This window comes from Falco peregrinus, chromosome 3 (assembly GCF_023634155.1).
Source record: "Falco peregrinus isolate bFalPer1 chromosome 3, bFalPer1.pri, whole genome shotgun sequence".
Taxonomy (NCBI): domain Eukaryota; kingdom Metazoa; phylum Chordata; class Aves; order Falconiformes; family Falconidae; genus Falco; species Falco peregrinus.
Genome location: NC_073723.1, coordinates 35,505,252 through 35,649,430, shown reverse-complemented (window position 1 = coordinate 35,649,430; position 144,179 = coordinate 35,505,252). Strand labels below are relative to the sequence as shown.

General features: G+C 40.1%; 5 protein-coding genes and 2 long non-coding RNA genes across 8 annotated transcripts; 3 read left to right on the top strand and 4 right to left on the bottom strand.

Moving 5' to 3' along the window:
- Positions 1-40,328: 40,328 nt before the first annotated feature.
- Positions 40,329-46,781, bottom strand: SLC7A13 (solute carrier family 7 member 13). Its single transcript, XM_005240627.1, has 4 exons — positions 46,058-46,781; positions 43,391-43,522; positions 41,323-41,687; positions 40,329-40,574 (listed from the first exon to the last, which is right to left on the bottom strand). The coding sequence occupies exons 1-4, from the start codon at positions 46,779-46,781 to the stop codon at positions 40,329-40,331; spliced, it is 1,467 nt and encodes a 488-aa protein (XP_005240684.1).
- A 5,135-nt stretch (positions 46,782-51,916) lies between these two features.
- LRRCC1 (leucine rich repeat and coiled-coil centrosomal protein 1) lies at positions 51,917-73,213 on the top strand. Its single transcript, XM_013301738.3, has 19 exons — positions 51,917-52,063; positions 52,213-52,418; positions 52,777-52,842; positions 53,614-53,781; positions 55,334-55,503; positions 55,604-55,813; positions 56,431-56,633; positions 57,397-57,583; positions 57,913-58,061; positions 59,243-59,447; positions 62,495-62,634; positions 63,959-64,160; positions 65,131-65,316; positions 66,394-66,568; positions 67,262-67,425; positions 68,325-68,533; positions 68,731-68,868; positions 71,597-71,732; positions 72,977-73,213. Exons 1-19 carry the CDS (start codon positions 52,005-52,007, stop codon positions 73,097-73,099), a joined length of 3,096 nt encoding a protein of 1,031 aa, XP_013157192.2. The 5' UTR covers positions 51,917-52,004; the 3' UTR covers positions 73,100-73,213.
- Positions 73,214-76,467: 3,254 nt separating this feature from the next.
- E2F5 (E2F transcription factor 5) lies at positions 76,468-91,543 on the top strand. Its single transcript, XM_055800769.1, has 9 exons — positions 76,468-76,704; positions 82,621-82,730; positions 83,397-83,560; positions 84,759-84,800; positions 86,249-86,313; positions 87,916-88,180; positions 88,863-89,063; positions 89,463-89,507; positions 90,800-91,543. Exons 1-9 carry the CDS (start codon positions 76,573-76,575, stop codon positions 90,907-90,909), a joined length of 1,134 nt encoding a protein of 377 aa, XP_055656744.1. The 5' UTR covers positions 76,468-76,572; the 3' UTR covers positions 90,910-91,543.
- RBIS (ribosomal biogenesis factor) lies at positions 91,223-96,609 on the bottom strand. The gene is made up of 3 exons (XM_055800775.1): positions 96,447-96,609; positions 92,969-93,085; positions 91,223-91,665 (listed from the first exon to the last, which is right to left on the bottom strand). Exons 1-3 carry the CDS (start codon positions 96,564-96,566, stop codon positions 91,597-91,599), a joined length of 306 nt encoding a protein of 101 aa, XP_055656750.1. The 5' UTR covers positions 96,567-96,609; the 3' UTR covers positions 91,223-91,596.
- A 641-nt stretch (positions 96,610-97,250) lies between these two features.
- Positions 97,251-118,996, top strand: LOC101919261 (carbonic anhydrase 13). Of its 2 annotated transcripts, XM_055800774.1 has the most exons (9): positions 97,251-97,609; positions 104,622-104,819; positions 105,182-105,230; positions 105,946-105,971; positions 108,646-108,764; positions 112,103-112,198; positions 113,355-113,417; positions 114,287-114,442; positions 116,773-118,996. In XM_055800774.1, the coding sequence occupies exons 1-9, from the start codon at positions 97,579-97,581 to the stop codon at positions 116,884-116,886; spliced, it is 852 nt and encodes a 283-aa protein (XP_055656749.1). In that variant the 5' UTR covers positions 97,251-97,578; the 3' UTR covers positions 116,887-118,996. The 2 variants fall into 2 exon arrangements, with proteins under 2 accessions (XP_055656749.1, XP_055656748.1); XM_055800773.1 differs by lacking the exons at positions 105,182-105,230; positions 105,946-105,971 and having other exon boundaries at positions 97,466-97,609.
- On the bottom strand, positions 117,850-125,001 carry LOC114013014 (uncharacterized). The gene is made up of 2 exons (XR_003555839.2): positions 124,797-125,001; positions 117,850-121,303 (listed from the first exon to the last, which is right to left on the bottom strand). It is a non-coding gene; the product is annotated as an uncharacterized LOC114013014 (long non-coding RNA).
- An 8,940-nt stretch (positions 125,002-133,941) lies between these two features.
- Positions 133,942-139,569, bottom strand: LOC129784221 (uncharacterized). The gene is made up of 3 exons (XR_008746681.1): positions 139,285-139,569; positions 138,250-138,377; positions 133,942-134,005 (listed from the first exon to the last, which is right to left on the bottom strand). It is a non-coding gene; the product is annotated as an uncharacterized LOC129784221 (long non-coding RNA).
- Between the last annotated feature and the right edge of the window lie 4,610 nt (positions 139,570-144,179).

Genomic DNA, 144,179 nt, shown 5'->3' with positions numbered 1-144,179 from the left:
TACAGAAATGGTGATGCAGAAAAGAAGGTATTTAACTGCAGACAAATCTCAAGATAACACTCCGATAGTTTTAAAGGTATGCAAAGTATTTTATATCACCATAAAAACTGCTGCAAAGCACAGGTATTTCTTTGGCTACAGCGAACCATGAATAATATTGCAGAAATGCTTAATTTCATTTAACAGCATTGAGATGTGCATTTCATACAGAACATAGCCTCACTGCTGAGAAAATATGATTCACAGCAGTCCCCAGAGAAACTGGTCAAACAATCTATTGTGAATAAAACCTATTGTAAATTTGGCCATTTCTCACAGAATAATTACCCATTAATAACATTTTCATTATTCAGCCAGCTCTAGACCATAGTATATTTATTTCTGAGGAAGGTACTAAATTATTTGAGAAACTTTTGAGTGGAAAGTTATACAGCTTCACTTAAACTTTGCACTCCCTTGAGGGATACTGGTGTGACTGAATGCTGAGTTGCATTATATATGGCACATATGTAAAGTAGAGAAAATCCCATAAATCTGATCAAGCCATTAAAAATAATATTCTGGAAAAGACTTGTGTTTGAAAAAAATCACAATGATTAAGTGAATGCTATTATAAGTGAAGAGGAATTTTGGGCCAAACTCTACAGCTGACAGCCCTCTGCCTACAGCATTTTGTATTGTGTAAACTGTCTGATCATTAGACGTTGTGCTATGTCCTTCCTTTTACACTACATTTCATGTTTCATGAATATTTAGTGGTGTAAACAAAGAAGAAGTATTGTGGGGGTAAAAAATGTTTTCATTCAATATCCAAATGCAATCACAAAAAGCTTTTTGCAGACCATGACAGTGGCAGGCACCTTCACCTCTGCTTTCCATGAGAATAAGCAAAGCTTTATAGCTTTTTCAGAGTTAAAATTACCTAGGCTGACTGGACATTAAGGTTTGATACAATTGCTAATCTATTCCTCCACCCTGGCATGAAAAAGGGTTCTGATCTTCAGCACCGGTTCCTTTGTCAAAGTATATAACCTACTACAGAGGATATGCCCAGACTTCTCCTATAGCCAACAGAGACAAATAAGTGTATCCAGGAGATAATTCACCCAAGACAGTTATCAGGAAAGATTTTTGTCCATTTAGTAAAGTAGCTGTCTAAATGAAAATTTTATACTTCATTCTCAAATGCTAGTTAGCTGAATGTGGGTGAGACAATGCTGTCCTTGGTTGATATCTTCTCTTAATGATTAAGGCAGTGCCCTACTCACCACAATACCAGAGATGTACGTTCCTAAGCCTAATATGTCAGAGCTATTCTCTCTTATAAGAAAGTACCCAGCAAAGCAGTCAGTGGAATCTGTGTCTGCTACACCCACACTGAGTGCCATAGCCACCAGACCACTAGGTGTTTGGGGACAGTATTATTTTTGATGTGTTCCATGTTTTCAGGTTTGTTCCTCTGAAAAACTTTAGCCAACTAAATAGATATTTTCTGACAAATACCAAAAGTAAGAAAAAAAAATCTAACTGCTTACTACTAAATGCTTGCATTTAAGAAACTGTGCTGACCAATGCATTCAGTCTGCCACCCCAATTGCTTTTTACTAACAGTATCTTTCCTTTGGAGCTGGATCACTGTCACTACATGCCACTCCAGACTCATGGAAGACCTGTCCATCTATAAGCCTCTGCTTTATACCTCACTGTCTTCTCTTTAGATTATGGATAAAGTTCTTAAAATTAGCACAAGGCCTGTACACATAGTCCAGATGACTGCCAAGCAGCCCACATCACATTTTTCTTTTAAGCACTTTTCTCCCTATGTCTCTGGAAGCAGCCTTCATAACTCAGGGAATGCCTTTACATATTTTGTGTATTTTTCAGAGCTTTCAGAGATAAGTTAACCTTTAAGCACCTTTTGCCTCCTTCCAAAGCCATTAAAACCTTTGGTTGCCCTGTTTCTAAGAAGCCTGCTGCAATGCACTTATCTACAGATTACTGGAAGCTCACTTCTTTCATATGAAAAAGGTATTTAGCTTTCCAACATAAGTCAGCAGCTAGAGTGAAAAGCGATTAGATATGAGAGGAATAAGCAAAAAAACACATGTATTGATGTCTTAATCCTTTCAAACTACAGTACCAGAAAGCTGGTGATAAATGGCAGTTTTCAAACCATAAAAAAAAATAACATTATTTTCACTTTATAGTAGCTGAACATTCTGCCTCCTGATTTCATAGCAGGAAAACTGGAAAGTCAAATTATTTAGAGACTGTTTCAAATATAGCAAGATACAAGCACATTCATATTTATAGAGATAATATTGTTCCTTCAAATGAGTATGTCAGTTCTCATCTCTTGATGACAAATGTATTTTATCACAACACTTACAACCACTACAGAATATTTATTAAGACACGTTTTATTCCCCTAATTATGTCTACAAGGCACACATTTATGAGAACAGAAGAATTGGAGAAAACATTTCTTCCTGCATTTACAGATTCACAGTTGACACTTTAATTTCTGTGGAACACTGTCAATACCACACAATGCAACAGGGATCATTAGGAGAAGAAGATGAGATGAACTGACAGAGGGTGGCAAACCATCTGAAATTTTAAGTGAAGGCTGCTGAAGCCTATTTGCCAAGTTCACTGAACCTGTGGGGCTGTCTGCTGTTTTGCACACCACCAGCCACTGTGTGTGCTAAAAAATCTGTTCTTTACTAGATAAAACTACTTATATGGTCTTTCATGTAACTGATTAAAGAAAACTAATGGTGTGTTGCAAAACTATGAATTAGGGAATGTAACTTTTAAAATAACAAGTGTTCACAGACATGCTGCTGTTTCTTTGGGAAAATGTCACAGGGGTTCCTCCTTTGTTCAATAATTTGGATGCACTCTAAACTCTGAGGATCTCCATCTGTAATGCACTGAACATCTTCGGTGCTCATTAGAAAAAGCTGAAGGAGGTTGGGATTTACTGAAGGAATACAGTCATGCCATGATTCCCCGTAAAATACATATGAATAATGTATTTATGCACTTTTAACTATATGTATACATAGGGGTAATGGAAGGACACACTCACTGAAGTGTCTTTGCTCTGTTGTACCTTATATATTGTCAAAAGTTTTTTGAACTTTCTCTGAAACTAGACTTCAGTTTTTGAAATAGTTTATAACTATGTTCATAAGGTGGTTAGAATTAGGCTTCTTGTGTTTCCTTTTAATGCTTTTCCCAACAAAATAATAGAACAAAAGGTTGTCGCTTGGGGTTTGGATTTTCATGTTTCTTTTTTTCTAATCTTTCTAGATAATTTTTTTCCCTACAAAACTATAGAAGAAAAAGTTATAGTTATTTTATGCTTCATTAGGCTGGGTGACATATTCTTCCAAGAACCAATGGTCAGCAGTATTTTCAGCAAATTGTGTGTTACGCTTGACTGCGGTTTACAGGAAATTATAGAACAAGTAACTATAGAATACAACAGGTCTAATTATTAATATATTGACAAATTTTCTTTTCTGTTCACATGCAAGTCATAAACAGACCTTGATTTCTGTGTATGTTTGATACTCATATTTGCCAAATACCTTGAATAAATGATACACTGATTTGTTGGTATCTATTTGTCCTGCATGTTTATGACTAATCACCTAAGTCAGAGTATATTATTTCTACTTCCCACTTTGAGAAATGTTTTAACCAACGAACAAAATCCAGTGCTAGTTCTTGCTCTTGAGTATGTAGTGTCTTTTCAAATGTATATATTGTTCATTAAAAATAAAAAATTATCCCTTTTGAATTTTATTGCTGTGCCCATTTCTCATAGCACATCTCATGCTGTCCTACTCAGTGCAGAACCCTGCCATTAAAATTTTAAATAACAATCAATTAAGTACAACAAGGTAGTAAATATGACAGAATTTATTAATATCTCTTTTGAATTTAAAATAGAAAACTTCTGCATGGTAAAGTTGCTAAGCATAATGACTTGCTTTCTAAAAAACAAACTTGAACTGTAGAGCGAGCTGTTTCTTAAAACAACTGCCAGCTACAAATCTCCTCAGTATGCCTCGTAACGGCAAGGAACGCTTCTGGTTTGAATGTTTCAAGGCACAATGGGCAAAAGGCACTAGCTTTACACATCACTGTGTCATGCCACCAAAAAGCTTGTGGTACTTTGGAGAGATTTTGGGTTGATATTATAATAAATCACCCATGTCCAATTTAAAGACTGGTTCAGACCAACTAACTGGTTGTGGTAGCCACTGGTAGGTGATGATGCAAGATAGTTTCACTCATCCTGTAAAACTGGCCCAAGACTGCCATGTCCACAGCCTTCACTGAAATAATTTAATCTGTTATTTCAAGATGTCAGTGCTAGAGGTTTCCCTTACATTTTTGCTAAGGCTGTTTCCTCTTTAAGGATAGTGGAAGCATTATTTTGAAATACAGTTTAAAAACAGGTTGTAAAATGTTCTCAGGATTTGAACATAGATGAAGCACTTGCAATTTGGCAGATTCATTTTTCCCTCAAGATGAGTGTGCTACATCATTGAGATTAAATATAGTTAAGCTGTCACGGTTCTTAGCTTATCGCTTTGTTTCTCTAAGTTCTCACTTCTACAGGTAGTCTTTAAAAATGAGTTAGCACAGAGGGTCAGTAAGAAATCTAAGTCTATTGGAACTCATTTTAAAAGATCAGCTCTGACTATTTTCAATTTCATCATCACATCTTAATGATCCATAAAGTGATAAAGAAATGGACCACTCAAATCACACAAATGCACATAAATAGTCTCCACCTAGCAAGGACAACACAAACTCTTCTCTGTACCAGAAACAAAACTGATCCCCAGATAAAATTCTTGAAAGCCATCAGAATGCTTACACTATAGCAGAAAAGCCCAAATAGAAAAGAAATTACCATCCACCTTAAAGACAAAAAGATTACTTTATTAATGACTCAAATGTCCTATATCCTTACTTTAACTTTGAAGCTGACTGTGAAAAATGACCCTGCAGTTTGCTCACATACTGGCATAGATGCCCAATTCTGTCTCATACTCTCAGGGATTCTACAGTTCTGAACAAGCAGATGCTTCCAGTTAGCATGGGACATGGCTGACTTCTAAAACCTAGAGGCCCTTGAGCTTCACAGAATAATTCCACTGCTAGACCCTATTTTCTTCAGAATTCCTTATTCTTTTCACTGACCTGTAAAGCCTGTCCTGACTAGGTTTTATGTGTGCTTTTCCTTGGGCATTCACAATTGCCTGTTTCTGACACAAGCATGGTCCCTCTGCTGGGGAGAGTGTGAGCAACCACCCAGGGCTTTGAGCAGCACAAGCAGCCAAGATGCTGGCTGTGAGCTTTGCTTCCAGCTGGTTCTCACTGCACAGCTGCTCTCTGCTCGTCTCCATTGGGATCTCCTAGCTGAAGACATGCACAATGGCTGGCAGACAGAGAGGTATACAGTGTGCATTACAGAAGCTGTTGTTAGTTGGCTCTGGGAAGAGATGAAAGGGCCAGTGGCACACCTCTGGAGGAACTAGCTCAATTCACACCCGACCATTGGGTGAGCTCAGCTCCCCCTGGGGTCTGTGAAGCCCCAGCAGTGACCAATCTCATGCACACTGTGGACCCCAGTGTGAGGAACTGTATAGAGACCTCAGCACGAAAATTAGAAAACTAACTTCTGCTCTTTACGAAGCTTCTCCTAACCACACAAATCTCCATGTCATGTGAGCAACTCTCAGCAGAAGATTAGGCAATGTGTTTCTTTCCTTTTACACGTCTGCTCTGCAATCTTCCCTCTGGGTGAAAAATGCAGCACAGAGTATAAGATAGGATGCTTTTGATGAACCTTAGTTCATGGCCTTTGGGTAGACACCATGCAAGGAAAGTCCTTGTTATCTGTGCATGTGACATGGGATAGCACGAGACGCAGTAAGACGCAAGAGCAGAGAGGTGAGGGAGATGCTGTTTGAGCAGTTAAAAATAAAACAGTCTACATTTGAATGCACATGTGAAGAGAAGAAAGATACTATGGGATGCAAGAAGAGGTCAACCTTAAATATTTGTAAGCAGGGCTCCTGATTAACACTCATGAAAAATAAATGCATGTGGACATGCATATAGATGTTGCATTTTTCTCTTCGGGGCTTTGCAGAGATTTTTCATGTGTACTCTGGTCACAAACCTTAAGTGCTGCTTTATAACTTTGACAGCTAGAGGAAGGCCTTAAAAAAAGGGAAGAAAAAGTGAGCAAAGGCAAGAAGTGAAGGGGAGAGGGAGAGGTGAGGAGAAGAGATGGAGAGGGAAGATTCCTTTTCTCTGGAAACAGGTTTTGCATCAAACATTAAGTAATAGTTTCAATAAACCTTAAGTCTTCATGACACTTTACGAGTGAAAGCAATAACATAACATTAACAGCATTAAACCGACAAAAGTCTTGTTTCAGTATTTTATGTTACAGATACCAAAACATTCAGTTTTAGCCATAATGATTAAACAGTCTTGTTGGATGGAGACCTTAAAGAATAAGCTCTAAAAGGATGAACTACTTTTCTTCATAAATATCATAGTGAAGTTTGCTTCCCAGTGCTTATTAGCTTTTCTTTTTAACAAAACTTCATTTTAATAATTAGTGTCAGAAGTGCCTATCAGCTGTTAAGTGATTCTGTGTAATTGTCATTCTCTTCTCTATAATTTAGTTCTGGATAAAGCACTATTTGTCAAAAGTATTTTAATGAAAACTTCTGAAACTGTTGTGCAAACAAACACTTTTGTTATTAAAATGAAAATATAATAAAACAAACTTATGAAATACAAACTAGTGAAACAAATATTTTATCCTAAAATTTCCTCTTTAAAGATAAACAGCTATTTTTGTATTCCTCCTTCACTCAGCAGTAGCTATAGCTTTCTGGAGAAGTCTTATTTTGTGGATAGTTAGTAACATAATGCCTCAGGCCTAGATTCTAGTCTGGTTTATTCCCAAAAATATTTTATCCATGTTTACATGAGCAATACAGACAGTTTGAGTAAAACAGACATGAGGCATATGTGGGGTAAAATCTTGGACACATTGAAGTCCGTGTTGCCTCATTATTTACCAGCAGTTATAAACCTACAATGTTTTGTTAAAACTGTGCAACCTTTATTTATTAAAGATTGAAATCTATACTCTAATTTATGATGACATAAATGCTAGTCATTATCACATAATTTAACGTATGTCTGGCTAATGATATCAGATTATCAATGCTTTTAAAAATCAAATAGTAAAACCCAGTAAGAATACCTAGGAATTTAAGAGAAAGCAAGTTGATTCTTTTGCTTTAAAGTCATATTGACTGTTTACTGCTAGGAGACTTGAAAAGTCATTCAGTGGTCTGTAGGCTAAAGAAAACCAAAAGTGGATAAAACTACTTCTGCCACAGTAAATCACATACTGTATACATTCTCCATACATGAAAGACGTTTATCCAAATGAAGAATTGTCCTGTATCCAAGGCAATAAAGTAGTGAATGTACCTAATGTTAGAGCTGAATCCTGATAAATGCCCTTATCAAAATCTGAATGTCAAAAGAGTTCTTGTAATTAGGTAATTTTACAAGTCCTGTCTGCTCCCCATAGAGACCCTTATCATGTATCTTAAAATAGGCTCATACATTCACCCAGATGCCCAGCCAGGTTGTGAGAGCTGCACAGCACCAGCTAACGCACATGTACTCTGTGCCCTTGGGACTCAGGCTTCTGGTCCCTGGCATGGGACAGCATCGGGCCGATGCTCACCCAGGGCCTGGCCTTGATACTGTCAGGACTGGGCCAGTATGTGCACTTGGATATAGGCCTTCCAAATTCCCTTATGATCTGCCAGCCAGGACACAGACAAAAAAATACCAGGAAGGAAATAGCTAATGAAATGCCCTTCTTGATTCAAAACAAGAAACAGATCCTTCCTTCCACCACTATTTTTACAGTGATGTAAAAATCAATGGCTACTACTCCAAAGAATTCCAAAGGTCTCTCAGGATATTAACTTTGAGTAACACGTGATACAGGGTTTTTTAACTGAGTAGTGCCTTATCCCACAGGGGATACTACTGAAGTCAACAGATAATCGTGGGGTAAGTGTTACTGTGAAAGAAAGATGTCAGTATCTGGCCCCTAGTCAAAATCAAAGTTTTCAAAAATCTTTTCATGAAAGGGGGCTGGGGAAAGAGAATGGTTTAAGCAGAAGATCTCCATTTCTTCCTCTGAGGGAGCAGTCGGGATAGGTGGGCAGAGGACAATGTTTCTGCCTCCCTGCAGAGTGGGGAACTAAGGAGCAGGATCTGCAATTCCACCCAAGTGTGCTCAATCGGCCGCTGGAGATGGGGGACAAGTAATCCCTCAGACTGGGTGTCAAGAGCAAGGCAGGGCACCTTGGCCATCCCATCTACACAAGGCCTCTGTGAGTAATGAAACATCCTCTTTGCTTCTTCTGGGTGACTTTCAAATTCCTGTAGCATTCATAGAGAGGGAACATAAATTCACTTCTTCCCTTCCCGCCCCCCCCCCATCTGTTGTCTGGTCTGTTAGGAAGCACAGTAGAAGGATGTGTGAAAGCGAATAACTCCACCTTGGATTTGTGACTATGCTGTTGAGATTCAGGAGGAAACGGGTGGCCAATTGTTTATGCCAGGAAGAATAAAATCTAGTTCTTAAAATGCTATCAAAGGGCCTCCAATCAAAAGCTAAGGCTACTGTAGAGTTGAATATGAGCAATGTTTTTGGAGACACCACCAGTGATACCTCTGGGCCCTAAATTTGTCATGCTCATCTTAAAAAGTGTTGGTTTATGTTTAGGGAACATGACAGCAAGTTTAGGAAGGCTGGAAGGATGAACAAATCATTGAATGAAAGAAATATACCTTTTAATTAAGTGGCAGATCAAGTACATTTTCAACTTTTGAGGGAAAAGCTTATTGATGATTTAATACCAGGAACTGATGATCTAATATTGATGATTTAATATGTAGCATTAAAAACATGCATCCCAGTAAAAGATGAAAGCCTTGTGGGGTCATTATCTTGAGCACGGAGTTTTTATATAAACTCACATCATGGGACCATAATGTTACTGTGAATTATAATTCTTTTTCATTCATTACTCAGAGGAAAGCAAGAGATGATGTGGATTTTTTTAGAGTTGTGGAATTATTTGGAAAATGAGAGTCAACAGAGAATCACCCTTCTCAGCAGCTTTAACTGAAACCAGTTAATTAAGCAAGCAAGCATTGGCTTGATAACAAAGACAAATGACTACATGTGCCATAATGGTCTTAGAATTTTGAAAATAACATTTTAGCACAGGTTTTCTAAATTTTTTATTTTTTTTTCTTTATACTGTTTTCTTTATAACTGTTCTGTGGCACAAATGTTTTGGAACAGTCTATAGATTTCAATTGTTATTCCACAGCTACTTTAATTCATCTAGCCTATTGTGACCAAAGTTGCCCAAATTTGACCAAGTTATAACAGCTACAACCTTCTGTAATTCTTTGACCCTATGTAACGCAAAGATCATGCTGGTCATGTCTACCTCAAAACTTCACATTCCGTTCTTCTGGTCTTTCACCACGGTGGCCACTTGGACAGATTTGAAGGACAGGACCCTATGCTGTTAGCAATGAATGCACTATATTTCTGCAAGTCATGTCATAGGCATGGGAAAAGTGTGGGCTGCGTGACTTGATGAGCATGCCTGGAGAGAAGCCAAAAAGGGTAGTGCCTTGGTTTTCTCGTTATCTGTGACTTCTATGGGGATAAGAGTTAATTTTCTTCTTAGTAGCTGGTGCAGTTTCGTGGTTTGGATTTAGTGTAAGAATAATTTGGATAACACACTGATGTCTTTAATTTTGCTAAGTAATGTTTATACTCAGTCAAGGACTCTTCAGTTTCTTGGGCCCTGCCAGCGAGAGAGCTGGAGGGGCACGGGACATTGGTAAGGGGACACAGCCAGGACAGCTGACCCAAACTGGCCAAAGTGATATTCTATACCACATGATGTCATGCTTAGCATATATAAGCTGGGGGAAGAAGAAGGAGGGGGGCACATTTGGCATTATGATGTTTGTCTTCCCAAGTAACTGGAAGTTATGCATGATGGAGCCTGGCTTTCCTGGAGGTGAGCAAATGTAGCAGAATGAAGGTAGGTTAATTAACATTGATAATATACAGCTGTGGGCTGGCTTCAGGGGCGGGGTGGGAGGGGCAGGGTGGGCTGATGTAGATAAAGTGCAGGTGTAGATAAATTGTAGGTGTGGCTGTTTCTGTTAAGTGGTTGAGAGCCAATGAAGAGGGAGTAGCCGAGGAGAGAGAGGAGCAAGCAGAGAGGAGCAAGCAGCTGTGTGGGGCTTGGCTGCTGACCAGGGTTCAAGCAAGACAGGTAGGGATAGCTCTTCTTCAAGGGGGTTTCCATCCACCCAAAAGAGGACTGTGGGGAGTTGTAGCTCCTCTATTGAAGACTGGGAACAGGAAGAATGTCACTTGGATGTAAATGATACAGCATATGGGGGCTGAAGGCTGCCAAAGAGCCAAATGAAGGAGTCCGTAATGAACAGAGAGAAAAGTGGGGCATAGCAGTTTGTTTGCACTTGAAGGGTGCTGGAACTCTTTGCATTGGCCACCCTGACCATGGCAGTAATCCTAGGGGCTGTAACATGGCGCTTGATTTCTGGTCACTCCACAGGCAACAAAAGTGTGAGGGCATCAGTGGTGGGCCTGACAGCATCAAAGAGGTTGGGAAACCACTGGAAACCAGCACCAGCCAGTGGAGATGCCAGCAGCTGATAAGCCAGAGTTGCTGTCAGCAGAGCTAGGTAGATTTCAGGGACTTGGTGTAATTGTGAAAAAGATATTTTTGCACACAATGATGAATGAGGTGCAGTGCAACAGGCTGGGCCATTGCTGCTGGGACCAACTTCTGATAGCACGGCCTGCAGACACAGATATCTTACTTAAACCAGTAAAAGGGACTTCATTAGAGATCAAACATGGGAAAGAAAAACTTGCATTTTTTTTCAGACAGTCTGAAAAATTCCATTAACTTTCTTAGAAAGAGTTTCCTTTATAAAGCCAAAAGTTGTCTGGCTTTTTTTTTTTTAATGTTCTTGAAAGGACAAGTCAACTCTTGGAAAAAGTTGCCCTTGAATAGCAAAGATCAAATTGGGTTTCGGGAGGAGCTATGTGGAAGTGCAGAAGAGTAAATACAAAGGTTTTTTCACCACAGAGTAACTGAAGTCAAAATCCTGAAGAAGGCAGCTAAGGCTGACTGCAGTGGTGCCCAGAGGGCTGAGCTCAGCCTGCAAGAAAACTACACACAGAGCAGGATCAGAAATAAAAGCTGCACGATGTTTTTGCAAACTGAGCTCATGAAAAAATTATAACAGTACTAAATACAAACCCTGCCAGTCACTGGGAGGTTTGCCATTTATTGCGAAAGCTGATTACACTTCATTATCTCATCTTTATTGAGTGACGTGGCATGCTTTTCAGTCATGAGTGCCTGGCTAAGATGCAAGCCAAGCCTGGTAATGCAAAACCCCCAGATTTTCCATGATCAAAATGACAGGATGTAGAGGATCTTTGAAAGCTGTAAAATAGCATTAGTCTGAGACAATAAATAGAATTTTTCTTCTGTGTTCATTAATAACATAGGGAATGGGAATAGTGCTAGCTTTTTCAGAGACAGAGATGGTAAATACAAATTAGATGAAGCAAACTACCCAAAAATGCAGAATCTCTTGCCAGATTCCAGAGCACTTGTGGTATCAGAAGAAGGAAACCGACAGACAAAATTCCAAGGTGTATTTACATTGCATAGCCATTAACCCATGTCATGGATGCACTTCAGTGAATATTTCATGAATTAATGGAAATTATTCCGCACAGCTATTTTGATAATGTAAAGCGAGGTAATTATTTAACTGGTACAGGTTTTTTGACAGGCATTCTTTGTAGCTTTGAGCAACAGCTGAGAATAACACGTTTTCAATTTAAAAGAGCAAAAAGATGTGTCATGAAACACAGGATCCGTAATGAAGGTTTCAGGAAACCAGATATAAGTGAAGAACTCTAGTATAAAGTGCTAAAATAAAAAATAATTTTAAAGAGGAACACTTAAAAAGAAAACCCTCACAACCTAAGTTTATTAAGGCTGTTAATGATGGGATTTTCTGCCAACTGTTTCCTGTTTGTTCATCCACTGAAAAATCGGCAATACTGACAAAGAAACAATTATCTCTCAAAACCAAATTTTAGAAAAGACCATGCATTCTATTCTATGAAATCAAGTTCAGCTCTCAATGAAAATGCCTTATTCACCTTTCAGCAGAAGGATATAATTTTTTACTTTTACAGGAAAGCCATCCTCCTTCTAGAAGACAAAGGCAAAAAATATACCTGAAAGATGGCTTTTATATCCAAATTCTTGTTTATTTTATTGGCTTGATTAAAGGTATCACTCCTCACTGCAGTTCCTTCCTCATTTACATGCTTAGAATACGATGGTAGCAAAAACTTATCATTAAGTATATACCTCACATCTCGAACACCACTTTTTCAGTGCAAAATTATAATTGACAGCTGTGACATTTATTTGAGGAAGAAAACTATATGCCTGGATACATGCCTGGATTTGCCTTTTAGTGTGGAGCATAGCTTAAAAAGATTTGTATATCTATAAATTACTGTTACTAGAGAAAATCCAGTTGTTATTTAGCACATTTTGCCTGTAGCCACTACTGCGTGACTACTGTGTTGACGCAACCATTCCTAGGCCCTTTAAGTCATGGCCCCAGAGCTAAGACTTTCTGTGACAGGGCATGAATAGTAAGATTGAGAAGATACTTGAAGCTTGTGTGACACTGGTATGGGTACAGCTTACTGGAAACTTACTGTTTAGAGTCATATAACCGAGACATAGCTTTGGCCGGTTCTCTAGAGCCAACCCCTGAATGGTTATCACAGTGTGCCTCTGTCTCCATATCAAACATGGTCAAACATAACCATCTGCAAGGCAGGTTTCTGGTCTAAGCCAAATACCTAGTCAGTCTCCAAGAGAGTCCTTTATTTATCCCACAGGTCTTAATCGCCTGCTTTCTGGAGATGCTTATCCCTCTCCACCGTGACAGAAAGGGCCCACCCAGATATCTCACACTGCCCCACTGATCTTTGCCATATAAAAGTTAGGTGAAATTAATACTACCCATACGCAGTTACATATATCTTGCACACATGCACTGGGGAATCTTGGCAGTAGTTCATCTGATTTTAGTCATTCACTGTTCACAGAACAAAAAAATAAATAAAACCTAACTAAAACCAAAAATTGTATCAGAATCCATTAGCAAGGAAAGCTTGACACACACAGCAAAATAAATTATAGTAAAGTGATGGAAAATACTAGGTGCTTATCTCAAAGAAGTGATGAAACATTGAATTATTTAAATACTTGAAGCAAGCTATTTCAGTCATCTCTACTACCACATAAATTACACCAAAAAGAATGCAGATAACCAGGCAGTAGGGCATAGCTGTTGCATTAGTAGAGCAGCTGCATGCAACATTAAAATCCTCGTAAACAAACGGAATTATTGTTGTTATGCTACAGTATGAGACCTGAATAAGAGTTTAAAAGTAGCATTCATTTTCTTGATTAAAGATTAACAAGTTTAGGTGCTTAATTGGTATTTTGACTGGATTGCAAGAAGAGGGAAATTCTGCAGTTGGGACTTGAATGGATTTTGTGGAACATGAGAACACAGTTCTTTGCCTAACAAAATTAAACAGCTAACTCAAATTCCATTTGTTTAGGAACATACTGGTTTAAATGGAGGGAAATGAGGGAATCTGATGAAAGTGTATTTGATTTCTATGCTTTGTGTCTGTCTCATCTGTTTTTCTGCTTCATACACAGTAAATGCGGTGTAACTAATCTTAGAAGTTTAATGATCTTTCAAGTTTGGCTCAAAAAGATAATGATGCTGATACAACATTTCTTCATCCATGCAATGGTATCCTCTTAAGAGCCTAAAACATCTCTTTACCTGTCAACACACCTTCTCTCAATGCAGCAACACATTTCTGGACGTACATTTTTGTTCATGTAATTTCAAGAATTTCCTTCTCTTGTCTCTGAAACAGGTTTTATCCCCTTCCACAGACTTCTGCTGCTCCATCTGTATCTTTTTTTAAAATAATTTTTTTCTTCTTTAGATGTAGTTTCCTTTTAACTTAGGTGTTTCATTTTGCTTTATATCATAATAAAAAAACCAAAAACCAATCAAGCACCTTGTCAATCTCTAAGCTGGATGACTCGCTTCTCCTGGCATCATTGGCCTTATTCCATAGTTCAGCTTAGCCCAGAAAGTGGCTAACAGGCTTGTTCATTGTCCTAAGCTGTTTCTGTCACCACCTTTCCTCATTATATTGGAATAAGACATGAAAGAATTGCTGGCTATGTGAGTGGAAAACACAATGGCACACAGTGATTCTTGAGGAGCCATTTTTATAACAGCAGCATAAACATTTTCCTAATTTCAACAATAATTCATACTTTGTATGATTGATTCCAGATAATTGTTCAGATTGTCGTTCCTGTTATCAAAGTAAGATTAGGTTAATACAGCTGTTTTTTTCAGATTTACTGGTTTCTGATTATTTAAATCTGTGAAGCATGCTAATATTTACAGGCTGTTTAATTCAATAGCTACTAGTTGATAATGTCCCTATGTTTAGAGAAGTTGCTTGACTTTCAAATGTTACTGCATAATAAGACTGACTTGAAAGATGAAGCTATGCAATGCATGTCATAGTGTATAGGAAGTGGACAAAATTCAACTGCTGGTTTAAAGACAAGCCAAACAAAACACACAGGTAACAATAAGAACCTTCTGCTTTTAGTGACATCATCTGTGGAAGCAGATGTTGATCAAACAACACGTCTGTCCTGTTTTCAGCTGGGATAGAGTTAATTTTCTTCTTAGTAGCTAGTACAGTGCTGTGTTTTGGATTTGGTGTGAGAGCAATGTTGATAGCACACTGATGTTTTTAGTTGTTACTGGGTGATGTTTATACCGAATCAAGGACTTTTCAGTTCCTTGGGCCCTGCCAGCAAGAGGGCTGGAGGGGCACTGGGAATTGGGAGGGGACACAGCCAGGACAGGTGATCCAAGCTAGCCAAAGAGGTATTCCATACCATATGGCGTCATACTGAGTTTATAACTGGGGGAAGAAGAAGGAAGAGGGGGGGACATTTGGCATTATGGCATTTGTCTTCCTGAGTAACCGTTACACGTGATGGAGCCCGGCTTTCCTGGGGATGGCTGAACACCTGCCTGCCCATGGGAAGTGGTGAATGAATTCCTTGCCTTGCTTTGCTTGTGTGCATGGCTTTTGCTTTACCTATTAAATTGTTCTTATCTCAACCCTTGAGTTTTACATTCCTTTCCGGTCGTCCTTCCCATCCCTCTGGGTGGGGGAAATGAGTACACGGCTGTGTGGTGCTTGGTTGCCAGCTGGGGTTAAACCACGACAATATCTTAATAACTATCAACTATCCAACCTGAAATGTTGTTGGATACAGGCCAGATTCTCTGTCCCAAATCTATTTAATGTAGATCCTGCTTGGTGAGCTCAGAGTTCACTTTCAAAAATAAGTGGAGCAGAGATGTCTATTTTCCTTGTGAGAGGTGAATTCAGATTACGTTCCCACATTATTTTTGTATATTCAGAGATACCCAATACAACTCAGACTTTTTCTAGACAAGGCAGGAAAAGAGAATCAAGGGACTTTCATTGTTGAATATATGTATCTCCTTCTGAAAGTTGTAGAAGTAGTACCATCAGTTCCTCTTTAAACAAAACAAAATTGTAAGAGAGGAAAAAGAGTAGAACTGTTTGACTTAAGTTTTGATATTGCAGTAGTGTTCAAATAGTAAACCTCAGAGAAGTCACCTTTAGCAACAGAGAGTGACAATGTACAAAGCAGTGGGAGTTGTGGTGGCATGCTGACCAGAGCTAAAACCATGTTGGCCCGTCTGGGCTTTGAACACTCGTGCCAGAGGGAAATGTGTTACTCCACGTGATGTGCATGAGGCACTTCTGTCACACGTGCATAACTGTCATAGCTATGCAGACTGGTATGCAGGGGGACCAACAGACAATATGCCATAATTAAATCTTGTTCAACTTCATTAAAATTGGCTGGCAGTAACTAGGACTATAAAGAGTAAGGAAGTGAAACATTCCTTCAGCTACAAGAAGCTGTAGGCACTCTACAGACTTCTTCATATGCAATGACTGGGATAGCATTATGCATTATGAAATACATTTTTTTAAGACTTACTGAGTTGCAGTTGTAATTGATAAAGCAATATTTACAAATCATGACATATAGCAGAGAGTCTAAAATAATCACAATCTGAATTTAGTTTCTGTAAAATGTGTTCTATGGAGATCCAGGAAAAAGCTCTTCAAGTTGCCCTGATTGTAAAGGGAAATCAAAAAAGACCAGAAAAGAACAAGAGCACTGATCTATACCTGCCTTGATATACTTACTTCTTTTTAATTCCTAGGAGATCAGTTATTTTGCTTTGTTGAAAGTGTGTGTGGGATCTCCATGTAATACAAGAAAACTTTCCAATCTGTTGTTTCAAGTGGAAAAGGACTGCTTCTGGCAAAAAAAGAAAAAGAAAAAAAGATAGCCATCCTCTCTATATACTTTATACACTTTATAAACTTCACCCAGAACTTCCTGACAGTATTTTAATTTTCTATTTGCAATATATGAAGAGGTACCTTTGTCTTTTGCATTAAAACTTAGTTGACTGTTTGTACTTGATAGTGCACTGGATAGGAAGAAACATTAGTTTTTTCCCCGATGTTGGACATGCACTCGTATCTATGTACAAATGTTGTTCCTTTGCTGAATTGCAAAATTCAACACAGTCACAGCTGTGATAATGGTCATGATATTAATTGTCTTAATCTCTTCTGCCACTTTGATATATCCAAAATCATCAGTTTGTCTCCCAGTTAATTTTAGGACATTTTTTCTACCTTTTCCAACAGACTGAAAATTTACAAATATTGTTTTATAGGAATATATTTTTCAGCGGGCATCTTTCTCCTGCAAGAGCCAACTTTACAAACTGATTGACTAATTCATTCCCCACAACCATTCCATTTAAAATATGCTGACAAAAGGCCAGCTGCACATGCACTACACTAAACTGCTTCTTCCCCAACAACACAATAGAGAAACCAGATATTTATTATTCAGATTTGATTGTTCACAGCTGCTGCTTTCATCAGCCAAGCATAAATATTGGATGTTGGACCCATGCCACAAAATTCATCTTCAAATTGTAATGCCCCAAAACAAACTCTGTAGGGTTCACATGCACAGGGGTTTTTTACCTAATATAATAAAAAAGGATGATTTGTAAACTGGGGTCTGGGGTCAAACTTCAGCCTCTCATGGATCTGTAAGTAATTGGTTATAGTGACTTAATTTGAGCACTTCTGTAGTCAGTACACTTACAGACTAATGATGCAAAAAAGTTAACCTCATCGACTTAGACTCATAAAACATTTTGGGTAGGAAGTGACTCGAAGCACTTGTTTCAAACATTAATCTGAAGCCATGGAGTAAAATATTTACAGAGTCACCTGCTTTGTCTCTGAAAAAAGCATCTCTCCCAATCTAACCTCTAGCCTGAACCTTTGGGTGTACAGCACAACACACAAAGCAGCCACAGGGATTTTAAGAAGAAAAGAATATTTCACTTAGGAACCTATAAAAATCTGGTTCCTCATTTAAGTCACACTTCATTGAGGTTAATTATCTCTATTTCCATTTTTTCATGTATGTGAAAGGGCACTGAAGTAAAAAACAATATAGGTCAGAACTCATTTAATCAGCATTTTGGCAAAGGAAAAGGACATTCTATATTGCAGTGTAGCACTGGCTGTTTGCCTTGTGTTATCAATCTTTTCAAATATGGGAACTGAAGCCAAAGCAATAAAATATGAACTTCCAATCTTTTTTTACACAAGAATACTGAAAAGGCCACATTACTCAGAAGAAACGCTGAATAAACTGAATAGCAGGATGAATATGAGTTTCTATGTGTGTATCCAGATAGAGATTTTAAATATCCTCCTTCCTTTTTTAATTTAAGGTGAAAAAAAAAAATTCAAATGAAAGTATCTGTTTTCATATCAGTTTGGGTAATCTCCAGAGATCTATTCTGTTATGTACAAGCTGTAGTCAACTTATCTGTACCTTTGAGCTGATCAAATCAAAAAGTAGTGTTTATTTAGGCCAGCAAATATATAACTTACAGCATAGCACTTTCATCATGACAGATCTCCAACTGCTTTTACAAACTCTGTGTTTAGTCATATTTCATCACTTTATTTTCTGGTGAAATACATCCACTGTTTTGATGGATCATAGCATCAATTTAAGAGCAGAGTGACAACACAGCAGTAGAGGATGGGAACTGAAGTATTCTGGATTTACATCAAAAGACAGAAAGATTTAAGCTGATTTGCTATGTATTGAGAAAGTGGGTACTAGCCAAAAGAACACTATAGTCTTGCCAACCACCCAAACAATATTGCTCAGACTGAAGAAGTTGTGTCCTGGTTTTCACTAGGACAGAGTTAATTTTCTTCTTAGTAGCTGGTACAGTGCTGTGTTTTGGATTTAGTATGAAAACAATTTTGATAACACACTGATGTCTTTAATTGTTGCTGGGTCATGTTTATACCAAGTCAAGGACGTTTCAGTTTCTTGGGCCTTGCCAGCGAGAGGGCTGGAGGGGCACAAGGAGTTGGGAGGGGACACAGCCAGGCCAGGTGACCTAAAATAGCCAAAGTGATATTCTATGATATATGACCATATGATGTCATGCTTAGTATATAAGCTGAGGGAAGAAGGAGGAAGGGGGCTGGGGACATTCAGCATTATGGAGTTTGTCTTCCCAAGTAACTGCTACATGTGACGGAGCTCAGCTTTCCTGGAGATGGCCAGACACCCGCCTGCCAGCGGGAAATGGTGAATGAATTCCTTGTTTTGCTTTGCTTGTGTGTGCAGCTTTTGCTTTACCTGTTAAACTGTCTTTATCTCCACCCATGATTTTTCTCACTTTACCCTTCTAATTCTCTCCCCATCCCACCAGGGGGAAAGTGAGTGAGTGGCTGCGGTGGGGCTTGGTTGTCAGCTGGGGTTAAACCATGACAAGTTGACATGTTGAAAAGAATATATTCAATTTTTAATACTTAATCATGTTTCTAATTACTGTTATTTCTGGCTGTTGTGTGCAGCTCCGCATCAATCTGGATGATGTGAGCCTTCATGAAAACTCAAAACATTATAGATATTAATATACATATAGATATAAAGCATTTAAGATATTGATCTTTAAACACTAAAGGCAACCTATACCATTGAGCAAACTAAGGACCAGATTTGCCTTCGAGACAACTGCTGTTTCTCTTGGAGAGCCAACTCAGACAAGAACAAGCCATGAGCTTTCTAGGCATAGAAGACTGCCATCTGTAATGCAGCGGCAAGTATCTTCACAAAAGATATGGGATTTTTTTGCACTGCAGTATAAGACTTGAAATAAAGATCAAAGATGGGGGGTTGTCTAAGATAGGAGGATCTGAGTGATGTTGACCTATACTGTGAGTCTCACATCCATTTAATGCTAACGCCTATTAAAAAAGAGGGTATCAGAGTGAAAAAAATTACAAAAAACCCCACCTTTTTTTCCCTTGTCATTGTTGTCCTTCTTGCCCTATGCTTTGATCAATTCACTGATTTTCAGAATGGAATATGTTTAATAAATATGTGAACTTTTTCTTCTGATGTATCTTCAACTACATTAACAGCTTTAAAATATTTAAGTTTTAGTTGTAAACTGATATTACCATCTGATATTATGAATGAGATATATACTCACATATATACTATACGTATACACATATTACCTGGAAAAAGGAAGTTAGATATGTAATGCAAAACTGAATTTAGCTCTTAAAATAATGAAATGTAAACACATGGGTTTTTAAATTATAACTACAGCTTCATCATCTTTCAACTTTAATGTGGGAGGGATTTATCCATTCCTTGAAAAAGTTTAAGAGTTAAAGTATGTATACATAAGCAAATTCATGGGATTTGATTGATGTGTTGTTATAGATACAATAGCTTTAATTTCTTGTCATGAAAACATTTGATATAAATGTGTTTAATTTAATTTATTTCTGGGGGTTGAGGTTGTATTTACCAAATCTTTTACTCTTCCTATTATAGTTCTACAATACCTAATGTCTTTCCTAGGTGTCATTCTACTGGGAAAAACTTCCTTGACTTACAAACAAAAAATATCTGAAGTCCAGGTGTCAGCATCATCACAAGTGAAATAAGAATCTGGACAAACTCATGAAAAGAAAATCAAATAATCTGCTGCTTCTATCATATTCACATTTTCACATGAATTCCACCCCAAGCCCACAATCTTTTCAACACTTACGTTTGCTGAATCCAGTCTTTTGCTCTGGATAATGATACCGTAGATGAATCCAAGAAAAGCACTGCAATTACAGTTATTCTTGCAAAAAAAAGATTAGAACCACTTAGGTATGAAATAGACAATTTGAGAGCATAAAATCTTTATAATTGCAAACAGAAGTAGATGGAGTAGGTGGCTGCCGAGGACATTCACAAGCCTGAGGGCACGGTGTCTGCTGCCCACACAGCCTCTGCTACTGCCCGCCCCAGGTGTAGGGGCTAGTTTGGGAGAGAAGAAGGGCAGCTCTCAGCCCTGCTCCCACCTTGCAGCAGGGGGAATGAACTGCATGCTGCCAAGGGCTGGGAAGAGACACCCACTCAGCGGAGATGGTAATACATATTAAGTTAGTGGAGACACACAGAGCTCCTTCCTTCCTGGAGCACTGTGAGTCCAGCCCACCTCCATGCTCTGTCACTTCATGGTAGTCACCTACCGCCCCCTGAAATCTCCCTCTGCCACCCACATCCTCCCTTCCGCAGCTCCTCCTGAGATTCACTCTCTGTTCCACATGCTGAACAGTGCCATCCACAGAGGTGAAGGATAAGGTCATGAAAACCATCACCTTGGGGCAGAACTTCCACTCTGCCTGCACCACTACAAAACCGTGAGCTGGTTCTGGGGAGTAAGCCGGCCTTGAAGCTGAAGCCACTTTGAGCACCGTGGTCTTTAAAGGCCCACATTGGTCAGCTTTTCCTCTTGCTTAAACCTACTGTAAATTTAAATGAATCCTGCTTAACTTGCAGTGACACAAGTGAATGATTAGTCAAACTTAATGAATCTCTATTTGAAGTTGTTTCTGAAGAGGTTTCACAGTGCATCATTGAGCGGCAAATCTCTTTTACTGTGGAGGTTTTCTGTTAAGTAAAGAATACTGAATAGCATCCTATGTGAGCCTCAAACCTTGGGAAATTACTACCAATAGAGAAAGCAAAGGAGGAACAGCAAATTTCAGGCTAAAATTATAAAAATATCTATACACGTATACATTACCTAACTTGATTTACTGCAGCTCTGCATTTTGTACATGGCCCACAGTAATATGGAATTAAGACTAGAAAATAGACCCAAGGCTCAGTTTTCATTTGCATGAAAAAAGGGCATTATCAAGAATACAGCTATTATTGCCTCTTTTGTAATTGCTGGCAGCATGCAATATAGTTCATTAATGCACTTTTCAGAGGGTCACTCTGGGTATGTCATGCTGAGAGTCTTTGTACTTTGAACTCAGGGCTCTGCACTAAAAACTTACTATTCCTCAGCTCCTTTAATGTATGCCCAGGTTTGGAAAAGTTCTCTTCTTCCAATTCTCTGAAGGAGGCATCCTAGGCAGAAGTAAGGTATGGATTTGCACCACAAAACCTGACCACAACATTGCCACCTGTATAGCAGAGAAGTATTTTTTTCTTCTTAGGAAGTCAGTAATTGGTAGGAAATGCACAGGACTCCAAATAGACGATTTCCACATCCTACTAATTTATCTCTGAAAACATTCAAAGCAGTTTCCTCTTGTGCCTAGTAATAGAAATTCATTGTCTCTCTGAGAATTCTGCCTTTCTTCAGATACTCCTATCAAAAGTCACCAGGTTCTCTGAAACTGGTTATGTATTCACAGTTTTATAACTAGAGAAATTGCTTTTGGTTGTTCTGTCTTCTTATTAAGGTCAGAGATTATACAGGAGATTACATACTTGTCCCCAAAGGGAAAACGTCTTTGCGAGAGAGGTGTAAAAAGCTGAAATATATTTTCTTCCTTCTTTCTGATCCAAAATATGAGGAGAACTCTAAAAAGTGATATTGATTGTGTGGACATGAACTATATTTAAGCACTAACAGCAATATAATATTACTACACTACAGACCTTCTATACGACAGGTTCCACTTTGTACAGCTGAAATGCAAAGCTTAATAATGTCTTTTTTGCTCTTCATTAGTTTTGGGGTTTTCTCTATTGGTTTTTAAATGGTATTTATAAGAACCCAGGATCACATTTTAAAAACAAAAAGTCCATTCTTGAAGTAGTTATGGATAGGTTGCTATCTGTTTATTTCTTTAAATTCTAGCACTGTTCCAAAGTCTGTGTTGCACAGTAACAGCACTAAGCAAGCACACATGCAGGCACATGCAGGGGGGAAGATATGATCTGGAAACCAGACCACTTGCTGATGGGTGAGTAAAAGTTGTAGAAGGACAACAGACCCATCCACATGAACAGCTCTTGATGACCTAAGAGATGGCTCTAACTACAGGCTGTCAGGGGAGGGACCCTCTCCAGACAGACATGGTGGGCTGGACTTCACCCCATGGTGGGCTGGATTGCACCCCGTGGCCTGGCAGCCCAAGGTCGGGAAAGACTCAGCCCTGATGCTCAGCACGGATGGTTCCCAGCACATTAACTGCTGCATTTAGATGGGTCTGGCCAGCCCAGGAAGGCACAAGCTCATAGTAGCTCCTGCCTGCCTTGGGAGCCAAATACATGAAACTAAGATGCTCACATTAGCAAAAAGGCTAAACTGTCTGCACAAAAAGTATGCCCATGGAATACCAAGAGCCATGAAGACACACACACAACAGAAACTGCAAAATGGGCTAAAAATGCATTTCACAGTTGCTACAGGGATTAGTCCCATCCCACAATAAGTTTGGATACAAAGCCCTTTGACATCAAATATAAAGTTCCTCAAGAACTTCAATGGCTTTCAGTCCTGGCCACAGAGAGGAAAAAGCTGTCGGACTGCAAATCCTGATCCAGCTTTTGTGTAGTATGCTCTAAGAGTATGGCTTCATACTCTTAAGTTAATTGAAAGCACAGGGTTTGCATGTCTTCAAGTTGCATTTTGGAATTTGTTCTGCTGCTTTTATTTAGTAGTTTTCACTGAAAAGCAAGGGGAAAACTGTCTCACCGTTGTATTGAGAGCATAAAAGAACTCACTTTCATAGTATTGAAGGGGACTATAGCTGATGTAAAAATTGAAGCATGTACTGATATTAGGAAGAACAGTGTTGTTTTCAGTTTCAGAAACGGTGTCCCCCCCAAAAAAATCTTTTCCAACCCCTGCAAACCTGTTGCGGGATAATTACTTTGAGGGGGGGAATTAGAGAAAACTGGGACCTAATAGAAGCATTGTATTACATAAGGCATTTTTTAGGGTAAAATACAGCTATTGCTTTCAGAATGGTTGGCATGCACGGAACCTACATCACCAGAGTTTCCTTAAGAAACACATCCTGCCAGCTCAGCACATGCTGATAGGAGTGATGGAGGATGGAGCAGAGTGGAGACACCGCAGCCAGGTTCTGTTTTGCTCCATGCAGGAATGGGAATTTGATGGCACCATGCAGCTGATAAGCTGTATAGCAGTTGTCACATGAAGAATCTATGAGATGCCTGTGGCTGAGCCAACTGTTGTGGCAAAATGACTTTCTTCAGATTAAATAATCTTATTGTAATACTAACACACACCTCCCTCCCAAAGTTACCTGCCTCCAAGGTGCTACTTACACCTCACTGGGCACATGATACCAGTAAGTAACAATATGTACGACTAGAGTCACTCAAGCTCCACCTAAGTGTGAAGGAAATTGACTGGTCCTGGAATGAAGTCCGAAGGTGGGGGGAATTGTTGTTAAACTCCCAGATTACCCAACGCTGACTTAGTGTTCACTAAGTTAGGTCAAGCTGGCGCACTCTCTAAAGCTGTTATGATCTAAGAGACTTCTAATCAAGGGAGTCAGCCTTGGGAACGATGAGAGACAAAGAACAGATAGTGAAAAGAACACCGTTATCTATGTTACACAGAAAGAAGCTTTCAAGTGAGGAAAGTTCTAGCTATAAGAGGAGATCAGATGATAAGGTGTTGCAATCTACTGATTTCAACAGAAAATTAATTGAAAATAGGACAAAGGTAATTGTGGTAATGGGGAATTGTGAAATCCAACTCAAATAGCCCCCCTGAGAGAGGGCAAAACCCCACTTGGAGAGCATGTGTAGTTAGAAGAAAGCTTCAGTAGCGCTGTCTGAGGATGCACACTGATTTGCATTAGAAGTGAGAAACTTGTAACCAGTCCCGTGTATGATGAATGCTATGAAGTATAAAAAGTGGACAAATGAGAGGACTCCATCGTAACTTCTGGGATCAGTCAACGGGTTGAACCTGTCTTCTGCACCCCCACCCCACCCACCCCACCCCCCTGGGATGCCTACGGGGTAAGAACTTTATCTAATGCGCACTAAATAACTAACTCGCGCTAGCTGTTATTAGTGATTGTAGTTTCGTGGTATATCACTTCAAGCTTGGGGGTTTTTTGTGGGCAGTCTCTATCACTGTCAATCGAGAACCTTAATATGTCATGACTTTATATTAGAAAGAGTGTTATTCCATAAACTGCTAGTGATAGTCCTTCATGGGCGCTAGCAGTCACCGGCAGCAGGTAAAATATTCAAATAAAGTGAGAAGACCCACTGAGGGCTCCCCCTGATGCTCTTGGCACCTTTTCCCTGAATAAGTCAGTTGAATCACCCTCTGATCCAGCAGGACTGTTCGGTGAAGGGTCCTTGTAACAGTACGCTGACAGACTGGCTGGGCACAAGGGTCTCGGCTTTCCTGGGGCACTGATAGACAGATCAAACACTAGGGGTCAAGAAAATCTTCCCCCCTTTCATGTAAACACCTGTCATCAGCTATTTGAAAGTCTTGTCTGTAAGTGAATAGAGCCCATAAACTAAAAGTCTGTACATGGAAGGGGAAACTTTTGCTTATTGTGAACAGCAACACTCACAGCAAAAAGAATAGAGAGGTGTTTTTATTTAATTTTACTTCCCTACAGGAGAGGCTTCAGCGGGATTAAGATATTGACAGTGTTGTGAATTTTCCAAAATGCCTGTCACTTAGCGTATGCCCACTGGACTTTACCATAAAGTCAGCTCACATCTTGCCGTTCACACCACTGGACTTACGAGGTGCACTGGTGTTAACAGGACAGAAGTGCTCTTCATGTGGAGGATTTAAAAATCTATGTATCATGGTCATTTTGATTTAATTTAAATTCAGGAGGAAAAAAATATGAATATTGTAAATACGATTTTTATAAGAACACAAGAGGTATATATCAAACAGTTGTACTGGATCACGAAAGGATATTCTAGCTTCTAGTGTCCTACCTCCAACACTGGCCAGTGGCAAATGCTTAATAAAATTATAGAAAGGAGCAAGCATGTCGTGAATATTTTCCCAGGGTGCTTTCTCAGCCTCTAGCAATCTAACTTATTGAGTTAGAGATACAACTTCTAATAGTACACAAGGGAATTTCCTTTCCTGATTTGTCCAGGGGTTTTTTGAACTGTGGTAAAATTCAAGCATTCACAAATCCAGTGGTAAGAAATTCCACTGATTAACTATTCATTGTGTGAAAAACGCCTTCATTTTTGCTTTTGCTGCCAACTGATAATATAATTTGATATCTACTAGTCGTTGTCTTGAAAAACACAGAGAAAACTTTTTCCCTGTTCACTTTGTCTATGCCATTCACAATTTCACAAGCCTCTTTTTGCACTTTCGCTCATTTGTCTCTTTTCCAGGCTGACAAATTCTAAACTACTTATTAGCTATGACTAGTATAAGGAGTCAGTCTTTGTTTACCCTTGCAACCTTTGTATCTTTTCTCCTTTTAGTACGTCCTTCTGGAAAAGGACTGAAACTGCACATACTGGTTTTAACTTACAAAAGGGCATGGTGCTGTGCTCTGTTTTGTTCTCTGTTCCTTTTCTGATCATCCCTCTGACATGATATTTCCTTCATTCTGTAACTGCTATTGGGCTCAGAGACGATACTTTCATCAAAAGGACTTCTTTTAACCCCAAGGTCACTTTCTGAAGCCTGCTCATATCCCATTGTTTTCCAACGTTTTAAAATAAGGATAATTTTTTTCCCAGTGTGTACTATTTTATTATTCTCATCATATATAAGGCAAACTGCATACTGGACTCCTTCATGAAGACCATGGCCAGAAGATCAAGGAAATTTGCTGTGCTCCTCAGCACCAGGGTCTCATCTGGGGCTCCCCAGTTTAAGAGTGTTGAGAAAGTGGCAAGGCAGGGGAGGGCTGTGAGAGGGATGAAAGCACTATCAGAAGGGGCTGCAGGAGCTGGACATAGAGGAGAAACTGCAAAAGCAACCAGCAGTTGCTTGAAGGGTAGTTGCAAAGGTGACAAAGCCAACGGCTCCTCAGTAGCGGCAAAAGGATACAACCGGGGCCACGTGCTGCAGCAAGTGAGACTGAGGTCGGATATTAGAAAGAACCCTTTCACTGGGAATGTAGTGCAGGCTTTGTGGAAAGGCTGTGATATCTGCACCCTTGGAAGTTTCCATGATTTGCGCCTAGACATCAACACAGCTGACTTGGTCTGCTGTTGGTGATGGTCACGCTTTGAGCAGCAGGTTGGACTTGATGAGGAGCCAGAGGTTCTCCCAGCAAACATTGCTGTAAGTCTGTGATTGAATGATTTTACAGTTTTTACAATGGGTACTATATTTGCTGGTCTTTTCTTGAGTTAATGGTGCAGCAAAGCTAACTGAATATCTTAATGAGTATTCAGCTTAATTAGGTGCCTGTAGCTATGCATCCTGGCTTTAAAAAGACAAATCCCTGAGCTTTAGAGGATACTAGAAGAAGCAGTGAAAAATCCCAGTGAAATACTGTATTATTTCATAGAGCTTACACAGTTGCAGCAAAAAAATTGTTTGAATTGACAATGCTTCATCCCTAAGATTTTACATCTTTTAAAAATACTCATATAAGAGCATTTGTGTCTTTGCATCTTTAAAGAGAGAACTCTTGAAGTGTCTTTAGCACTTAACCACTGCGATTGATCAGCACAACTCACACAATGTGATTTAAGCCACCAGCCAGGCAGATAAAGGGATCCCCATTCCTTTCGCTGGCTGATTCAGTGCATTGCAAGCATGGGAGATGCTGAAGGCTTTGAAACTTTCAGGGCTGGAGTAAGCAGGTCTCAAAAGTTTTAAATATTAGAATATTTTTCTGTCAGCTCCTTCCCAAGAGTTTATATTGCATTTAGTAAGGTTCATGGACTCATGTTTTAAAAAAAGCTGTTTTCTCTCAGTACTAAAGAAAAGAGACAGTAATATATCAGATTTATTTCCAGTAATCAGACTTCACAAGCAGTTTTATTTTATCTTATTCACAATATAAAATTTACTCTTCTATCTTCTCCTGGCTGCTTTTATTTTAATTCCCGTTGCAGCAAAGAAATTACTAGAAAAGCATTTCTAGCATATATTCAAGTGTGAATGCAAAAAATTCTTCTTCTGGTTTCTATTAGTGAAAAACAACTTCTCTCAACATTGGTATGAAGAGAGGAAATTTTACAGAAAATACTGCAAAGTGTGTGTCTGAAGATAACATTTAAGTTTGTAAGACACATTTAATGTATGCATCTTTATGAATATGCAACCAAAAATGTTTTATAAGTATAAAACTTTATATTATGTTAAGGAAAAAATAAAGATTATTGTACTTACCAGGACAGAAAAATATTTTTCAAGAAAAATAACCACAGGATAGGTCATGTGCCTGTTTGCATTGAACAGTACTTCACTTCTAGGAACAAAATTCATTGTCAATAATGCAGTAAGTTTTGCATTCTGTCTGATTTTTTTCTGCTCCTTTCTTAGTTTTTTTTCCACACTATTTCCAAAGTTTTTACAAATATTGCCCTTTAACTTGCTCTTCAGGAGTAGCAAAAAATTTACCATGGTAATGCTTTCACTGCACACAGAGTATTTCATTATCTGATTTGATTGTGGTAATTTTTAAAATTAGGTTCATGGTGTGAATAGAAGCAGCAGAAAATTAAAAATTCATTTATTAATTTAATTCATTAAACACTGCAATGTTTGCTTAAAACTAGCTGTTTACCAGGCAGTTCAATTGCCAGATATACATAGGAAATGCAAAAAGAGGTGCAGATAAGAACAAGACAAAATAATTTTAAAATGAAAATGAAAACATATGATGCTATTCTGTTGTGATTTTGGAGTCACGGACTTCTTTCAGGTGAAAGCAAATACTTCCGCAAGTGCATAGTAAGTGGCACTGGTAAGAATAAACACTTCACTGACGTTATTATTTCACACCTCTGCAAAATTTAGGCAAGTTATTGCAAAATGATGCCTCTACATGATAAATTCTACCATTTCTCAGGTAATAGGGGCTGAAATGGCCCTCAACATAATTTTCGCTATGTTAAGTTTAAGCTTTACTTTAGCTGTGTTATCTCACATAGTGGTGAGATGATGTGCAAGCCCATGCTGGCATACCTTGGCAGCCAATGGTTCAATTGAGAAGGGGGAAACACCTCTCTCTCTACACATGTTGAAAGACAAAAGAGCGACTCCCTGCTTTGTTTCTTTTCAAGTTGATTAGCCAGAAATGTGGAGATTTAACAGGACAGTCATCTTGCCCGAAGCCCTTGGAGGGGTCCTTTCTCCACCCCCTTCACCCTTTAAAAAAACAACGTTCTCACAGGAGGCAGCAGTCACCAGTGACACAAATCCGGCCTGGCCCCTTTTACAGAACAGCATCACATCTCCAAGGGTGAAACTGATTATGATGAGGATGACAAAGGCTAGGAAAGCCTTGGCAAATGTGCTACAAGTTTTTTCTGGAACAGAAATCACAGAGCAGAAAAGCAGGTGCAGGCTGGGGGCCGAGGCACTCTAAATGGAGAGCTCCAGCGCCAGGCGCTCCAGGGCAGCAGCCTTGCAACTGGCCCAGGAGCATCTATGGGGCCATCAGAGCTGCCCTGAAGCTTTCTGCTCCATTCTCACCTCCAAAACACCCTGTACACAGAGACAGCGAGTGGGTGATGTAAAACTAGTGAAGTCAGCTTTCCCAGCAGAGGCTCCCCGTATGTCAGTGGAAGTGGCAGCTCCCTGAGCAGCAGATTTCCAGCTGGCTTCCAGCAACGAAGCGGTGCAACACACCTGCAATGGGTGCTTAAGGGACTACAGGGACACCACATCCTGGGAGAAAAAAAAAAGCTCAGGTAAAGCTGCTGCTCCTACTCCAACTCAGGCTGCTGAAACCGTCAGAGAGGCCACAGGGAAAAAAAAAGGCTTATTAGTGGTGTTGATCAGTGTATTTGTGTCACAAGCTTTCAGTTTGTCCTTCTGAGAATCGTATGCTGTCATGCAGTCCAAGAGCAGATTACAGCAGCTACTGCTTGCAGGAAGGCGTGCAGAGCAGCGTTGGAGTACTGGATACTGCAGCAGTTACTGTGGGTCCTCAGTGTGCAAAGGGACTGAAAAGAAGAAATGTTACATCCAAGCACAGTAAGAGGAAAGAAGCTGAAAAGTCTCAAAAAAATACACTAAGGAAAATTTTCAAGAGACAAAATCTGGTGTCAAAAGAGACTACTGCAACAGGTTAATTTTTAAAAATGTCATTGTTTAATTGGTTTAATTGATTATTACAGTGTGACGGAACAAATGTTCTATTTTAATACAAGAAAGTGATCTAAGAGATTCATTTTAATAAATTTAATGAGAATATTTTAGAAACTTAAGAAAACAACCTCAGAGGATCTTCAAGGAGTTAAAATGTAGGCAGGGTGTTCCTAAATGCATTAACATTTATGTGGAATGAAAGTTCAAATGAGACCCTTCCATCCTATGTATGATTCAAGCCCATAAAGAAATAAAACCTTGCTGTGTTAATGGCAGCCTACCCATTGGTTTCACTGGGATTTCACTCCAGCAAGCCTCAGATATAGTCCTACTTTAATTTAAAGTTGAATTTGCAAACTCACATTGGTGCTTTTTATTTGATGATGATTTCTTACGCTGTATTGGAACCCAGCAGACAAAGATAAACGCTGCTTTCCTGCTCGTCTCCCAGTTTCTCGCTTTTTACATGCTTCAGATCAGCTCACAGCCAGCTGCTCACTGATCAGCATCACTCTGCGGTTACCTGCAGGTTTTTTTCTGCCTGTTCTTTTGCCACATCACTGATCTCTGTTTTGCACTGTTAGCTTACACTAAATTCAGCTTATCCCAGCTTGGGTCTGGAGCAGAAAAGCCTTCTGGCTCCAAGGGAATTAACCGTTCATTTGTCAACATTTGACCACCTCAGCGGGTGTTAGATCACAACCTGGGAAATTACACTTCTTATAACAAATGCACAGAGGATGGGGTCAGAACTGCGGCTGTGGTGACTTACCTAAGGCTGCTGGTTCCTGGCACCTCCACTGGTCCCAGGACACCTCCTCTCAGAGGGCTTCACTGCCATGCCAGTGCAGATGAAGGCTGCCTGGCCCTCACACGAAGTCCCAGACAAGGAATATGCAAGTACTGATACCCACCTAGCCTTCAGCTTAAGTGGCTGAAAAGGTATGGACAGGTTGGAGAAATGGCAAATTTGTCCTTTATTAGGTATATAATATATCTATATTGTATATGTAGGTATACGTATACCTATATACCTATTATTACCTATATGTAAATATATATACCTATATTAGGTAAATTCATTGGCTTTTTCTTTTTCTAGATTACTGTCTAGAGCACTTGGAAAGCACAGCTAAAGGCTGCAAGACTAAATCTGTGAGCTTTCTAACCAGTCAAGTATGGGATCAGAGAGGAAAGAGGCTCCTCTGTTTCCAGTGCTGCTTAAATGGAAGAATTTAAGCTGAATTTAAGCTCCTGCACCTTGCTCTTGATGGATTTCTCTGATGAAAGACCTTCAGCACTTAATTGAAGACTGTTACGTTAACCATCAGTGAAGGGAGATGCTTCCACTAGACAGACACAAAGGGAACTGTGATCTGAGACATGCCCTTGCCTTTGAGGGTTGCTGCTGACACCTCCTACCCGAAGGTGCTGGTTTATGAGGCTCTCAGCTGAAGGTGGCCACGCTGCACCATTGACGATGCAGAAATCATGGTGGCAGGTCATCTAAAACTTTTCCAGACATCTCCACATGATGCCAAGATCTCAACATACCTTTCTGAAAACCGACCCCCAGGTCTGCATTACTTGATCAGGATCTTCAGAAGAAATATTGTGACATGATCAAGGACTGGATGCACCTCAGCTAGGTCCCAGTTAAGGTTACGAATCTGATTGCAGCTTTACAGTGGATCTGCCACTCACTTCAGCATAGACATAATTTTGCATAACTTATTGAAATATCTGGCCAGTATTGTTATGCATGCAAGTTCTGAAAATAAAGAGCAAAACCAACATAAGACCTTAATTTAGGCTTCAAATTAAATGCCTGGTTTCAAATAGTTGAGTAAGAACCATATGTTGCCAAGCATTTCAGGAAATGAGGATTTGTCAGACTAAAAGATCAATTAAAAAGCTGATCAGTTGTTGTTTTGGGGGTTTTTTTTCCCCTTAAGGAAAAGCCTCATCTCTAGCAGTTAATGTTGATATTGATTATATATAAAACCCCAAAGATTAATTATGCTTATAGTGATGATGCCCTAAATATTGATTCTTCCAATTGTGCAATTTTTTCAAAGGCTGTACGGCTAAAGTTAGTAAGTCTGAAGTTAATACTAAGCAAGGAATGTGTCAGTAGGTTTCAGCTCCAGAGAATATTTAGTGTTTCCCCCAACTAAAACAGAGGCATTATCTTGATTACAGGAAGAGGGCTGAAAAAAGCCCATATTAAAATACCTGGATGACACTAAGAGAATCAAGAAGAATCAGAGTTTTTCCCTGAAATATATTAAGTCAAATTATTGCAAGCACAATCACATACCACAAATGCAATGCACTCTTCCATTGCACTGGGAAAGTGATTATGAACTATGTATGGGATTACCCAAGTTAAATGTAGTAATAACAATGCAATAAGGTTACAATTTTTTAAAGTGTTTAGCTTTGTCTTACTTTACATTTAAATTCCAAGAACAGGAATTACACAAAACTACCACACCATACGCTGCATGGAGTAAAAGCCAGTAAATCACAAAATGTAATTGTGAACAAGAATGTATCCTCCAGCAGTTGTATTCCTAGTGGAGTCTCTCATGTATCACCTTTTGGCCTTAGGCTCCTTAAAATATTTTATCTAGCCTGGAGCAAAACCACAAAGCTATCCCTGACATACTCTGGGTCTGACAAAGTTGAGGAAAATCACAGGTAATGAAATGGCATGTTGCTGCTATAAGGCATGCTGAATAATCTGGGCGTAGACACTGAAATATGAATTTCTGTATCACCCATCCAAAACAAGAAATACTAATCTTGTTTCTAGGATGTGGGTGTCTCTCCTGGGAATTGCTGCTTTGCAGATGTTAGAAGCCTTGGCACATAACTAGCTAAGAATAACTCCTTAGAGTGATGCCATGGTCAGACTTGGAATATAATTTCTGCAGTCCAAGTAAAAATTCCTCTGTTTCACCCTACAAGAACTCTACATTACATCATTTGTGTGACTGCTGCTGATACTAAGCCCAGTTTTAGCGCCCTCAGAGAATGCTGATCGTCCTCACTTAACTGAAAATGATGAAAGATTCACATAATAAATCTCATCAAATAAACTGGAAAAAAAAAAAAAAAAAAAAGAATGATTTTAGTGAAGAGTCCCCCCCGTGAACTGGTAATGACTTGGTCAGTTTAGTAAAATCTATACGGTGAACAGAAATTCAGTAACAGCAAACAAAGAAAGAGCTAAAACCAAACCAGGAAGTCAAAGGAGACAAATCCAGAAGGGAAATACCTCTAGCAATGCATTTTTTACACTTTAGAACAATTACCCAGGCTTGACTATTAGTGGAAACAAAAACTTAATCAACTAGCAAGTGTAAGATAACAGGCAGTAAACTTGCATGGCAATGAACGCACAGAGGAGATGCCATTTCTGACAGCAGATTTTAAAACTTCTTATGCTGGAGACAAAGCTGAAAACCACAATTCAGTGCCCTGCGTGTTTTCACGTTTGGGTGACTTTTTGAGTATTTCACATGCACTTGCCGCAGCAGTTCTGCCAAACTTAGTCCAACTACTGTCTGCTATGAGGGTAAACTGCAGATCAGAAAGGCGTCTTTTGCAAAGACTGAAATACATATGATCTAACTCAACTGACACATTTTGGCAGCTGTTGTGTTTATCCTCAGCAGCTTTTGAAAGTAAATTCAAAATGATGCCATAACCTTTTTGGCTTAGAAGGAGCTCAAGACCACAAAGTGAAATGATTAGACAATTTTGGAAAAAAACCCAACATAAGACCTGTCAAAATGTGCTGCATAAAAGAAAGTTTTAAACATTGATAGCAATGGCTTTGACAGAAATTTCTGCTGGAAAGTACGTCAAAGGCTGCAACTTACTTGTTGCAAAAAGGGATTAAGAAGAAACGGGAGAAATAAAAGTTACTTTCATGTTTCCTGAATATAATTTTATTTTTAACGAGGTCTGAATGAACATATTGAGCCTAAAAAAATAATGTATATATGTACTTCAAATTTAGTCTGAATTACTTCAACTTTGAGGTCCAGGATCTTGCAGTGTCTTTATCTGCTAAATTTAAAAGCCACTTAGTAATACTTTGCTTGGCATCAATTAAAAAAATTTCCATTTGGCTAAGCTAAAATATCCAAGTTCGAGCCATCGTGCATGGTTGGTTTTCTGTCATTAACTGTCTGCTGTTGGAAAGGATTGAGAGAGAAATCACAGCCACTCCTCCTGTTGTGGAGAGACAACTGGAACCAGTTCTTCAGAGGAGGTCTAAGCCTTGCTGCCCATGCAACACAGAGAAGCAGGATCTCACTGAAGCTCAGTTCAGTTGACCTTTCACGACAACTGTGGATCACTTCTCATGGTCGCCGGCAACAAAACTGATCTAACAGCCTGCTGCCGCCAGAAAGGGGGCAGTGGTTCTGCCTGTTACACATATGACGGTAATTTTTGCAGAGCATATTTTTTGCTTCTGCCCAGCTGATCACAGAATCCTGATTTTTGTGGCTCTTTGGATACTTAGCTAAAGCATTCATGAATAAAAAAATCTACATTATATAGGAAAATATTTTTTCCTGCAAGTTCTTCCATGCATTATTTCTCTCTGCCAGAGAGCCTTTACCAGCTGCCTCTCTGAACTTCCTCATCTCCACACGGTATTCCTGTTCAGTAATTGACCAAAACCCTGTCCTCTTAACTTTTTGTTTGCCATTTTCCATTTCAGTCACGTATAAACTTTTCCAGCGATGGCTCCATTTTTACAGACCGCTGACAGGCACACTGAACGGTAGAATCAAAGTCTGATCGCTGTGGGGCTCCTTTTCACAGGTTAAACCGAGATCTCATTTGCCAGTTTCTAAAGCATTTAATGTGTGTCATGTTGATTTTGTCATCTTCAAGATATTTCATAAGACTTTTCTTATCTCATTTCAAGTAAAGAAGTTTGAGTATTATACATCAACATTATTATCCTTTAATCAGCCAAAATTACAGAAAATATAAAGTGAAGTTGGTTTGATAGGATTATTTTCCATAAACACAAATGAACTGGTATTAATTATGCTACCCTCTTTCAATTATGTATTAATTCAGTTTCTTATTAGCTGTTCCATTATTTTTCCAAGGATTTATGTCATACTGACAAGCCTATAATTACTTGGGTCATCTCTTTTATTCATTTTAAATATTGGCATGTTAACTTTCTTTTGCTCTCCTGATACTTCCCCTGTGTTGCAAGAGTTATTGAAAATCAACATTAATAGTCAAGCTCCTCAATGGTGCCTTTAAACCTGTCAGATACAGGTTATCCAAACCTGCTAATTTGAAACTGTTTAATTTCCTGTTCCAAAGCAGAACAGAAACAGCTTCAAAGTCCCTGATGCGCACACAGCTCTTACCCCACCAAATCAAGCCAGTAAGAACTGGGATGCTCAGGGTCCCCCTTCACTTGGAAAAAGTCATAAAGAATAATGACAAGAATTATGTCTGACTCTCCAGAAGAGAAGGTGACAAGCAAATACTCTTTGACCTGTAAGCTGTTAAAACGCAACTGTTTCTGTTTTAGCAGATGTAGAAACTGTGATACGGGGAACCTTAGCAACATCCACAGCGCAGCAATCAAACCTAAGATTAGAAGTCAGAAGTTCTGAGCCCCTCCATGCCTAACGGCTACAGGCAGCTCCTCACACATCCTCACACAATCCTCCCCTGTGTAAACCAGAGGTTCCAGCCAATAGTCACCACATCAAGGCAGAAACAAAAATGTACAACTTCATTTTTAGTTGATTATCTTTTTACTGAAATCAAGGTTAACACTATGAAAAGGGAAGTAAATCGCTGATTTTTTTCATTTCTTCTGTACAATTGCTGTGGTTTGCCTCAGTAATTTTTTTCTTTTTTTTGTAAAGCAGTTAGCACACATGGAATTAGTAGGATATATAACAACAAGTAATTTTTAAAATAAGACATTATCATTTGGGGTTTTATGGGTTTTTTTTTAATGGAGATAATGGTAAAAAAAAAAACCAACTAACAACAACAAAGCAATGCACACATACATACAAATATTGCATTAGGAACCTACAAAAGCACCTAGGGATGTTGCATGCTAAACTGGGCCAGTACGGTATTGAAAAACAAATATCCACATCTTAAGTTTATTTGTTGTAAGGATGAACTTCTGAAACATGAAACATGCAAGTATGCATGAGCTTAACATTATAAAGTCAAAGGTAAAAAAATAAATTAAAAATTTAAATAAATGTCTGATATAGTCTAGTACTAAAGCAGTCACACTTCTATATAGCATTTTCTGAGATATATTCCAAGTAGGAAAGCAGGTGAGACCAACTAGTGTCACTGAAAACAAGCTATAATATGAAAATATTGAATTGCTCTTAGCCAGAGTAGCTAATATGAGTTATAAATTTGAATTCTGTTCCTTTATGCTTAGTGCTTGTAAATGTGGATTGGTCCAGCAACAATATAAAGTCTATATAAATTGAATACTGTACTTGATTCTTTGTGATTTAGCATTCTAAACAGGCAAAAAAAAAGGCCGCATTAAGAGAACATCAAGTGACAATACCATATCTAAGATCACTTCTATAATGTTAATTGAGCTCAGCTGTGTGTGTCCCTTTCCAAACAGCGGGTTATTTGAGAGCATTCTTTTTCAGAAGACCTCTATCTCACCCAGATCTGGGAGTAAGTCAACGGTCTGTGTTGAAGAAGACACTAAATGTGAGTGACCAATCCCTTATTTGCTGTACAAATGGAATCTGACATAGTGAACGAGGTGGCACTTGCAGAAGGGTTGCTGGATTAAGGAATCTGAATATTGCCCAGAAGAACTCAAACTTTTCTTCCCCTATAAAATTCCAAGGTCATACTGTAATGATTTAAACAAATGTTTTTTTAAAAAATGTCATTAATTCTGTTTTTCTCATTTTCTATACCCCATCTTAAATCCTCAGGGCTTGATTTGGTGGAATTTTAAACTCTCATAGTTGTAATTTAATATTTCATCGACTATCTTAAAGGAATTGCAGCTACCCACAGTCAGAAGTTGAGTTATAGGGTATCTGCTATTCATCAAAACCAAAATGACTGTGATAATTTGTCCTTTTTTCCTTTTTTTACTATTCTTGGAACTTAATTCCAGAAGACTATAGGCACTCTGAACTTTTTAATTACTATGAAAAATCAGGTCCAAGGTACCTCATCTTAGGCATCCAAAGTTCATGAATTATTTTGGCCATATTTCCCTTCTTTCCATCTGAAAGATGTGGAAGAACTGAATTCTCTATATAGAGGGTGAATATCTATACAAAGTGTATATTCACCAATTCTCTGGTTCTTTGCCCTGCTTCCTAAAATAAAGAAACATCCACAGTTGGTTCTGAATCTCCATCAATGGTTCTCCATCAAGGTGCCTGATATGAACTGACGGATCACAAGGAACATCACAAATTGCATTTGCTGTGCAACCTACACATCTGCTTAATTCACTTTATGCAAAGCAAAGATGATACTGCTGATTCAGCTCATGAGAGCAAAGACAAATTATTAGTTGTTTGTGAAATGCTCAGATGCTTCAATGGGAACGCCATAGAAAAGTCTGTAAGAAATTAAGAATGTCTATTGAGAACAGCATCCGAGCAGAGTGATAAATAAAGTGCAAGCTCACACACTGAAATAGGAAGAAAATAATAGTGAATTATCTAGCCACCATCCATTCAATCCAGTGTATGAGGAAAGGAAAGAATAGTTTATGATCTGATAATCAAAGGCCATTGTAATGTGCCCTCACAGAGTGGGGAGGTTGGGTTTGCATGGGCAGTTTTCATTCTGACCTGTTGTGTTCTAAGTGTTCGCAACTTTGCTGATCCTTTGGCAATAACCATTAAAACTGTGGGGCATGTGCATGCCTGTTTCTATGTGCCATAGAAAAATTATCTACTTCATATTATAAAAAGATACATAGGTGCAATTTATTTCATAATATATTTCACCGGGACTTCTGAGTTCCCTAATTTGTTGAAACTGCTAAACCTCTGAATTCAAAGTTTGTATCATTGATACATGCTCCAATTACATTTTGACATATGTATTCACTACATAACCAACTCCTTAAGGAATTCAAGTGTACAAACAAGCTCAAGTAGATCTACTGACAAGAAATTACATGGAAATTACACATCCAGTTGAGCAACATCCCCCTGATGCCTGCTTTTTCTAACCATGTGGTCTACAACACAATATTAATTGTTCTACACACTTTTGTTTTTCTTATGGCTTTCATTTTTGTTTACATATTAAAACATGGGTTTACATAAGTGACTTGTTCAAGATCAGTTGAAAACCTGTGGCACTGCTAGGCACCACACCTGCATTTACAAATCCCTGGTTGGTGTTTTAGTCACAATAAAGTCCTTCCATCCTTTCAATACTCATCAGAATTCAGTTCTTAAAATATTACTCTGATAAAATTTTGACAAGACTTGTGATTTTGAAAATCTAAATAGCAAAATAAATGCTCTTCTGATAGCACTACTCATTGAAATTAAACATTGATTCCTGCCTTGCTTTCAGCAGGATCCAGTCTCCAGCTCAACTGTACTGACTTCACTCCTTACTTGCATAGACTTTTCTTACGGCATTTGGAAAGGTCTAATTTTTACTTCAAATTTCCATTCTGTGTACACCACCAGCTGTGAGAAAAGCCATTTTCTTCAAGAACTTGTGTTCGTCTGGGGGTTTGTTCCAGTGCAAAGTCAAATCCTCTTAAACCTTCAGTTCCCAGCATTATTGGATGTGTACCCTATACTTCGGGTAGCTGTGTATAAAGTCTTTGCCTATCATTCTCAACTCTAACTTTTTGATATATCAGAGAATTGCATATTCTAGCAAGGTTTTTTTCATACTACTAGAAGTGTTATAATACAATACTCTGCGAAACAAATTCTCTCACCAATGCAGCATCCAGCAAGCCAGAATACCACAGTGTAAGAGAGATGTTAGTCTGGAGCCATCTATGGGTTATATTGCTGAACTTTAATAGACAGATTTGAAAACCCACTTTACACATGTAGTTTTATTGTAATTACAAAAGTAACAGCATATATTAATATATGAATCATCTAAGTATGTGGTGTTTCTTGTGTACTGGTTCTCTGTGTTCAAGTTTAGATGCCAGGAAACTTAATATAGCCCAATTATCAAAATAAAAAATAATTTATTTATCTGGCTTTCATAAACAAAATAAAAATGGAGGGGAGGGGGGCTAAAAAAGCTCTTATTTCTCAGTAACACTGACAAGAAACAAAGGAACAAGGTAATATTAATGCCAAGATGTAAACAATTTAGTAAAGTAATCCATACATCTTTAGTTTTGCTGTGATGAAGAGGATAAATAGCTCTCATTGCCTTATTTGATGTTTCATAACATTTCATCTTGATTTTGTATGTTCTAAATATATTGTTCTAAAATAGCTGAAATGCACCATGTATGGTTTTCTTGGGATTAAGAAAGGTCGCAGACAATTTTATGACGTTCTTCAAAGGTTTTTATCAGAAATAAATTCAGAAAAAAGAGGTAGCAGATGAACAGAAGTATAAAGCCTTTAAAACCAGAAGTTCTAATAAACTTGACTACAAACTAAAAATAATGCAGATAAATTAGTTTGGAGACCAAAAGTGTATTTATATAATGATGCTGTTAAATATGTATTTACTCATTTATTATATAATAATATCAGTAATTATTTGTGCTGTAATTTAGTCTTATTTCCATCATTGCAATAATACATGCAACTTTAACTGTGCCTTCAGGAGCATGACAGCATTTTACAGATTTTACCTTTTAAGAGAGATTATTCGCACCTATTAAATAAGTATGCATAAACACCTACATATATGTATGTGTACACACAGACACACAGAAATATATATATACATTCATTATGCTAACGTCTATATATACATATGCATATATATATACATATGCATATATATACACATGTATATATGTATGCAATATATGTGTATTCATCTATGTATGTGCATACATATAAAAATACATGCACATGCATGCACACCTATGTATCACACTTAACATCTAATGTGTACCTTCTACAATCTCAGTTAAACAAAATCGTCTCTTGGTTTTTAGTTGTACTGGGATTAAACATTTGCCATTATTCATGTTTGCCCTCTGCAGATCCATCAGCAGGAGAAACTTCCAACAGGAGCTGTAAGTGGCAAGTAATTTTATCGAGAAATGCAAAATGCAATTTATAATGTATAAAAGGTAAATAAATAATAAGACTTCCCAGCATAAACAAGAAAGCATAAACATATTGCAGGTTTGGGGACCAGACTATGGGAGCTAAAACTAAGAAGAAAGACACTGCCACCATCACAAATGGTACTGGTAGAAACACCTGCAAGAGAAAGAAAAAGACTGGTTTAGGAAATAAACTGACCACGTGATTATATGCCTCATTCATAAGAGTAATAATGCATTCTTTGCCACACTAGAGCACCATTTCTCATGTTGTTGCAATCTCACCCATGACAAGATTCATCTGACCTCAAACTGCCTACAAGATAGGCATCTTTTCTAAAACACTTGTTCAGACGTCTTCTGTTGTTAAGGTGGAGAGACAGGTAGCACCTGAAAACCATTTGTCCACACATGATACTACAAACTTCTAAAAGAAACTCAGGGTTCGATGCCTGGAAGAAGACTTCACAATAATCATACACTTCTAACCCAGCTTTCTGAAAGCTAGGTTGAGAGGAAATTAAACATATCGTTAATGTCTGAGGTTGTGTCAGGAAAGATGAGAGTAGATGAAGGTTTAATTAACCATGAATGGCCAGCCTGGATCCCACACTGTTCTGGTTACTGCTTGATACTGGTATGGTTTCATGTTTGTACGTCTCCCCCATTCTGCATATATTCATCTCTTGCTTTTAAGTGCAAGCTCTCTGGGGCAGAGATTATCTGTTTGTTCTTTTCCTTCTACAATAAAGCAAGTTTTTGAATAAGGCTCTAAACATTGTGATTATTATTTGTATTTTTGAAGTGACTATCCAGTTTTTACCTGCACTTGTCCTGTAACTTTTGCATGCTACCCATGACTCAAAAATATCTGTAAAACTATTTTGTAACTTATTTCCATTTACTTTGTATGGTCGATGTAGATGAGGTTCCCGGTATCGAAGTACAATCAGGCTCGCACAAGTCAATCCAATCATAAGCCAGGCAGAAAATCCAAAGTAATTTGTTAACGTAATAAGGTCAGAGGGGATGATAAAAATGGATGCGATGGTGGTTGAAAAAATCATGGCTGGTGCTGGAGTACAGGAGTGGACATTAAGCATAGATATTAAAACAGGTAGATGTCCTGACTGACTTCCAGCATAGCTTAATCGCCCTAGTGTGAACATGCTGCTGTTGAGGGCACCAAATATTGAGACAGCAACAGAGAGAGGAATGATCCAGGCAACAGAAGGGATCACTCGATCAGCCCAAGTGACTGCCACAGCAACTGCAAGAAAGCAAAGCATTAGTGTAGCGTAGGCATCATGTTTTGAATTACTAACAGACTCAACAGAAACAAAACAAAATACAAGAAACACCTATTATTTACCAGCAATGCCTGGGTTTTTTGTTACAGTAGTCAAACATGATTAATGGAACCCTAAGGGTATTTAATTCAGGAGCTAAAAATTTTCAGGGTGGGGGGGTGACAGCAAGAAGGAGTGCTGCCAGCCAGAGCAAGCCAGGTAAACCTGCTGGGGCCAATACCATAGTGATGGACTGCCCAGCGGGAGCAAGCTGCATCTCACTGCCATGAATCACAAACGTGCACACATGGGCAAGGCCATGCAGAGAAGGAAAATGAATGCATTAGTCCCCAGTGTGGCCACAGTGGTGACATGATCTACTGTTATGAGGGAATTGCCAACACGAGTGCACGTATGAGCAGAGATGGGTCAGAGAGCTTGTTATTGATGAGGTTTTGCTTTGGGTGGAACTGAGAAAGGTAAAAGATTATTTCTGAACAAGAGACATTCAATAATGCTAGGAAATTAGCTATAGCCCATATTGTAGTGAGGACTAATATTTAGTGGGGCTATAACCAATAGCTATGAGGAATACAGGTCTTGCAGTGACCTGTGTACCATAGGAAGTTTAATTACAGATGGGGAAAACACCACCCCACCACCTACTACCCGCCCAAAAAAACCCCATAGTGAAAGAATAAGAACCGCAGCAATGCATAGCAACGTTTGAAACAAGAGATATAATTGTAAAGCTGTCTCCTCAGCTGACACAGATAAGCACAGCTCCCCTGGGATGTTTGGAGCTGGTCATGCCAGCTGGGCAGCTGCTATACACAAATACCCTGGTATTCACTGCCTCTTTCATTGTAGGGTGGCTCTGAAAATGTATGCATCCCTCCCAACACATAGCCTGCCAATGGCTGAGCAATAATAAAGGGCTGCTGAGTGACAGTTATACTGCTCCCATTTATGTTATTGAGCTGTTTTCACAGGAAAAAAATTAACTGATCCATCCAAATGATGGTATGTTTTTTGTCACTCCTGGAGGCAAGGTCTAAGAGCTCAGTCTCATTACAGTGGTATTTAAAAGGTGCTGTTTGGACAATCACGGAGAAATACAGCCCCTCTTGGACCTATTCATGGGCAGCTTATTGGTACAAGATCTGAGAGAGGCTTTACATACACTGGACTTTTGTATAGGCTCTTCTAAGGATTCATAATATTTATCATGAATCCACCCACCCACAAAATGGTTACATTTTTGCGTCCATAGTCTTTTCTATATTGCTAGCTACTAAAGGTAGACTTGTTCACCTCCTAAACAGTAACAGCTTTAGCCTGAGACACCATGAGGTAGGGGAGGAAGAAGAAGAGAGGATTAAAACTACAGGAAAACAAAGGTCTTCTCTATGCTCAACAGAGACCCGATCTCCACCTGATTTTCCAGGTTTTAATACACTTCTGATTTCTTTTTAGACAGTGCAGGTATAAGCCAACATTTTCAGCACATAATAAATTCTTTCTGCATTCAGTCCAACTTGTGTCATACAGTTAAAATTAAACAAGAATCCTCTGTTAAAACTTAGAACGAAAACTTAGATCAGCAGGAATAACCCAGTAAATTCACATCAAATGGGTATGCTAATGGACCATATCTTTTTAACAAAAAATGTCAAATCCATACCTGAAGAGACAATTTCCTTAGGTGTTAGGACAGTCAGATATGAGATGTTCACCAGTAAATAAAAAATAATTACTGCAGGAACAGCAGTCATCACAGTTAAGGGGATATTTCTGCTAGGGTTTTTCATCTCTTCTGAAAAACACAATTTAAAAAGATTAATGAAGCAAGCAGTGTGGCTTCTGCAAGTGTGTTTTAGTAGTGAATCTGCACAGAGCTTGACAACACTGATACCGAAGTCCTGCCGCAACCCCTAATCATGGCTGCTAAGCTAAGTTCCTTGTGAGGTCCTACAGTGGTTATCAAATAGTTTATGAGAGAAGCCTAAACAATTCTTTTCATTTTTTTTTCTTATTCAGCTTTCTTTTTTTTTTAACTACCTGGGAAGAGAGATGGATGGAGGTCTGATAAAAAAATGACAAAAGGACTGATAAATTTGATTTGATTTGATTTGATTAAAGACATATTTGATTTACATTAGAAAATCGATTTGGTAAGAAATTTTCAAGTAGCTATACTTTTAAGTCACTAGTTTAAATATGAGAGTCTAAAGCGAGACTATTTATTCTTACACCACCTTATGAGACCCGATGAGAAACTTTCTGAGTGTATTTTCCTATTTCTGCACAAAAGCTTTCTCTTCGCCCTTATATCAGGAAATGCATACAAGGTAAAGGGAGAGGCTGGAGGTATTGACAGAAGAGTAGTAATGCAGTGGCTTTAAAAGGGGTCCATTCCCAGCTGGATTCTACTGTATTTTCCAGGGCATAAATTGAAGAGGAAAACTTTTTAGTGCTAAGCCTGGCATCTTAACTTAAAACTACTCTTACCAAATAAGGAAAAACTCCAATTTTTGCCGCTGAACAACTGAGGCACTCACAAACATTCCTGATCATGTGATCGTCCCAGCAAAAGACGAAGCTGGTTTCCAGAACCCTAATAATTCATCCTCATCTCAGTCAAAAAGGGTCTTCCTCATCTCTTTCAGTCCTTCATCCCTTCCCTCTCGCTCCCTCTCCCCTCCCCACTTCCCTCAGCATTTAAAGAAGAATTCCTGAGTATTACCAATCAATAATTCACAAGGGGGAAGAAGTGCAAAGTCAAATGTGCAGTTTACTTAAGCTCTTTTTTGGGGAGAGAAATCCCTTTCCGCCCTCAAATATAATTTCTGTCTCCTGCTCAGAACATCAGCTTTGAGCTGGCCCCAGCGCCAGCTGCAGCGCGCAGAGCCAGAGGGACTGAATGAGCACAACAGTAAAATTCAGACATGAACTATCCAAGAATTTGGGATTTATTTCAAATGTAAGAAATACACTTTGTAATTTTGAGCCCAAAAGAGGACAATCACCAAAATTGCCAATTTAAATTTATCTTTCCATTTGTTTTGTTGCTCATTACAGTCCTGCCATCCAGCTGGCACCTGATGCTGTAGCCAAAGCTCACAGGAATGAAGTTATTGTTAAAGAATAGGAAATTCAGTTCAGAAGGGGACTATTGCACAGGTTGCATCTGTGTAAACAACTGTGCTGCCCAGTGTATCCTATTTATTATTACTGCTAACTGATCAGAAAACTAATATTTTACCAATTTTTTAAAATTATTTTCTTGGGCTTAAAATGCTAAATGTTTCCATTTAAGGAAATCCTAATATTTCAAAATTATACTTTGCTGATATATATAACTTCTTTTATTGCAGCATATTGTAATGCTGGAATACTAAGTCACTTTTTTAAACATTAACCCACTTTTCACACTGTTCTCACCATTGAACTTTGTGTTATCCATTTCACACATTCACTTTATTTAATGTTTTACATGTGATAGAGGTCAATGGATAAATAGGGTTAAAGATATAAGAGCAACATCCAGTTGCTTACAATTCAATTCTATAAATCTGATGATACTATTAAACTGTTCATTTAACTCATGATGTGCATAATTAACATTATGAACATTATCTCTGCAGCTTCCATGAAAAACTGCTCTATTTATTACTGCCACGTGTCACCAGACACAGAAAAAGTAAACAGATATTCAAAAAGGTTTAGAATGTTTAAAATTGAACACAAGATATATGAAAAGATTTATACTACTTCCCTTAGATTCTTCCTCACCTCCTGTACAAAACTCCTATTTTCCCACAGAAGTGATTACTGACCACCCTATATATTCCATAAAATTACAATATTTTAACACAATTAAAAGTGACTTTGTTCATGTACAAACCAGCTGCATAACCTCAGAGAAGGTACAGATATTTAAATGCAAATAAATTATTCATCTTTTTTTTAATTTGGTCCTTACTGTGCACGCAGCTTGGCACGGGTACCTTAATTCTTTTCTAAAAACACACTGACACTGACACTGAGAGAGACAAAATGTAACCTTTTAAAGTATGAAAAAACCCCAAGTTTATGCATGAGATTTTAAATTAACTATTTTGATTTCTCTTGTACTCCTCCGGAAATGTCAGTCTGATTCTGGAGACTCCACAAGAAGCAAGAAACCTCCCTAGAGAGACCAACAATGCCTCTTCTACCAGCTCCAACAAACACAGGACTCATGTAAAACATGAGATCCTATGGTCTTGAAACAAGTTCTATCAAGATGAGCTGAGGAACATAGTAAGAATGGCAACTGCAGAACAAAATCTAAAGAACAGTGAGATACCTGCCATATAATTGAGGGACCACCAGCCACCATACGCGTACAGTCCTTGGAAGAAGGCTTCAGCAACCTCTGATGGGTTGGGCATTTCTGAGCTGAATGCATCCTCAAACCTGGCCAGACTCTCCTTTCCCCCACCAACGAGGAGCACTACGCCACCGACAGCAATCACAGACAAGGCCATCATCTTCAGCAGAGTGAAAACTGTCTGCACCCATGCAGCCATTTTGACACTGCAGCCATTCAAAACGCCCAGGGACCAGAGAACGGCCAAGGCCAAGCATTTCTTCAGTGCTTCAGGCGCAGGGCAAATGCCGTAGAAGGGCTGGGTGGCATACTCAGCAAACAGCAAGGCACGAGCAGCATTCGAAGCTGGCTTGGTAAATGTTGACGTCCAGATAAACATGAAGGCAGGCAGGGATCCAAGGCCTCTTTTAATATGGCTGTACTCTCCTCCAGAGAAGGGCAGCGCAGTTCCCAGCTCCGCATAGCAGAGGGAACCCATCAGAGAGACCAGCCCAGACGCAATCCAGATCGTTAGCGCAACGCCGACATTGAGTAAGGAATGCTTTAGCACTCCTGTGGGAGACACAAAGATCCCTGCCCCAACGATTGATCCTATAATAAAACTTACCCCATCTAAATAACCTATATTTCTTTTGAGTTCTATCTTGGCTTTTTCTTTTCTTTTCACATCTTTGGGATCATTGCTTTTTCCTTTCCCCATTTTTTTCTGTTTTTTCACAGCAGATTATATGACTCCAGAGGCTGGATTACATGTATTGCCCTTTCGCTTTGTTCTTAGCAGACTGTCATGGTCCTACTTGCTAGTGAAATGTTACAGGAAGCCTGGCTTAATCATTCAGAATAAAAGCATACTTTGGGTTCTGATGCCTTCTGTGTGAAGATGATTAACCAAATACTTAAAGAAACACTGGCAAATCATGTACATGTTGGTTTAATATGTACTTCAGAATTTATTAAGGTCTGGAGGTATTTTTACAGAAAATGGTGTAACGAATAATGCACAGTAAATGCTCATTTCTCATCTGCTTATCAGCAACAGATTTCAATTTTTTTACGTGTCTTCAGAGACAACTGCGAGAGGTGGGTAAATGTGACCTTTGCATCAGGCCTAGGGAAAGGGGAAGGGTATAGCAGCCTGAAGAAAGAAATCAGCCCTCCTTACATTATTGACAGTGACATGGGCATTAGTTGAACAGCCTGTACTATTTTTCCACCATCAATACATAAAATGAACAGTGATAACCAGTCATCGCCAGTATGATTTGCCAAATCCTCATCACTCAATGGGTATACTGGAGCTTGTTTATTTAATTTTTAGTTTATACTGATCAAACACTGCCCCAGAAAAAAAATTACCAATTTTTTTCCCAGCTTTTCTTGAGCATTCATCGTTATAGTAGTACCCAAGCACTTCCTAAGCAAGTATCAATCTTTGGACACTGCACTGAGGGGAAGGGCTGTACCACCATTTCCATTGTCTGTATGGCGGCTGTGGAACAGAAAGCTGAAAGTTCCCACCAGTTTGGTGTGTGCCTTTTAAGGTGCAGCCACTGATTTTTCTATGTATTTACCAATCGTTGGTACATTTTATCTTCAAAATACAGAAAAGGAGCTTCTCTTCAATCAGATGTGGATATATCATTGCCGCAGATTTCTGCCCCAAGAAAAATGTTGGTGTTTTTTAAAGAGATATAGAGGAAAATGGGCAAAAAGAAGGAAACTAACTGAAAAAGAAGCTAAGCATATACCTTAAGGGTTGTTAAGTGCCCAACTAGTAGCTACATAGTTCTTACGTTTTGCCAGTCAAGTCGCAGAACCAATTTACTCATGGCTTTTACAGGGTCCAACCTGAAAGACACAGTGCTTCAGGTAAGTCCTGAACAGCATGATTTTCACTCAAATGCAAAATAAATTAGTGTGGAAAATTAGGTTTACGTAATATGTCATCATATGAAAGACCTCTAGTTAAAGTAGGCATGTGCACAGACTGTTATTTCTTAATTTTTTCAATGACTTGGTTAAAGTAGGTTTCCATCAGCACACAGAAGCTGTGCAGCGTGGTCAGTGACAGAATCCACAGCTCCAGAGAAGCTTTTAACCATAAGACAATTCTTCCATCTTCTGCAAATCATTGTACCACAACCAGGACAACTATATACTTTCACCTTAAAAAACAGCAAGTCCTACAGACTACAAAAATTTAGTTCTACATGAAATACACCTCTATTTATAAAAATTTGCATGCATTTTAAATTGCATTTATTCACTTTATAAATTGCAATATGTATTTAAGTATGCATTTACCATGTATTATGAATAATTCATAATAAAACAAATATTTATTCACCAGTATTCATTAATCGGAACTTAAGTGTGACAAATGTTTTAAATGGTTAAAATATGTAATTTCCTGTTTAATTTCCGTGCCTTTTCTAAGTCTCCTTCTCTGTGAAGGCACATATATTTTTTGATATCCCACAATCTTCTAACTCTTTATTGTAGGTGTTCAGCCATGTACAGCTGGATTTGGATTACTATTTTAAAACAAATCAGTATTACACTAAATGGCAGCTTAAAGTACAGATGCAATTGATTTTGTTACACTGTTCATCCTACAGTACATTAATTTGTTGTACAACAGAAGCATTTCCAAAATCTCCCAAGCAGCATATTAATAAGGATTTTTTACTTCTGACAAAGCTGCCCAATTTCAGAAAACCCCACTGAGATTACTACTTTCTTGCATGTGCTTTCTGCCTACCTCAGATAAATGTTTAAAGACTTTCAGTGAAATGCTTTGGAGATTCATGCAAAGTATGCTTCTCATTTCGGTGTGTTGCTGCCAGAGTAGGAGGAAGTAAGAGCAGAGGTAATGACAACATTCCTACAAATCCAACAAAAACTGACATTCTGGCAACAGCACGCTAACATGAGCATTACCAGGGCAGAACCTAGTAAAATACAGCTGGTTACACAACAACAGGTAGTTTTCAGCCAAACTGTTTTCTTTTTTAATATGTAAGGGCAGAGCCTTCTGAAGCATGCCATAAATATTCACGTCCCAGTTTTTCTGTAAAATGTCAAACTCCTCCCTCTGGCTAAGAGGATAAATTGCCACAGTCTGTATGATTATGTCAGGGTGTCATACGTCAGTGTCTCCTGCCTCACACCCAACTACGTACTCAATACCTGGACAAATTCACTTTGATGACAGTACCCAGAGACTCAATCACTGGATATAGGGCAAAGATCAATGATTAAAATAACCTAGACACATCTGTAAGACAAGCCTAAGATTCCCCTGATACATGGAGTAGACCAAAAGGTTGTATCATCATCAAAATAAAACACCAAAATACCACAATTTTTATAGTCAATAGGGAGCAACATTTCTTTTGAGTGCCAGCTAAAATGAGGTCAAGAGAGTGCTATGTAACAGCTATGGTTGAAAGCTGAAACTTCAGCTAATCATTTCTAGTGTTCCTAGCATTTAGGACCTTCCCTTTAAATTTTCTTTTAAAATTCTTTTAGCCTTCAATGTCAAGTTTTTAATTATCAACTAGCTAATTCTTATCAGGAATGATACCTTCAGTCACTGTAGTTTCTCTAGACTGAAAAGAAACCAGTTTAGAAAAGTAATGGAAGAGTATTTTTGTTGCCTAAAATCGATATGTCATATTTTGTAATTGTGATTAACTGAATTTCAATGTACTTGGATGAGAAGCCTCGATTTCAATCTTGTCAAGAATTTTCTGCGTGTACTCACTAGTCCTTCTTATGATCCACTCACTGATTAGATGGACTAGAAAGAACCCCATCTGTCTAAACAATGTCAGATTTTAAAGCATTTATTTATTTCCTTTTCAATCAACTACAGTGTTTCAAGCATGGTATTGACTTATCACTGCACCATCACAAATCTTTTAAGGGGAGAAGATATAGCAAAAATTACAAACCACTTTGGCTTGCAAAGTTTCAATAACTCTCCTGTGTTGCCTCTGAAAAAGCTTTCTGTTGCTGACATTCACCAAGGATAAAGAAGCAATGGAACAAAAGAAAAACCTGAAGAAACCTTCTAGGGAAAAAAGTCAGCGTTATTCTTCCTTGGCAGACACCCAGGAACATACTGTATTTAATATGACCGATGAATTTGATCCTCCCTTTTGGTCTCCTCTTCTTCAGCTCACCTTTTGTGGGGAACATTACATTTCAAAGTAGTTTTGTCTTGCCTTCTGAAAGGAGTTCAACAGCTATTCAAGGACTTCTGTTAAGTTCCATTAGAGGGGAGACAGTTTACTATTTGCCACACCAGACCCCATGACCATATTCACAAACTCATTTAGAATATGAGTCTGCACATAAGAGACATGTGACAAACTACTGCCTTGGCAATATTCCTGTTTTCCTGTTCCTGGTACTCTGCCAAACTTATTGCACATCTGGTTTTTACTAAAAGTCTTAAGGATCTATTTGTTTCCCTGGCAGATACATCATTCTACTTTTATTATTGATCATGAAACAGACCTCACACAGCAGTCAGCTATTGGCAAACCAAAAAACATGGGAAAAGTCATTGTTCTGTGACATGCTATGATGTTTGCACTTGCATCCTATACAGGTGTTCATACTAGCTGTAGAGTTTACTGAAGTATTTCTCTTTGATAAAACATCAATGTAGGTTCATTTGCATGAGCTACTGTATACATCCATTTTTGGGGCTGTGAAGTGTGAAGAAAAGCATGATGGATTTTTTTCAGTAAACAGGTATTAATAATCACTGGCTAGCGAGCATGTCCAACAATAGCACTCATCTGTGTAAATGCAGATATTTAAAAATTAAGTGTCTAGTCTTTGTTATGTGCGAGACATGAGTTGAAACTCACCCAGTCCCAGCAATGGCTGTATTAACTGCCCACTGAAAATGATTCCCCTCCTACTTTTAGATGGTTAGATGAATCTACTCTATCAGGACAGGTTTGCATTTTCTACATCAAATGCTCAGCATTGCACTGTAAATGCTTAGTGTTGCACTGTAAAGTTATACAGTGATGCTATAATGCCATGAAAAATTAAGTTACTCATGAAGAAACGTCAATGTGGTATTTTAAAGGTGTACTACAATAGCACTGATATTAAAAGGCATGCACGGTGCCCAGTCCAAGTAAGAAGCCCATTAGGACATACAGTCCAGCCTTACTGAAATTGTTTAACCAAACTTCACCTTCAGCTACATTTCTCTTCAAATTCCTGGTTGTACTGTAACAGCCAGTGCCTTGTCAGTAGTTACAGTCAGCCAGAGGCTCTCCCCAGCCACGCAGGCCAAGCAAGATCCCAGAGTCATGGCCGGCGGAAGGCCGCCAGCAGCTGAACACAGTGCCGTGCCTCCCCTGCTCCTCAGGACCCAGCAGGGGTCCCACCACGCACAAATACCGCGGTGGGACCCCTGATTTCCGCACACGGACCCCGAGCAGGCCAGCCTGTGGGCAAGTACTGAACCAACGCTCCGAAGTGCTGCCAGGGCTCCAGTGCGTTAGAAAATGCCGTTCTACAGAGTGAATCTGTGGCCCCTGCCGAGGCCAGGCCAGGCCCGCCTGCGCCAGGGCCCAGCTTCGAGCCACGGCTGGGGTAAACTCTTAATGCTGCACCAGCCCTAAACAAACCCAAAACCTCCACACCGTGAGCGCTGTTCATACGCTCAGGCCGCCGGGAGGGCCCTGCCCCACGGCTACCCCGCCGCCGGCAGGCGGCCCACGCCCGCCGCCTAGCGCAGGCTCCCGGGGCCCGGGGGGGAGCGGGGAGGCGCTGCTTGGCGGCCACGTCGTTGTGAGGGCTTTGCGTCTTAGCCGTAAAGCGCGGAGCGTCGCCCGTGGGAGGCGGGGGCAGTTTGAAGTGAAGCGGCGGTTTGTGCGGGCGGGCCGACGGTATGGCGGGGGGCCGCGCCATCGCTGGCGAGCTCAGCCTCATGGATAAGGGCGTTAAGAGGTGAGGAGCGTAATGGCGTCCCGCAGCAGCCGGCACTGGGAGCGGGGCGCTCGGGATGAGGGGAGGCCGGAGCGGGGCGCTGGGCGGGGGCGGGTGGAGCGGCCTGGGGGTGAAGCTGCCCGGTGGCGACAGGGGCCTTTCCTTCGCAGCCTGCTGGACGTGTCCCTGAGCCCGGGCCTGCACACGCTCAACGTGCACTGTAACCGCATCTCCAGAATCGAAGGGCTCAGCCACCTCCGGAATCTGCAGCATTTAGATCTGTCATCAAACGAAATCCGCCGGATCGAGGGGTTAGATTCCTTGGCAAACCTGCGCACCCTAAGTTTATCCTGTAACCTGATAACGAAAGTGGAAGGTCTGCAATATTTATTTATGTCTATTCAGCAACTCGTGAAGCTTTTCTAAGAGTTGCATTAAAGCTTGCTTCTGGAAAGTATGCATATAATTAAGGTTATGCGAAGTTAGTGAGCTGCTAACCATACTATTGTGTAAATTTTAAAAAAATATATAGTCTTTGTATGATTTATCATAGCAATATGGTGTTAACTTATAAGGGAAACAGTTTATATATTTTTTAGATTTATTGTAGTTTATTGTTGTAATTTGTGGTTATGCTTTTTAAAGGCTTACTTTGCAGGTTTTGATTTGATGAAAGCAGAGCGTTCTTCTGAAATTCTTACTGTTTGTTGTTTTTTTCCCCTCATTTTGTTTAGGACTGGAAAAGCTCTTTAATTTAACTACACTGAATTTGTCATATAATCACATACATGATCTCTCTGGTAAGTGACTTTAGCATGTGCAGTGCAGTAAAAAGCATTTGCCGGACATTAATTTTTAAAAACTTGACCAAGTTTATTTTTAGAAGCTTCTAGTTGTTCAGCCAATTGACTGAGTAATGCTACTAAAGGTGCAATTGCTGCTACTATCAGCTTTCAAGTTTCTAACATCAAGGATTGTTCAGAACTGGATTTTTTTCTCCTGTATACGGCGAGGCCAAGCTTGTTCACTAAGTAGTATACTAAACATTTCAAAAAAAATGCGTTTGGAAGCATTTCGGAAGATATTTCCAAAAGATTCATATATTTCCTTTTTGTAGGACAAAAATGCAACTCTGGATATGATGTGAAAGTTCTTTTCTAAATCTATTTGTTGAAATGGTGAATTTTTACTTGTAAGATTTTTAAGCTGTAGAATCAAGGGAGTTTGTAATAGAAGATTTAAAAGAACATTGGTAACAATTTTGTTAATGAACTGAGTAACAAAAAGGAACTTCAAGCAAAATGTTTATTTTTACATGCTGCTTAGCAGTTAAACTAATCTATTTCTTTGAAGTTAGCTCTTGTAACTAGCTTAAGCATTGCACTGTGTGGTAGTGTACCGTAGCTAATTAATATATGTAGACAAGGATATGGAGCAAAAGTTGTTAGATCATTTCCAGTTATGATATATTATTTGCTGAATATTTTTCAACAGGATGCTATTTGTTCTAAACCCAATAGTCTAGGATTGCTTCAGAAATCGTTATTTTGTGGTTTTTCTCAAATTTTCAGGACTTCAGTGCCTTCATGGAACCAGTCATAAGATTAGCCATATTGACCTACATAGCAACTGTGTAAACAATATTAATCACTTACTTCAGTGCACAAAGGGGCTGCGCTGTTTGACAAATCTGACACTGGAAAAAAATGGAAAAGCCAATCCAGTTTGTCACAGAGCAGGTATGGGTCTCCTGTTAGGTAAATAATTTGTGCTCATTATGTCAGTGATTTCCCTTAAGCTGTGAGCCAGGTTCTGAAGCTTGCAAACCCTTTTGTAAACTGACCGGCCCGCAGGAATCTAAATTCTGTCAAAATTAATCTGTTTGCCATTAAAAAAAATATTATTTTTTTCTTCCCCCTGGGCATATTCTCAACATTTTATCTACTTGTATGCTTTGGTAAGGCTCAACTTTACACATATTATTTTAGGTTAAGGCTGGAGATAGGTAAAGAGTGATGGGAAGAGAAAGTATTGCAGAAATAGGAGGGAAGGAGTATTAATATTATAATGTGGGTGGGTGGAGAATGTGAAGAATGACGATAGAGATATTGAACTATATAGAATGCAGGCAGGCATGGGAAGTAGATGTTTGTCTGCTGATAGAGACCACAAGAGGAAGATCAGTAATAAGCACTGTTAGCCTTTTGTCCTTGTCCCACAGCTTCAGTAAGCAGTGATAGACTAAGACGCTCTGCAGTAATCAGCATTTTCATCAAAATAGGCAGTGGTTTCACTAGCAGCATGGAGCCAACCTGGAGGAGTATGTGTGGATACATCACTTGCAGTCGTGTTGGGTTTCTGGGTTTGGGATAGGTTTTTTTCACTGTTCAAATGTTACACCTTGTGTTCAAACAAGTTAAACTGTAGCATCCTGTTTTGCTGCAGGTTTTGTTTGTTTTCTTTCTGTATAAGAGAGGGGGAAATCTCTCACAGGAACATAGAAGTGGAGGATTGGTACTTCCGAGACAGCTCAAAGATAGTCTCATTACAAAGAGTAGAACAGTAGGAACTACAATATTACAAAATAGCAACCATATCATGAGCATGTAACTGATACAGGTATAGTATGTGTACAGTTCTTAGAAAGAAACTTCAGAGATAATTGAGGTTTTCAAAAGCACCCATGAACAAGTTTTACAAATGAATTCAGGCACCATGGATGCAGTAACAGGCTATTATAAAGTTACCAGGATAACTTAGGAAATTCCACTAATTTTCTTCTGTAAGTGTTTACATACCTCTTCATATCTGCCTTTTTGGTGGCACTTGCTTTCAAAGCTGCAGCATTCAGAAGCCAAAATTCTATTAGTTTAAATAAATCTGTTTTCAGTGCTTTACAGTTTCATAACACCTTACTTCATTAACTGAAGAAGCATGAGGTTACGTAAGCCTTTCAGAACTTGCCTTTACCTTATATTTGTCTATCCTTATACTTGATACAACTGTTTTGGTGCAGTAGGCCAATATTAAAAGGTTGTCTGTGCAACTGCAACATGCTGATGTTGGTGGGGAAATCCCCATATGGACCAGGACTAGGCAGGCAGCTTCCCAGTTAATTTGTTTTGTAATGTTGTCTATTGAAAGTCTTGTGGGTTGGGAAAGATGAGACACTTGCAAATAACTCACTCCTTTTTGTCTTCTGTTAAAAATGCAATGCATAATTTAAGATGACATACACTAGATATTGCCTTTGGAGATTAATTTCAATTTAAATCTGGTCTTTTCCTCAAGGTTATAGAGAAATTGTTCTTCAGGCGTTGCCTCAGCTAACAACTCTAGATGGAAGAAATATTTCTGCTGAACCAGCGGACCCAGCAGAAGAAAACTGTTCAGATTTGCAGTGTTTAGAAGACATTTTAGGCTGTTCGGTTTCATCTGGGTTCCCCTTATCCAGAGACCAGGTGCCATAGTTTGTGTGTACTGTTTTTAAAATGGATACATTTCATTTTTATATTGCATGCAACTCATTAATGTTACAAGGATTGTCTTTCCTTTTGATAGGACTATGTTACCTTACCGGTGTTGACACCTCATATTGACCAGGCATTAGCTCATTTTCATCAGCGTACAAGAATACCAGTACAAAGTGCCATCAGCTCCTCTACAGAGCTTGTCTCATCTTCAGAACCAGAGAAGGCTGAACTTGATAAAATATTCAGTGAGATGAGGATTAAAAAAATAGAAGATCAGATTTCACAGATACTGCAAAAGGTGAATGTTTTTCTGTGATTGCACAGAAAGTTTTGTTTGTAAAATGAGGTGTACCTTTTGATTGCACTTTGAATCATGAAAACTTTCATACTGAATAAAAACCCTAGTGTTTGGGACTGGGAGAACTACTGATCGTAGTATATTGGAAAATTGTCTTCTGGTTTTTACTCTGAAGCCATCAATATAGTAACTGAACCAGAGTAAAATATGAAACACAGCAAAATACCTGACTTACAGGGTTGGTGAAAATTAATTTTGCTAATAGTCTAAGTTGGTCTCATATGTTTGTCAGGAATGTTTTTGTAACAGTTCGTGGTGTACCTTGCTTATTTGTTTTATATATTGCACCAAGCTGCTCTGCCTAGGGATTTTGCCAAACTTCAGGTATTTCAAAGATACAGCTGTGTTCTCAAACATGCTGTTCTGTTTGGTTTATATTGTCTTCAAAGCAATGAAATGTTTTAGCAAGGGGGGAGGAGGTTGTTTGGGAGCAATTGTTTACTTTTCTATCAAAATTATTTTGTGTGAACTTTTTAAAAACAGCACCTGAATAAGTGTGAGAAACTAACCTGTTAGAAATTGCAACTTGTATGGATAAAACTTTGATCTGTTATTAGGTATCTGATACCTCAAGAAGGGAAGCTCCTCCAAATGTTCTGAAAGCGAAGAGGGACACAGATCCAACTTCTGAGAGCGAAAATGAGAGTGGGAAAGAGAACAACAGAAAGATTGTGAAAAGAAGCAAGATCCCTACTTACCGTAGAACTACCTTATCTACTAGGTGTCATGCAAATCATCTTAAGAATAAAATAATTGACAGGTATCCCAGTGTTCGCAGTATAAAGCTAAAATTAATTAAGATTAATATTGTCAGAGTGAACTAGTAGTTTGACTTGAAACATTTGGCTGAAAGTGGTAGATTGGGTAAACTAGCTCTGTTAATAATGCTGTGAAAACTACTAGCTGCTGAGCCTTTGCTTGGTCATTTCCCTATACGAGCATTTTCTGTCTTGAGGTGAAAAGGAAATTGATCTGAAGTTTCCAAAATTAACACTTTCAGAATTCTAACAATTTACATTTTCATCTTTGTTTTAAATTGTGGTTACAGACAAATTCTCCACAGACAGAGGAACTGAGTCATTAAAAAATAATAATAAGATTTATGATGTCAGAACGATGGTCAAGGATATAACTGCCCATATTTGGTGATGAAACTGAGAATGCTATAGTAGTTTGATTTATATAGTAAATATCGGAAGTGATGAATAAAAGGTGATATAAATTGGAATATTTTAGTTTAGTCAGCCACTGCAGCTCTACAGCTACTCTGCTTCTCTAAAATTGTTTAATAGCTACATGATCATAAGGTGTTTCTCAGGTAGCATCTGCTAGTCCTACTTTTTTTACACCTGAAGATTTGAATTTAGCTGTTTGTTTTATGATTTGCTTGCAAGTTACTTTCTGTGTGGTTTTGTACTCTGTACAATTCAACTTCTACACAGAACTCTAAAATTTTGACCTGTTATAAAGTGTCTGAATCCCCTGTTGTTTTTTAAACACACCTTGATGTGCTGCGGTTATAGGGAAGAGAAGAAGAGTTCCTCAAAGTGTCCACGCTCCAGTCAGAGACACGCTTATCCCAATTCATCATCCGATACTCGAGACTTAGAAGTAGTGGGAAGAAAAGCTGAAAAGTTAACTGGAATACAGAGCAATATAGAAAGAGTAGAAGAAATGAATTCAGATGCCACAGAGGAATCAACATACCGAGTATGTTTTGCATCATTTCAAGTTAAATATGAGTATGTCTTCACCTGAAGACAACTATATGTCTCCTGGTGAAATTTTAACGTGGGAAGTGACAAAAATAATTGCATGTAGATAGTATCAAAAAAGTTGTGGAGTTCTTGCACTGTCTTTGGGAGAGAATTTATTTCATTTTATGGTGATTTTTGGCCTGGTTGCTTACACTTCCCTTTGTCATCCATGAATTCCAGAAAGACAAAATATCTTATTCTACAATTACGAATATTGTTTGTCCTTTTTGGCCACACTGGAATGTTTTCTATTAAGCTGATGCTTGCCGCCTTATTGTTTAGGTACTGATTCGAGAACTGGATCAGGAGAAAGAAAAGAGATGGAAAGCAGAGCAAGCAGAGAAGAAATTAATAGAACATGTCAGAGAGCTACAGAGACATGCAAAAGAAGAAAAGAATATTCAAAGTATGGCTGTATACACTTCAGACAGGTGGGGAAACAGTGCTGTAGCATAAAAGTTTGTTTTGGTTTTATTAATTCAAGACAATTCAATTTATAGACTGAAGAAATGAGAACAGCTTTAAACAATATGCTTGGAAAATAATGCATCATGACATAGTGCTAGAATTTCTCTCAGTATTGCCTAATGAAATTCCTTTCTGCAGCTTTCTTCCTGTTCCTGTCTCAGAACAGTACCAGTATGTCAATTTACCTCCATTTCTAGCTGTTACTTTGCAAGCAGTCTCTATCATAATTACACTTTACCTTGCAGCTCAAGCCCTAGTAGCTGTCTCGTGTCGTGTTTTCATCTTCCAGTTCCCAGTCTCCCTTTCCACTTATACATACAGTGTTCTTTTTTTCCTGTATGGTGCACTTGAGCAAAGATGTTTGTGTCAGGGTAGAGTTGGCCAATAGGCAATATGTTGTGCAGGTCAGGCCTAGGGTATCTCCCATAGACTGCTACCATTATCCTTGTGAGTTCTGAGCAGCATCTTCCCCCCCCCCCCCCCCCTCCCCCGGAGTTCTCTCTTTTAACAACATATTGTTTGTTCTCAGCTAAGACTGGAGATGTCTGCTGTATTTATATTTTTTCTTAACTGCATTGTAGTTATCAAAGTTACATTTTCCTTTTTGTAAGGAGGAAACAAGCCAAGTGCTTCCTGAGTTGCCATTCATGTCTGGCTCTGATTGTTTCCTTTTTTTCTTTTTGTTTTAGGTCCACTTTGCACCTTTACTTGTTACTACCTTGTATAAGAGGCTTATTACGTTCCTTTTCATTTGAAATAGATCTTATGTCAAAAATTACTAGAATATTTAAGGATATTTTAAAGTTTTCTGAAGAAAATTATTAAATTACAAATTGATACTATATGTCTGACTACTGTATAAAGCAAAGTGGTACTGGAATGTCATTTCCTTAAAGACCTGTCTATGAGGTTGTCTCCAGCTTAGTTTCTTTCAAAATGAAACTTCATCTAGAAATGATACACATTACTTCAGTAATATTTTACGTATTTTTAAACAGGTTTACATGACAGTGCTGTAAATAGTAAAACTCAGCAAAGAACAAGATACAGTGCTACAATACTTACTAATGTCTTTTTCTCAATGTATTTGGCATCAAACTAAATACTAAAATGTTTGTAATACTTTAGTGGCATTTATTCTCAGGCTAAAGGAACTGATATTGAGAGAGAGAGATATTAAAGCAAGACTGCAGGCAGATGTCCAACAGTTGAAAGGTGAAACTGAAAGACTGACTAATGAGTTAAATCAGGCAAGAAACAAAGAAGTAGAACATCAGAAGGCCATGCAAGCTTTAGAAGAAACACTGTCCAAGATGGAGACACAGAGGCTGCAGCAACGAACAACAGAGGTAAATATTTTCCATGAGTAAATAACACAATGACAGCAGGATGGCTACTATAGTCCTAGATATTAATACATGCTATATTTTACGAGCCTTAAGTCTGAGTTTGCCACAAAAAGACAAGTATCCTTTTTAATTGTCAATTAACGTTTTTTATAAATATGTCATGGATGTGGTTTTAAGATAAAGGAGAATAAGTCCTATGTACTTAACACTGAGAGTTGATATTTTCTGAAAATCAACTTTTTAAAAATGTTGCTGAAATCAGTAAAGATTTTACTATTGGTATGAAAATCTGGTGGTTCTGTTTGTTTTGCTGATCTAAAGAATCAGATTATTTTAATTGTGACCATAAAAATTGCTGAGAACTTAAAGATTCTGGTTGTTTTGGGTTGTTTTTTGTTGTTGTTTATTTGTTTGCTTGGAATTTTTGGTTTTGTTTTTACAGCTGGAGAAGATAATGATGCTTTTGTTGCCACAGGCACTTCGTTCAGTATACTAATACGTAAAATCAAGATGCTGGACCAGATACTGCCACTATTTCTGACTGACTAACTGATGAATTTTCAGTGGTCAAATGCTCCATCCTCCAGTATCTGTTCCTGTTGTTTGATTCTTATTCCTGTGTCACTGAGTGCATCCACTTACAGAAATTGAATCCTAATATATCCATTGGGAAAAGTGTCTGAACTGCTAGTGTGGTGCTGTAGGGCGTGTTGTTGCTCAGATACCCTGAAAGGAAACAGAATTGGGGAGGGTGCTGGCAGCCAAACTGTAAGAGCCATTCAAGTTATGGATTAGCCACCCTCCACTTTAGGTTTGTTTAGGCACCTGAGTGGCTCTTCCATTTCCTTCCGTACCTGTAAAGACCCTGAAGCTATTACGGATCTAGAAGTGACCTTCAGTTTAGATCAGGTATCTGCTTGTCATTTTGAAAACTGCTAAATTAGTGATTTAGAGAAGAGTGGATGGTTTTGGGGCCTTTGGTTTTTTTGGGTTTTTTTCTTTTTCTATAAGAAAGTAAATATTTATGTATGAGGTTTTTATTTTTTCTTTGAGTTTGTAGAAGTAATCTCTTTTGATAGTAGTAACATCTTTTTTATTAACTGCAGAATTTTAAGGGAAGGCCTTTGTTCCTGTCTTTAAGATTCTGTAGGAAATATTCTTTAATAATTATGTTTAAAAGAATAATCATGATTCTCTAAGCCTAACAAACTCTAGAATATTTTATAGAGCTTTCTCATAGTACACATTGGCAGTTAGCTTCAGTGGTAAATTTTGGTTACTTATGGTAGTCACTGTTCAAGGATTCCAGTCAACATTACTAGATTACTTCTTTAAGGGGTTCAAGATAAATAAGTTACAATGGATCTAAATTGTACCCTATTTTCTAGCAGTCTTTAAATTTGTATGTGTTCTCACTTGAAATTTTTGTTTTTAAATACTGCAGTTTAGGAGAGAATTGCTTCACTTCATCCGCAAAACAACAGGAATGCAGTGGGGATGAGTTTAAGTGTTGCTTATGAAGAGGCTTAATATGTAGAACATGAGAACTTAAGTTCATACTCAAGCCTCATAACGATTTTCATACAACTGAAGTTACTGTATGAACTTTAGGTACCTCTAGCACTTTGAAGCTAGAACTCATAACATGCAGCAGCGCTTATGTATCTTAAGGGACGTTGCAGGAGATGATAAACATTGGAAACAATGTTTTATTTATCAGTGCAGGACATGCCTTACATGTTCCTTAATTTTTTATTATTTTTTTTTTATTTTTCATTTTGATTAATTGTTCAAAAATCAAGTTGCAGGAACAGATGTGATAGAATTCTGAAAGAAAACAGATTTAGGTTGGGATTTTTTTATTACTTGGTCTTTTTTGTTTTGTGGAGATTGGGGTTTGTTTGTTTTATTGTGAGTGTTGGAAATCAGACCAGTTGTTTCTGGCATTCTAGCTCTGCCGTTAGATAACTGACACTTAAAACTAATCTTGAGTAGTCCGTTAACCATTCACAGATTTGATAACTCTGGAAAGCAGAGAGATTAGAATTGTGGAAGTACAGAATTTGGAGGCCCTTTGCTTTGCTTAGGAGGACAGATTGACAAGATAGTTGTTACTGCTCGCTACTTGATCACAATAGGATTGAAATGAATGCTACAAGTAATGATTAAGAGTAAGAAAATCTCCATTAATATCACTTCCGCTGTTTCTGTTACACATTCTAATCTGGAGCCTTCTGAAGTGTCTTGATTCTGAATTACCATTTCATGAGTAATTAAAACCTTTTTTTATAACTTTTTTCATATTTTTTCCTACTTGTTGCATCAGAAAAGACAGCTTTGTATGTAAAAGGCTTAAGATTATATGATGGATTTATTCATAAAAATTTGCATCAAATGGAAAAAGTGGACTATGTCACCTGGTATTTATAATATTTAATATATATTATTTAATAATATATATTAAATCATTAGAAAGAAGCTCTGTTCAGCAACTTTAAACTGTAAAACAATAAGATACAGATTTTGGTAACTGTGGTGTTTAAAAAAGTTATATTGGATGCATCTAAAAATATTTTGCTTGAAACTAATGCAAGTATTACAATACCAGAGATTCTAACTGAGGAAATCATTCTGCAGATATATTTGTTCCACTTCTCCACTTTTGGGGTCTTCATACAAATTAAGTAAATGTCCTTGGTTCTTCCTGAAAGTTGCTTTTTTTTTTTGTGTGTTGTAGTAAGTTAATCTAAGACTTAATTTTTAAAATCTTGTCTTAAATTTCTGCAAGTGTAACAAAACAAATTAACCTAAAAAAAACCCAAACACACACCACAAAACATTCCTTTGTCTTGGGCTAGGTAACATAATAACATTCCATAACATTTTGTGAAAAATACAGTTGTGGTGTTTGCTGTAAACATAATGGCCCAGGTAGACATGTGTAAAACTTAATAAAGCACCTGTTCCTTTGTACTCTAGTATAAGACATGAAGAACAGATTACAGTTTTAAGAAAATCTTGTTTCTCTTTCTATTAATTCAACACAGATGAAACAGGTGCAAGAAGCAGAGCTTAAAGCATCAGCAAATGAAAGAGAAGTACAGTTACTTAGAATATCCTTTCGACAACAGAAGGAGAAGATAAAACAACTACATGAACTTCTTATATTAAGAGAGCAAGAGCAAAGGTATGGGGTCTTCTATTTTCTTTTCAGAAGTTAATGGAGATGCTAGTGTTGCAAATGTGTTTTGTTTAAAGCCATTCTGCAAAGTGTGGCTGTGGTTTTGGTAGTTTGCTCTTTTGTTAATGGGAGAGATGGTCTTTGTAAAAATGTAGATGTTTTCCCACCCATTTTCTTGCTCACTTAAGCATATCTTCATATCTTGTAGATTCCTGACTCATAAAGACAGTGTAGGCAACTGTGTTTTTCCAGCCTTTCATTTGATAGGTTCTTGTCTTATTATATGGCTGAATTCCTTTTAAATATTTCAATTGAGGAAAGAATCAGATAAAAATAAATCACATATGATTTATTGTCTGAAGGTCTGCATATACTACATAACATGAAGTTTAAAAAAAAATAAAAGTCAGCTTCTATAGTATCTTGTTTTAGGGTGGGTTGGCGACTTGCCCATTTGGTTTGAAGAGGAAAACTTGGCTGTTTTCCTCATTCATTTCAAAATTTCCTGTTTCTTGGAGAATACTTGAATACCAGATCTGTGCTATTTAGCTAATACAATTAAATATGTGTGCAAACTAAAGCAACAAGTGGTGTGTGGTATACTAGTATGTGAAGGAAGTTGTTCATAAAATAAGTTGGTTACAGTTCTTTAATTTTAGAAGGATAAATTTATTCCAATACCAAGATAACTGCAGGTTTAGATGGGAAGAATCTGATAGCTGTGTTTTGAGAACTTCCAGTTATTATCTCATACATCTCCAAAAGACGTAATGTGAAGGACAGCAGGTATATTTTGTGTTTGTGCTTTAAGACAGATGAACAGAATAGTCTTAAAGTACAGGTACTTTTGCTATAACATTCTCCTATAGGGATGCTTTCAGACAGGAAGGACATATTCTGGAACTCTTTAGGTCTCCACTGCTGTTGCTTTTCAGATTTTGGGTCTGAACAAGGAGAAACAGTTGAGTGAGGGTGAAGAGAATGACTGCAGAAGAGGTTATACAGTTCTTTTTCCCCCGATTCCAATGTCTTTTCCAGATCTTTGTTAACAGCAAAGCAAACAAACGCTAACAGCAAAAGAGCAATTGAACAATTTCTACAGCAGTTTGAATTTAAAAGTAAGGTTATTCCTTTGGGTGTTTTTAACAGTACTCAGCACAGTTTTCCTCATCCCAGGACCATTGTCATACAAGACTGAAATCTGTCTGTGAAACTGAGGCATTTACTCCATTTATTACGTAATTTATTGTCCTTTTTAAGAAATTCTATGAAAATGAAACAGTATTGTGAGATACTGCAGGTCTTGTCTCAAGTATATGTTTAACTTCAGGAAAGAACTTGAAACCCGAGTTGCTTTAAATGGACCTGAATTTCAAGATGCTTTGTCAAAGGAAGTGGCTAAAGAGGAGCAGAGGCATGAACAGCGTGTTAAAGAATTTCAGGAGAAAATTAATACGTTAAACCAGAAGTACAAAGAGTTAGAAGATGAGTTTCGTTTAGCTTTAACCATTGAAGCAAAAAGGTTTAAAGAGGTGAGACTAAGAGAACATTTAATCTCAAGCTAAATGTAGCTGTAGTTTTCTTAAACGTGTAGGGTTTGAGGGGGCAGTTGTTTTGAGGTTTTTTTGATCCAAAGTCTCTCCTTCAAGGATTCATCTAAAAGTATGGGTAGTAAGCCTTGGAATATCAATGATTGGAACACAGAGAGGAAATGCCAAGTCAGCACTCAAAAAGCCCAGCATTTTTGTTCATAAGTAAAAGTTAATCAAAAGAATTTAGAAAACCTTCTGTCTGATGGTATTAATATCTTTTAAAAGATGTTGACCTATTAGAACATACTAAATTATTGTAAAAACTCCCTCATGTTTTGCTAAGGTTATGGTTACATATATTCTAATGTATTTAATAATAAAGTTCTCTATTGTTTAAATTTTCAAAACTGAATTTTGGATAGCATTTTGAAATTCAAATTCAAAACTTGTTATGAAATTCCTTAGATAACTTATTTCTATGGCTAGTGTTCACATTATTTTATATGTTAAATAAAATTTTAAATGCTTCATCTTGACTTAATACATGGGAGAAGAGGGGAAAGAAAAGACTGGGGTTTCACCCTTCAAAGCTTTCTCTTGCAAGGGAAAAAAAAATAATTAATTCTAAATTCTTCTGTCCAGATTTTAATGTTAATCTTAACAATAAGATTAAGTCAAGGCATTGTTTTCTTTTCCTAAGATATGTTTTCTGCTCTACTTCCCATCTACCCATTGATTTGTTTTTTTCATTCTGTTTTTACCAACTTGTAGCTGAAAAGAACCAGTTTTTAGAGTTGAGGTATCACCAACAAACTGGTAGAAAACTAGTCTCAGATATTAACTGATTTCCCATACTGTTGAGGAACCTCAGTTTCCTTCTTTATTTGAAATTCCAACATCATTTGTGTGTATGTATTCACACTTTTTCCAAATGTTAGCATTTTTCAAGTCTTATCTTATAAAACTTTAGGTAAAAGAGGGTTTTGACAGTGTTGCTGCTGATCTAGCTGAACATAAACGAGCCCGCTTTGAGTTGGAACAAAAGGAAAAGGAGATGGCAAGTCTGATCCAAGACCTGACAAGTATAGTGAAAGAACAGAAAGCAAAGATTGCAGAATTAACAAAAACAAACGAAGAAGCTACAGCAAACCTTAAGGTACTTGTTTCAAAACATTTCAACTACCTACATGATATTTTGGTAATATTTTATCTATAAAAGCTAACAATTCCATACGAGGTAGATTGACTGAAAGACGTTAAGTTTCCTGTTGCACTAAAACCTAGTACTCCACATCACCCTTTTTTTCTTGCATCTTGCACTTCTGTTTCTCACAAACACTGTTCCTCATAAAGCAAAATCTAGACTCATGTCTTCAGAAGTGCACTTCTTGCCTTGTTTGCACTAACAGTTTGTGTATAATCAAGTGGCCACTCTTCACTGAGATTTAAAAACCTATATTAATCGCCCTGACCCTCTGTAAATACAAAGTAATGAAATACAGTTCTGCAGTGGCCGCTGTATGTGAGGTAAAGATGAAATTGAATAAATAATCAAGTGTAGTTATTAGCAGCTTAATATCTAAGAGTTGCATAAAATTAGCAGTATTAGTCATTAATCTACTAATTGTCTAATTTTAAGGTTAAATACTGTGGGCACAGTTGCTTTATCTTCTACTATTGATCACTGTATAGTAACATACTGTAGTAAGTAGATCCTTAAAAATCTTGGAAACACAACCTTTAAACTGTTGTGTGAACCAGTCCATGTATGTATCCAGTCCCTCTTTATGTTAAACCTTCTGTGCAGTACAACCCCTGCGCAGCTGTTTCTCATCTCCTCCCCTACATGTTGCTGTTGGGGTGTACAAACACTGCGTGTTGCTGTACAGAATAAGATTCTGCCCATCAGTGATGTTGCTAAAAACAAAGTTAAAAAATAGCTACGTTAAACAGCTGTAATCTGTAAAACAAAAAGTAGCCTGCATAACTGCATAATTTAAGGTGGGTATTTAGAAATCAGCTTTACAGTTTTCTGGGATTGAAATATGTCTATTTGAAGCAAATCGTTTGTGTTTTATTACTGGGAAGAGATGCAGATAGAACACTGTATGCAAGCAGTATATTCTTCTTTTGTCACATGTAAGTACTACTTTCCTAGCCACTTATATTGGTGTGAAATTTTGAATAGCTGTTTTAAAAGATCTAATTGTGTTTTTCTAATATTTGTTCGTAGTGTCGAACTGGAGAACTTGAAACTGTGATTGAGGAGCACAAACAGAAGGCTATTCAGGTTGAACTTCTGAAAAAGGAAAATGGAAAGCTTATTTCTCAGCTGACAGCCCAGGAATCTGTGATAGACGGGTTAAAAATGGAAAGGAAAATATGGGGGCAGGAGTTGGCACAACAGGGTAATTTTATTTTTTTTTCTTTTGTAGAAAGAAATTGTTGGTATTCAGTGTCATACCTTTTAAAGGATGCCTTGTTGATCTTATGCAGTTGTAAAGATGGCATGCTAAAATAATCTTCTGTAGTACACAGGCCATTATAGGAACTATAACAGCAGTAGTGGGAGGTAATTGCAAATACAGTTTACCTATTTCCCAAAAATATCAAAAAACCATGATGTTATGCAAAAAACTTTCAAATATGAAACTAGGAAAACATGGATTTGTAAATATTGTTATGTAATGCTACTTTTCTATCAGATAAGTCTAATGGGAAAATCTCAGTATATATGTTAAAAAAAAAAAAAGTGTTAACTGCTGGGTGAAAAAAAGCTTGGGCTTTTATCACTTTTCACTATTCATGTAACTCAGCACCACCTTGTGGGTTGTTTGAGATTAGCTGGGTCTGTAAGAATTACTGGACTTTTATCAGAGAATTTCACAAAGGATAAAATACAGACCTTCAGTTCTACATTTCCTCTTTAAGTTTTACCCACCTACAGATTAAAGCCCTGCAGTGTTTCTAGTGGGCAAAACGGTCATGTTTGATTTTTAAGGTGGTTATTACCTTCGCCTCCCTCCCCCTCCTCCAACATTTTACATCTTGAAGTCATTTGTAAAATGAGTGCTGTAGTGTGAATATCCTGTTTTATCTAGGAGCTCATCTTGCTCAGGATCGGGGAAAACTGGAGGCAAAAATTGAAGTTTTAACGAATGAGATTGAGATGTTAAAAAAGCAAAAGGAACATGACAGTGATACAATAAAAATTAAAAACAAAATAGTGGACGATCAGACAGAAACAATTAGGAAATTAAAAGAAGTAAGTGCCATGTCTGACAGTTTGTGTGCTTAGTTAAAATTAAGACTTGCAGTGAAAGTTGTTGTAAAAGGCTGTAATGAAAGCTGGCTCTGCACTCCTAGTTTAGCAAGCACGATCAGGCTGTCAGTGGCAATTGATTTCACTGAGTGCAGATGAGGGCCTTGTTTTAACTTGGTGTACAGAGATGCTACTTAAAATATCTCTTTGAGCCATATATATGTGAAGACTTTCTTCTCTTTGCCTTGCTTCAACTTATTCTTGATAATGATTTTGTAAGAGGAAAAGCTAGGGTAGCGTAATTTTTCCTGTGTGTTTAGAAGAAAAGGAAAAAAAAGTTTGCTTCAGATCTATTTCACAATGTAAATATTTTTTTCTTTATTATGTTCTTGTAAATCAGTATTTTAACAGAAGAGCTACTATGTTTTCTTCTATTAATTCCATTCATGTCATTTAGAAACTTAAGACTTTAGATTATTAATCAAAGTTTTATAGCATGTTACATCAGTCAAGGTTAGATGCGTTACTCATTAAGCTATATAGCCACGTAAAAGAATGTGAGCTCAGTGATTTGTGTATGTGAATTGTTGTATTAGTTATAAACTTTTTTCTGAACTTGCTTTCAACTTCAGATTTATGTTTTGATGTTTTGTTGTTTTTTAATTCTAACGTCTTTCAGATGAAGATTATTTAACTGGCTATCACTTTACTAAGTGTTTTTCATATAATTATATGTTTAAAGAGCAAACTTTCACATGTCCCTCTCTGCTTTATTCCAGCATAGACTAAACACATATTCTTAAAGGGTATTTAACAATATAGTTATATTATTGAATATAGTATATTTAACAATAAAGTTAAAATGAAGGGAGTTTGTGTTCAAAAATATTTGTCTCCTAAAGGGCTTACAAGAAAAAGATAAACAAATCAGAAAACAGCATGAAGAAAATCTGGAAGCTCGGAAACTTTTTCAAGTACAGTTGGATGAAAAGGCTGCTGAACTTGAAGAGCTAATGGGAAAATTAGAAAGGCTAAATGGAAGAAAAGAGGAATTAAAGCAACTGCTAGAAGAAAAAGAAGTAGAACTTGATGACATTAAGAATGCACACAGGTGACAAAAGTGGCAATAATCCTTTGAGATCATCATAGTATGCAACACTGCTCTGAAGTTATTCTATGGTCAGAGAGTACTTGCTGGCTATTAAAACCCACAGAAATATAGAAAAATGGAAGCATGGAAAACTTTTTTACTCCCTTCTAAGAAGTGGTATCTATATCCATTGTAAATGTGTGCGTTTTATTTTTCAGTGCACTGAAAAAGAAGTGGCAAGGTAAAGGAGACCTATTAAGTCAGCTGGAGGTGCAGGTTAAACAAATGAAGGAGAGCTTTGATATCAAAGAGAAACGGTTGATTGAAGAGAGAAATAAAAGTCTTCAAACTCAGAGGTGAGCACCTTAATAGCTTATTTTGTGACTGCTCAGTTGGTGTAGAGTTGCCCTGTTAATAATAGTACAGAAATGTGTGATTATTTAGTGAAAAAATGCATAATGCCTTTTTAAGTACTTGGTGAGCCCAGTTGCCGCAAACTCTGTGTGCATAGACATAATTCTTGCTATACAGGTGACTGACTTTGTGAAACTAGCATCCAGCTACAGTATTTTTTCCTTGTAACTTAGCTATGTTCCTATTTTCTTTGAAAATACTTGGACTCTACAGTCCTTCCTCCCTAATATGCTCATTCCACCACAATGCTTTTGATTTACCTCTGTGAGGAAACTTGATGTCACGTTTGCATGATAGGGACTCTTATACAGTCATCAAACATGCTGGCTGGAGTCATGCAGTGAAGATGCTTGTACACGTGAGGGACAGTCTGTAGCAGAGTTTCTTTGAGCATGAGCCTGTCAACCTTTTAGCTTGTAACCAGAACATGTGGGACAAATTGGTTGCAAATTGCAGGTCAAGCCAAGCAGCTGTGGCTTGCATGTGGGCTTAGAAGGGGGGCCACAGTGCTTGGCTAATGTCTCTGCAGGATAATGAAAATACCTCGTGCACTTTGGGGGAAATTGAGGACTGATCCTCAATATTTGTCACAAGAATACTAATAAATCATAGAATTGTTTAGGCTGGAAAAGATCTTTAAGATCATTGAGTCCAACTGTTAACCTGGCACTGCCAAGTCCACCACTAAACCATGTCCCTAAGTGCTACCTCTAAACGTCTTTTAAACACTTCCAGTGAAGGTGACTCCACCACCTCCCTCCAGTACTTGACAACCCTTTCAGTGAAGAAATATTTCCTAATATCCAATCTAAATTTTTCCTAATATCCAATACCCAGTTGCACCTCCCCTGGTGCGGCTTGAGGCTGTTTCTTTCCTCTTGTCCTTTTGTTTGTTATCTGGGAGAAGAGACAGACACACACCTCGCTACAACCTCATTTCAGGTAATTGTAGACAGCTATACAGTCTCCCCTGAGCCTCCTTTTCTCCAGACCAAACAACCCATGGTTCTCAGCCACTCCTCCTAAGACTTGTGCTCCAGACCCTTCACCAGCCCCGCCGTCCTTCTCTGGACACACTCCAGCACCTCTACATCCCTCTTGAAGTGAGGGGCCCAAAACTGAACACAATATTCAAGGTGCGGCCTCACCAGTGCCAAGTATAGTCCTGCTGGCCACACAGTTTCTGATACAGGCCAGGATGCTGTGGGCCCCCTTGCCCCCCGGGGCACACTGCTGGCTCATGCCCAGCCGGCCGTCAGCCAGCTCCCCCAGGCCCTTTTCCCCCAGGCAGCTTCCCAGCCGCTCTGCCCCAGCCTGCAGCGCTGCCTGGGGCTGCTGTGACCCAAGGGCAGGGCCCGGCACTGAGCCTGGTTGAACCTCCTACAACTGGGCTCGGCCCATCGGTCCAGCCTGCCCAGATCCCTCTGCAGAGCCTCCTGCCCTCCAGCAGAGCGACACTCCCCCCAGCTTGGTGTCAATTAATATTTCAGCCTGTGATAAACAGACTGTTTATAAGTTACCTGTCATTCTCTTCTCATACAAGTAGCAACAAGTTTTAAGTTTCTTTTATTGTTTCTCTTGTACTGTCAATTTTTTTGAGCAGTTAATAGTAAATACAAGATGATACAGAAACAAATACTCATAACCCAGAAAACAGGGCCTTAGATGATGCTCAGTTATTTTATGTGTTCAATTATAGAGAAGTATGGTAGACTGCTGCCTGTGATAAGCTCAGATTGTTAGTATGATTTTTACTGTACTCTTTGGCCCCTTTCTCTTTTCTTCTTTCCTCCCAACTATTCTTAAGAAAAGAATAGCTAGTTAATTATTTACTACATATTTATCTAGCAGTGATAACCACAGTGTTACTGAAGGAATAAGCTAGTATGATGAAGATTTTTTGCTTTACAATTTTAAATTAAATACTTTGATGAATTATACTTTCAATATTATTTTAAGGAAGGTTATTGATTAATAAATGAAAGAAAATAACTTGATGGTTGAGTTTGATTTAAAAAGCAAACAAACAAAAAAAACCACAATTAAGCAAAAACCAACCACCTCAAATAGTCAGTAGTACCAGGTTTTGAAATTGTTAGATGATCAGTAGTGAAGCTGAAATTCTGTCCCAAATAATTCTGTTTTGCTTCAAAATTTTGTGGTAAATCAGTTGTGTAGTGGAATAATTTGCCTTGCCTTCTATTGCTACATATGATAGAATTATCCTCTAAAAGCAGAATTTGCTTGCAGTCAAGGAAATACTTCTACTGTGAAGCAGACACTTCTCTCTTTCTGTGAGACACAGGCTTACAGGCCATTTACAGGGTTGCATAGTTCAGTCATTGACTTCTCAGGAAGCAAAAGCCTAAGTAGATGTTTGAAAATAGGTGGAGTTCTTACCCATATTGACAGTAGGAAGCTCAAATCTTCGTATTCTTTGCTAGTAATTAAACTCTTTCTGCTGAGAGGAGTGCCAGAAGCCCTAAACACAGTGCATGAAACTAGAACACATGCTTGAAAAAATGACATGTTCTGATGCTAGATATTGAAATAATTGTCTTCGTGCCTGTGTTATTAAAGCCTTATCAAAGGCAGAATTGAGCAAAGCAAAATACTTCAGTTGTTTGCAGGAATGTGATTTTCTTTAAAATTTTTTTTATCATTTTTTAGGATTGCTGTGGAAAAGCTTCATGAAATGGATAATGCTTTTAGAAAACAACTTGAGTCAATGTTGGCAGCCCATCAGGAAGAACTATTGCAGCTGGCAAACGAAAAGGAAAAACAAATAGAAGCAGCAAATGAGAAAGTAATTTTAATACTAAACTTAAATGTTTACTGTATTTGAATTTTTATTCTAAAGCTGCTACAACAGTGGTGCTTGGAAGTCACCTGTTTGTATCTATCTGGCTAATCTCTGGCTGGAAACAGCCCTGGCTTAATCACAGAATCATGTAGGTTGGAAAAGGCCTTTGAGATTATCAGTTCCAACCGTTAACCCAAGACTGCCAAATTCATCACTAAACCACATCCCTAAGCACCACATCTAGGTGTTTTTTAAACACCTACAGGGATGGAGACTCCACCACCTCCCTGGGCAGCCTGTTCCAATGCTTGACCACCCTTTCAGCAAAGAATTTTTTCCTAATATCCTCCTAAACCTCCCCTGGTGTAACCGGAGGCTGTTTGCTCTTGTCCTTTTGCTTATTATCTGGGAGAAGAGAAAGACACACACACCTGGCTACAGCCTCCTTCCAGGTAGCTGTAGAGAGCAATAAGGTCCCCCCCGAGCCTCCTCTTCTCCAGGCTGAACACCACCACTTCCCTCAGCCGCTTCTCATAAGACTTGTGCTCCAGACCCTTCACCAGTTTTGTTGCCCTTCTGTGGACACGCTCCAGCACCTCAATGTCTGTCTGTCTTGTAGTGAGGGGCCCAAAACTATGCAGTATTCGAGGTGCGACCTCACCAATGCCAAGTCGAGGGGGACAATCGCTTCCCTTGTCCTGCTGGCCACACTGTTGTGGATACAAGCCAGGCTTGGCCACCTGGGCACACTGCTGGCTCATGTTCAGCTGGCTGTCAACCAGCAGTTCAGTTTACTACTCAAACTGTACCATCATGAAGTTCTGTATCGAAGCAAAGTAAAGTTGCCATGCTATGTAGCTGTTACGAGTCGATAGCTTAATATTTCCTAATCTATACAGGCAAGAATAATGATGATTATGCCAGGTAATTAATTTCACTCACCTAGGCCAGTGTTAACAGTTGCTGTTCCTGTCATATACTGCATTCTTCCTTAGTGTGACAACTGGTGCTTTCTCTGCATAGTAGGTATTTTGGTTTGATACATTACTATCTCCTAGCAAACTAATACCTTTTTTAAAGCAAAATTCTGCTACTGCATCCAGCGTCAAAAGTAGTGCATTGCTTATTTAAACATAAGCATATCACTCTTGCATAGCTTATCAGTGTTAAAAATTGCCAAGATTATATGGTTTTAGGTATATTAAGGAAAAGCAAGAATTCTATTTGATCTCCATGTGCTCTTTCAGGTTTACTATGTTGAAGAAGAAATGCGGCAGCTTCTGCAGGAAATGGCAAACAATAAAAAAGCCATGGAAAACAAAATAAGACGACTTACACATGCACTGAATGATATTCAACAAGATCTTTGAAGATTATTAATATATACACTAAAAATGTGTATTATACATATGCAAATTCATATGCTACAATGCACTTTTCCTTGTTTTCTAGGAAATAAATTCTTTGTGATATATTTTGATGGTTTAGCAATCAGACAGATTTTTACATTATTTTCGTAATGGTTATTTCTAGCTTTTTGTTACTTTTCACTATTTCACTGTTTTGTCAAAATGGGTCAAAACACATTTATAGATTAAAAGCATTATACGAAATGAGAATTAGTGTGTTTAATAAGAGAAAAGAAGGTTGGGCCTTTGCTTCTAAGACAGGAGCTTGATGGTTTGCTTCGCTGGGGTAAAGAGTCTTGTAATGAGAGATCCAAGAATTTACCGGAAAGTATGTTTAATCTGCACTGTTGATGAAGGATGCATGACTTTGCAATCTGGAGTGGCTTTTGAAAAACAGGAGATCAGCAGTTTCTTATGGAAGCTAATCATAAGCCTTGTGTTAATATGATTGGTATACTTCTTTCATGATGGAGACTGCCATCTCCACTGTGTTCGGGCATTTTTTTCATTTGTGTGAATCTTCCCAGAAGATCCTAAACTGTTACTGTACTATACCATACTCTGAAGTGTTTAATTTTGCAGTAGAATAGTGACGGCAGTTATTTGTTGGTCCACCAGGTGGAGCTATTTCTTCCCCCCTCGCAGTAGCTACAGCAGTCCTGTTGCTCCAGTGACGGTGGAAGCCCCTAAGCCGCCTGTGCCAGCAGCTGGTTCAGGCCCCAGGCGTAATGCGGTTTTGTGCCCCTTAAAAGCACTGCTGCTAGTAAAAGGCCCTGGCCTTTGTTTGGGTAACTGTGCAAAGCCCGTTGGGCTTGTTATCAACGTGTTACAAAACTTTCTGTGTGAACCAGAGCTTGATACCAGTAGCCTGTTGTTACAAGGTGCAGCTTAAGTGTGGGATGTAACAAAGGCCTTGAAAAACGCAAGCACGAGTTGAAAGTGGAGCCAGAGCAGCAAAAACAACTCACTGATGGTCAGTGACTGGTCTTTGGCAAAGCACAACCTTGATAGATGGGAACAGACTGCTTTTGCTTTAAGAAAGGAAGCAGCAGCGAAACAAAATAATAATAATAAAAAAAACCCCAACAGCCCAACAACTATAAGGCACCTGCAGGGGCCTGGGAAAACAAGACCCCCTGCCCCGCTTCGCACAGTAACTTTGTCTGAGGGTGGAGGTGGAGGGCTGGGAATTAGCTACAGGTTGCATAGCCTTATAAACAGGTAAGAGCCCAGTTTCATGAGAGGAGGCAGAAAGCAGGTATCTGCTTCAGCCCTGGCTCCCTGCATCGAGAGTTCCTGCCCCTGGCCCCTGAGAGCAAGGACGGGAGCCATCGGTGCTAGTGAGGAGGCATCCGCTCTGCGGTACTGTATACCCGCAGCTAAGGTGGGGCAGAGCTGCCGAGGACCGACTGCTTTGAATCTGTACTAACAGTTGATAATCTTTAAAAATTAATACATAGTGGTAACAGTTAGCAAGGTGTAAGAGCCAGTGCTTAGCACAATTGGGTTAATGAATGTCAGTGTAGTAAATTTTGCTGTGGTGTTTAAAATCAACCAAATTTATTGGTCTACTAGCATCCCAGTGATCTCTTCATTCCTAATAGGAATCTATCAATGTTATCTAAATGCAGAAGAAAATTATTTCTCATTCTTACTTTGCCCTCTACATATTCCTGCTTCTTCAGAGGCCACGTTATGTGAGGAAATACCTGGAAAGCTGTTCTATAGTATTTAAATGGATAACCCTGACACAGAAAGGTTGTACTGCTTCAGAATGCTTTTTTGTCACATTTATCAAGCGTTTCCTTGGGCACTTCTTTTTTCTTTGCTTCTTAATCAACCAAGCTACACTTTGGGCGAAGTGATGAATACCTGGAATGCACCAGGAAGGTGGTAGAACTTCCTCTTACCTTGATTCAATTTAGGAATATTGGCTCAGCGTTTTTCCTCCAAATTTTTAATTCTGAAATTATTTTTTTACTTAATCATAGGGAGTTTTTACTGCTTTTAGTGTAAATTCTTCTATTCCTTGGCTCTTGACTCAGAAATCCCACATGACAGTACTTGGTACATGCATGGCTAGTGTTTGGATTTGTCTGTCTTCTGGCTAATTCTGCCTTTGGCATTGTTTCCCTCTTTGTGCTTGCATGGCTTCCTTAAAGCTTTTATTTCTACCTTCAAAATGATAAAATAATAAATATATGGTGTAGGTCAAGGCTGTGCCAAAATCCCCTGTTCACCAGGATAAAATTCAGCCTGAGGTTACTGAAAGGTGTAAAACAAATAAATACAAACAAAATGTGAACTCTGACCTTGTCAGATGCAAGGCATGTTCTGCATTCATCATGACAATTTAAAATCAATCACATTATTGGATTCTGTTGTGTTTTCACTTCCAGACAAGATAATGGGTTTATTTAAGTCAATATTGAATGTGTAAGGAGTCAGGAAATTCCTGTCACCTGAGATCAGGAGGAATACGATTCAAGGTCCAGAGAGAGAGCACATCCCTGCTTGCTCCTTACTTCTATACATACATATATTGCCCTGAACATGCTATTATCTGTGAAGGTACAGCTCCTACGTGACACAGCACATTTGCTGTAGTGTCCCTCCGTAACGTACTCCGCTGCCTGGTGTGAAAGGGTATCCATGTGCCTCTTCCCAACAGCGTTTCCTTCTTGCAGTGCATCTCTTGAACCCTTACGCCATACGGACTGCAGGGCCTTCTCACCTCCGTGTGACGGTAACCGGAGGAAGCGGCGCACCTGGAGCAAGGTTAAGGCCAGGTGTATTTGGACACCAGCGCAAGGGGCTGGGGAAGCGCCCGAAGGGTCGCCCCTCGCCAGACCACCCGCGTGTCCCGTGCCTGGTGGCCTCAGGAGACTTGAGGACCTAAGTTATAATCGATCTCGGCGTTTTTCTGTCAAACGCGGCCGGTGAAATGAGTGACAGGGAGCTGCTACGGCGCAGGGGAGAGGCGGGCGGGGCACGCCAGGCACCGGGACGGGTCGCCGGCGGCCCGGTTCTCCCCTCCGCAGGCGCTCCCGGCCTGCGCCACCCGCACCGGGGAAGGCCGAGCCGAAGCCTGGCGCGGCCGGCGCCCGCCGAGTGCCGGGGCTGCCCGTCCGCCGCGGCGCTGCCGGCTGGAGACCGCCGGGCTGTCGCGCCGCCCCGCCGCGCTCCCGGGGGTCGGGCCCCGCCGCGGCCCCATCACCTGCGCCGCGGCCCCGCGGTGCGGCCGCGGCCCCCTCCCCGCGGGCGGCCCTTCGCCCCCCGCGGCCGAAACATGCCGGTGTCCAGGCAACGGCGGCGGCGTCACTTCCTGCGGCGCCGCCCCTCCCGCCGCAGCCCTCGGGCCGAGGCTCCGTTCCGGGCTCGGGCCGTTGCAGCGGCCGCGACACGTGGCGCGGTGGGGCGGCCCCGCTGCCGGCATGGCCGCGGCGGCCGAGGCGGCGGGCGGCGGCGGCGGCAGCAGCCGCCACGAGAAGAGCCTGGGGCTGCTGACCACCAAGTTCGTGTCGCTGCTGCAGGAGGCCAAGGACGGCGTGCTGGACCTCAAAGCGGTGCGAGGGCGGGCCGGGGCGGCGGCGGCGGCCTGCCCGCCGCGGGGGGACGGAGCCCGCGGCACCGCCGGGCCTGGCCGGTGCGCACAGCCCCGCCGCGCTGCCGGGGGCGGCGCAGCCCGGGGCCGGGCCGGGCCGCCAGCTCCCCGCCTCCCCGGGCGGCGGGGCCGCTGCGGGCTGCCGGTGCGCGGTGGTGGCCGGCGGCCGCCCGCGCGGAAAGCGGCTAAGATGGGCGCCGTGCGCGGAGGTGGCTCGCCGGGGAAGGGGGACAGCCGCCGCGCTGTCCCGCCGCGCTCCGCACCGCCGGGGCGCTGGCCCTTGCCTGAAGCCGTTTGTCACCTGGCCCCCTCGATGCCCTTCTGGCCAGGGAAAACCATCCTGAAAACCCGACCGTCGCCTCTTTAGTACTTCTAAAAATGTGTATAAAAGGCGCTTAATTGGCGGGGTGGGCGGCACGTCGTCGTCACCCGCTTTTGCCACCTGCAGACTCGGCGGCGTGAAGGGTGTGGCGTCAGCGGTGGGAGGGCGTCCCCGGCCGGGCCCACCATGTGCCAGCCCCGGGCCGGGCGGGGGCTGGGTGGCGGGAGGCCCTGGGTGCCAGCCCCCTCTGGCCGGAGCCCCGGCGTGCTGTCGCGCCGCAGGGGGCTGGGGCTCGGCCCAGGCCCTCCGGCTGTCAGCCCCCGCGTCGAGGCAAAGGCACGTTTTGCTGGCCGGCTGAGGTCCTCCGTGAACTGCTGAGGAGTCAAGCGCAGCTCAGTGAGCAGCTGGTTTGCTGTTCTGGGGACTTGAAGCCCTTTCTGGAAAACTGGCCTTATTTGTTGATGATGCTTAATGGGCTCCAGAAGGTGAATGGTGTTCTCAGGGCTCTTTTGCGCATCTCTGGTCAGAGAGCAAGCACTTCAGTGATGGTACTGCGGCTTGTGCAACTTCAGGGTGAGCTGGGAAGACACCGATAGGTTTTGTATTCCTCCTCTAGTTACACTGTGGTCTGGACAAGTTGATTAACTTCTTAGTATCTAACTGTCTCTGACGGAACTAGGCTGCCCCCACCTCAGGGATTGTTGTGCAGCTGGGTGTATTACCAGTCGCATGCTGCGAGGTGTTGCAAGTGAGTTTGAGAAGCAAAACATACTCACTTTGCAAGACATCAGGCCAAAAAGCTCAGCTTAAAGGGCCAAAGGGGATGGGTATGAACAATAAAGTCGGGCTGTGTGTGGGGAAGGAATGACACTTCTGATTCCCTTTTGTGAGGAAGGTATCAACCCAGCGGGAATGGAAGGGTTGATAGCCAGGGAAAAGTAGGTGGGCATGGCAGCAAGTCATAGATGTTTCTGCTCAAGACCTATTGGAGACTGGTTTCTGAATTACAGGGTGCTGTTTGTTGGAAGTAAATGCTAACTGCAGTACATAAGTCATTGGTACTTTCATAAACAGTGAGTCAGAATGTATGTTTTTTAACCAGTATTTCTCATAAGTATGCCACATACCTAAGGAAAAATGAAAACCAGCACACACGTTATGTCAGTGTGCTTGGGGTACTGAAGAATAGGACAGTCTTGAAATGGAACTGTGTTCCAAGGAATGATTCATGCAGGGAACATCTTCAGAAGTCTCCCTACTGACAAGTATTGACTGATGTGCTGCTGAATAGTATTTCTGTAGCAAAACCAGCAGGGCACTATGGAGAAAATAAAATTCGGAAACATTAAGTGTACTCCTAACTTTGTTATTTAGCCATTGAGAATGAAAAGCTGTTCTATAGGACATTTCCTCATGATCTTTGGATACATCTATAATTATAGTTAAGCGGTCTGTAGGAGGGTGCTTTGGGATGTGTGTGCTGACCCGTTACGAAGCAGAAGTGATGCATCATCCTATGTGGGGCACTGTTCCTCACTTGAGGTGCAGGGAGTCTGCGAGTTCTGTATGCTGAACTTTTTTTTGAAATGTTTTAGCGCCAGATACTTCTCTGCTAACATGTGACAAACTGTGGGAGCAGAAGTGAGGATTTTCTTTACTTGAAATTTGAATTCTACAGTGCTTACTTTAAAATCAAACAGCTGTTCTCAAATAACGGCATAGCTGTCTCTGAATAACCCTGTATAAAGAAATCTAGTTACGTGAATAAAATATTAAGGGATGAGATAGAGGGGAAAGAAAGTTCCTATAGGCAGCAACTCACAAATTGCAGGGAAGAGAGGAAAAAAGCACAATGAGCAAATAAGGGATAATCCACCTGAAATGATGCCCAAAACATCGTGTATTCTTTCTTTTCAGTTGCATACAATTTCTCCTTCCTTGATTTCTTAAAAGAGCTTGGTTTCTAGCAGAATGCCACCCCTGCTATACTGATGATTAAGTAATGTTTCTGATCATCAGTGCGAAACATGAGGTACTTTAAAATCTGCTTGTTTGCCTCTGCCTTTAGAAATGTGTTGATCAGGTGCACATGACAACTGCCTTACATTTGCCCTATTCCACAGAAGAAGAAAAAGCCTGTCTATTAAATTTTGCATTCACTTAAACTTTATGGATGCAGTGATACTCAGTACTGCACGTATAGATTGCCAAGCGTGCCGTTCAGTTTAAAACTCACACCAAACTGTTGACAGTCATCTTGGGGAGAAGACATTATCATCTGCTACCAGCATAGTCCAGGAGATGCAGGACCTCTTTGCTTTGACACATGGAGAGCAAGCAGGCCTTGCTGGCCCTTCTGCTTTGTTAAGCTTTTCACTAATGACTGTCATGGTGTTCTAGCAAATTCCTCTGCTCTTCAGTGCTAACGCAGTGAATGTGCAGCTGATGATTCCTGCTGCCTTTTGTCAGCTGCCTGGGAGCAAAGAAGAAGTTGTGTGAGAGTGCACCCGAACACTTTTTCTGGCTGGTTGTTTTATTTCTGGCAGGGTTGTGTGTGTGTGCATGTGTGCATGCCTGCAGCTGAAACTGTGCCGAACAGCGTGTTTTCTGTATTCCAGAAGTTACATGATCTGAATGCACATGGATCCAAAGCCCTGCGCTCAGATGTTTTTCTTTCACTTCCAAACCTGTTGGTGAGACACTCATATAGTGCTTGTCTTGGATATGTACTTAATCAAAGTATGAGGAGATGCTAGAAGGAATAGCTAGAGTGCAGCAGTTTCACATTGAAAAGATTTTCTGAGGGAACTTCAAATACAAATGATTCAGAGGAAGGAATGTGGAAGCTGTGTCAAACCATGTTAGCAGAGCCACTGTGGTAGAAGTCCCTTTCTTGTGCTGCTGGATCTGCTTCAACAGTTTGATGTCAGCTGAGAAATGATAAGTTTTAGAAGTGGTTTTGACAACAGGAGGTTTGTCTCGGCAGGCTCTTTTAATTACTGAAGTCAGTAGTGGGTGATTTTTGTGGAGGAACTGAGTGCTTGAACTTAATGTCTGAGCAGTAAGCCTATTGGAAGGTGTCACACTGGTACTGCTAGAGTGTCAAGCAGGAACTTTTCAATTGGTTTTGAAAATATCTGTGAAACACCCCATAAAATTTTGGAAAGATAATTAGGTTACGAGACCAGCACCAGAAAGCTGGTGAATGTCTGTATTAAACTTCCCAGACTGGCCCCAGTTTGACATCTTTGCTTGAATTCTTGGTGTAAGTAGTTGGACTTTGTAGCTGTGATTGAATTATACACAGGACTAGTCAAGCTGAGTATGTATCTAACTGTGGCGTACTTTTCCTCAGTCCTCGGAGCATGGTTTGCAGCCGTGGTGAGTCTGCACTGCTGGTGTTCATGGGAGCCATGCTTTGGGCGTAAGAAATGCAATAATAGCATTGAGATTACGCCAGCTTTGAAACATCTGAAGTTGGGCACTCAAATTTAGTGGCTGTTTTTTCATTCTTAAACTTTGGTATCTTAGCTACAAATTTATGTACATTGGTATATTTTACCACCAGCGCAGTTTGAAAATACATTAAGATTAGTAAAGCATTTATATATTGTACAGGCACACCTTTTGGAAGATCTCAAGAGGTAGTGAAATCTGTCTCCAGAGCAGTTTCTTCATTGCTCAGACTGTGAGCAGTAGACTAATCCTACATCCATCTGTAGAGCAATGGCAAAAAAGCAGAAAAAGCAGAAAGCTGAATAACAGCTGATTAAGTAAGTGTGTGCTGTCCATTCCTTGCACCGAATAATGCCAAGAGCTTGTAGAAATTAAGCCTCTGAAGACTATGCGATATATGAGGTGTTGGTTAAACGTTGTGCAGGTGGCATCAGTTTTGCCACTTCCTAGATTTTGAAGGCTTCTCTTACAATCATTGTAAGTGGTGTGTATGCATGCACCAAAAAGAGCAGGTTAAGCTAGCAGGCGTGTACTTGCTGATATAAATGATTGAAGAGCCTGTTTCCTTGGAGAGAACTAAAGTGTGTGCTTTGTATGTATTTGTCTGTATTTTGTTTTGTTAGATAGGAAAAGGTTTTAACAGAAGAACATGCAAAAGATAAATGTCGATAACCGTATCAGTAGAAACAGTTTAGTAGGTACATCACTGTTAAGGCGAAAGAACAGTGTTTATGCTTTATGGCTATGAGAGTATTTTTTTTTAATCTACATTCTTCTTCCATTTTTTTCCTTTTAATTTTACTTCACTAACAAAAAAAATATGTATTTCTAAGTTCTAGTAATTAACTTGCTAGTAGGAAAATGTCATTTCTTTGGAAGATTAGTGAGTTCATGGTTCAGAAAATACTGTGAGTTTTATGTACTTTGCTATAAAATGGATTTGGTTTTCCTTCCTAATTGCAGTTGTCTCGGGTTGTACTCTTCATATAGGCTACGTCACTAAAAGCATTAATTTGATTGCTGGAAAAACTGAAACAAGTCATCATGTGCTTATAGTGGAAATTAGTTTGCTTTATGCATTAGTTCAAATTTGGGATGCAGAAGTCTTTTCCAGCCAGCCATCTCTTTATTTTTCTTCTTTTTTTTATTTTAATCTGGTTAATACATGTAAGCCCTTGTAATCATTGTATCTGAGCTGGACTTCTCTTCGCTTTCTCACCTTTAACTAATATTCTTTGAACTTGAGCCACTTCACAGCATCAAACTGCTGAAGGTGCGGAAGGCATGACTGGCTCAGGTTTGCTTACATTATCTTAGGTCTTTGCATCAGGTACATAAAAGCCACCATGGAAAGAATTATGGCACGAAGCAGACTGTTTTCTCTGCCTGGCAGTCTGCTTTGCTTTGGCGAGCTGTGACAGCACACAAGCACACGGCATAGCTAGCTGTAACGTAAAAGGGATAGTGTGACAGCAGCAAGCATCCCTGTGAGCTCTACCAAGGTCCTCGTGGCTGTGAAACAGCTCTTGGTTCTCAGTGTGACAGACTGAGCAAGCCCAGGTACACTGTGAGGTGGATTCATGCATTAGAGGATGATGCTGGCGTGAAGTATCGCAGCTCTCCTTCAGCCACTTTGTGAAATTACAGCCCTGTCATTTCGTATCCTGGCACCGTTTAGTCCAAAGACTGCAATACCTTGAGTGTCAGCAGAAGGGATGATAAACTTCATACGTCATTGGCTTGAGAGGCTTGCTCCACTGCAGGGCATTGCTGTCTGCCTTCCCTTCTTTTCCCTACCTTCAAAACGCGCATTGCAAGCTCTTCTATGCATAGTCCAAGTACCAAACACAGTCTTTGCAACACACATGAACTCCTCCCTGATGAGGGTAGGCCTGCTGGCCTTCAGAGGTGACTCCTCTCGGCATGCTTTGTAGCGCTACATGCAGGTGCTGAGCTTTTGAATTCATGATTGGGTGTCTGTTTCTCAAAGAGCTAAACCTTCTCACTTAAAAATGACATTAGTTGGCATTTTTCCAAGGGAATGCCTTAACTGTCTTTTGCCCTCAGCATGCAAGCTGCTGATACTTGTTCTCTTGGCAGGCTGCTGATACACTTGCTGTGAGGCAGAAGAGGAGGATTTATGATATCACCAATGTTTTGGAGGGGATTGATCTCATTGAGAAGAAGTCAAAAAACAGCATTCAGTGGAAGTAAGCCTTCTCAGTTCTGCAAATCTTCATGTGCTCAAAAGCAACAAAAAATGCTTCTTCCCACTTCTCCTGACTAAATATGACACCGCAAAATTGATGCTCATCAATGAGCAGTATGACATTTTAGAATTATAGTAAAGTTGTAACTGAACTGTATTTGTCTTCCTTTTAACTTATGTCTTTGATACATAATACCAAGTTGAAAGCACACAGGAGAGAAATGTTCAGAAAACTAGTGGTGCTACTTTATAACTAGCACTTGTAGTTGAAAAGTTTACTCTTGATGAATCTGGGAGGCCTATTGGGACACGCTGTCTCCACCTATCTACCCTCCTGTAATCCTTGCCTATTTTCTCTTCTGTGACAGAAGGTCACAAGCCCAAGCTAAGAGTTAGAGGAGAGTGAGAAAGGGCCTATAAATCAGCTCCAATGCAGAAAAAGCCTGCATTCCAAAAGAAAATAAATTTTGGTAGAGGGGAATTCTAAATTTGATCTTAAGAATTTTCATTTTTCTGTTCAAAAACTTCTGGGAGGGTAAACACTCATTTCTGTCATATTGAATATCAGTAGACTTCAAAAATGTTGAAAGTATAGTCTTAAGAAATTCTTTGCATGTTTACTTTAGTTTTTCACTTGTGGTTTCATGAACCCTTATACCTTTTTAAGAGGAGTAGGTGCTGGCTGCAATACAAAAGAAGTCATAGACAGGCTGAGGTATCTGGAAGCTGAAATTGAAGATCTAGAGCTAAAAGAAAAAGAATTGGATCAGCAGAAACTGTGGCTTCAGCAAAGTATCAAGAATGTTATGGATGATTCTACAAACTACCAATATCCTTTTAAATTAATTGTGTGCATCTTGTAAATAGAATTAAAGCAATGGTTAGAGTGTAGGTAATGGATAAAGCATAATGTAGTCCACGTTATCCAGAAGCAAGGAAAGGCAAATATTTTTTTCAGGTTTTGGTTCAAAAAGAAAGAAAATACAAATCTTATTTACATGACTTTTTAACTTCTGTGACTGTATGATCGGTAACCTGAAAATAATGTAGCACAGATATATATATATATATGTATATATGTCAGTATTTTTTAAGTCCAAAATATAACCCTGGTGTTTCTGGCACTTGAATTTATACTTTCTTACTAGTGCTTTACATGAATCTTCTTTTGTGTTGCTTCCTTCTCTTAAAAAGATTAAGTTACTACCCAAAGATGAATTGAGTTGACAAAGTCCCGAAGCTTGTGTTTGAAACTGGAAAAAAATCCTGTGTGTAAATACCCCATCAGCAGAGAATTCCAGCTACATCACTTGTAGCCATGTGTTTAGCTGTCTTGCAAGATACTGAGAAAAATAGACACCTGAGATTGGGAGCAGGAAAGTGCCCTTCTTATCTATAGCGCCAGTGGTAAGTACTTAAAAATTACTGGAGTTGCTCTACAGAAACTGTTCCTGTAAAATGGATTTTGTAGCAAGGGAGACTCAAGTTAGATGTTATGAGAAATTTTCCTTTGGGAGAGCTAGCACTGGAAGTGACCCCCCAGAGAGGTGGTGGAATATCCATCATGGGAGGTTTTCCAGAAGTGGGGAGGCAAACATCTGTCTGGAATGTCTTAACAGTTCATCCTACCTTGAGGCGGGGGAATCAGATGGCAGATGAACTCTCAAGTCCCCTCTGACAGTATTTTTGTGTGATTCTTGGAAGCCCTGATACATTAATTCTGTAGTGTCAAGTTAGTGAGGTAAGTGGTATTCTTCAACACAAGATTATACATGTTTTTTTAGAAGAATCTTCCCATTCAAGCTATGCAACTTTTTGTATTTTCTTCACAGATTTTTTTTTCTTTAAAAGACAGAACTCTGCTATTTTTAACTAGGCATTCTGAAAATCAAGTGTCATGCCTTGATTACACCTCTCAGTAACAACATAAGTTGTTACTTAGGCTCAGTTTGAACAAACTTCTTTTAAAGGGCAACCAATAACGGTTACATGTTGCTTTAAGAAAAATGTTCCTTAACATAAATTACATTTTCATATGTCACCCATGAAGATATCTGCAACTGCTTCAATGGTAAGTTGTTACTAGGCTGTATTTCTTAAATTGAGGGATTTCATGATCTTCGTCTTGAAAACTAACTTCTTAACTAACCTGCTTTTTTCCCTGCAAGCATTTTGAAGTACTCAATAGTGATCAATACTAAGTAGATGTCCTTCACAATGTTCATGACTAGCAAGTTCTGGCATTTTCTAGTTGTAGTCACAGATTGTATGGAATGGAAGCTCAGGTGGTTTTGGAGTACTGGTTTTGGATGTCTTTTTGTATTCAGTTTGTAGCAGCTTGCCTTAGGCTGTTTAACAGAACCAGGGACAGGACATCTTGATCCAACCCACCAGAAAAACCAAGCAGGTCCAAATTTCATAACAATTTCTGGTGGCAGCTGTGGCCAGAGCGAGCTCCTGATGATGCTGTATAAATGGAACCCAGCTGGAGTTCAATGATGGAGCATTGCTACTAAATCAAAAGGATTCCTTCTGTACAGGAGGTTTGAAGAAATGGCCAAGAATTGCTGGCAGAAGTTACTCCCCTTGACATCCTCTCCTGATCCTGGGTCACCCAAGGGAAGATTGTTGTTCAGCCTCCAGCTAGGCCCAGAACCATCTCTTTGCCACAAGGAAGGTTGGATTAATTTTTCAGTAAAAATGTAAGATTAGACAACTATTGCAGAATTTAACAAAAATGAGCCATTACTAAAAAGTTAGTCGTTACTACAAAATGTGGAGGCATCTAGTACAGCAGTCACACAGTACTTCATCTAATTGCCTCTTAGGAGGCAGAGAAGGAAAAGCATTATTCCCAAGTGATGGACAGAGGGGCAACGCTGTGTAGGTAGGTGAGTGACCTGCAACGTGTGGCTGGTTGTAGCAGTCCTGTTAATGTAATTGTGATCTCCTGACTTGTAGTCATTTAGCACGTTCTAGTGTGCGTAGTAAGCCACAGGTGAGTTTGATAGCCAGCTGTTACATCCCAGTTGTATGCTCTGCAGAAGGCGTGAGCTCAGACACTTGGAAGTGCTGGCACTGAAGACAATCATTAATACCTTTTCTTCCTTCTGTTAAATGTCTCTACTCCCACCATTCTTCAAAGCCACAAAGTGAGCTGGACCAGAGAGCTGTTTTAGCTAAAAAGAAACTAGTTAAGTATTTTTACCTCACGTTACGTATACAACTAGAAGATTCAGGGACAGTAACAAACAGGTAAAGGAAGTGGTAGATCTTGTACTGCTATGAGAAAAGGTTCTTGCGACTGTGATCTAAGTATTGGAATTCTGTGATTTATATGATGTGATATACTTGGATCTTATAGGGACTATGCAAGTCCCACCACAAGTTTATTTATGCTAGAATTATGCAGTATTTTAAGTACCCTTGGATAACCATATCTCATGTGAGTGGATACCATGCAAGACTTAAGAAAAATATTCACAATTAACACTTTCTTAAAAATTGCTATTTAACCAGGAGACACACTTCTAGCAATTCAAGCACCTTGTGGCACACAGTTAGAAGTACCTATACCCGAAATGGTACGTACTTGTTTCTTTTTTTTATTAAGTGTTCTAGAGGGGCAGTGGAAAAGAAGAGCTACATTAGAGCAGAGAATTTACCTCTATCTGTGTGTGAGGGGGAAAAAAGAATAAATTAAGATTGTTTCACTTGAGAAGGGAGAGGCTGGGTAGGGAAAAGTGGTTTTTCTACACCTAGATAAACTAATGGTAACTCTGTCTTCTATTAAGAACAAGATAGAATAGTGGGTTTCTTTGCCCTCTCTTCTTCCGTCTTGCTTTTAAATGTTGCAACCTTCCGAAACAGGCTTAATTGTCATGAATTCCCTTGAGAACTTATTAGCAGTGACTTTTATGTGTCAAATTTCTCTATTGTATTGTTAACACAGATACCTTATGAAAAGGCCTTTTAGATTTAGTTGTAGGTTTTACATTTAGTCTTGTAGTACTAGACTGGATAGAGAAACAAACTGCAGTCTCACTTTAGGCAAAAGGCTTAAACGGGCAGGATTAAAATAGGAGGCCAAATTATTTGCCTCTGTCCATCTTCAGTTTTGTTGTTGTTGCAGTGCTCTGTTTTAAATAGGGCTTACATAGTTGGGAGAGGGCATTGTATAAAGCACGATAGCCACTATGCTTGTAGAAGGCTGAAATTCACCTGAGAGGTTTCACAAGCTATTTTTAAGTGAGGCTAAGCACAGTGCAATATTGTAAAAGCATCCAGAGCTAGAACTGTGAAGCTTATCAGTGGTACTATCTTTGTCCATCTCTGCTGAAATCAGTTCAGGGAACGGTAAGGTTCTCTGTGGGACCAAAGTTAGCTGCTGCGATGTTGGGGGTTTGGGGTTTTTCTGACTTTTTGTTGAGGTCTTTAGCACCGAGTTCAAGCTGGATGCTTTTGCTTTGGTTCCCCTGCCCTGAGGCTTCTTTCCCACTTTTCTCATGCTCATGTTTTTCCTAGAACATACTTGCTGAAAACCTGTTTGCTGAATTAGCCACTGCAGAGTCAGTGGTCTCATTGAGACTGGGCTACAGGAAGCTAGTCCCAGTTGTATTAAGTAACTTGCCAAAAGTAGGCCTGGCAAATCAGCTAAGAAATTATTTCCACTAACTTGTGATCCAGTGTTCGCTCAGTATGGGTGAGAGATCCAAATATTTTATAGGATGCTTGATCCCAACCAAGATCATTCTGAACTTGTCATTGTTGTTACTGATAAGAGGTAATATATAAGCCCTGCTATAAGTCTCATGTAACTTGAATTTTATTTAGTTAAGCACTTTGAAGAATTGGATATTTGTGTCCTCTGTAGCTGTGTTCTGGTCAGGTAAATACATTGCAGGTTTGTGATCTGGCTTGTGGTTTTTTATTAGATGATGTGTTAGTTTTAAATACTTTTTTTTTTTTTTTTTCCTGAGTATGGTTTGGTAAGTTTATGCCAGTTCTCAGCTCTTCCTGGTGATCTAACTGGAAGAGCACCGTATTTATCTTCTGCATCAGTTTGAGAATTAGGTTCAAAAATCTTCATTACTTTCTGTGGGAAATAACTATGCAGTTACTATTAAATTTTGTAAAGTTCCAAGTTCTCAAGGAACAGTAACTTTCATAATATACCACCTCCACAGGGACAGAATGGACAGAAGAAATACCAGATCCATCTTAAAAGTAGTTCAGGACCTATCCATGTGCTGCTTATAAATAAAGAATCGAGCTCCTCCAAGCCCATGGTGTTTCCAGTTCCTCCGCCCGATGACCTTGCACAGCCCCCATCTCAACCTGCAGCTCCAGTTACTCCCCTTAAACCTGCTGCAGCTCCTCAAAATCCACCAGAACATGATCCCAACCAAGGACAAGAGTTACCGCAAACATCAGTTGCAGACACACCATCAGGTGGGTCCAGGGTTTTGCCTGCCTCAGATGGGGGGGAAGGGAACTGGAGGGAAAGAAGAAACTGTTAGAAAAGGTAGTAGGTAAAGGAAAGATCAAGAATTTGCATAGTGAGCACCTGCCTGTTAAGAAACTACCCCAAGGGCTTACTCACAGTTCTCGCGAGGTTAACAGAAAAGCCTCTTCCTCTTCTCTCTGGTGAAACAGATTCTTCCCGCGTAGCTTAGCATCTCATACTGAGCAGCTTCTGGGTGGGATCCTGTTAGTTGTTCTGAGGTGCTTCTCAGATTGCAGCGTGGGACAAAACCAGCCTCTGACAGGGTATGATTTGATCATGTAGCTTGTAATGGGACAGATAATAGAGGCACCGGTTCCAGCTTTTGTGCCACAAGGTCACTTACCTTCTTCCACATAGCCACAGTGAGAGACTGCCTGAATATCAGGTGTTTTTTCCACAACAATAGTAAGGTAATAGGAAAAGGTTTAAGAAAATGCTGGTGGTGTTACAGACTGCATTTCTGAGGGGTCCTGATTAAATTGTGCCCGTGACTTCAGAAGGGGGAAGACTCCTTTCACCTCCTCCCAGACATCGGCCGTGTTCTCCTCAAAAGACAAAGCTGGGTGCGGGCGTTTTGTGTTCCCTTTACCGTAGCGGACTGTATCCCATGCCTTTCCGGCTTTGCAGACGGCAGCGTGCAGCAGGACAGTGCAACCCCGGCAGCTCCTTACTCCAGCCTTCCAGAGTCGGTGTTGTACCCCAGCCTCTCCGGAGATGTCGCCCAAGCTACAGCTAGTTCAAGTGACTACCAAACCTTGCTGCCCCTGGATGTTAACTGCATTCTCAAGCCAAACTCATTCGACATAGCAAAGATGGAAGAACCCGCAGGTAGGAAGCAACAGTTATGCTTAAATGTTTTTATTAGTTTCCTGAGCCCTTCTTTGTGACCACGTTACCGGTGGGTTACACAGAGGAAATGACAGGCCTCTTCATCTCCTAATGAAGCCACTGAGCCAGCTCTGTGTAGCAAACTTGTTTTGAGCAAATACTGGTCTCTGCCACCAAATAAACTTCATGCTGTACATGGCTCTAGGGTTATAAGGGATTGGTGTGAGAAATGTATCAGGAGAACCTGAGGGATACAAAGATGAGTATATTTTACATACATATGGCATGCTATCCGTACAGCTTCTACACTGCACGAGCCATACTGTGCTTTGTAATTCAGTGTTTTAATGCAGAGAATATATGTTGGCTTCCATAAACACATGCTTATGTCTTTCACAGGAAATATCAGTGGGGATATTATCGATGAACTCATGTCTTCTGATGGTAAGTATTTAGCATCTTTACTTTTCTATAATTACAAGTAGCAGCATGGGGTTTGTGTGAACAGCACTCTTAGTAGGTGTATGTTAAATCTGATACCAAGAGTCAGTATGAAACTACTTCTTTCCCCTGTACTGCCTTCTCTATCTTTGTCATTCTTGTCTTTGCTCCCCTTTCCATTCCCTGCAACAGTTTTATTTAACAATCAAAATATGAAAGCTTTAATCCAGCAAATACTTACATGCATGAGTAACCCACCAATCCTTAAGTCAGGAACAAAGAACAGGCCGATAACTAGAGTGCTGCCTTGAAAAAAATAATACCTGGTTTAATTCTGTTCTGCCTAAGGCTTCCTGCAGGTGCTTTCAGTAAACATTTCAGAACATATACATGCCTGCATGCAGACAGATACATGACCAGCTGTGGTACACTAACAGAACAGACAAATGTTACCCGTTTCTGCTCTTGCGCCTCAGTGGCCAAAAATGCAGAGCTGAACCACAGCTAGGAAGTTCACATGCTCCTTGCCTCTCTGCTTTGTCTCACTGAGGTGCCAGGTGAACTCGGCTGAGGTTGTTCCTCTTGCCCTGTGCTCTGTAGGTAGCCTGTATCTGCCCTTCAAGCAGACGACCTCAGAGCTTACCCAAAAAACCCCCATGTAATTATAAGATCTGAGGGGCAAGATGGGATTATGTGAATGTGCCAGAACGTAGCTAAAATGGAAATAGTCTCTGCTTTTAGGAGGTACTAGGTTAGTGTTGCTCCTGAGGTGCAGCATGAGAGCTGAGAGTTGTCTTGCATTTCCTCCCCAAAGACAGCTTGAAATCCACGCTTGAAATCCATCACACAAGGAAACTGCTAGCCTCCATTTTTCATCTGTAAAATAAGGATAATGGTAACTTCCTTACTTAAACTGATAAGTATTTGAAGGCTGACATACACAATATTGAAATATAAATATAAATGATGGCTTTCTGATGTAAGTCTCAAAAGCTGCTCAGGAGCTTCTTTGCTGCAGAAGGAGAAATTAAGTCCATATTCCACAGCTATCACTCTATTCCAGCAAATTCATTTAAAATACTAAGCAAAAATATGTAGACCCGTCACTGTCTTTGCCTTAGTTTGAAGGCGATACAGGTATTCACAGTATGTATCTTAGTATGCTTGTCAGGTCATAAAGACTGGTTTAATTATTAAGACTAATCCCAATACTGGTGATGACAAACATACTGAATGAGATAGGGCTGATATTCCAAAAGTGTTTTAATTTAAACTAAACTATTCCTGCTTTACAGTTTTTCCTCTCTTACGACTCTCTCCTACTCCCGGAGATGACTACAACTTTAACCTGGATGATAATGAAGGAGTCTGTGATCTCTTTGATGTGCAGATACTAAATTATTAGATATTGTATCAACCAGACTACTTATCTACCTCTAACTATAACATTCTAGACTTCTTCATAACCTAAGTATTTGAATACTGAATGTATAACTTCTTAGTTCACTGACTCTGGGAGTATATTTCCTTTTGCTTCCTTTAACGACTTCACAAAACAAATTTAACAACCAGAAAAAAGGGCTTTTATAAAAAATTCTGGCACGTTTTTTCATCCGAGTGTCTTCTGTGTAATCCAATTTTTTGGAGTTTCCTTCAGTAAGAGAAGTGAAAATGCTTTATAGCCTTTTGATCATTTAAAGAAAAAACCACAATTAGACTTCTTGCTCACAGTTAACAGCATTTTCTTTGAAGCTTTACTGCCAAGAAGCTTTCTGTATTTTTTGTCTTTAACCTTTCAATCAGTTTTGAAGCTTTCACTGCCAAGCTGAAAAGTGAAGGATATCAACTTGAGTTATGCTAAATTGTTTCAGTGAACCAATTTTGTGAAGTGCCTTCTGTTTTAGCACTTTAAGTTTCTCACACTGACTTCTGACATTCCACTTTCCTAGATGATAGGAAAGGTCTGTTTGTAGTTTGTATTAAAGTGTGCCAATACTTGTATATTAACAAGATTTTTTAAATAAAATTGTACAAACAAAGCCATTGGTATGTTATCTTCATTTCTTGTGATCCCTTCATCATCCATTATGTATTACAACTGAGATAATAGGTTTGTGGCAGCATCCACGTTTGCCGGTTCCTCTTCCAGGTTTGCGGAAACCTGAAAAAAACAAGTTTAAAGTAGAAAGCAATTTATTTTTACTCCAGTAGTAAACATCCATTGTCTAGAAGATTAGTTTGTCTTTATATATTTGATTGAGGCTAATTTTTCGGTCATAATTGAGTGATTTGGGGGATTACAGGATTCACTGAACTTGACAGATAAGTAGCCAATACTTTATGCCACAGGAAAAAGACAAAGCATCACACCAGTAATATAACATACATGGCCAAATGGAAATAGGCTCAGCTTTTAGTTCAGAAGTGCTCTTGACAACACTTCTGCAACTTCGGAGAAAGTACTATTACAGCGTGCATGATCACGTACAGCCCTACTAGCACAGAAGCAGTGGTATAGTCCGAATTCCTGGCTGCACGCAATAGCAAGCCAGCAGGGACAGGTCAGCTTCCACCAACTGCCTTGAAACCCTTGCTTGGCCTCATCCTGCGCTGGCAGCACTGTCACCTGTTTCATTTTGCCCCTCAGCCTCTCCTTAAGGTATCTGACACCTGTTTTGTTGCTCCCAGCTATACAGAAAGTTCATCACTCCAGGCACAGTAAATAACACAAAATTCATGTCCACTTCTCCAGCAGCCAGGATGGCTTCATCTGTACCTCATCCTAGCCCGCTGCTTTCTCTACCCCAAACCATGCCCGGAGCATCAGAGTCAGCATAAAGAGTTTATATGGAGGAGCTTGCCTGCAATTACACTCTGTGAATTATTTCTTGCACAAAACTGCACGTAGCCCTGTGTAAGACTTGAGAAAGGAAGATAAGTGCACTTCAGGTTCAAGACAGCATTTCACAGGCAAGAGCTCCAGTACAGAAATTGCTGTTGCAGGTGTTGGTACTTCTGATTAGGGAATACGAAGGTTTAGGAATCAGGAACACAAAGAGGCAGAACTGTTTGGTTCAAAGCACTATCAGATGCTTCAGGTAGGGAATTAGCAAGGTTCATCTTTCCTTTCTATGTCTCTTCATGTTGACACATAAGTCTCAAAGAGCTGGAACTGACTTTTTTAAAAAATCAATTAAAAAACGGTGAGAACATAATTTAAAAATATGTTTTAGAAGCATGCTCTGGCTTGGTTAACCACCCTCTTCTCTCTACTATATAAGCTACCTAGCACTTGAATATGCGAACCAGATTGCAACATTACAACACAACTTAAATTAATAAAGCTGGGTTTATAGCTTTAAAGCAACTGCATGAATTGCCTGCAGTCTTAGAGCCAGAATATATGCTTTGAACATGCACACTCCTTTCATTTCCCTCCTCAGATTTTTACAAAGGGAAATTACCTGATCATTCTTCTGAGGTTCTGCTGCAGTGCCTTTTGATAGTTGCTGTATTTCTTTCTGAACTTCAGCAAATGCTTTATTTATTGTGCTAACTTTCTCAGCATTTCTAATGTTTAGCTGGGAGGGAAAAAACAAAACAAAACACATTGGTATTTTTAAGAGAAATTCTATTAGCATGCACAATTACACCATTTTTGTACAACTTGTACAGCCAGTGTTACATACGTATCTTCCAAAATATCTTTTTAGTGGATTTATCTGTTACTTAATTACACTTTCTAGTCATGTGATACTAATGTTCTAATAAACTGGAAATTATGAAAGCAGTTAAACTTGTTCTATTGGAAATGGAGCCCATAGTGATCCAGAAACAGAACACAGAGAAAACAAAAGCCAAGCCCTGTTACACCACCCTCAGCTTCTCAGCTGTAGTGGAGTTCCAGGAAAGGTTTCTTCCTTCATTTGTGTGGTGGGTTGGCTTTGGCTGCACACCAGGTGCACACCAAAGCCATTCTATCATTCCCCCTCCTCAACTGGACAGGGGAGAAAATACAACAAAAGGCTTGTGGGTTGAGAGAAAGACAGGGAAATCACACCAACTACTGTCATGTGCAAAACAAATTTGACTTGGGGAAAAAAATAATTACCAATCAAATCAGAGTAAGGTAATGATAAATAAAACCAAATCTTAAAAACACCTTCCTCCCACCCCTCCCTTCTTCCTGGGACCAACTTCACTCCTTATTTTCTCTACCTCCTTCCCCTCCTGCAGCACAGGGGGACAGGGAAGAGGTGTTGCAGTCAGTTCATCATGTTGTCTCTGCTTTCCTTCCCCCTCAGAGGGAACACTCCTCACACTCTTCCCCTGCTCCAGCATGGTGTCATTTCCACAGGAGACAGTTCTCTACAAACTTCCAATGTGGGTCTTTCCCACAGGCTGCAGTTCTTCACGAACTGCCCCAGCATGGGTCCCCCCCCACCAGGTGCCGTCCTTCAGGCACAGCCGGCTCCAGCGTGGGTCCCCCGCGGGGTCACAGCCCGGCCAGCAAACCTGCCCCAGCCTGGGCTCCTCTACCCACGGGGCCACAGGCCCTGCCAGGAGCTGCTCCAACGCGGGCTGCCCATGAGGTCACGGCCTCCTTTGGGCACCCAGCTGCTCTGGTGTGGGGTCCTCCATGGGCTGCAGGTGGGTATCTGCTCTGCCATGGACTCCCATGGGCTGCAGGGGCACAGCCTGCCTCACCGTGGTCTCCATGACAGGCTGCAGGGGAACCTCTGCTCCAGTGCCTGGAGCACCTCCAGATACTGGCCCATTGCACTGCAAATGTTCCAGAGGCATGCTCGTTGTCTTCAGGTGACCCGAAGTTTCAGGATACCTACTGGTCTTCCAAAGGCTCCCCCTGTAATTCACCTCTCAGCTATTTACACAGGCAGAAGCAAACTGTGAATGGTTACACATATTCATTTTGCTTTCAAATGCTTCCATAATTTCAGAACACGTATACATTAATAACAATTCCATTTATCCTGAATGACTAGGAGAACCAGTAGTAAGAAAGCAGTGGCAAGAGGCTGACAAAACAAGTCTACTCAGATTAGCGCTTTAATTTATAATAAACTGAACAGTGACTCCAGAAACATCGACTGGGCTCCTAGCTCAAATCAGAGTTGATGCAGCTGTGGCCAACCCAATTTACAAAGATCTTAGGTTTCCCCTCAGGGCTCGTTACCATTTTGCAGATTCACAGGGGTGCTGAAAGGATCCAGTCAGTTTTAATACCCGACATCCTCAGCTACTCCAGCAGGACTTGTACAAAGAAAGAGGCTCTATAACTAGCAAGTGTATCTATATCAGAAGTTGTTTGAATAGTTTTAATGGGCTCTTATCTATTAAAGAATAATGTATTTTAACATCTTTTTTTCTGATCATCTTCCTATAAAGCTTAGTAAATCCCAAAAGGCTTAATGAATTAAAGAACAGTTTTAAACACACAGAATAAAATTTTACTCCTAACAACCTACTGACTTTTCATGAATATGTTTTTAAAACCTGTTTCTCCCTTTATTATACAGAACCCTCTAGACAAAGTAGAGATGTGACAGCAGCAACATGAAATATGTTTATTTCCAAAGTTTGTTACGTTCCTGTCTGTCTACCAGATTAGCCTGTCAAGTGGCTTTAGCTTGCAGAAGATCTCAAAGGGCCTTTTGTTGGAGCTGCTATTTAACTCTGTTTGCCCAGTAGACTGCAACCAAATCTGATGCGAACAGTAAACCACCAACTTTCTGCTTTTATTATCAGATACCCTTATAAAGGAACCAGCTGAAGTCTCAGCAGATCACACAACTCAGGCTGGAGGGAAAGTTTGAGAAGAAGATACTGTTTTAATTATTTAATGCTACCAAGAGGAAAACTCTTGATCAGATCACCCACATCCCTCTTTCCCTGCATCACTCCCAGTCACACGACCCACTCCCTCCCTCCTCTGGGCTGCCGTACTCTCCAGGCACAAAAGCGGCTGAATATTATTTTTGCTTGTTCACTTTTCCATTGCTTTAGTGTGTTAAATCAGCTCACAGAAGGGTCTGCAGAGCATCACAGCCCATCTAAGGTGCAAGAAGGGGGAAAAGAGGAATTAAGAGTAAAACATAAGGCAGTGTGTGCCCTTAGAGCTATTCACTGTGTCTCACCGGCATGGTTTTATTTCACAGCTGGGACAAATAAACAGCTACTAGGCCAGAAAAGGCTCCATTCTTTCTGGTTCTTCCTCCCCAAAATGTTTCTGATTGTGCTCATTCAAAATGAAATTTGTTCAACTTGTCAACCCAGCACAGAAAAACACAAACCACATTTTTAATTGCTTTTGCTGTTGATTTAGCAAGTTGAATCACCTAGTATGCACTGAGCTCCCAAGCCAGCATCAAGGAGAGCTGTGGGAACAGTGCCCAGAACCTGGTAAAGTGGGCTGGGGTTCGGAGCACGGCGGAAGGAACAGGTCTTCCCCCTGCAGCATCTGTGCCTGGTGGTCTGCATCAAGCCATTTTGTTAAACTATACCCTGAATTACAGCAACAGTGATGCCGCACGCGTGGTCTAGCCGACCTGAGCTCACTGAATACTTTCTAAGTATTTCCGTCAAGGGGAACAGCTTGAAGCCTTTTGTGGCAGGTGCTTGCGGGAGATTCGTCAAATCAACTTCTTGTGCTTTGCTTTCTGAAGACGACGACGTCCCCGTACACACCTATTTTTCGGGTGGAAACCGCGTACTTTGCAGTTCTGCGCCCGGCAAAGCACAGCCCACCTCAGCTCTCCGCGCCCGGCCACAAGCGCTCGCCGCGGGCCGCAGAGGCGGCGAGGCCGCCCGGCCCGGCCCGGCGCGCCAGGCCGAAGCCTCAAGCGGGGCCCGCAGGCCTCGGCCCTCCGGCGCGGAGCCGCCACGCCGCGGCCCCGGCCGGCCCCCTCCCCCCGCGCCGCTCACCTGCTTCAGCCCGGAGGTGACGGGCCGCGCCTTGCCCTTGGCCTTGGCCTTGGCGGCGCCGCTGCGAGCGATGCGGAAAACACTGCCCGCCTTCCCCGCGCGCGGCCGGCTCTTCCCCATGGCGGCGGCAGCGCGCGACCGGCCGCCCGGCTGACGTCACACCCGCGCGCCGGGGAAGCCGCCGATCCCCCGCCAGCACTGACTTGGGAGGCTGGGCCGGCAGGGGGCGCTGTGCCCCCCGCCTGTCTCCTGCCCGGCCCCGCGGCGGCCACCGGGGAGCGGCGCGGCGTGGGGAGCGGGGGACGGGGATGGGGAGCGGCGGGAATGGGGAGCGGGGACGAGGAGCGGCGGAGCGTGGGGAGCCGGGACGGAGACGGGGAGCAGGGGGGACGGGGAGCGGCGGGGCGTGGGGAGCAGGGGGGACGGGGAGCAGGGGGGCGACGTCCCCGTCCCAGCGTGCATTCTCCGCTTGCCGCGCAGGCTCCCGTGTCCGCAGGCTGCTTCCAACGGGGGAAGCCGCGCTGTGCCACGGTACCACGGCACGTGCGTGACAGTCCCTGAAACACAGGGTTTAAAATAATAAACAATTAAAAAGAAAAATAAAATCGAGTGTGTTGTGGGAAACCCTTCTGACTCCTGCGCCTCGCCGGTAAAACGTGCCTGTTTTTCCGGCCGGTTCCATCTCCGGGTCGGCTCCCCTCGGGGCCCGGCGGGAGGGGGCGGCGGGGCGCCCCTCGCTTTGCTCTGGGGGGCGGCCGCGCCGGGCGACCCCCGGCCCAGGTACTGATGTCCCCATGCCGCCGGCGGACGGGCGGCTAGCGGCGGGGTAACACCTCAGCGCCGTCGGAGCGGCCCCCGGCGAGGCAGCACCACCGCTGCCGGCTGGCCACCGCCCCCGGGCCGCCCCGAGGGCGCTGCGCTGGGGGCACGGCGGGGCCTCGGGGCAAGAACGGGGCCGGGGGGGCCGGGGGCCGGGGCCAGGCTGCGCGGGCGCGGAGCGCTGCTGGCTCCTTATCGGCGCCCGAGCATCGGGGCGTCGCCGCCCGTCGCCTTCAAAGCGGGCGGCGGTGACGGCACGGCCGCCTCTCCCGTCGCAGCCCGTCGCAGCCCGTGCCGGCAGCAGACCGGAGCCATGCTGCACTGGGGATACGACGAGCACAACGGTAGGGCGGCGGCGGGAGGCGGGCGGGGGGCCAGGGGGGCGGCCGCGGTGCTTCCTGCGGGGCCGTCGGGGCGGCCGGGGCACCGCCAGGGCACCGCCTCCGGCAGCTCCGAGCCCGTGGGCAAGCGGAACGCGCTGAAATGCCGTCGAGGCTTTGCAGCGTGAGAGCGAACAGACTTTTGTCTCGGAGCGATGCCAGGCTGGCTGGCGAGCGAGGGGGTCGTGCCTGCGGCGGCGCCTGGCAGGACCGGGACAGGGGCGGGCTCTGCGCGGGATCCGTCTCGTTCCCCGCTGGGATTTCGCGTGCTCCTGCAGCTGCTCAGCTGCCTACCGGGTATTTATTAGACGGTCACACTGACCGGAGCTGCCGCACCAGCAGTTTCTTCCCGATTCTTGCTATGTTCTGCTTCTGTAAGGCAGTGGGACATACTAGGTACTAGGATCGGTCATTTGAATGTGCAACTGTGCACCTAAGAGGAGATGCTTTTGGTTTTTGGTTGTTTCATAGTTTCCTTCATCTCATCAGTCTTTGAAGTCCCAAGGTGTCCTCATCAGCAGTCTCAAAGACTTTCCTCTGTTTTGCATTGTAAGTGATGCAAACGCTGCTTCTGTGTGCAGACCGGCTCACAGGTTGTGCAAGTAGAAATGAAAGCACTTTTGTAAATTGGAGACTCAGCCCTGATAAAAAAAAATGGAATAACTTCCGTTGTCTGTTATGATACACAGAGAAATAAAACACCATGATAGTAAAAGGAGAAAGCTATATATTTGCATTTACTAATGCCTAGAGGAGTATGCTTCATGTGTATTATTACTTAGAGTTTGGAATATTGTTTGCGCAAGGATTACCTTTCCTTCCTGGTCCTTTTGTTCCATCTTTTCTGGATGGATATACTTTTCCTGAAAAACTGGGAGGTGGTGGATCACAGCGATGTTGCAATGATTACGTGTGTTATCTACTGTTGCGCAGTCTACTCTACCCCTCCCTTTAAGACGTAAATGGGTCTTGTTTTTCAAATTTGTTTCTCTGTATGTTTTCCAAGAGTGCTGTGGACTTCACCTGCACCATCCAGATAAGAAGCCCCTTTTCCCTCCCTTATCCTATCCTTCCTCCTTTGCTATTCTCAACTTCTAGGAAGGGGAGGGCACCAGAATTTCTATCGGGGTGGCCCTGGACTTCGCTTGAGGCCCCATTTCTCCTATAAAGCTCTGTTTACTGCGTAACACCATACTAGGGGTGGCCTTTGGCTTTCTCCCTCTCCTTCTTTGGAGCCCCCAGCAGCTGCCGGGGGTAGGTAATTCCTCATCAGCCCACCCCCTTCCCCCTACCTCTCACAGGAGGCCAAAGGAGAGAAGTGTGGATATCCAACACTTCACAGCTCTTCCCTAGCTATCAGTTTTAATTTTTGTGCATTTATTTTATTGGGTTCGCTTGTTTCTTGTTTGGCTGAATCGCAGATGCAGGAGATTGCTCTGATTCTTGAAAAATATTGTTGCCCTGCATGGCCCTGAAAATAATTTCCTGGGAACTAAGATTAAGTTTTGCAACTAATGTGGCAGAAACAAAGTGAAACTAGTTCAATCTGGTGCAGTCATATATTGAAGTTGACTTTGGAAAGACATCTGCATTCACTCTGAGTACTGCATTTGTTACTTGCAGCAATAAAAGTGCTGGTTTTTTTAAACCAGGGGAAAACTCATGTGCCCCTTAGCAATAATAACTGCAACATAAATCATGATGTATGTAAAGCATACTGTCAAATATTACACATACCTATCTGCATATATGGTGTATCTATATAGGAGGACATGGGCTGGCTGTTATATACAGAATTAAATGTTGTGGTGAGTTGACTCTGGCTGGGCACCAGGTGCCCACCAAACCCACTCTATCACTCCCCTCCTCAGCTGGACAGAGGAGAAAAAATGTGATGAAAGGCTGGTGTGTTGAGATAAGGACAGGGAGAGACCACTCACCACTTACTATCACGGGCAAAACAGACTCGACTTGTGGGGAAAAAAAATATTACCAATAAAATCAGAGTGGGGTAATGAAAAAGAAAACCAAATCTTAAAAACACCTTTCCCCCACCCCTCCCTTCTTCCCAGGATTGACTTCACTCCTGATTTTCTCTCCCTCCTCCCTCCAGCAGCGCAGGGGACAGGGAATGGGGCTGGGGTCAGTCCCTCACACGCTGTCCCTGCCGCTCCTGCCCCCTCAGGGGGAGGCTCCTCACACTGCCCTGCTCCAGCCTGGGGTCATTTCCACAGGAGACAGTTCTGCGTGAACTTGTGCAATGTCAGTCCTTCCCACGGGCTGCAGTTCTTCATGAACTGCTCCAGCATGGGTCCCCCCATGGGGTGCCGTCCTTCAGGCACAGCCGGCTCCAGTGTGGGTCCCCTGCGGGGTCACAGCCCGGCCAGCAGCCCTGCCCCAGCCTGGGCTCCTCTCCATGGGGCCACAGGCCCTGCCAGGAGCTGCTCCAGCGTGGGCTGCCCGTGGGGGCACAGCCGCCTTTGGGCACCCACCTGCTCTGGCGTGGACCTCCACGGGCTGCAGGGGCACAGCCTGCCTCACCGTGGGCTTCACCATGGGCTGCAGGGGAACCTCTGCTCTGGCTCCTTGAGCACCCCCTGCCCTCCTGCACTGACCTGGGTGTCTGCAGGGCTGTTGCTCTCACACAGTCTCTCTCCTCTGGCTGCTGCTGGTGTTGCGCAGGGTTTTCCCCTCATTCTTAAATATATTATCCCATAAGGCGCTACCACCATCACTGATGGGCTCAGCCTTGGCCGGCAGTGGGTCTGTCTTGGAGCTGGCTGGCATTGGCTCTGTTGGACACAGGGGAAGCTTCTAGCAGCTTCCCACAGAAGCCACCCCTGTAGCCCCCCCCACAAACCCAATACAAATGTTCTCCTCTGCTTTGATGCACATATTTATGAAATCGAAAGAGGCATTATTTCATTTCTATGCAAACCTTGGCCTTTGCTTTCTTGCCATTGTTCTTACCTTTCAGTTTTGATGGTGCTTGTGTAGGGAGGCGTAATACTGAGGTCTTGAAAACTGGCTGCAGTGTGGCATCATGCGTGCTTTTCTTTGCTGCTCAAGGTTCCTGTGAAGAGGGAAATGTTCTTACCCCTTCACAGAAACAATCTTTTTAGTTAACTATTCAATTGCCTTAGTTAAAAGAGAAAGCAAGGATAAATTGCCTTCAGTTTGCTATTTGTTTAATAAATTATATGGAAAGTACTTTCGTGTATTGTGGTTTACAGCAAAAATATCCCTTGATCTAGTTACTACTGTAACACTGAGGCATTTTATAAATAAAAAGGGGTGTGAATTCATAGAATCATTTAGGTTAGAAAAGAAGTTTAATAACATTGAGTCCAACTGTAATTTCTTATACTTTTTTTTCTCCCTGAAAATCATGTAATTTTGATGCCTGCTTTAAAAAAACAGCACTTAATTTTACCCATTATGAATTTTGATTTGGTTTTACTTGAGCTAATCTTATTGCAACATAATATGCAACTAAACTACTCACAAGCCTAACTTCATAAATTTAAGCATTTTACATGTGATGAAGTGGGCAATGGATTCTCTTTAGCAATACATGAGCATGTGATCCTGCCAAGGTCAAACCACACCAAACTAATGAACTTTCTGCATTTAATAGGAAACTGTCCAAAACCAGAATCCACTTTTTTACCTGTACATGCTCTATTTATGCAAGCGTAGAGGCTCACCGCAACCGAACTGTATCCTGCAATATCTCAGCTAGGCTTGTTTCAGGTTTCCTTTTGATGAAACTCATCATCTTTAACTTGAGCTGGATAAACACCAGCACTAATGTTAGGTGCTCTAGAGAGTTCTGTTTCCTAATAAATTCATAACTGCTTTCATTATGAGATCTATTTAATGAACTGAATGTGTGCAATGCTGGTGGGTACTATAAGTAGCGATAGTCCGATCTAAAAGTGACAGAGGTGTGCATCACATTTGGTAATTCTGTGTCCAAAATAAAGGCATGCAATCTTGAGAGCAGATGGATCATTTTTTTTGTCCTAAATCTTGGTCCCAATGGCTTTGATTGTTAAGAGCTACGAGGTAATTTCCTCTAGCAACAGAACATTTCCCCATCAACATACCGGATATGTCATAAAGTACATCTCTAGAAAACTAAAATGTACATTATGTTGAGATGGAGGCATATCATTCAGGTCCATATCCAGAAGGAATTTTCACCCTGGACATCCCATTGGCTTAAATCTAATTGTATGGCATGCATTTGAGCATCTCTTCCAACTGTAATGACTTATTTTCCAACAGTCATATATAAAGTTTGCTTTGAGGTGCGGTCTCTAGTAATGAACTGAGTCACAGTTTTCCTAGGGTAGCAAGAGTATATGATAATTGTATTAGGTTGCTGGTAGTTAACCCTGTAAGGAATACCACTTGATAGAACCTATTGGTACAAAGTGAACTGAAGTTTCTTGATGTTTTTCTGCATATTTGGAGAGGTCAGAGTTCTGGCAGTCTTGTGTTGCTGATAGATGTTTAATCACCATAGCAAAACATGATTTTGGTCATTGAAGCTTAAGACAAGTACAAAAGCAGGTACTATGTCTTTTTAGAAGTGAAGTTTGTTGTTGAATAATTAGCTAACAGCAGAATCACAGCCTTGGGTCCTCTTTTTGGCACATACTATTTCTGAATGCAAATCATTCATATTATTTAATGTATAATAACTATAGTTATTTCTGAGATAGACCAATAGGACCCAATAGTTAAACCCATAAATGTATTTTGCCTTTCCTCAGTTAAGGAACATCTGAAACATTAAAATTAAGTAGCAAGAAGCTTTTTCTAGGCATCCCAAATGACAGTAGTTAGGTATAAATGACGGAGTGGTGCTTCTTATGAATAAAATTATGCATTGCATCTCCAACTACAGGGTACGAGGAGCTAAACAATAAAAATTATATCACCTGCTAAACTGTATGTCATTAAAATATTGAATAGCTTTGATCATTTGTGAAGTGAGAAGAATTAAGTTTAAACAGCTTTATATTTCAAACCAGTAGGATTTTTATCTTCTGCCTTAGAAGCTGTTCCCTTAATGAGTTTAATTATTGAAGTCATTAACAGGAACTTTTTAGCAAACTCAGGACTGAAGGCCCTTGCCTTTGTTCTATGCGAGGTTTAAGTCTCAGGGTGGTCTTTACAAGCTACTCCTTCCCTGTTCCATTTTTTTGGTGCTGCTTAGAGGAGAATCCATCCGTCTCTGTCCAGGTGCTGTGCAAGCTGCGTCCCCACAGTGCTGCAGGGCGCTTCCCTCCCTGATCCACTGCTGGGGCGCTGGGGTTATTTTAGCACCTGTGAGTTTCTGAGCTAGGTTTACTTCTATTGAAGTTGAGGAGAGAAACCCATCTAACAAATTTTGATGTCAGGCTATTAATCACAGTGTTGTACATGTTAATTCTTTCTTGTTGTCATGTTTATTTAAGTGCTAAGCCATCCAGAAAGATCCAAACCAACAGGCTGATTTTTAGACTGTGTTTCCCCCCCCCCCCAGTTACCTTCAGTATAGGGCATTATGAGGATTTCCAGTGACACAGATTTTACAAAATCAGATTCTGATGCTCATATTTAAGTTTTTCTGATATCCAGTCTCTCTTAGTTGATTTATTATGCTTCTTACCATGATAAGCCTGAAGAAAGAACAAGTGCTATGCTCATTACCCTCCAGACTTTCCCCTATGCCCTTTTCTTTTACCCCACCCTCTTTTTCATCCTAAACATTGTTTTCTGTCTTTACCTTACAGAACATATTCCCCAAACAGCTTATTGTTCCTCTTTTTCTTCTGTGGCTTCTTTCCACATTGTTTATTATTCAAATATGGTTTAACAGTGGCACAAATATTCTTACTTAGAACTCTGATGTTTGATAGATAAGAGCAGACACCTCACCTCACACATCTCATCAATGAAGCTTTTGTTACTAGTTTAGAATGGCATTTGCCATTTTTCTCATATCTATATTGTTGATTTACAGAGACAACGCTTTTCAGCTGGCTTTTGGTTTAGCTTGCACGGAGAGAGGAAGGTTAACTGATTAACAGCTTCTATAGTGTTTTAATTTCTAGCTAACTCTAGTGAGTGGTGGTACAAGTCTGTGTCTGGAAGACCTACTCACGTTTATCAGCAGGAGGTGATAGAAATCCAAACCTTTTGCAGGCACCACTGTCCAGAGTATTCCTGTGCTTTGCTGCTTTTGTCAGTGCAACAACACTAGTGTGTGTGTTTCTGTGCATGTGTACGTGCAGACTTCACGGTTCGAGGGTGACGGTCTCTCTTTGGTTGTGACAGCTGGTGTGCAGAGCTGATGGGCTGGGAGAAGGTGGTGGGTTGTGCAGTGGTGCTTAGGTAACAGGCGCTGCCATCAGGCCGCAGCAGAGCCGGCACACCGGTCAGATGTTTTATCTTTTTTTGACATCTCCCCGTCTCATTCAGCATAGTCAGTAGAAGGTGTGTTCTCAGGTCTTTTACAGCCAATGACTGAGGTATAAAAAAACCCTTAATGCAGGGGGGTTGGGTGGGTAAGAGGTAATCCTTAAAGACATAATGAGACATGATATTAGTCAAAAATGGCACGTCAAAATTTTTTTGCGGCACGGTGCCTGTTGGATACAGGATGCTTGATTTAAATGAGCATTTATTGGATGTGTCTTATGCATAGTTGATTCTTAATTGTGAATAACTGAATATCTACCTGCTGCACATGTCCTTGTTCAAAGGCCAAATTCAGTTAGATACACCATGCAAGGTAGATAAAGGGGTCCTGAGAGCTGTTGTTGCAGTGCGGTGCAGAAAAAGTAGCTGAATATTTTGATCTTTTCCTGATGTACCCTTTTTGAATTTAAAAGATGCAAACAAGAACTATTAAGGTAGAGTTTTCTTTCGTATGAAGCAGGGCGCTGTCATCATTTTAGACTTCTACTCCAATGCATTGCAGGGCCTGCCCACTGGAAGGAAGTTTTTCCTGTTGCTAATGGAGACCGTCAGTCACCCATCGACATCAAAACTGAGGAAACCAAGTATGATCCCTCTCTCCGTCCTCTAAATCCCAATTACGATCCAGCTTCTGCTAAAATCATCCTTAACAACGGGCACTCCACCAGTGTTGAGTTTGATGATACCGTCAACAAATCAGGTTTGTTCCTTTCCTGTGGCAGACACTATGTCTTCTTCCACCATTTCCTGAATAGAGTGCATCCAGCCTGGGCATGTCTTGCTGCTGGGTATGAGCTCCTCATAAAGAGTAAGGCTTTGCTCCTCCGGATGAGAGATTCCTTTTTCCCCTGTCTTTCAGCATGATACAATGTGGGAACATATTTGGACATGAGTTTGAGGCTGCATTTCTCAGAAAGCACTAGTATTCCCTTTTCACAGGAATGCTTTGATCCACCTCAACCAGCTAGATAGTGCCAGCCCCCCTGTTTGAACAGTGTTGTGTACAATTTTTCAAATGCTGCTCTCTCTCACTGCAGATGAATCCTTTGTGTCTCATTACAGGTTCATTCCAACCGAATCGCTCAAGTCTCTTATCTGACTTTAGCTGCAGGTTTGGTTATATATTTTTACCCTTTTTACAATCCATACCTGGACCTCTTGTGTCAGGAAAGAGCCAATACAGAACAAATGAAATATATATCCCAAGCGATCCCTTTTCTTCACTGAAAAGCGTTACTGTCCCAGTCTCATCTAGGAATATGTAGCTTCCCTTTTGGCAAGCAAGAATTCTTATTTAGAAGTTCTCTGTTTTAGCATAGTCTTTTTAATGTTAGTGCCTTCATCTTTAAAGCCTTCTCTTGGATGGCAGGCAAGCTAGCACACCTCCCCTTGAAACTGCAGGAGTGTAGATTCTTCAAGCAATAAAATCGTCTTGTGGTTGTGTGAGGGTTAGCTGAGGATCCAAGCCCATATGATGCTCTCACAAGGGTCGAAGCCAGAGGAAGACTAATTTGTGAACACCCTGTCCATTAGTCCTGAGGACCTATTAGCTTACAGTGGCAACAGGGAGAAACATAGATGGAGACACCATCATACTTTGCTTTCCTGGACAGTCTTAGTTTAATTCTTAGAATTCCTGTCGATACAAGCAACATTGGATGTTGCCTGAAAGCCATCAGCTGACCGTCAGTGATCTGGTCTGACCTCGTGTGGGTCAGATGCCACGGGACTTCCCAGAATTAATCTCTGCTTCAAGCCTAGTAGGCGTGGGTGAACTAAAGCACATCTCTTAGAAAAACATACAATCTTGATTTCAAAATTTCCAGCGATGATGAACCTACCACAGCCTTTGGTAAGTTGTTCTGATTGTTAATAATCTTCACAATTGAAAAAAAAAAAAAAATAACACTTTATTTCTGGTGTGAGTTGGATCAGCTCCGCCTTTAAACTCCTCTTATTTTTTTTTTAAAAAAAAAAGTGAATATGAATACACCAAGAATGTCTTTCACTTTCTAATTTGAACTGACAGGGCCTGAACTAGTATTGTGATCCTCTTCTTACTGCTTTCCTCAGGCCATATCTCCAAGGATATAGTTCATGTCATGGCAAAGCACTGACAGATGTTGATCAGATAATTAAAAATGTAATCCCCAGTCTCCTTCAGGAGACTCCGTATCTTCTATGTATGGACTAGATTCTTCAGTCAGCATAAATGGCTTTACATTTTGGCTATTATCATGCCTTACTTGTCAAAGAATTCAAATCCTCCTGTACCCATAAACTGAGTTATTCACTAATTTCCCTAATATTTGTCACTGACAAACTTTATCAGTAATGTTTTTGTTTTCTTTCAGGTCATTGATCAAAAAATACTGAATTTTCTAGGGCCAAAATTTGGCCTATGGGGCACCCCTGTGAAGTAAGCACTCCTGCCATATGTTGGGTCTATGAAAAAAAATTCATCAAATTAATTGGTACCAAATACATTGGCATCTTTTAATCCATTATTAACTGACTTCCATATGAACTATTTCTTCACTTTGGCCAGCATTGAATCTGGGCTGTGAAGTCTGTAACTGTAATTCTGTTATTCTTCGCTTCCACATTAGCTCCATTCTCTGAGATTGGTCTATTGATGTTTCAAAGACCTCTTCTTCCAGCTCTTTTCAAACTTTGAAATACTGATATTTGCCTTAAACAGCTTTTGACTAACCTCTTACTTAATTACTGTTGGAATGGAAAGGTTTTACCATCACCGTATGATGTGGCACAGATAAATCGTCAGGCCATTTTCCACATTTTTCATCAGAAGTATTTCATTGAATGCTGATGCATTTCTACATAATTGTTTTCCCTCAGCCAGTTAGAACACTAATCTGTACACATTTCTAGGGTCATTTCCCTACAGATTTTCAGTTCTTGAAAGAAGGAATTTGTTTTAGGAGTGCCACTTCCCCATCCCCTTTGTTCGCTAGGTTTATAGGCTCTGTAAAAGCGTGGTTTTGAGTTGAAGTTTTAAGGAGGTCAAATATTTTTCCCTACAGAAAAACAGTTGCAGTTCCTTTTCATCAGCCAGGCTATTTGTGTTAGCAGATATGCAACTTAAGAAGTTCTTTTATCTTTATTTTGTATGTTTTGTTCCTAACAAAGTTTAGGTTTTGGACTAAACCTAGAAGAGAGAAAAAATTACTTTTTTCCTCCCTGGTGCTCTTAAATTAAAAATCATCTGGTTAAAGCTCCCATCCTATCCCGTTAAAATCTTTCTAATGAGCAGTAAACCAGCCCAGACTAATACCCAAACCCTCAAAGGAGATTTGGAGCTGGGAGAGTGGGGTGATTTGTTTTGCGATTAATAAGGAATCTTTCTGAATGTGATTCACATTCAAGTCTCTGTGCAGAGATAGTTTGGTTCCAACTTTGATTGGCAAAAGACAAGTACTTGTGAAAGCAAAACAATGAAAAGCCCACACATATGTTAGGGTGAAGGATGGGATAGGATAGAGTAGAGTAGAATATTCAGATCAGAAGGGACCTACAACAATCATCTAGTCCAACTATCTGGGCAATCTGGGACTGACCAGAAGCTAAAGAATGTTGTTAAGGGCATTGTCCAAATGCCTCTTAAATGCTGACAGGCTTGGGGCATCAATCACCTCCGTAGGAAGCCTGTTCCTGTGTTTGATCACCCTCTTGGTAAAAAATGTCCAGTCTAAACCTCCCCCGGTGCAGCTTTGAGCCATTTCCACAAGTCCTGTCACTGGATGCCCAGGAGAAGAGATCAGCACCTCCCTTTCCACCTCCCCACCTCAGGAAGCTGCAGAGAGCAGTGAGGCCAGCCCTCAGCCTCCTTTTCTCCGACCTAGACAAGCCCAAAGTCCTTAGCTGCTCCTCACAGGACATCCCTTCCAGCCCTGGATAATTAAGTCAGTAATACTGCAGTTGTACAGTGCACATGTTGTGTTGGCTTCATTTTATTTATGTTAATATATGCTCCTTTTTCTCAGACTTCAATCTGATGTAACTGGCTCTAGTTGCAAACGAAGGAAAGAGCCTGATTTTTTTTTTTTAAGCTCCACCTACTGTCCTCCAAATTTCAAAGAGGAGAAGAAATTATGTTCACATTATATTTTTCTGATCCTCCCATTTATTCATAAAGCCTATATTTGAAGCTTAATTTCTCATTGATTATTTTAAGTACATTCAAGAGAGGAAACCACTTGCAAAGTAGAAATATTTTCCCATCTTCTGAGAAATATCCAACCCATAGCAAGACAAACCTGGTGATAACAACATATCCTTCAGTGGGCCACAACCCACTAATCGGTACATAAATGAAGTTTTGAAAGTTGGATCCTGGACAAGTGAGGGTTTCCGTAGCACTTCAAAGAAATGGGAAGCCATCAGAGACAGCTTTCGAGAAGGAGTAAGGGGACTGTCCAAAGACTGAAGGCCAGCGTGAGTTTAGAGGATGTGGGTGGCGGCTCCCGTTCCTGCAGTGAAGCCTTTCCCTCTGCTTGGGTTTCCAGTGCTGACCGGGGGGCCACTCAGCGGGACCTACAGGCTGCGCCAGATCCACTTCCACTGGGGCTCCAACGACGAGGCTGGCTCTGAGCATGCAGTGGATGGGATGAAGTACGCAGCAGAGGTAAGGCTTTACATGGAGTCGTCTGCACCTCTGAGCTTGTGACTAGTTTTCCATTGTAAGAATAATGCTGCCTCTCCTTGTCCCACTTCTCATTCTCCCCCCATCTTGTCAAAAGACAAGCGGTCTTCCTGAAGTGTTCATGTGTGGTCCTATCTCAAAGGAGAACCTATTTGAAAGCTTTGGAGAGGATTAAAAAAGGAGTACAGAAGACAAGAGCTTGATAAGAGCAAGATTTAATGGTTCAAGAGTTACTCTAAACTTTATCTTTCACTGTTTCTTCCTTGGAGAATATTTTCAAAGTCAGCTTCAGTTACAGACCACAGAATTATTTGATTTGGGGCCTGTGCAGCACAGAGCTTACGCAAGACTTAAGAGTGTTGCATTTTGTGGTGCATTTAACAACATGATGGTTATGACTTTGAGAACCACACCTTAATATCGGTGGGGTGCCTGCTGTCCGTGGAGGTACTGCGCTTGGAGGCAGCATGCCACGGGGAGAAATGCACCGTCTGCTCTGGCACGGACAGTTCGCTCCGGCTCTGTCTCCTTCAGTGCATTTGAGTAGTCCGCACTAAAAAGTATTCAGTGTCCGACTCATCTTTGCAAATGGAAGTAACATGGAGTATTTTGATGAGGATGAGATCTTTAACAACACATAGTTCAGACAGTGGAAGAGGTTTTGGGGTTAAAAAGATGTAAAAAATATAAAAATAAATGGTAATGGACAAATAAAACCCGTAATGCTAAAGAAGAAAAAAAAAATGAAATGTGTGCACAGTGGTGTGATCAGATTTTACTGGAAATGCTATAAAAGATAGCAGTCAGAAAAAAAATCAGTTTTCTAACACTAACGGGGAAAAGTTACATTTGCAGTGTTTAAAGGCTTATGTTTTCCACAGGATCCAGGTGAGATGGAATATAAAGAATTAATAGAGGTACTTTAAAACCATTAAGTACCAAAACCAAATTTCTAGCTGAGAAAATATATATATGTTTCCCATCTAAGAAACCAAATGGAAGGAGAAAATATCTCTGAATTTCTAGCCAGTCTAAAAACCTTTCTGTTACCTGTTGGTTGGGTAACCCTCCACAAGAAGCTCTCTAGAAGTCACTTTGGCTTTGCAATAAGAAACCCAGAATTAAGATCAAGGCTTCTGAGCACTGTTCACACAAAAGAAAATACCTCAGAAGGAGACATGAAGATGGTTTCAGTGCTCACCTTCATAAGGAAGATGTGTAAGATTTCAAGAAAAAGCATCGACCGAGTTGAAGAAAGACTTAGCGTACAGGTAAAGAAGACTGCAAGGTTCAGCCCTCTAAGCCCACCGGGAAGCAGAAGGGATCCGTGACTCCATTCTTTGTGACAACATATGGTCTGATCAAGGTCTCTTCACGAGCTGCAGTGACAGAGCGGTGGTAAGACGGGATATATTCCTTAAAGAGAAGTCACAAGACATTGAGAATGGGGCTGTACCCAAAAGTGTTTCACAGCTCTGTTTGTTGGGGGATTTTGGGGTTGGATGGGGGTGGTCTGGGGTGGGTTTTTTGGGCAAAGCTATGAGGGAGTGGGCTTTATTTAGTTGTGGGAATTTTTCTTTTTGTTCTTTGTTGGTTTTTTTCTTTTTTAAAAATCCGCAATAAAAGTCAATTCTGACTGAGAGTATCTGTTTCCTTTTTGTGTATGTAAAAATGTAATCATTTAAAAGTTGTTCAATGTATAATAGTGAGTGAATGTATGATAGTGAGTGGTGTGGGCACTATGAGCTCCAGGATACTAATGCACCCGAGAATGGTTTAGCAGACTATATTGTCTTCCTGGTTTAATTTATAATATTCTTAGCAACTTTCCTTCAAGGATCTCTGAAGCTGTGGGCCAGCATGTGTTTCATTGTGAGTATATCTGTATTATTATTAATTCAGTTGGATTCCTTACTTGCTGGAAGTAATGTTTCAGCACTTCAGAGCCCAAGTGCTTAACAAACATGAATTATACTCTATAACACCAAGTAAGAGCTCCATTTTACAGATATGGAAAATTGAAACTCATAGAGATTAAGCAAGGATTGAGATTCAGAGTCAAAATTTTTACAGTCCTAGATCCCTATTTCAACCACACAGCTATGTTGCTTTCCGCAGAAAACTTTTAAAGCAAATTGCATCTGTCCTAGATTGCTTTTACTTTAGAGACCTTGAAGTGCTGTATTGTGAAAGGAAGCCTTTTTTTTTTTTTTTTTTTTTTTCCCCCCCCCCCCCCAGGGGTTCATCCCAGTTTAAGCCATTCAGTGCAGCTGCTTTCCAGTGTTCCTAAAGAGTAAAGTTCAAAGTCTGAAAAGATGGTCACCAATTTTAGAAAAGCCAGTCTCACACCCTGCTTCTTAGCCTCTCTTTCCTTATCTAAAAACTATGGGAAATAAGATTTACTAATGCACTGAGGATTTGTGAGAGTAATTAATGTTTGTGAAGTACTTAGTCTTAAGCGCTGTGTGTTTGTACTCTCTCCAGTTTGGTGGTCGGACCGTTGCTCAAGGCTGGGATGTCCTGGCGCTTCCCAAGAACCGGGAGCTCCCGCTGTGGAGCGTGGCCAGGATTTAGGAAACCTGGCTTAGCAGGAGGGACTGAGGTGGTATGGGGGTAGACAACACGGGCTCTTCCTTTTCCCACCTGGCTAGGTGGCCTCTTTAAGCTGCTTAAGCAACTACCACAGGACAGTTCCAGAATAGCATGTTGGAAATGCAAATGCTCAAACCTGAGATAATCAAGTTGCTTGTAATTGCCAGACTACCGGTAATCACAGAAAATTACATTTGGACAAACTTAAAAATGAGATCTGATGTTCAGCTTAAACTAAATGAAGGAAAAGGGGTCAGCGCAAGTTTAATGTGTGTTCCTCTGCCTGTTTTCTAGCTATTTATGTGGCTGATTGATGCTACTGAAAGCTTGATTAAAGAAAAAGAGGAGCAAAATACTAATGGCATCTTCATGATTTTCAATCACTTTTAAAAATCAGCTATACTAAAATGGATTTAAAAACTTTAGTTATATAACCATTGGACATCTTGTTTTAGCTTCTCTGTTCAAAATCTGCGGACCCAAGAGCAATTTGCCAGGGTGTGCTGATCACTGCTCAGTTTTGAATCATCCCAGTCACTGGAAATGCTTTTGACATTTGCGTGAGCTACACATTTACCGATTTAATGAAGTATTTGCATTTAGAAAAATGAATGGCTTTGAATACAAAAGAGAGAAGTAGAGTATCAATACCAGTAAAGTTGTAGTATTAGTTTGTGACTATTTGAGTTCAGCGGGAGTTGATGCTGTTTGTGTTTCTTGCTTTCCAGCTTCACGTGGTCCATTGGAACTCGGAGAAGTATTCCAGTTTCGTCGAGGCAGCTCGTCAGTCAGATGGATTAGCAGTCATGGCTGTATTTCTACAGGTAAGAAAAGAATGCCTCAGCCCTCCTGATAAATCTGCATTATGAGTCCAAAAGGATAATGGCAGTGGTTGGTATAAGTGCTGCTAAAGAGATACCCGTTTTATATGGGCATTAAATTATACTGTTTCCTTCTTGCTGTTTACTTGCTAATACAGAAAGCTGTGCTTCCTGGAAGATTAAAAATATCAGATTAATAGATTTTCAAGACAGTGAGACTCTTCAGTTTACCTAGCCTGCACTCCTGTACAATGTAAGATGAGGAACTTAATTCTGCTGCCCCTATATGGATCCCAGTAACTTGTATTTGACTAACAGGTTTCTTTAGAAAGGTGATCTGATTTTATTTGAACGCTTCTTTAATGGTTTGTTTCTGACCTGGTAGTTTCTCCTGAAAAATAATAATTAAAAACTGCCCCAAAATCAGAAACTGGAGAATTTCCTTGTAATTGTTATATACCCCTTTGCCTTCTGTACCTGTTACAAGATGAAATTAAACTCTTGCAACAGCTTCACTGACTTCTGTATGATAGAGAATTCACACAATCCATGACAAAGGATAGGGCTTTGGTCAAATCTATGGTTTCTGTCTGGGTGCCACATCTTCCTGAGCACAGCTGGTCCTGGTGCTGGGGCTGGCACAGCCAGGGAGCCATTATGTGCAGCTGTTGCAAAGAACCGCTTCAGTAATTCTGTCTTTCCAGTTTACATTACAATGATTCAAGGGAAATTTCACTGGGTTTATTAGCACACAGATCTGCTTGGGATATGTAAGAATGATGTTTTGACTATTTTAAGCAATTTAATTTTCAGGTGTACGCCTGCAACTTCTAATATCCCGCATATAAAACTTGAAAAATGAATTGCTTGTGTTCCCCTGTGCTGTAAAGCTTGTGAATCTTTTGTAGCTGAAATAATTACTGTAAGTAGCCAGAATAAATACTGTCATCAAGGGAGTGGATCTTCTTTATGACCAGTGCTGTTTCTAAGGTCCAGCTAGTCACAGGCTCGTACTCACAAAATCTGTGAGTTTTTTAAATCAGCTATTATTTCAGTAAAGTTAAATACAACCATTTCATTACGCATTTGCTTTTTGATTATTTATTTTTGCTATTTTTCTCTGGAGCTCAGCTATTTCTTTTTTCTCTGGTGTTACTAGATTGGTGAATGCAACCCTCAGCTGAATAAGATTACTGACCGCTTGGACACCATCAGAATCAAGGTGAACGAATGCTTCTAAAGAATACTAATACTTGTGGTTGCTTTTGTTGTTTTGTTTTGTGGTTTTTTTTGGTAACCTGGCTGCTACTCCCTTTACCTTCATGTTCCCTAATCCCTAGTTTCATAGCTGTGCATATCTAACTCTGATTTGGGACAGTTTAGGCACATTCTTGTTAAGTAAAGTTGAAAACTAAGGAGACAAAGAATAATTTTTATACAGTAAGAGATCAGAGGAAAAGGCTAATACCTCATAGAACCCAGTCTCTGAAAAATCTCTTGCTGTGAGAATAATAACAGGGGAAGAACCTATTTTATGGGAAGTTGTGAAAAAGATGAGGGAAAGGTTTCCTCCCCTGTTTTGCTGAGGTACAAGGTGAGAAGTAAGCTATTGTTTCTATGAGAGACATCAGCTGACTCACAACATCATGTTTTGTCCAGGCATCTCTGGCCTGGTAGCTGGAACAGGGAGAAGAAGTAACCTGTGGGCCTGGGAGGAGTGAGTAGGGAGGGGAGCAGCTGGCAGTAGCCTGTGGGTGTCTTCACATCATCTCACCTCTCCCTCCAACTTGCATCTCATAGTCACTTGTAACTATGGGGAGCCTACACTAACATGACACCTTTGATGGTGGCCTGCTGTCATCCAGGGTAGCAGCAGCAAAGCTGTCCCAAGAGGTAGGACCTCACCAGAAGGGCACTGGCTCACCCAGGATGCTGCCAGCCCACCTGAGAGTGGAACAATCTCTACCTCCTTTATCTTAGCATCTTGCTTTTAAATAGTATTGTCCTTTTTAAAAAAACTTTGTGTAAGTAATAAATTTATAAATATATCTAATCTAGAATCTCAGTGAGCTAGTTTTTTTCTCTTTCCAGGGTAAAAGAGCACTGTTCACAAACTTTGATCCTAGCTGTCTGCTTCCCAAGTCCCTGGACTACTGGACTTACTTTGGCTCTCTCACTGTTCCACCTCTTCTTGAGAGTGTCATCTGGATTGTTCTGAGAGAGCCCATAAGTGTTTGTTCTGAACAGGTATTTTTGTTTTTTTACTGCTGTAAAAATGTTGCTATTGTAAGACTTGAAACTGGAAGCGTCACCCAAATATATATATTTTTTTTGCAGACCTTGGCATTGCATACTTTATCAATTTTTCAAAGGATAAAATAAGTCTATAAAATTTATCCTGACTTCTTGTTGCCTTTCTTTACCTAACAGCTATTTATTACCTATTTTTTAAAAAGAATCTGCATACTCTAAAAATTAACTATTAAAAATAACCCACAAGGAACTTATGGAAAAAAGGGTTCTGGTGACACTTAGAAATCCTGGAATTCCATTCGCTTCCATCATTTGCATATCCTGCTCAATCCTCTCCTCTGGCATTTTTTTTTGGCAGATCACTAGTAAATTCCTTCTTCATACCACAGATGTAAAACTTGGTGAATTTACTAGAATAATGAAAAGCAAATACAATGGTAATAAGTTGTTTTTTATGTTAGGCTATCTTAGGAAAAGTGTGATACCACATCATCTACTTAAATTTCTTGTTAAATTAAGCTTCATGCTATATATTAATGTTGCAACAGTGACACCCAGTGGGCCGATCATCTCAGGTATAAAGCGTTTTTCCTGCTGGAGACACTGAAGTTATGTCAAATTATACCTTCTGATATCAGATGTTGATAAATACATCACCTGCAACATGTTATTGATATTCTTGGCACACTGCAACCGTTAAGATTTTTGCACCGCAGCATTTGTCTCATTCATGGTCAGTATTACAAATACCTCAGAAAATTCAGTACCCCGGCCCACATACTGAGCAGAAATGGCGATGTCTTTGTGCAAAATGTTGACGGCGCACTGAATGGGATACCTGTTGGTCAGGAAACCTCAAATTCTGTTTGTAACTGATTTAAGTAATCTATTTTCTCAACGTGTGCATTTTTCTCATTTGTATCTCTTCCCCCCCTCCCCTCAGTCTGCCTTTGTAAGACTCACTGCAATGCGTATGGATCTAGGATTGACATTTTGGTTTAAGATACCAGCTTCCCAAAGACAAGACATTGTTCAGGTTAAAATGTTCTTATTTGGGCTAATCTATAATTAATACATTCTAAAATGTGAAATACTGTATGCAAACACCCATGTCTAACAGGTTCAGAGGATATGTTGTCAGAAACAATGTCAAATACAGTGATTCTTTACTAGTTGTCTTACACAGACTGTAGCTATATCTTATGTATTAAAGTATAAATGTGCTTCATTCTTATAAGCTTGCATGTAGCTAAACATATTTGTTTCCAGTAATGTCCACCATTGTGTCTGATCAGTCATCACCATAACTGATGCTGTTTTGCCATTTAATTTTATTCTGTCAGTTTGTATTTCTTCCAGGCTTTACAGTTTACTACCTACTTTTTGGTGCACTTTTAACTTTTCAGGTTAAAAGAAATTAAAAATAAATTTTAAGTTTTTAGAAACTCACAGGAAGCCTGATTTACAAATGTTAGCTTTAGAATGGAGTGAAGTAAGATAGTATTGACTTTTTTTGCTCTTAATACAATTAAGATGCCATGTGCCATACAACTAAATGCTCTATTGTAATGGAATGATTTTTGTTCTGTCCTACCTTTGGTAACCTAGAGGGGAAGTGGTATATAGAAATAGTAAATATTAGAAATATTAGAAATTAGACCAAATACTAAACCTCAGGCCATAAATCAGACTCAGATTTCCCAAGGTTTAGAGGTGGAGCTCTGATGTGGGTTTCTGCTGAGATCAGCTTAAGCAGAGAAGTTTATGCTGAGGTACGAATAACTGCTAGTTCCGTGTCTTCATAGGGGAAAAATTTGAAATCTCTCTCTCCTGGTCTGAATACAGATATGTTTAATATATGAAAAGTGCTAATTTCAGAAGCTTTTTATACCACCACACCTACCATTCCAGGTTAATTGTGAATATACTATTTAAACAAGAAGATGTACACAGGTGTACTTGAGAAATCCAATTTTTTGCATGAAACATTCCAGAATCTTCAAACTATATAATCAAACTAAAAAATATAAAAATCCCTGGTTTAGATCAGGTTATAGAAGACAAAGTGTGAATATAGGAAACAAATAGTCCTTATGCAGAGTTTTGTTCATACACATATTTTGGGAGATTTTCTCAGTAGTCATCGTTTTCATTTGCAAGGACAGAAATGGTGAAATTGTCATTCGCCACATGCCATAGAAAAATAAAGTTTCATTCTTTCTGGCAGAAAAAAGGTGACAAGTAGCTTTAATATTTACTACGTGCTTTTTCATTGGTATGGTGTGAGGGTTTTCTGCTGACCTGTATGTCTCTTTTGATTGCAGCTAGCCAAATTCCGCAGTCTCCTGAGCACTGCTGAGGATGAGGTCGCCTGCTGCTTGCTGAGAAACTACCGACCTCCCCAGCCCTTAAAGGGACGAGAAGTCAGAAGAAATTAGAGTAAAGCCAGAGTAGTCTCCCTCTGAAACCAAAGGCTGAATTAATTTTAATAGTTAATACACTTTGTGATTTTTTGTTTGTTTGTTTGTTTTGTGAGTTGTTTTAACAAATAGGTGTTTTATTACTGGTTACCATGCAGTCATTTCTGACAGAGGCGTGTGTCCTGGGTTGTTGCAGGTTCATCAGTGTTAAGAGGTCTGACTGTGTTTGAGTGCATTGGTTTGGGAGCGTTGAGGCACTAGGGTTGGATGCACAGAGCTGGCAGTGCTGATCGCAAGGGTGAGGTGTGGTGAAGGAGTTGTCCAGAATTTGCCACCAAATTACTGAACAGGATCCCTGATATTACTGTCGGTGAAGGATGTTCTGAGATTATTCTTTTGGTCTCTAACACATTTAGCTTCTATATAAGACTTCACACTGTAATTCTGAAGAAAAAAATATTTTAAGCCTAATATCATTTCATTGCTGACTTCTACAATGTCATGCTTGTCTTCCTACAACAAGCAGTAATGACTAACAGGGTTTAAGTAAAACAAGATTATTCATATGATCCTGTTATTCTGACTGCTTCATAGCAGTAATGATGTGCTGATCGATTTTTTCCTTTAAAGCAAATAGTAAGGATTTTGTATATTGATGGATTAGGTATTCCTGAATTCCACCATGTATAGTGGTGAAATTGTCCTGAAACCTGAAAACTGCAAGGTGGAAGAGCACAGAGGGAACCGTTTGTTCCTAAATCCAGTCTGTTGCAGTTGGTGAACAGTAAGGGACCGTAACACTATATCCATGGAGCATCAGGCTCCTACCACTTAAAATCAGGAGGCAGAGGTAGCTGTTGCTCCAGCCCGTTTCATGCTTAGACGCGTTGCCCGCTGCAGTATGAATGAAACCCATGCCGCATACCTCACATCTTGCAGTGGAGCACAGCACTACTCAGGTGTGTAGTGTCTCCTAAGTACTGGCTGATGTTCTGCTGCCATAGCTGAACTTGTGTGGTTGCACTTACATTCCAAAACCAAAGATAGCAGTTAGAACTAGCCAAAGAAATCAGAATCAAGTCAAAATCTAATAAAAGGTCAGCCCTCAACAGCGATGCATTGAAACGTCTGGCTTTATGAATTGACTTGAGCGTGTGTTTCTCTCAGGAGCTTTTGTTATCTGAATATAATTGCTCATTTTACACAAAATTTATTTTTATTATTTTTAATGAACTTGCTATAGGATATAGCTTAGTATAGGATTAGATTTACCCTCAGATTGTGAGAACTAGGTAGTGAAAAACAGTGGTACCTGGAAGAGGCAGCTAGAGGTTACAGGGGCAGCACCTACCAGCAATCTCTGTAGTAATTCTGACCGGCTCATCTTTGATGACTGCTCTCCATGAATCTGAGGATTTTTATAGGTTTTCTAGGCTGTGCCTTTTACCTCAACAGGTCTTTTGATCTTAGATGGACAAATGAGGGAAATCTGAATCAGGATTGATTTTTTATCTTTATATACCTTCTTATAACTGAATAAATTAGACATAGAGACATAGATATTTAGCTTAGTTTAAGGTAGGTGGATTTTTTGTTTGTTTTCTCCTCCCCAGCATATAGCTACTATTGCTGCAAGGCCTCTCGATGCCTTCTGAATGTTTTCTGAAGGAAAGAACACAGTAGACCATGGGAGAAATAAAAGATATTTGGCAGTGGCAGTAAGTACAAGCATTAACCAAAGGGGAAAAAATTCTAGGCACTTTTTGTTTTCTGGCATAGGGAGAAGAATGTAGCTGAAAAGACCTCAGGTTGGTTCTTTCTGAATGAGGACATCTGGAAAATGTGCGTGGGGAGAGCAGAAGTGTGTTGCGTGTTTTCATACCCTTTTTTAGGCTTAGTGTTGGATCTGATGTTTCCCTGTCATGTGAGTAGCTGCAGAATGTGGACAAAATGTTTACAGATTGCATGAAGGTTATGAAGTTTGTTTGCCTCAGAAGAGAAAGTAATAAGGCTACTGCTTTGTATCAGAAACAAAAGTTTTACATGTTTTTTACATATTGAAAACAGTGGAGTTGATCCACTGCTTTCATATTTATAAGGATTTTAGCAAAATAAAAAATGGATTTTATGAATGTGTCCTGTATTTTCTATTGAAGAGATTGAAATTTTACAGAGAAAGCTGCAGTTTTATAACTAGTGCCTCCAGCTCAAGTTTTGCAAAAAATTGTCACCCCTCATTTGAAGTCTGTATTTGGGCAGTGTAGTGTTAGGTATCTTTATTATCTCTCAAGTAAAATGTCTTTGGCAGTGGTAATACATGCAGTCATTTGTACATAAAGTTTCTGATAGCGCTTCTTTGAACTATTGACTATTTTTTATAGTTATGCAAGTAAGTTTTAGAAGACATCATTCACAGTAATTCTAATGGTGAGATGCCATGTTTTATTCATTAAGTACTTACTCTATGGACAAATGGCCTTTTCTGGGTGTCCGCAGTCTTTGTGAGACAGGAGGTAATGCTGAAGTGCTTAAACAAAAACGTTTCTAAATTAATGTTTTATTTCCTGTTTCTGTCAACCTCTCCATCATTCATGCCAAGTACAAGTTTTCACTGTGGTGGAACATTTGCACATCTGATCTGTGTTGGCTTCTCTCGTGCAGCAGTATTTAAGGACAGGGAATGTCTCTGACAGAGTACTGGGTTGTCGCGTGAAAACCGGTTCTCTGACTCAGCTTAACAGTACTGATGTGCTGCACAGCCAATTCCTGTGTCACTTGTATTGTAGCAAATTTCACCCTCATACCTGAGTACATAAATTTGAACAATTTCAGATGCTCATGACAGTTCCATTTTTCAGATGTTTAAAAAACCAGCACTTTGACATTTTTGAGGGAAAAAAGGAACCCAGTCATCCTTGGTGTTTTTCAGAGAGTTTGTTCTTGATTTCTGTTTTTCCTTTGTCCTGTTTAAACTCCAGCTGCTTATGTAGTTTGTGATTTCATGAATAAGCAGTTTATGTGGAAATCGCCAAGAATCTCAGCACCCAAACTTATATTCCAAAATCATTTTAAAGCTGTCATTGTAGAAGGCATAGGTACCTATGTATGAATAGCTGAAAGAATCCTGTGTCCCCAGGCCTGCAGATAGCAACGACAATCCAAAAATTGCTGAAGACTATTTATATAGCATTTGTTACCTATTTAATTGCCAATACAGTTATAAATAAGAGCAATATCTTACTGCTGTATGAAACTAAATAATACAAGAGTCATGGTACTCTGCTATTCAATAACATATTAATTTTTAAGTCTGTTAAAAATGTCTGTAGAGACTACCCAAAGAACTTCCAGCCTGTTGGCCCAATACCTAAAAGAAACCTTGAATTTCTCAAAGCAGTTTAGCTCATCTTCCTGACTGGTTCAGGGGACCTTTGTATGAGGAGCAAAGCCCTTCGTGAATGTCTGCTGCAGCAAACCTGTTTGACCAAATTAGTTTTGAACTGGATGATACAGAGCAATGATTGTATATGACAAAATAAAAGCAAAACACTATTTACTAATTAACATTATTTCAGTAGCTGTAACATGGTGTGTGGTGTTTTCAGCAGGTGTCCTGAGCAAATCCTTGAAATATTCTCTTCTGTACTCACAGTCTGATGGTATTAATATAATTACTCTTCCTACGTATTGTTCCTAAAATGTTTAGCAACTACACTAAACCACCTATGTATATATTCTGTCTGTATATATGTTTATAAGTAAATACACAATATATGATATACATGTTATGTGTATGTATATATACACACATACACCGTAGAGTACACAGGGAGAGCTGGATCATGACTCTAGAGCACAGCAGATTCTGTCGAGTCCTATGGAACTGAGCTGTCACTGGACTCCACCAACCTCTTGAAGTCTGCAGACAGGGTCCTGTGCCCAGAGTGGCCTCGGTTTTGGTGTGTGGATGGTGTCAGGGATAGCCACACTCAGTAGGCAGCTATGTGGGAATGCTAAATATACGGTGTTGAGATGATGCTACCCCAGCAGATACTGTGTCTTCTGGATGCTGGAGATGCCCAGCACTCTTAAATGCACCAGCAAATGTACTGATGATACAAAACCTTCTATTTTGACATATACTCTGGAGACAGAGGAATGATTGAGGACAGGGATATTGGGTTTGAAAAGATAATAGCGGACTAAACTACATTCAGTAATTTAAAATGTTGAACTGACTGTGAACAACTGAGCAGTGAGAACTGGAGAAGAAGAAGAGAAATGCCAAAGACAGAACAAACCTTCTGATAGAAAAAGAGGCCCTCTGCAGATTGCCTTTGACGGTAGATGTCACTGTAAATAAGGCAATAGTCTGGGTGTCGCCTTCCCACTGACGACAGCTGGAATGACACTCACAGTGTCCTGAAGTCTCAGCCTGTGGAAGAAGAGTATGGAACATAACTCACGTGTTAAGGATGTGCTGTTGATTGTGACTTTACTCCCTTTCTTAAAAGTGAAACATGGATTATGAAAAAAAAAGATTACTTTCAGATATTAGCAAAAGATGTTCACGTTTAAAAGATCATATTTAGGTGAATCTGTGCATTCAAATGCTCCCCTGTTTCTTATAAGCAATTAGCCTCACCTAGTTCTACACGTCTAAAAACCACACGCCAGAAACAACCACTTGTTGGTGCAAGGTAAGTTTTTCAGTGTTTGCTTCAAGCTGGAAGTTTCCCCAGCTGTTAAAAAAAAAAAAACCAAACAAAAAAAAACATCTAAGTCAGTTGTGTATAAGGAGCCTAGACTGTGCATGGCCACGTCAGTGCTGCCAAGGAGGTTCTGGAGGTCCAGCATGGTCTGGCTTGGCTGGACTTCTCGGAGCACATGGGAAGCCACTGGGCAGAGCATGGGCAGCAGGTTGGACTCTGCTGGTGCCTGAAGCTCTGGGAGCAAGTTCTGTGCAAGGGCAAGTTCACACATGCAGTAAATACAACTGAGTGTAGGTGATCATCATTGAGCAGTTTTTTTGCAAAGGGAACAGTAAAGATTCATATAGACAATCTGACCAACTATTTGAAACCAGCTTCTGCCGATGAATTTGCTTCAGCTGTGGCACCACTCTCGCCTCACTCTCTGTGTGAGGTCCCAGAAAACATTTGCCTACCTGTCTCTTGGTTATGAGCTATCTAAATATCACTTCTAGGACTGAAGACAGGCTTCTTGGTTCACACAAGCACTCTGTAAATGTATGTTAGGTGGAAAAAGATCTTCACCACTACAGAAAGATGAGAATTGTAACTATAGGTGGGAAAATGCACTACCAAAATGGTCTTCTCTGGCCTGCTTCTTCTTTTTTTCTTTCTTTTTATTTAATTATTTATTGGATAACTATAATTTTTACTCCTCTGGATTTCACCCTCTATGTCAGTGTACAGAGGGTACGTACAGCCTAAACAGCCCCCACCTCTGGGCTATGGCAATCAGGAAGTAATCTAGTAATCTAGCCCTGCAGCACAGCCATCTAGCAGGGGAGTGGGAACACCCAGGATATCAGAGCTGAACAGCACTCAGGTATGCACACAGCTTCAGTGAGATACTGCTTAAATAATACAGAAGTCTCATGATTGCACTTCACTTCGCCCTAGTGACTGGCACTGTGTTGCATTATGACAATGTCTTCAGGGGTGTTTGCAGAGTCACTTCTACTAAGATCCTACTATAAGGGGTTGAGATTAAAAAAAAAGATTAAACTGAAGAATTTTCTCATCTTACATCCAATAATTCATGCAAGAGGAAAATGTGAATAACTGGACTGCTTTGTATTGAAATAGAGAAAGCTCCATTTCATTTTCTGAAAAGTGTGTATTGCTGTTTAGTTACACTTTACATATTGTTACTTATATGTCTGTACTGGACTTCTTTTCTGTTGTGGGTTAAAGCTATATTCAGCCTCTTCAAAGTCAGTATTCATCCCAGTCTGGGCACTGGGTCAACTATTCAGCATGCAGGTCTTTGAGTGCTAAGATGTGCTTCAGTTCTAGTACTTAGCACTCTTGCATTGGTAGGCACTGTACAAACATTAGCTCATGCTTCTTACTGGCACCAAGAGTTACCATTCTCTTTGGCAAGGAAAAAGCTACCCAGCCAAGGTATAAAACCACTAACCAAATGAACGGCTAGATATTTAAAAAGAAATAGCTTAGTTGCATATTCTTGTTGCTATCACTTTATTTTGTGCATTTACAGAGAGGCATAATATCACACCCATAATGTGAGTACAATCCAGTTAGAGCAGTGAAGTGTTCATGTTAAAAGCCAGTGTTGCTGCCCATCAAGACACCTTCAGAGGCAACAAGGATCCCTCGGGCTGAGCATGGAAAGGATGCCTACTTCTTGAATGAGTGTGTGAACTACCAACATCCCCTGCTTCTCCAGTGGGAAACGGGGTGTATCTGCTGTGCTTTGCAGAGAACTTAATAGCTGCGCCTATTGTGGTAAATAAAACAAGCCAGGGCCCACTTTCCAGCCCTGGAACAAGGGTTGTAACAAGTCTTGAGTCCATACAACTGATCTTTCCTGCATACTTTCCTCCATACAGTCTATTAGGGAGTATCATTTCACCCAGTTTGGGCCCTCTCGCAGAAGGGTCTAGCTGACATTCGCCAAAATCATGCTGGGGAGCTTCCACTTGACCATGGCCAAGTCCTGTCCCTCTCGTTGCTTGCGTGGGCATGGCTAACACTTCTGGTCTGTGCTAGGAGTGCCATGTGCAGCAGCATGACCCAGGGCTTCACCAGCACCTCTCTCCTTTCTGAATCCCACTGGAGCAGCTGCGTGACACCTTGTCCCCACTCAGTCTGGACACTTAAGTCTCCATAAGCTGGCTGCTCTGTGGGCACCACTGCACATGGTATTCCTGTGTGACAGTGGTATTTAGATGTCTCGTAAATGAGAGAGGCAGGCTGGCATCTGCTTTCTGGAGTTCTCTACCGAATTTAGCCACTGGCATTCATCCTAAGTTTCATTACGGGTGCCAAAATGCATCTTCTGAATCCTATTGTAAGCCTTTCTTGTGCCTCTCCATATTTGCAAAACAGGTGGATTGATGCTTCATCAGTCTCTTGTCTTTCAGCAGAAATTAAAGGTTTTTGTGACTTCTGCATCACAGAAGCCAGCACATAAGTGAATGCTGATTTAACTATGGAAACAGCCAGCTTTGTTAAGTATGTGGTCAAACTAGAACCAACGGGCCCTGTGGTCAAAGCCAGGACCATGCAGGTGAGATTAAGCAGGATAGGAACAGGCAGAAATTGAGCCCCCGCTTTGTCCTCTGTGAGGAAAGAGGAGCCTTCTGGTTTGCAGCCTGGAAAACTGGATACGTAGAAGTTGACTTTAGGTCAGGAGCAGGTCACATATCTGTCATGGGAAGAGCAGTGGAAAGTGATTTTGGAAAGCTGTGGTTTAATGGTAGGTTTGTTCTAGGGGATTGAGCCACCTCTAGCATGGGAGCCCTGCACAGAAACTCTGTTCTGTTCCTAACTTTGCACCACTTTTCTTTGTGGCTTTGCAGTAGTCACATCAAGTCACTGTTTTCAAATGGTACTTAACTCTTGTTTCACCATTTAAAAAGAAGCTTTTAATTTGCTTGAAGTACTGAATACCTAAGAGATTTCCTAGTTAATGGAAGCGCCAGCCCTGTGGCAAGCTGGGTCACTTCTGTTGTGACATTTAGAGATTTCAAAGCATAAACTTTGGGAACAAAAGCTCAGCAGTAGCTGCTGAGTTTTGCCATTAATCTAACCATCCTATTGGAATAACTATATCCCTGTGTGCTTGCAGACCCACAGAAGAACATGAGTATGAACGCTCTGTATGTCACAGCCTTGAACACAATTAGGTTTTAAGATATACTCCTTTATACTCACAATATTGTTTTGTTGAGTCATTTACTTGAACTTAGTCTATGCTTCCTTCACAACTGGCCCAACTTGCCGTAGTGTCACAGAAATGAGATTTCAGTAACAGGTCTAGAGCTTGATCTCCTGTAGGCAAATGTCTGGTCTTGCACCTGCTTGAGCCAAATATCTGTTCTCAGTCTCCCTCTCATCCATCAGATAAGCTGCAATGAGTTAAAATGTCACTTGAAGAAAGAAATAAGCATACAACAAATACTTGGAAGGAGGGCTAAAGGATGACAGGAAAGGTCAGCAATGTTCATACCAGGAAAACCATGGAGGCCAGAAGCAGGATACAAGTGAGATGAGAAACAGTTCTGTAGGTCTTGGCAGAGCTTTCCTTTGCAATAATTGTCTAAAGCTGTCTGGAGGCTTCCCCTGGAGCTTTTCTCTCCTTTGTCCCTATAACGAAAGAATCCATGTTACAAACTTTGCTGTGGGATATGTAATGGAAATGCAACACGCAACATAGTTAGCCGGCAGCCTTGGAAAATGCTGCCTAATGTTAATCCTACAGGACTTGTTCAAGGAATGAAGCCACTCTGAAGTTGGAGTGTGACCTTTACAGGCATTCCTCTTGCATATATACATTTTCACAGACACAATGGCTCCATTGGACCATGCCTCCAAAGTATGTTGCCATTGCGAAAAAGGCTTGTACGGTTCCATGAAGATAATTAAGAAACAAGGATCTGTGAAAAGATACTAGGCCACGCTTCACAACAGTGCGAATCAGTGGAAGAGTGCACAGTTTGGTGAGGGACAGAGGAGGAAGACGTGCAGATCTGGCCACCCTCAGAGGACTGCAGGGAAGCCTAATTGCTTGCACAGAAGCAGCTGTGGATGTCCCCCTCCTTGCTTTACCTCATGGGGAACCTCCTGATAAGACAGAGGTGTTGTCAGTTGCTGACAGCTTTTTGTGCCACTACTACCAAATCTGTCCTGACACATTTTTCAAGGGTAAATCTAAACGTTTCCTGACAGCAGGTTGTTGCTGTGCCAGGGGTTAGTGTCTCCTTATCATGAGGAAGCAGTCTGGTTTCAAGGGGTGGCCCAGATGACCAGATTGCCCCGGCCTTCCACTTTCTCTTGATTAACACCCCTCCAGAAGGAGCGAGTTTACAGCAGGGCAGGAACGGGTATGTTCAGAGGTAACATTTATAAAAGTATTGGCAGTGCATGACTTGGTCTTTTATGTTGGCTCATATTATGACATTGCTCTGGTAACGGAACGTCCCAGTAGAGATGAGGTTTTATTGCATTAGATTTTGTCATGACAGACTCTATTTTTTTCCAGTCTTTCAGGCTCATTCACTGCTTTGTCCTGTTCGACTTCAGTCAACAGGCGGTTTGCTAAAGATCTCAGCGAGGATAAGGGCAGCTACATCATCACCACAAATCAAATATATGGTGTCTCAAAAAAGCATGTCCTCACGCTGCCAGGATTCCTGCGCGGGTCTGATGTTTTTGTGACCAAAAGATCAAACACACTGCTTGAGAAACTGCCTTATGCTACGCTGATGAAGGCCATGCTTGCCTGTGTGGGGGTGAGCCCTGCGGCGGGTGAGCCCCCCGGCCAGCAGCCCTGGCCGGGGCTGAATTTGGGGTGCAGCTGCAGCCAGGCGCTGCAGCGGGCCGTGCTCTGCGGCGGCGTGTCGGCAGATGCGCTGCCCCCCGCCCCACCATATCTGGTTACTGAGCACGGCTCTGGCAGCCGTCATCCCGCCCGCCACATACACCAAGACCCGGGCATGCGACATGCTCAGCCACCCCTCAGCCATCCTCAGGTTTCTCTTGCTTGGGCAGGCTGGATTTAAGCTCAGGGGTGGCCTGAGGAGGGGTAAATGCTGTTCCAAGGGTATGCGAAAAATGAAGCTGAAACCCCTCTGGGATGGGAAAAGAGAGGGAAGCTTGGGTCTTTGCCAGCTCGCTTTTAAATTTCCACCCTGAACTCTGTGTGTGTATATTTATAAGAAAATAAAGTAAAGGCTACACATTGCCCAATACAGCAAATACCAGGGACAAGATATTACAACCTCTGGATTTCACAGATTTATCCAAATGTGAGCAGTAGCTCTCCACATACAAAATAGGAAGCGAACGTAATGGATATCTAAAAGGGGATGATCAGGTGGCAATAGTTTGGTGGTGAGGGAAGTGCTCGTTTCAGGCGGCAGTAACAGAAAGTGCTGCTGCTGTTACCACTCCCAAAATGGCACGGCTTGGTCCTGCATCCACCCAGGCTCCCTGGATCCCAGCAGGCCAGCGCCCCACGGCAGCGCTGTGTTTTGGTCATCTGCTGGAAGCAACCGGGATGCCTTGGGGACAAAGGGCACCTTGTCCCTCAGGGGAGCAGCTGCCTTGTTGTCACCCTTCTGAGAGGAACCTTACGCCTTTGGTGGACTTGGCTGCAATGGATAGCTCTTAAAGAAATCAGTCACAGTATACTGTACTGGCATGAACAATCCCATTGGTGTATATTTCCTATGCATACACTATTTAGGCTGAGCTGGTTCTAGCTACGCTATGGTGAAATTTGTGGCAAAAATGTTTGTTGATTTTAAAGTTTTTATGGTGTGATCTCTTGGTTACCTCAGTGCATTGCAAAAGACTTAATGGCTTAAGTGGTCAAAAAATAAATGCATTTTATGTGAGCTCTGTGCTCATGCAGAAAAACTTGAATAAGGCATGCAAGGAAGCTATAATGCATTACCATAGCATAGGCAGCAGTATACCATTAACCCTGGTGGGATTTTTTTAGCATTTCTTTTTCTTTTCTTTTCTGTGGTAAATAACGTAATCAAGAAATTCAGAATAGCTAGATAATGTGTTGATATTGACAAGCAGTTTTGTTTGAAAAACAATTCTTAAAGTTTCAGGATGTGGTATTACATCTGGAAGTTTTCTAAATGGTTTGCTGTGACTGACTTAAAAATTAAGTGGTTTCTTCCACTGCCCAATGTTGTTGCTAGCTGATTTGAAGTCCCACGTTTCCCATCCTGTGCCATTGGGCTTGCTCAGCACTGGAGCCCTGCATTTCTGTGGCTGTTATAGATGGGATTAAAGATGCAGAGGATTCCCAGAAAGTCTTGTGAAAGAAGTGAGACTTGTTGTATGAGGTCTTACCTTTTCCAAAAGATCTACAGAGCCTACAGTAAAAGTCCTAAGCTATATCAGGAGTTATTAACTAGGCCTGCTCATGCTATCTCTCTCATCTACAGGGTTTATCTGGGCATTCTCAAAGTACACTTACCAGCTGACACCTTTGTGGTTATAATAGTACACTTCTTCCCTTGAGGGAAAAGTTGAACTAGGAAGGATTTTATAAAGAAAAAATGAATGTGGAACATTAATCAACCTAGTTTTCTCTTATAACCCCAACAAAGGAGTCCTAGTTAAGGTGCCCAACAGAGGTGAAGATGGAAGGGATTGCTGGAGCCTGTCCTGGAGCCCATTCTGCTAATCAGATGCTAAATGCTAACTACTTTTTCAGAGCTCTGGAGCTACGCAAGGGAACTTTATTTTAGCAGAGTTACTGTATTTTGAAAGCCTTTGCAAGATGAGAAGAAGCTTAGCAGAAGTTCTCTAGATGAGTTGTGTCTGTGGTATCTCGCATTTGCCTGTTTGTCATTTGAGACTAAAGGTGATTTACTGTGGGGTTTGGCTATTGACACACAGCACACAGATACCAACATTTTTATATAAAAATAAAATACTGAGCAGCAAATGAGGAAATTATTCATTCTGGTAAAAGGCAGAAGCAGTATTCTTAAAATTAGCCTTAAAATATTTATGGTTTTCTGTTTGTTTCCTCAAGTCTTTGGCACTGAGAAATCACTCATTCAAACTACTGGCACTGGGAAATTTTCCCTTCCATCTCCTTTATATTGCCAGCAACTGCCATTAGATGTCAATGAAGTGATAGCTTTATGTTGGAAAATAAAATCTTTTTTGTTTTTTTGTTTGTATTTTGTTCTCTTTCCTTGCTATACAGGTAAGAGATCTCTCCTTCACTGGTAGGCAAAGTCTAGAGATACTATGAAATGACCTTGCCTTTCCTTGATCAAGTCAGACATTTCCTCTGCCTTGCCATTTCCTAGCCTATGAATTGCTTGTTCATTTTCTTGGCTGTTGTAATCAGGTCCATTTGATTTTCACAGTTGTTCCTACTTGCTATTTTCACTTGTATTTTATTAAAGTAACTTTCTGAAGGAGTTACACAGAAAGAAGCAGGGTAACATCATTTATGTTGGAGATGAACTTGAGACAAACCAGTAGATACAGCTGCCCACATCCCGTCACCCTTGTGCACACATGCAAAGGTCTTTAAATGATGGAACCCGCAGCTCTGCAGCTCAGGCCTAATCTAAATCAGGGAAATTATATCTTGGGACAATAGTTAGAGCGCTTTTTTAATAGACTTTGAATGAAACAGATTTGTATAGGAAGCTGTTGTTCTGCCTAACAGATTTGTTGCCATTTCTCAAATGTGTGCCTGTTGTGGTCTGTTTGTGAATTTTAATTTTTTCCCATCACAAGGAAGATGCCTCCTCCAAAACCAAAGTGATATAGCTGTGCCTCTGTTCTCACTTTTCCCACAGGCACCATCAGATTCTTTTCTGGAGAACTGAGAGGATTGAAAATGGTTATTTTCCTGTTCACGGCTGTTAAAGGGATGATGCAGTTCTTGTACTAAGGCAGAGACAAATGGTGTGGCTTCAGGATCATTCATTAAGAAGGTATCAGTTACCTGAGGGAATTATTGGCCTCTTTGTAATTCTTTTTGTAAGCTTATGAACAGAAAGAGGCATTTTACTGGCTTTGCTTATTAAGGTAATAGGAATAGGTATTACTAATAAACATGGCAGGAAATCTGACTGAATGTTGATTTGTCTGCTTTTTAATTAGCACAGAAGCAGAGACTGCTTTTGAATACTGAGGTCCTCATTCCCATGCTCATGGATGATCTCCCATTTTGTTAATGATTCTGCATCAGGGATTGATATTATTAGGAAAGAAGGTCTTCTGACAAAAGGGAGATTCTTGTTCATAAAGGTGGAGGTCTCAGACTAAGCTGAAGTATTGCATTTTAGCTGCCATGTTTGTGCTTACTCTTCTGTACTTGCAATTAACATTTTCCCCTTAATTCCAAGACAGGAGAATAAAACTAAATTATCTTTCCATTATTTCTGGTGTAAATTGCTTGTGATATCTATAAACCTACTTCATACAGAAAGTTAGCTGTAAATGTGGCACCTGTTTTGCAATGGAATAAAGAAATATCTTGGTATGATTTTATTGTATTTCTTACAAATGCATTGCATCAAAGTAAGTTAGTCTTGACTTCTGTCATCATGCTTAACAGGCTAATGGCAAAAGACAGCAAGGATGCATAAACCAGGCAGGTATAAGGTAATCTGATTGGGGCAAGTTATTGGTTATTCATTTCACATGTTTTGTTATGATAATTGTTGCCACTACATTATGGTGGTGAGTCACAGACCAAGGCCTTATTGATCCTGTTGCTAGATACACACGCTGGTTAGCTGAAAAAGTGAACCTAGGAGTACGTCTCACTGAATGCAGCTCACTGCAGCAGAGGTGGCATTTTCCATACAAAGCAATCCAGCTTTTGAGTATGTTGGGAATATGGATTTGAAAAATGTCTTTAATTTATAGAGGAGGTGTGAGGCAGTGTAAATGCTTACAGCACTGCTTTTACTGTATAGTCAAGGGCATGCAAATGTTAAAGAAGAAACTGTATCTGTAGCAACATGTGCTGCAAAACCCCAACAGATAATAGTCACGTAATTTAGTGAAGGTACTTCATCATTTCAGTCAAATAACATTTAAGTTACATAATGGGGTCAACCGGAAACCCCATTTCTGTTCTAATGCTTTACGTTTGTATCCTTGTAAAGTCTGACTTTATCTTCTTCAGACCTTTGCCCCTGCTGGCTATTAAATTATTCAGTTGTCACTGCCAGTGCGATTTGCAAAGCTGAGTACTGCTCTGCTTAAGAAAGAGTGAAACTGGTGCTGTAAGTGTGACTTAGGTGTACAGCTAGACCAAGGTGCGTTACTTTCCTGTGGACATATGTCTAATAATCCTTTATTAGGTCTGCCAGTGAAATAAACCAGCAGTTATCATATAATTTCTTTTAAAATACTGATAGCATAGCACTGTTACAATACTGCTTCATGTCAAAGCACTTTCTTTATTAATTTAGTTTTAATCTGGCATGTATCAGCTAAACTAGAAAAAGAAAACATTTTTATTAGCCAAATCAACAACAACGCATTAGTAATTGCCTTTAACAGTAGCAATTTCACTGCAAAAAGCAACAGACATCTCATACAGTTGCATAAACTCTTCTCGTGGGAAGCTGCATACTAATAAATTTCATTCTGAACTTTGCTTCTTATCACCATGGTTTACTTAGTACATCAGAAGGAATGTGATTCATTAAATAATTTAAAGTACATTTCACTGTTAGAAGTCTTGCATTGAAACAGATCAGTTGCCTGCCACAAAAAGATATAGATTAAAAGTAGTAAAAGCATTAGCCAAATGCCACAGTGAATTGCAACAGCTTCTGGCAGGACAGGAATATTGCAGCTAAGGACATATGCATGTTGTTATTTCTTTCATAGATTTTTCCATAGTCTTTGTCTGGATGCGTTGCTAAACTGTGGTCCAGATTTGCTTTTGTTGTCTGGAATTAGCCTCTCACCACTCTGCCTTTCAGCAGTTGGGGTTGCCAGTGATTGCTCAGTATGGGACAAGGTGCTTCCCCTTCTGCGAAAGACCAGATCGTGTGGAATTAAGCCAGCTAAATGGAGGAAGGAAGGAAGGGGTATATTTAGCTTTTGACTTTTGAACTGCATATTAGTGAGAAATCATTATACTTTCCAAGTAACTTTCTATTCTTTAAAAAAATTAAGCTTCATAACGGTGAATTAATCCAGTGGTGTGTCAGGATTTATGCTGCCACAGAAGTACTGGAACAAACAACTCTTTTTGAATATCCTATTTATTCCTATATCCAGCTATCACAGAAACTTTTAGATACCGGTAACACTTGGTTATCACCTATGTAAATAAACTGGGGTTTGATAAATTAAAATTATTGCCAATTGTGAAAATAAAACCCAATGCCTTAGAACTAATTCAACTTTGCTTTATATGTTGCTTTTTATCTTAAACTATCTGTACTTAATTTCTGTTCCCTATACACTGAGTAGCCCAATTAATAAGAAATATTAAGGATCTTCATATGAAGTACTTAACTAACCTTATCTGGAAAGATATTAATTCAAACTTCTTTGGAAGGACAGATGGCAATAACTGAATTGTGTAAGAAAATTTTGTAAGAGTTTAGAACAGAAAGAATACTTACATTGAAAAGGCCAGTGAGGGATATTTAACTTGTCCTACAGACATTGTTAGGAAATAATGCAATAATAAAGCAATTGGTACAGCTCCTAACCACTCTACAATAGCACTGAATGGAGAACTATAGCTGTTTGGTCTTGTGGCACATCACAAAACTCCCTGCTCAGGCAGGTTTCCGGCTGAGATTTGATGAGAATATGAATTTCTTTTGGGGAGTCTTGTAGGAATGAAGATGGAAAGAATTCATCTTTGTTGCCTGGCTTCTGCTTTAGGAGACACACAAGGAAGTTTAAATAAGCAAATCACCTTTACTAGAGCAATGGAAGCAACTCCACTAATCTGAAGTCATCTTATTTCAATTCACTTAAGACTTTTTAAGATGTGAGTAGCCTGACCTGGCTAAGGCAGAATCATAAAAATTTATTAACAGCAATAATGTGGTGTAAAGGTAGTACTCATTTTACAGTACAAATGAGACAAATAAACCTGAAACAATACAGCAACACAATGTAAAGTGATAATGTTCCTGAAACTAAAAGATGAGAAGGGTCTTGTTCTTTGTAATACCATACCTGCTCTGAGGTGATAGTAATTGGCTCTTTAAGGATAATCCAGATGACACTGTCATGGAGGGGAGGATGAATCAGAGCCACTGTAGATCCAGTAATACCTGTATTTAGAATATTTAGGCAGTAGGCCTGAAGGACGAAAATTGCAAAAGCAAATTTGTTTACCCTGTGGGAAATACGCTGGGTTAATGAAACCCATGAGTAAAATAGGATTTACATCTCAGTCTACAAGTGAGTGTGTTGCTAAATCAGAGGAGGAAATTTCAAAACTCCAGTGTTTTCTCATAGTATTAGAGGTGAGTTTCTTGCCCTGGTGATACATTTGATGCTGAGATACATCTAAGCTATCACTGCTGACAATGAGCAGTGTCACTCCAAAAACAAAACACAAAACAGCTTCCCCCCACCAAATGGTATCATGTACCAAAGAGTTCAGTCATCACTGACTAAATGGTTGTGGGGTTTGTTTGTTTGTTTGTTTGTTTTCAAAATACTGAACTCTGTGCTCCTGAACAAGCAAAACACTTCTGTGTATAATTTTCAGCTGTCTGTTGAAGCTAAAGGGAAAATCATGCACATTGATAATGTTTGCATCTTCAGGGTCAAACTCTACACTCCTTTTTAAAATCCTGTGGGAGATGCTGTATTGTTTTTTTAACATACTTCACTAAAATTCAGATATTCAGATTCTATCTTTGCCTATCCTGTGCCTTTATGAGAGGCTTGGTGGGTATAGTCATTGTAAGTAAGCAAGACAGCTTAAGAAAAGTGCAGTTCTGGTGTTATTTCTCCCCTTTTTTCCTTTCCTTTAACTAAGAAAAACTTGAGTTTGGTTACTGTAAGTCTGTGTTGGTGATGGATACCAGGGGTAATTTTAAATAGACAGACAGATGGATGGAAGTGTAGGATTAGGTAGGAATCTTACACAAAGAGCCCATAGCCGTCTACAGGGTGGAGCCCCACAATACAAAATATCTTATGGGATCCCATAAACTCATGTCCAGGATCATACTTTCAGCTCCTACATCTCAACAGCCTCCTTCCACTGAAACCCTGCATTATTGTGAAGTCTTCAAAAAGGCAGATGAAACACTGTGTAGCTTTTAATTTAACTACTCTATATATTATCATGATCAGGCTATGATGTTTACCTCAGTCTTTACTGAATCCAAGGCCTTCAAGACACCCTTCAGGTTCTCATTGCATAAGCCAAGCTGTAAATAAAAGAATACTTTAAAATCCTAAATACATAACAATAGTATTAGTCTGACAGAATCAAGAATAAGAGTATGCTTTATAAATGTTGATTAGTTTAGCTTTGCAAACCCACTATGAATGAGGCAAAATTTAGAACTTTTGAGGAAACAATGGGAAGTTTTGCTTCTGCTTTAGAAAGTAATGCAAACAGTAGTGTGAAAATAGTCTGTGGTTCAGAAGTATATGATTGCTTTGATCATATGTGCTCAGCCTTGAAATTCACTTTGAAAGTATTCAGCGAGATGGTTTTGCTGGTATCTTTTTTGCAATGTGAACTATGAGTAATTATATTTCAGCAGTACATAACAATATATAATATTATTTTATGATACTTCCTTAATATAAAAAAGTCCTTAATAATAAGGAATTCTTTTTCCTGCCTCAATAGCGTTTGAAAGGCTAAATATGTCATATGTATGGATCTAAGATTTCTTGGAGTTCTGATTTAGCTTTTTTTTCTGATTGATAGACAGTAATAGCACATGGGACTCGAACCATCTATCTGTGAAAGTTTACATTGCTGTAAATGGAGTGGAAAACAAACATAAAATGTGCAAGCATTGCCTGTTACAAAGGTGGGCAAAACACCTCAAGCTCACTAGCACCCATGCTTTAAAACACAGCTGCTCAAGGGCCTGTGGATGAGAAGGGGATTTGGGTAAAACATCCATGTAGCAGCATGGGCAAAGTTGGAAATACGGGCTAAATCAGGGTAAGGGACAGTCATCTCCACCAATTTTACACAAATAATAAGTGTTTTTCCTAGTCCTCATCACTGACTGCAGTTTTAGTAAGGAAAGGGAAGATAGACATGTGTTTTCAGTATGTCAGTAACTGACCTTCAGGACAACAGTGACAATTGCCAAGCCATCTGGTTTGTTAAAAGCCTCAGCTACATTTGAATACTTGTCTGCATTCCAGAGAATGAGATGACACTAAAAAGCAATTGACAGGTTCATTTTTGCTGGTTCTATTACAAAGAAATGCCGCCATAGAGTGAAATAGTTAGAAATGCCACTGCACATTTAGGGTCTGACCGTGAAACTGAGAACATGCTTGTGGACGCCTGCAGATTTATGGTGTTTTGCTGAATTGCCCTGGCATTGTCAGGACTCATACCCAGGCTTTATCTTGGGGTAGGCAGAACTGCACATATTCCTGAAAGCAGTTTAGAGGTAAGTACACAGAGATGTGGAAAATCACAGCTTACAAGGGACATTTTTTTTCTAACTCTATTGCTAACAGTCTCCTGTGTATGCTTTTATTTCCATGCCTTTAAAAATGTAATACATTACTTAGCATTTTGAGGAGTGTAACCACTTTGTTATACAGCATGCAATATTTATTCACAATAGTCTCATTTACTGCAAAAGATTGAAGGTATGGCCATGAACATCATGGCTGTGGATGGTTTATATTCAACACAGATCTTTCAACCAGTATTTGACAGTATTTGCTTTAATAGGGTTTTAAGGAACTTTTGTTCAGCTTAGTATGTTGCATATTGCATTGTGAGCTATTTTTTTGTGAAATATAAATATCCAAAACTTACAGAACTTGGAAATCATAAGAATTTCTTAAAATGCCTTCTCATCTATGAATATGCTTACCAATTACTTAGCAACTATGTAACTCTATGGCAATAGTCTGGTCCTGGATTATTTGCATAATGTTTCAGAAACATAGTCACAAAAAATATCAAAACTTATAAAATGCAAGAAGGAGATCCTAAAATAGAGAAACAGAACATGGAAATTTTCATATAATGCACATAATCTTAAAATTGTGATTTACATAATTTTTTAAAAAAAATCTGGTATTTTTTAAAGCTGAATTGCTGTCTTTTCAACTTACCATCTTAACTGTTTCAACTTATTTTAAACTATTGATTCAAAGCAAACTAATAAACACTTAATCGTGTGCTGTTTAAACACAGCTTAAGTGCACTATTGCACTATCTCTTTACAGCAGAAAGCAATTCTAAAGGGACACCCCTTTCTTGTCTTGGCTGTATCAAATGAGATAGCTTTACACTCTCTACAGTGGAAAATTTCCTATTAGGAACACACTTCTGGCTATGTGTTCCTAATGCCTAAATTAAAAATGTGTAATCCATCCCATTAGTTTGTCACGTTGTAATGTTCCTAAAATCTAAAAAGCTGCCAAAGATAACATTACACGGATTGAACATGAATTATTTGTTGGCATGTTGATGACTATTAGCAGGACACTAAGACACTGGAAAATGAATAAAATCTGTTACTTTAGAGGTGGTTTTTAATTTTTGTAAAAAGAACCTTGTACTTGACATTTGCTGGGGCCCTTACTAAACAGCTTTTTTACTTCTTTCTCTTCATTAATTTCTTCTGGGTTTCCTTTTTTTCTGTTCTTGAAAAGTCAGAAAAAAACCACCTTACAGTGATCAGCATACTTGTAGCTTTGAGGAGATCCAGCTACTACTGTAGTGGGGTACTGGGTGATCAGACTCTCTAAAAAGCAGTTGATTTAGTATTAAGCTGAAGGTACTTTTACAGCTGACGTTTACATTTAGCAGATGTTACTTACTTTTACACCTGCACCTTTCAGCCCTATTTCAATATTTAAAGATGGATTTAGATTATCTAAATTTTTATTAATAAGTACTGAGCACAAAACCCAATTTGCTCTTGCAGAGTCAGCTTTGCAGACACAGAGATGGTATTGCTTTTGCAAAATAAAATAACTATAAAAGCTATCTACATATGCCTTTTTTTTTCTTTTCTTTTTTTTTTTTTTTTACCCCTAGGGATGATATGTGTGACTGGACTTCGAAAACCTGACTTTAACTTTTCTTTTATTGACTCTGCCTCTGAGGTGTATTTCCTTCTATCCACTGTGTGCTCTGAGTCTTACTCATCCATTTGGCCCCCATAGAAATGAAACTGCTGCAATCTATATGTTTCGTTGAGAGGTCTGCCAGCAAATGCATGAAGTATGGTAAAAATATCAATCAATTAAGTCTTCCTGACAGGCAAATTATAGATTTCAAAGATTTTATAACATGCAAGCAGTTTCCTCCATGTTAAAATATTAACGTGATTTGATACTAGATTATTTTTAAACATCTGGAGAAAAAGAAAACAAACAACAGTTTGTGCAATTAAGCCAAAGGTATTTAAGGTTTTAATTCCAGGTATACACATGAGTGTATTGGCAAATCTGCATGTCTGCTCAATACAGGTACAAAGTTCAGGTAAAATATTTGTGAATACACGTTTTACTCCAGAGAGAAAACAAAAGAAAAAATAATGCCGAAAACCAGCAGCTTGCCAGAAACAGTAATTGGATTTTAATAACTGCAGAACAAATTGTCCTACCTCATGGAATTCACTTCATGCTAAAATTTGTGGTATTTATGACAGCATTTTAAAGGTCTCTTTCTTCATAGAACTAACAGTTAATAGGTACTTGATGTTTTCTGAATTTAGATTATGAGATGCCACAAAGGTACTCAGATGTTATTGACACTGTTTATTGGTCATTATCATTAATTCCTTGCTTACGAGCACATAAGTGTGTGTTGATTCCCATTTTAGTGATAGGCACCTGTGATTGTGCATGATGCTTAGAAATATGTGCCTGGAGTTCTTGGAGCATTTGCAATATTATACATCAGCACAAAGAAATATCCTCCTTTGCTACCAAGGCAATAAGACTCTCTGAGGAAAAAAAGCTAGCCCAGTGTGATTCCATATGGAGTTACACTGTGCGTAACTTTTGCATATGTATAAGTCTCCTACTGCATGTTGACTTTTTTTTTTTTTTTAAATTGAGTAACTGTCTTTAGAATCTCTCCTCCTACCTTCCCCTCCCCAAATCAGTGACTATCCTGGAGGTTTCCTACTGGGAAATTACCAGTTCTTTTGCCATTAACACAAAAACACTTGCCAACAAGTTCTAATTTTAAAGAATATCACTTGGATCTTCTGTGACAAAGGGTGCTGCCAACTAGTATAACAAAATTAGCAAGCATACCCTAATCTACATAAATACTCCTGAAAGGCAACTAGTCCTGTTTTCTATATAAATTAGAGAAAAAGAGAAGGAAAAAAAAAAATATCTCACAGCCCCCTCTCTAGATCCCCCTTTTACTAAGCTGATTGATTGTCCTTATCCTCAAAATTCATGTGGAATGAATGTCTGACATTGATGCTCTCTTTACCTGTGGAAAGTTTCCAAGTAATCCAGAAAAGCCCCAGAAATGCATCTTTTTTTACTTCCTTGGTTTCAATACCAATAGATTGATGGTCTCTGTCGGCAATAGCGTATAACTTGGCCAGTGGTCAGGTCCTAGGCAAAATACATAAATAATTGAAGTTTTCTACTTCTAATTCTGCACCAATACTGAATTCCTGACACTTTCCCTTGGAGCCAATTGAATACATAATACAGCCACTTATGTTAATCAACCATGTAATTCTGAAGAATTTTTATAAGGAAAAGAAAGAAATATTCAATATTTTATAAAGAAATCTGATTTTCTATTAAAGATGGCTTTTACCATTGTTGCCTTGATAACTCCAGTTCAAATTTGCCATTTTTTTCTGCTTGTAAGGTAGTGTTTTCTTTAAAAAGAAACTACTGGTGCTGATGAAAGCTGTTAAGACAAGATTTCTGCTTTGATTTTTCTTTCGAATTTCTAAGTAATGCCTGGGCTTTTATATGCCTGCTTAAACAGTAAAGACAGTAATATTTTCGAACCAACATCTACTGATTTAATGTAATTTCAGAATGGCATGATAAACTGTGATAAGAGAAAGGAATAAGGAAACAATGTGGTTTGTAATCTGTTTACTTTTTGATTTAGTATATGTATTAAGACAGACATGACTTAGATGCCAAATTAAAATATACAGCACTTTTAACTGTTCAGATGTTGTCCAAAGATGTTTACACTAAATCTTCACAATCCAAAGGATAACTATGGTATAAAAGGGCAGACTACACAGAAAGCAATGGATGCTCAGCCCTTTTGAAAATCCGTATCAATGATTTTAGCCATCTGTGTGTAGATTTTAGAACATTAATTTTGACAATCACTAAAAAAACAGTCAATCTCAGTAGCTTTTAGCGGTGGAAAACAATTAACAACATCAGCGTGAAAAAAAATGGTCAACATATTATTAAATATTACATTAATATGACTAGCAATGTTCTCATTAATAAAAGAGGAGGCCCAAAGCCTACTAAGTCCTACTAGCTTCAGATGTTTTGGAAATTATCTCAAGTCATTTTTGTACTGCTAGGAATCTTCAAGGTAGACTTTTGGGGGACTGAATAAGTGCGTGATTGAAGTCCAACTTCCAGAGTTCTCTCCGTAAGCAGGTCCTATCTTGTAGTTCAAGAATATTTATACACAGTCACTTACTTCTTCAGTAATAAGATACCATGCCCTGACCCTCTGTTTTAAAGCTAAGTTCTACTAACACATGGGATTTTGCCTAGCTTAAACACTGTCTCATACATGCTTAAAAGCAGGATTGTATTTTTAGGACCATATGCTTAACGAGTACTGCAGCTTAATTAAATAGTTGTGGTATTATCTATATTTGTAACCATTTGAACTGAGTGTATGGAGTACTTATTTCTATATAAAATAAGGTTTAGCATAGACTATGTAAGCATTGCCTTGTCATCCTGCGTTGCAAAAATGGAACCTGTTGACATTTTCCTGTTTTTCTCACAGACTACTCTCAGTAATAGGAAACTGCTGATATCTGCCTTTGCAGATGTCTGCAACTTGCGTCAGGAATTTCAGATACCATTGTGCAAGTAATGTTATAACCTGTAAAACTTGTGTCATTGATGCCTAGGAATACGGCAGGTTTTAGGTGCATCTCAGTTATAGAGAGATTGCAATTTTTTGTTAATTTTTTGTCATTGTTCAGAAATTACATTTTGTCAGAATGGAAAAATTTTCAAAGGAAAATTACCACCACAAACTTCTGCTGGAAGAGAGACAGCTTCACCTGCTTAGTCCCTGATCAATTTCCTAGTCAGATTACTCAGATGATATCAGTTTCACTACATCATGAAATTTCTGCTTGAAGTGAAGGGTGCACAATTTATGGGCCTTGGGCAACTTTGATGTGTAAACTATGTGGGAAATGAAAATAGCAAAACTAACAGATCAGCTGGAAATACTAGGTATGCTGGCCCTGGGCAGTTATGAACTCGTCTCTCTGCAGCAGGGAGTCTGACGAGCTGGGTACCCAGGCTTGTCAAGCCTTCAGCACCCTGTTGGGGCAAGGGGAACTGAGGGGCCTGCTACTGTCTTGGCTGCCACGGTCTGGAATGGCTGTGATAAATTACTGCCATGTTTAGCGCTGAAACAGACTCAGGCTGGTGTTGATGACTGTGTTTTGAGGCTTCAGAAACAAGACCTGGCACCAGATGCTAAAAAGATCCGATCCACTGCTCTGGAGAATGGAGGCATACAGCAGGCAGCCCAGGAGCCCTCAAAAGGCCACCTTCATGCCAGGCACTCGGGACTTGCAGCCTCTCTGCTGCTACAGAAGATTTGGGGTTTGACTTCAAGTTACACGGTTATTAGTGAGATGTAAGCCTCCCAGCTTCAGCCTGGCACATTGGTGCAAAGGTGTTCATGGCTCAAGAGTTTTTCGCTTTGAGAATCGGAACTCTTTTGAATGTATTTGTGAGAGGACTGAGCAGCCATCAGTAAAATTCTCAAATTCTTTAAAGAACCGTTTTGAAACAGAATGTGTTTCTTGCAGAAGTGCTGACTATTGACCAGTTCTGATGTCAACTATCATCATTCCTTTGGAATAATGTAGGATAAGCTCCTTCACTCCTATGAGAGCCACAGCACCAAATCAACTGCAGTTGTTCACAGTCATGGCAGGGTGAAAGAACCAGAGTCCCCTCAGTTCCTTGTCTGAAGTCAGTCATCTGTAGACAGCGTTGGTCACTGTGCATTAGTTATATAGATAATATCAAAGACCTTCTGTCAGTAGTCAAGAACTACTGACTGGACCACTGAAAAAAACAACAGACTAGTTAGGACTAATCCAGAGAGATCTGAAATTGTGTTTATGGTTTGAGTGAAACAGATGGTACATTCCAGCATGATATGGGGACAACATAATATAAAGAAATTCAGTGATAAAGATTACAGAAGAGTGTGGCAAGATAATCTTGAAATTTCTAACAAAGTTCTAGGAATAATGGCCAAAAGAAATATAAATCTTGTCTTGTTAGACAGATGCAATGGGAATATAATGTGGAAAAATTGCCATAGTATGTTTTGCTTGATCAGATAATCAATGTCAATTTTCTGACTATGAAAAATATTCTTTCTGAGCGAGGTGAGCATGGCAGAGATTCAGTAAAATGATCTCTTGGAAGAGAAGCCAAGATTTCAGTATTGTGACCTTTTTTCTGTCTCATCAGCCAGACCCTAAAATAATTCTAGACCTCTGATTTAAATGCAGCAGACTGTGTGTGACTGACACAACAGCTGGTTTGCTTCTTGAAACCCAACACAACTGGCTTATGATTCCTCCCATTACACCATTTTATACCTCCCTAAGTGCACTTCAACTTTTAACTATGACCCTTTCACTGTTGTTAAAATGTTTTATAACTAGTATTTCTTAATTAAAGTTTAATCTGTTGGTTCTTACAACTTTAAATTCAAACCTGTCAAAATCATAGGTTTTTGTGCATGAATGTAGAGAGTAAGCTTATTGTTATGAAGGAGCTTTTGAACTCATGAGGAGCTCATGAACCAGGATTCAAAGGAAAAGAGTCCAGTATTCGTTTGAATAGACTTACCCCTTTTTTTAATTCTTGAAGTTACTGTTCGGCTGTACAATCAATCTTTATCTAGATGACAAAGAAACTAGGTTTGACTTTAAACAAAATCCCAGGAACTAAGGTGATGCAACTTAGGAAGGCTGGCTGATATCTTACTGGTTGTTGCACAGCACTTGCCATTTGGATGACTTCTTTCATTTCTCTCTTCTACTTGACCAAAAACTTTTCAAGGCTTTTACAACTTCATGCTAGGAGGAAAGACTCCTGAACTCAAAAAGCACTGAATCTTTTTCCAAAATAAAAACTTTTTGCAAATTACAATAGGGATCGAAGTAAATTATCTATAAATGTAAGTTAAAATAATCTAATCTAAAGCATTTTATAATTGGTTTTGTGGCTCTTGTGCATTCCTCCAGAGTACTTGTAGTCCAGACATTGTCACATTATACTAATGCATTAGAACTATGGGACTGAATTGCTGAGACAGCAACCACAAAAAATGTCCCAGCAGCACAGGGCATAAGAAGGCTGAGTATCATGGATGGTAACTAACTTCTTAAAACACAGGCCTGTATTCCATCAATCACTTATTATTGCCTCCACATTTTAGGCTATCCACACTCTGCAGGGAAAGTGTTAGCACCTTTCCAGGAAACTAGGATTAAAGAAATGTGATATCCTTGGCAAAACCTTCACAATATAAATAGAAGTGGATCCCTGGCTTTCAAAATGCGCGTGGACAAAGTTGTAATGTCTAAAGCTCTAAACTAGCAAACCACTATACATGCGTCTAACTTTATGCATAGCAAGACACCTATTGACCTTAACTGTGAGTATGAAATTAAAAACGAACATAGTATAGGAATGACTGCAAAAGAGTCTTATTTTAAGGACACTGGCTAGAAAAACAGAATATTCTTCTGAAATATATTAAATTATAAGAAAATTCAAAGGAAATTTTTCATTCTTAAGTGCCAAATACTTGGACACTCAATACACTATCTTGATAGTGAATTGATTTCTGAAAAAAATCCTACAAAAGGCTTCAAAAATATTTCAGTAGCTCTCACAGTGAACCTTTTTAGGTATTGTTTACAGAGAATTGAGATATTTTTATTTGTAATGCTCTGATCAAAATTAAGTAAGTTGCATTAGATAATCTTCCCTTATAGCTACTGTAAATAAACTAGTGGGAGGAAAGTTGCAGTTATGCAAGTTTTGGAGTGACTAGAAGGAGGGTGCTTCCAAACCATCAGGCATTACTTGATTTGAGGAAGCTCTGGCCATCCTTATTCAAAGTATTGCATAGGGTGCAAGAGATAAGTATCGCCTTAAAAATAAGATAAAACATAGTAAATATTGGCCTGTGGCATAAAGGTATGAGATAATGGGACCCCAATGGTTGTGAAAGAGCTCTTGTCTCATATTACCTCACACCTGTCTCCTTCCTGAGATACAGCTTAATTTGTCTAAGCAAGGCTGGTTATTGTGGAGTTTTACCTGCTATAGGCTACAGTTTTAGGCTTTTAATACTAACTGAGAATTTATTTTAAGTGGTGAAAGATAATACATCTGTCTACTTTTATTTGAAGACAGACCTCTAAAACATAAAATGGTGTGTCCTGTAACTCTTTGTCCTAGTTACGAGAACAGCCAAAGTCTGAAGCAAGGAAAAAAAAAGTCATGTCCAAATAATGAAGTATCCATAATATTTTCTTGTTCCCAGGTGTTCTGTGAGCATATGTAGTCCATATTTTCTAGCAAATACCAACAAAACTTCAGAAATGTCATTATGCATCTCATATTCAGGGAATATATTGAATTTCAACTAATAAATCTAGCTACTAGAACAGATTTTTAGGTGGAGATGGCACAGTAAAAATTAAAAATTTTATTATTTGCAGTTATACTGATACAGCATTAAACAGTCTATATCAGAAACGATGGGGTAGATCTATGGAGGTTTTTTCCATTGAATTCTGTACCTTAATATGAAAGAAGCATATACAGCTGCAACAGACCTAGTCTGATTTATAGATATAACATACGACAGACTGCTATGATGTTTTACTTGCCCTACATTAGAGGTTTTCAGCCCTTTGATTTCCAGATGCTTACCTACCAGCAAAGATACAGAAAACCAAAGCCTACTGAAAGCAGGCTTGCACTTCGTGGTTGTCTTTCATTTTGAAAAGTATCCACAGACCCCAGCATTTGGGGCAATAATTGAAAATCACATTTGTGTGCCATGAGACTGCTGAAAATTGTTCCCTGCATCATACATTTTCAGGATTTGGACCCTTCAGTTGGAGCAGC

Bases quoted from the DNA above. Each gene is read 5' to 3' on its own strand.
- SLC7A13 (XM_005240627.1), bottom strand. From the start codon at position 46,781: ATGGGGAAAGGAAAAAGCAATGATCCCAAAGATGTGAAAAGAAAAGAA. The intron at 43,523-46,057 runs GTATCTCACTGT...TGTGTTTTTCAG, and splicing joins GTCCCTCAATTATATGGCAG to AAGAGATGAAAAACCCTAGC. The intron at 41,688-43,390 runs GTATGGATTTGA...GCTTTCTTGCAG, and splicing joins TAAGGAAATTGTCTCTTCAG to TTGCTGTGGCAGTCACTTGG.
- RBIS (XM_055800775.1), bottom strand. From the start codon at position 96,566: ATGGGGAAGAGCCGGCCGCGCGCGGGGAAGGCGGGCAGTGTTTTCCGC. The intron at 93,086-96,446 runs GTGAGCGGCGCG...TTTCCCTCCCAG, and splicing joins TCACCTCCGGGCTGAAGCAG to CTAAACATTAGAAATGCTGA. The intron at 91,666-92,968 runs GTAATTTCCCTT...TGTTTTTTTCAG, and splicing joins AACCTCAGAAGAATGATCAG to GTTTCCGCAAACCTGGAAGA.
- LRRCC1 (XM_013301738.3), top strand. From the start codon at position 52,005: ATGGCGGGGGGCCGCGCCATCGCTGGCGAGCTCAGCCTCATGGATAAG. The intron at 57,584-57,912 runs GTATGTTTTGCA...CTTATTGTTTAG, and splicing joins CAGAGGAATCAACATACCGA to GTACTGATTCGAGAACTGGA. The intron at 71,733-72,976 runs GTAATTTTAATA...GTGCTCTTTCAG, and splicing joins TAGAAGCAGCAAATGAGAAA to GTTTACTATGTTGAAGAAGA.
- LOC101919261 (XM_055800774.1), top strand. From the start codon at position 97,579: ATGCTGCACTGGGGATACGACGAGCACAACG. The intron at 105,231-105,945 runs GTTTGGTTATAT...CAAAATTTCCAG, and splicing joins TTATCTGACTTTAGCTGCAG to CGATGATGAACCTACCACAG. The intron at 112,199-113,354 runs GTAAGAAAAGAA...TGGTGTTACTAG, and splicing joins TCATGGCTGTATTTCTACAG to ATTGGTGAATGCAACCCTCA.
- E2F5 (XM_055800769.1), top strand. From the start codon at position 76,573: ATGGCCGCGGCGGCCGAGGCGGCGGGCGGCGGCGGCGGCAGCAGCCGC. The intron at 76,705-82,620 runs GTGCGAGGGCGG...TTCTCTTGGCAG, and splicing joins GCGTGCTGGACCTCAAAGCG to GCTGCTGATACACTTGCTGT. The intron at 89,064-89,462 runs GTAGGAAGCAAC...TGTCTTTCACAG, and splicing joins AAAGATGGAAGAACCCGCAG to GAAATATCAGTGGGGATATT.